The 120,203-nt window shown below is 40.0% G+C and overlaps 2 protein-coding genes across 2 annotated transcripts; one reads left to right on the forward strand and one right to left on the reverse strand.

The window, feature by feature from the left end:
- Positions 1-4,607: 4,607 nt before the first annotated feature.
- On the reverse strand, positions 4,608-93,073 carry PRKAR1B (protein kinase cAMP-dependent type I regulatory subunit beta). The gene is made up of 10 exons (XM_088529438.1): positions 92,826-93,073; positions 82,369-82,539; positions 79,806-79,897; positions 45,126-45,187; positions 44,347-44,393; positions 35,986-36,144; positions 27,131-27,191; positions 23,998-24,119; positions 6,892-6,973; positions 4,608-6,454 (listed from the first exon to the last, which is right to left on the reverse strand). The coding sequence occupies exons 1-10, from the start codon at positions 93,000-93,002 to the stop codon at positions 6,282-6,284; spliced, it is 1,146 nt and encodes a 381-aa protein (XP_088385564.1). The 5' UTR covers positions 93,003-93,073; the 3' UTR covers positions 4,608-6,281.
- Positions 93,074-94,957: 1,884 nt separating this feature from the next.
- DNAAF5 (dynein axonemal assembly factor 5) lies at positions 94,958-119,115 on the forward strand. The gene is made up of 13 exons (XM_088529399.1): positions 94,958-95,519; positions 95,915-96,099; positions 96,701-96,825; positions 97,448-97,563; positions 102,107-102,339; positions 103,980-104,192; positions 105,822-105,965; positions 107,777-107,945; positions 110,996-111,143; positions 114,871-115,021; positions 115,894-116,050; positions 117,808-117,999; positions 118,546-119,115. Exons 1-13 carry the CDS (start codon positions 94,958-94,960, stop codon positions 118,683-118,685), a joined length of 2,535 nt encoding a protein of 844 aa, XP_088385525.1. The 3' UTR covers positions 118,686-119,115.
- The last annotated feature ends 1,088 nt before the right edge of the window (positions 119,116-120,203 follow it).

Raw genomic sequence — 120,203 nt, forward strand, 5'->3', positions numbered from 1 at the left:
GCTCCTTGGGAACCGCTGGTGACTTTGGTACCTTCTCCTGCCCCCTTAAAACGCAAGTTTTAAAGAACCCTCCGCAGTTAATTCTGTATTTCTCTTACTTCATTAAAAGCTAACTCCTGGGCGCGGAGCCAGCGGCGCAAGCAATAGGAGAGGGTGTGATGCTTTCCTGGATACGTGTCAAGGACATGAACCATCCTGCCATCCCCTGGTAATTTGTCCCACACCGGCCCATCGCAACACGCGCTGGCCGCGTCCGAGCGCTCGCGCCAGGCGGAGCGCAGCGGGTGACGCCAGCGGGAGCTCGCCCGGCTCGGGAGCAGCGCGAGCGCCGTCCGCGTCGCCAAGATCAAGAGGGGCCGCACGCCGGCTCTGGCGCCTTCCTCCCTCGTGGCGCGCGGAGGATGCGGATTCCCTTTGGCTGCGCCGGTGCCGCGCGCGCCGGGCAGGACAGGCGGCGGAGCGGGCTGGAAAGCGTCGACGGAACGACCCGCAGTCTGCAAAGGCGGCCAAGTCCTTCCACCTGGCAAACAGCTCGAGCTGCCCCTGCTTGAGAAGGAGGAAGCACCGCGTGCGTTTTTCGACGGCTCGGTCTGTCCTCTCTCTCTGCCGTAGTGGAAACAAGTTGTGGGAGGGCTCAGCCGGCGCTAATTCCCAGCCTCGTTCCCTCCGATGTCCCTGCTGCCTTGTGCCTGCACCACAGATAGAAGTGAGAGAATGAAAACTGCCAGAAACACGACCAGCGCTCGGAGTCTCCCAAACACATGGCAGCACAACAGAGTCGCTCTGTGGCGTGTATAAATTCCACACATACGAAGCAATGTAAAGCAGCTATTGTCCCCCCGCTTTGCGGCTCCATTTCACCATTTTCACAGTTTATCTGGAAAATACATACTGCATGGTACTGGACGTCGTATTTCACTGCTATGCACCGCGATGTCTTCTGGTGGAACAATCGCCATGCTTGTAGTCTAAGAGCCATACAAAAGTGCTTTCAAATAATAACAATACATTTTCTGTATAAAGAGGATAGGGAGTAGCCACTTCCCAGAAAGGCTTGATTTCCCCGGAGCCAGCAGCAGGAACATCCACAGCGCCTGCAAGAGCAGTGCTGAGAAAATCCCTTCCTCATCATCAGTCTATACGTCGTGCGCCCGACGGGTCCTCGCGAGAGCCGCGCGGAGACTGTCAGCACCCACCGAGGGCTGGGGATGCACCCGCAGCTTCCCATGGTGCTGGGCTCCCGTTAACCAGAGCTGGGGCTCCGGGCTGGGGCACAAATCCCGTCTTTTTAGTTTGAACTGAAATTGTAAATAAAGAGGAGCACTGTTGTAGCAGCTTGGCTACTAGAGATCATGTCAAAGTGCAGCGTCTGCCAATTCATTCAGCACTGCTGGCCCGTGGAACCAAATGGCACGCCGTTGTTCCATGTTTGGAGACAGTTTATACTGGAATAGGAGTGGTCTTCTTGAGCAAAATGATTATTTTTTTCCTCTGTGAAAACTCCTGATTTTTTAAGAGAGACCTCTGGTCACTTTAACTTGCAGAGGGAGAGGAGCACGGGGACATGTGTGCCCATGCACACATTACTTTGCTGAGAGCAGCATGAAAACAAAGATTAAAACATAGCCAGGAGGGAGTGAAGCCCTCAGGCCAGCGTATGCCCAAGGAGCCACTCGTGCTGCTTTGCCTTCCTAGGCAAAGTGCAGCCTCTCTCCTAAAAGCTGAATCCAGATTTTCAGATATCGGGCGAATCACGCTGGCACTGGAGCTTGATCAAGCACAAAACATCCTCAGCCTTCCCAAAAATACCAGATGGCTGCAGATGCCAGCTCCTCTGGCCAGGCAGCGTTGCTGAGAGCAGGCCAGCTTGTTGTGTAAGGGCTGCATCCCAGATAAAACTCCGCAGAGCAGCCAAGAGCCACGGAAACGCCCTTGGAGGAGGAGCGTGCGAGCCAAAGCCTTCCCAGAGTTTTTCAAGGCTGATCCACTGATCCACTGACAGCTAAATAGGTTCCTCTTCCCCAGATGGAACGGGGACCTATAGACATTACTCCGGCTGTGGAAACATCCCTACGAGTGTGGGAGCTGATGTGTGCATTTGAAGAAGGCACAAACAACCTGGAGTACGACTTGCTGTAAAAACAAACAAAGGATATGCCAGGGCATGTAAGCGCAGATAATTTGCACAAGATGAGCTGGTCTTTGAAACATAAAGTGTGATCTTTCAGACCAGCTAATGCCCACTGGGTCAATGCTGTAACAATAAGTAAATGTCTTCCTACCCTGCTCGCTTCCATCTGCTCACAACAGTTCTGCAGGACAACACTGCCGTGGCAGCGACTGTATATACATATATTCTGTATATATTCATATAGTGCTGCAATAAACAAAAAGCAATAAGATATCAGACTCGAATGCAATCATCATGGTTTTGCCTCTGCATGAGATAATATTCTTTCTCTGCTGCTACACAGAAATGTGAATAAACAGAACAAATCTCATCTCCTCTATAAATGGGTCAGTGCTTTATGCACCATCCAAGCCCTCAGAACGGAGTGTTTTGCACAGACCTTGTGCTCCCTTCACAGCACAGGGAATTTCACCCTTGTGGAGGCGATGCTGCTTCTGAAGCAAGGCCACGCACTGCAAGGAAAACAGAAGCAACCCAGCAGCCCAACAGACTGACATGTCTGGGGATAGTTTTACTCTTCTGAGCAGCTCCTGGCTCCTCTCAGCCCATGGATGGGTAACACGGTGCTCGACGGTGCTGCCTGGGGACTGAGGATTCAAAGGGATGATTCATCACTAGGAACCCTCTGCCACGAAGCGCTAGGAATGGTCAAGGCTTCTGCAGTGAGTGCTCCACACCCTGAGCATGGCCAGCCACATGGGTCCTGTAAAAACTCTAAAGACACAATTCGTTCTATTAAAGAAAAAAGGTCTTCACTTTTGTTCTGGAGTCCTGAAATGGCTGTGATACAATTAAAGCTGACCGAAAAAAGAATAACACCAAGGAGTGGCAAGATGCACTTCTGGCAAACGTGGGCTGGAAATGTCCTTCTGGAAGGACCTCAGAGAGAGCGGTCACTTTTGATTGCTACATAATGTGAGTAATTCTCAGGAAAGATGAGTCTTCCCTGCCTGAATCATAGGGAAGGGGGAAAAATAACACACTGCAGAAATGGAAAGCTGCATCTCCCTGAGATGGAGGGAGCCGCCCAGGAGCCCTGTGCGGGGCCGCCGCGGAGCAGCCACCCGGAGGGAGCCCCGGGCCCCCAGCAATGGCCTGGGCCACCACACGACCAGCTCTGTGGCCACCCAGAGCTCCAGCGGGCACCAGAGTTGCTGCGTGGCACCGACGAGGCACTAAAAACCTGTCAGCAAGAACTCACACTCCTCCGGGGTGTCAATCCTGGCTCATCCAGAGGCAGGACACACAAGTGGCTCCTTGAGAGGTCTTGTCTTCACTGAGAAGTTTGCCCTGAATTTAGTTCTTGGCCAGCCCAGGACACAAGCCATGGTCACAACCGGGTAAATGGCAGCCATCTGCTTGCTAGAAGCCACCGGTGCCAACACGGGGCTTCGGGCTCTGTGTACGGCCCCGGGGAAAGAGGGAAGAGCATTTGTCTTTGGGGACAAAAGAGCCTTGCAAAGGCTTTGCTGACAAAATAACACAAAGGTCCTAGAGACACCTCGAACTCTCCTTTCTCCATATAGACATATATGGTTACGCTTTAACACAAGAATTTCTTTCTCCATGCTCATTCTCCAGAAAACCAGATTGGTTTCCACTACTATATATAGCTCTAGGATTCTTGGCCTATTTTTTGTCCCTTTGCATCTGATTATTTTCAACAGAGTTCAAATTTTTTATGATATGCAGATTTTAAATAGAACATGACTTCTATTCACACAGGCTTCCACTATTAATAAACCCACAACTGCAACATATAATGTAGAAGAATTTTATTCATACCGTAATTCTGTCCCATCATCCACTGCAAATATTACAATTATCTTTAAATTGTCATAGAGTATCATTTTGTTCCATTTCGAGCATAGGAATCCTGGTGTTAAATGGTTACACTTCTCTTGAGATTGCTTATAACAGAACCATAATTCAAAAGTATTTTCCATGATCTATAAAGGTTTATAGCAAAGAATCTGTTCTCTGTGTGTGCCCAAGTGACTTTCTAAACAGTGAGGCCAATACTCGGTGTTCAACAATAAAATGTTTCTTGTATATTATGCCAAATACTTGCAAGCTTTTACCAATACAGCAACAGAAATGCAATAGGTAAAATAGCATACATGATTGACTTGTAACTTTAGGGGTTTTTTTTCACTGCACAAGAGAATACAAAACAGTGAAGCAAATCATGAGTTTTGCAAATGCACAGACATTATATATATATATATATATACACACCCACATATAAATGTGTATATGTATATATATAATGACGGGTGCCTATATAAATGTTTGACATAGAATTGCAAGATTGAAAAATGTGAATGTTCATATTTAATTACACATGCAAGAAGCATAATATAATCATAATAAATAGTAGCAACTAATATACATTAGTAGGAACATTGAAAAGATGCTGAAATAAATTAATCAGCTGGAAGTGATGAGAGGCCTTGGGTTCTGCAGCTGAGAGGCAGCTGGCTCTGCAAAGGCCTGGACCTGTCCTATAACTGCCTCTCCTGGACAGGTCCTAGGATACTGGGACCCAAGAGCCTTCCTAGTGGGAGTCAATAGCAAAGTTCCAGGACAGGTTGTGTTAATTCCAAGGAAGAGAGCACATTACCTGTCAGCATGAATTATTTCAGCCACGTTCTTAACTTTATACCTCTATTTTCAAACAGAAGATTGCTGTCTTATTTCATGACATAATTTTGGCATGTAAAATGTACAGAAAGTTCTTACTTACTCAGAAGAATGCTATCATAAAGAAGAAATAAACTTTTGCTACAAATGAGAAGTGGGCAGTGCTGTTTAGGGTAGCTGATGTGCAGGGCTTTGCTGCTGCTAGCAGGGAGAAATCTCCTTCAAAGGAAAAGCTTCCCCAAAGGATAATCAAAATGATCCTACCCTTGAGGGTTGCACAGCGGAACAGAACCTGGAGCTGCAAAAAGCTCCATGAAGAGGAGCCACCATCTCTACAGGGCAGCAGCCAATGCCACCCGAGTGCACACATGTGGAGGAGCCCAGGCACTGGGAAGTCATTGCAATACATGACTTTTGGAAGAGGGACATCATTCTGATGCATATATTTGACTTGCAGAAAATCCTGGTCATATACAAAACCAAAGGCATATAAATTTAATTAAATGGACCTTATGCAAAAAGGGTCCCATCAAACTGCTGCTGGTGCCTCTGATAGGCATCTGGCATCATCTCTCCAGCATTTCATATAATAGAGAAGTGGTCGAAGACACCCTGGTGCAAATAAATATGTAGCTTCAAAGACACTTAATTCAGTGGAGAGTTGTCATTGACTTTTAAGGGATCTTATGCAGACTCTCATTTAAAAAAGCTGAAGACAAAGAATTTAGGGTCTTTAAGGCCCCATTAAAATTCTTACAAAATATTGTCCCTTGAAATCTTCTCCTAGAAGACTGATCCGGAGGAGATTGTTTGGCTTAGTATATCCTCAGCGTCACAAAGCCAGCTTGGATGGGTTTGTAACAAGGAGGAACATGGCCCCTGCATCTAAGCTGCAAACAGAATGACCCCAAATTTTACTTCTCCTTAGCATACTGGAATGATCAAAACCTTCCTCTAACCTTCCCCCTTAAACCATGCAAATGTCACTTTCCGTGTGGCATTTCATAAACCTCCAGTCCATAACCACCGAGAAGTCTTTTAAAAGTGACAGGCAGAGGGACATAACTTCATCAAAGGAGGTTGACAAAAGGTGGATAAGACCAACTTTAAAGCAAGGTGCAAAATAATGATGAAATAGAAATTAATATGCATTTTAAATAGTTAAAAACGCAGTTTCAGCTATTCGATCCAGCAATAGGTAAAAATCTTGCCTGCAAGCCAAAAGCCTAATCTTCCGTGAACAGTTCCCCAAAGCTAGTCTTATCCAAACAGTTGTCTTCCTGCTTAAACGATACATAAGATTTGAACTGACATCCAGTGCATGACATAAACAGAAAAATACACATAAAATGCACACATTTTTTTTTTCTTCATAAAGCTATGGAGCTGCACAGCGCAAATTTAAGTGCACAAGGTCACACAAAGGCAGCTTTCCCAAAGGAATCGTTTAGACAGTGAGCGAAATGAAACTGTTGTATCTCTGAATGTTTCTCTTGAGGATTTCAGAGCAAGGGCCGAGCACGCGTTCAAAGCGGGGACGATCTAGCTTTACACACTTGAGGGGTCCACGTGCCACCACGGTAGCAGCCCGGGGCCGATTGAGCAACAAGGCTATCTCACCTGGAAACAGGGATAAATTCGTTGTCACACATTCGGTGCCCTCTTTCGGAAGGGTGCATATCCTAGCCACTATGCAGTTGCTTTGGTTGTAAAATATATTCTTTTATATTTATCTTGATAGACACTTTACATAATTCTGTTGACAGAACAAATGCATTACACATGCATAATGCATGCGTGCAAAATGCCTCTGAAAACAAATGTATTCAGGATGTTTTGCTGATTCCGGATCTGTCTCCTGTCAGTTACAGTGGTGTAAACCAGGGAATAGTTTCAGCTTCAATGAAATCTCTCCATATTGCTGAAAGCAGAATCTGACCTAGGCACAACCTCATTGTTCATTAAAGAGCAGAAAAACAATTAAGAGAACAACTACCTTTACCAATCCCATTTGCCTGTCTTTCTGAATAATACTTTATCAAACTGAAATTTCTTACCAAAATAATCTGATGGACCAAGTCTTCCAACTTCTACGTACTCCTCATTATCAGATCTGCGCTGGAGAACTGAAGCTGTGCCCTTGGAATAAAAGTATGGAAAGTCAGTTTGCTTTGCTTAAAGCTGCTATACCATTTAAAAAGCACTAAACCCAGAGTATTGCTTCTCACAAGACATCTGCCAGAATCCCTTAGCACTGCTGAAAGAGAGGTAACACTTTTACAAATGTCACAGGGTTTGGGTGCAGACAGATTTTTCTCCCACAGAAGTCAAAAGTTATTTTGAGGGCACACAGATCCTTAGGGAGATGCCGAAAAGAGCTGCACCATAGGAATAAACAGGTAATTTTCCCACTCGCTGTCTCGGGACATGGTTTTGTGAGACTGTTGATAAAGGCAGCTCTCAGCGCTTGCAGCAGAGGGTTAGGGTTTTTTTAGTGGCTCTGCCTGCTCGTGGCCTTCAGTGCTCTGGACACCTGCGAGTCAGTCGCTCGAGAGATGGAATGTGTCTTGTCTACACCGCCGTTAATAACCGCAGCGCTTGGCGCATGCTAAGACATGTCAAAACTCGGTAACGCTCTATTGAAACCTTCAAAGAGGCTCTACATGCAGAAATATTCTAACCTGGAGGAAACCTTAAATTATTAGTGGTGTAAGGTTTATGTAGAGGAATACAGGAGCTATCTCCTTTTCTGGAAAAAAAAAAAGAAGACAGCAATTTATGAATTTTTTTTCTGAGTCCAAACCAAAAGCATAGGCAGAAATAAAATGTTAATGTATTTTGATTTTTAACAAAAATTAACAAAAGTTTTTAAAAGCTAATAAATAGACTGGACAGCCTTTTTTCTTTTATTTATTTATTTAGTTTTTTTGGAAGAAGCCTGATGCTGATGCTGCAAGAAGAGTGCAGGCATAAAGAAAGTATTTAAGAGTAATCAGGGAGCATTGATAATGCTTGTTTTGAAGATTTTCAGCTTGGAAAGCAATACCTAGGGAGCTGAACCACAACAGACCCCCATGACAGCAGGGTTTGAGGATGCTGAGCACCCTCACACACGCTGGCTTCAGTGTCCTGAAAGGAGCCCAGCACCTGCTGAACCCTTTCACTTTTGCACTGTGTTTAAAAATACCCTGCAGGCTCCTTAACGTGTCATTGAGGGTCAAATCTGCATAGCAATGTCAGGCTCCCTCGGGTCTGATTCTCGCTTTTCTAGGACCTGCAGAGGGGCAGGAATGACCGAGAGCAGCAGAATATTCACAGTAAGGTAGCAAATGATCATATTTTGCCTTCTTCTGAACAAACACTATCAAGACGCTGTGATACTGTTTCATTGTATCACATCCTATTTCATAACAGGGCTATTTTTAAGCCCATACACAACTTTCTAGGTTAACCTACAACTGCTACCTCTACACATTATATAAATGAAGAGGGAAATCTTATTTTTTAATCATGCCAAGAACCAAAATCCACACAACGTGTGAGTTTTGTTTGATATACGCTAAGCATCTGCTTATTTTAATATGCATTTGGATGTTTCTCTAATGAATTTGACACATTAAAAGTTATAGTATATCCTTTTTGCCCATTATGCATAACCTGTGCTAAACTCCTAGGTATCACACTGTTAATGCATTAAAACAGAAAATTTACTCTTGCTGCCCATCAGCCACATGCCATATCATTACTACAGAAATCCTGAATAAGCACCAGGCTTGCAAATCCTGGTCCAGTTGAAAGCAATCACTAAACTCTTCTTGGCTTCAAAGTTTTCACTCTCCAAATGCCAGAGAGCTGATGGCCTAAACTCCAAAACGTGTGCTAGGCACAGCCTGCACAAGCCACGGCACGTGAGCGCAGAGAGGTCAGCACAAGATCACTTCCCAGTTGCTCAGAGATAAGCTAAACATGGGGGAATTGGTATTAGTCTTTTTCTTCCCCCTCTCCTTTTTTTTTATTTTTTTGCTATTAAAACATGATCACACACATAAAACTATCTGCAGCAAGTGTAAGGCAGAAATAACTGCAGAGAGGACTGAATATAAGAAAGTGATTTGGCGCCTGTCAAGTTTCCAGCAAGAATTCCTTATCCTTGATATAAGTAAATTGTTTAGCCAAAGCTGCTGTTTTCCAAGATCTTCCAGTAAATCTGCAAGGAGCTGAACATGCAAAGGTAGAGCAATGATTTTGTTATTCACACTTGCTGCAACAGCCTGCAGAATAAACATTTGCACATAAGCTGCGTTCTCAGAATATCTCGGGTAGGGAATAATGACTCTATCAATCTCCTTCTTGACAAACTTCAGATCAGGTGGAGCTCACAGGCCTAAAATGATGTTGTTCTTATTGCCTGTGCAATGTAGACACAGTCAACTTCAAAGTCACTCCCAGCCCTGTCATCCTCTCAGTCCCCATCTGGAGCCTGGCAAACACCTAACCCCTTGACCCAGATAGCTCTCTGTAATCCATGTCTCCTTTCCCTTTCCCAAAACTGTTTTTTAAACTTTTATTACAGATGTTTTATTACATAAAACAGAAAATCCCTGAAGTAATCATATTGACTGCCCAGGTCAAACAAAGGAGTCAATTCCCCACTGCCCATCTTGAGCATGATGCCGCAGAGGTAATCACAGTATCAAACAATATTGCTTTCATCTCTCCTAGCATCAGCTTTTATTGTGGTTAATATTTTTTGACAGGGTCTGTATGATATAGGACTTCAATAAGTCAGTTTTCTGAAGCAATTTCTTCCACTGTTCCACTACGGTCGGCCTTTTTAATCCAAGAAACACCATGATATCTGTTGGAGAAGGACAGATGTGTCTGGCCTCCACAATAAACACTTGGCTTGGCAGGATAAAGCAATGCATATTCCAGATACATATTTTTCCACTCTTGTTTTAACAGTCACATAGGCTTTTCCCGTTGCCCAGTGAGAACAGGTCTATCACGGAGCAAAAGAAGTTTCCTGAAACCCTGACAACGGCACCCAGATGTAAGTACTGATTACACATGATGGCCTCCCGTTGTGAAAAGTCCCCAGCTCCAAAAGTGCTTCCTGGAGTATTGTCCGAGTGACCTTCACGGGAAGACCGTCCACACCGCAAAAAAAGAACATGTATTTATAATCCTCTCTCTGTATCACCTTCATATCATGTATCTTATCTCTGGAAACATTATTTTAACTGCATTAGAGGAAAAGTGCAATTGCATGTGAACAGTGTAACCAGGACAAAAAAAAATAATAAAGACATGACCTCTTCTTACTCATATACTTAATGAAGTTGTCAAACTAAACAAATTAGGTGCTAACCCCTACCTTTGCTCCTACGGCCAGTTTCATGCCTGTATTTCATTTTAGTTCACTTGTCAAATCTTTCCAATATAGCATTGGAACTTGCTATCCTTCCTGTGCTTTAGCAAACCCAACCACATATAAATAATATAAGTGAATAAATATCAACTCAGTCCTGCAGGCACAGGTACTACCTAGTAGGGACTCAAATGGCTCACGCTCCCCTCCTAAAAGCAGTTGCTCTCAGTGAGAAAGATCTCCCCTTTGGTGGCATACGGAGCTTGGCAGGATCAGTCTCAGTGGAATAAACTGCAGGAGCCGAGATTTGCAGGATCAGGCTGTTTAGCGCTGCTCTATTTTAAAAAGTGCCTTGTGCGTTGATAGTTATTTCAGCCTCCCACGCCACCGAGCAAAGCCTTCAGAGCACAGGCTCAAGCACTGTGAAGAAGTTTGACACCCTCTAATAAATCAGCACTTTGCCATGATACAACATGGGGAGCAGACAGGCATGTCCTTCTCCTAGCAGACATTTGGGAGTGAAATGGTGATCTTTGGGAGAACCAGGAATATTCTCTTTCAGCCACTGAGGAGTGTCTGTATTCCCAGGAACTGATACCATTAACCTTCTCTCCTCCAAGTAAATTCAGGCATCCTATTGCAAAAACAACAAGAGTAGCAGCCCTCAAAGCAAGTGCCATCCCCACCTACGCTCCTGTCCACTCGTGCTGCTAACTGGCCCGGGCACACAAGATTTATTCGTGTAAAATACATCAGCAGTTTGTTTGGTAAGAATTTATAGCCTGGATACGGCACCATAATTTAAGATGTAACAAATAAATGATGGTTTATAATCCATGAACTCCCATCCTCTCCAAAGTAATGAGATTTTGACAGATATTTCACTTTTAAACTATTGGACCGTATGGATGAGTTAGACATCCTAGAGTTAAACGCAGTAGCCCGCCTAGATCAGCATTAACCATTCCTAGGCCTGATCCTGTGTGGCCTAATGAGCACAGCTGCTCCAGGAGACCCACCCTTACACTTAAGCATGAATCCTGGAGCCGGGAGTTGGCCTAAGTAGCCTGGCTATAAAAACCAGGTGCTCAAGAAGGTGGTGAACAAGGAATTCCTGCAGTCTTTCCTCTCTTTCTGAAGCTCCGTGGATCAGACCGGGTTATGTATTCCAGCACACCAAGGTGAAATGAGCTCTCCGATGACAAATCCTTGTCACCACTATGGCAGGACAGGCTGTAAAGTACAGGGCGGCTGTTGACTAGGGACAGGAGGTAGGAAGGGAAATCGAGCATTGCTTTTTTTAACTTTTTAGTTCCAAAGTCAATCTTGTTGATGTTCTATCCTCCCTGCTTCACCTCTCATCTTAGAGACATAGCAAATACTAAAAAATATAGTGAGGCTCCCTCTACAATAACAGACAATTATCTTTATTAAAAAGGAAAGAATTTGTATTTATTCTGTCACAGGTGTATGTAATGACAATTTCTATATCGTCTTGTTGCACTAGGTATACAGAATGCATTTCTAATCCTTAAGAAATTAATTTTACTTTTTTATAAGCAAGAAGTTACTATTTCTATTTCCATTATTTATTTACTTGCCTTTTGGAATGAAAGCAAGGAAGACTTTTTCTCCCTTATGCGCTCGAAATGTTACATTTCTATCCTCCTTACCAGCTTGGAACGTTTTTCCTAGGCTGCTATATTGTTTTCTTTTGCAGCATCCACTAGAGAAGAGCAAAGCAGCCTACAGAATCAGAGATGAAAAAGGTCAGGCCTATCCATCTGCTATCGCTATTAACTCTAACAATTGCCATTATGAACACACCTTTGCTCTTTCTCACTTTGTTATTCCAACGCTGCATAATTCACACGCTCAAAAGATAAGTTTCCCCTTGCTCCTCAGTATCACAAGCCCTTATTATGTGTTGCTATTAAATCGTTGCTAAGTTAACTGCAAAAGACTAAGGAAGAAGCTGTGAAGTGGTACCAAAACGTTCCTGTACATACATGAAATCATGCTGGGCTCAATGTAAGGACTCCTATTGGTTTTAATAGGAGCTACAGCAGATCTGAAATGCATTCAAAGACCTTTCACATGCTATGATTCTGAGAGTGTTTTATTTAATTGCAGGCAAAACAAAGATGTGGAAGTTTCTTGTTTTATTAGACCAACTTGCACAGCTATGAAATGTTTCTGGGTCCGTAAGTCTTTCTTCCAGTTATCTATTTTTTCAGAAACATCTAATAAAATATACTACTGACATATCCAGAAATGCTATACAGGTAATTTTCTGACACTATCAGAGCTACAGGGATACTAGCACTCAGTTTAATCATATCTGCCTGCTTCTTGATTAACGCAAACAATTAAGCCATGGAGCATCTCCAAATCATTAGCTTAAACTAAGGAGTGCCAAAAGTTCTAGCGTCTGATGCTGCAAAAATCCTGGAAATAGTGACTGTCTAGTGAATCTTGCAGACCCGTTAATATCTGCCAGCTGATGTTTCACCTTCTTTTTAAAAAAATCATTTAAATCAATTTGGTTGTCTTTGACGTAAAACCTCTTAACAAACTTGGCCCAGGTCTGCAAAATTTGCTTTTGTAATTACCTATTATGATGTGTTCTTTATTAAATATTGAGATTTACAGAAAAAAAAAGTTTGCATTATCTGAAAAAATGTTTTTTTGGTTTGCTTATCTCTAGCTAGTGAATCCTTTTCTTCATCCATTAGGGTTCACTGTAGATGCCTAAGTTAAAAAAGAAAAAAAAGTGCTTTTAAAAACCAACAGACAACATTTACACATTCAGCCTTTTTAATTTGGGTAGGACTCTGGAAATATTGAGTGCCACTGATTATCCAAAGAGGGATACTTGGGAGTATCTTTAGGATGGAACAGTGCAAATTAATTCTGAAGGCAGCATTACAGTAATGATGGGAGCATGGTGATTTCCATAGAGTCTTCTCAAGGCAGAACAGGGATTCTGAATACTGAAACAATCACAGTAACAATGTGTACGATTATCACTACATAATCACCCCTACATTATTATTATAACACTAACATTATAACATTAATGCCTCGTATTCTTAGTGGCCTTAATCTGCAACAACACGAATGCACACTGCAATCTAGTGAAGATGGAAACCAAACCCTACTGCCCAACTGGCACAAATCCTGGACAGTTACACAGCCAAGTTTGGTATCAAACAACACAGAGTGAGCCCTGCGAACCACCTGAATCACACCTGCACGAGGCTACTGCAGGTTTGCTAAACAACCATCACTTCTGCTGTCTGGGCACACAGACAGCAGCTCTGAAACAACATCCGCACCCAAGAAGGAGAAGCACAAAGCTGCCTAAATCAGTCACCAAAACAGCCACAAACATAAAGTACTTTTTAAAAAAATGGCAATCAATCATAAACCAAGTGTAGCTTTAAACAGCAGAAACAGCAGAGCCACAGGGCATTTCCTAAGGATACACAACAGGCCAGGGTTAAGGCCCAGACATGACTACACCCAGCCAGTCATTAATCACCGAGAAATCCCTTTGCCTTGTTCATTTACTATTTAAAATCATAGACATTTGACACAGGAAGACCTTTTAGATCATTTCATCCATCCTGCTATCACAGTCTCTGAGACAACCTTCCCCTTCAGGATTTCTGTGATGCAGTCTGCATTCAGTCCGTGCTATACCCAAATGTATTCCCCTGGAGCAAAAGCAGTGGTATAACTAGGTGGATATAACTGGCTACACCAATTGCATCTGCCTCGTGCTTGCATGGAGGCACCTACACCGTGTAAGTGAAACTCCAAGTTCAAATGTTTCTGCTCAGAGCTCTCATGGATAGTTCCCACTCCTCACAAAGAACACAAATTTGTGAAACTTGGTTAAAGTCTGTTTTGCCGAAAGGCTTTTCAGAGTCAAAGCACTGAACCTGATGGTCTTCCAACTTCGAAACGCTGCCCTTGGGTCTTGACCGGGTGGCACGAGGCAGAGCCCTGCGTGCCCACGGGTCAGGAGGCTCCAGGCTCCCTTTGGAGGGGCCAAGCAGCGCGGATGCTGGGTCACCCTCCTGGCTTTCCAGTGTCCATCCATGCTGCTCCCAGGCTTCTTCCACACGACACTGGTTGCCAGCTGAGGCTGGGAAGCCCTGGACATGCTTCCACTGCCCACCCTTTGGGGTCTATCTGCACCTTTATCTTTACCTTGTCCTAGAACTCTTTCCCCCTTTTTCTCTCTCACGTGTGCAGTCTACCTGTTGCAGAGCGGACAAAAAGCAGAGCCACTCAAGAAAAGTGGTATCAGATGCCGGGTTTTAATGAATCATCGCAGCGATACTTGGCCTTGACTAATCAGTAGCTTCTGTGGGAAAACAACTGAATTAATATTCATCCTGGTGCCAGATTTTAAAGACTCGTCCGTGCCAAGCACTGTGGATTATTGGCAACAATGCTGTTTTCCTCCCTCAGACATGTCAGTGCACAAAGCAATAAAAGTCACAAAGGAAAAAAAATGTTGCATTTTAGAGATTCTTTCTTTCTACAAAGCTAGCCATTATCTTTACTCTCTCTGAAGCCAGGAAATGTCCACTGAGTCAACATAAAAGTGACTCTATAATGGGTTATTCATCAACTGTTCATATTTGTGACTGACCTTACAGTTATCATGTCTTGGAAGCAGACAGTGCAGAATGCTACCACCTACAGAACGGCCAGTGTTGAATGCAAGAGAGCGAAAACACGAAAACAGAGCTGAACCTCCTTCACCCTCCCCGCAAAATCCTTTCTGGTGAAAATCGTTTTTAGTTGTTAATGTTGTTTTACGGCCCAATTACTCCTACCACCATCTGCTTCTTTGTGAAAACATTCTGTAGATACTGAAGTAACCAGACCAAGCAAAAGTCAGAGACAGACATCATAATTAAAGTCTCATAACTAATGCTGTGACCACGGCTGGGCCAGCAGCTGCGGCCAGCCAGGGCAATAGCTTCTGAGCAACAAATAAAACTTGGAGCAAACGGAGGGGAGAAGGGAGTTTATCACGGAGACAAGGAAAAAGAGAAAAAACAAGGAAAGCAACTCAGAGGTTGCTTTCTTTAAGTCATCTCTGTTGGTGAATCTTGTACATCCAAAGGATCAAATTTTGTGATTCTAAAAATCAGAAGAAAAAAAAAGTTTTCTCCAAATTGCCTTTTCCTGAAGAATTCTGCAGACAGCCTTGCACATTCCATAAAATCTACACTATAAAGCGAATGCTCGAGCCCTTGGGGGCATATTCTTTCAGTAAATCTGTAGTCATCTCAACAGTATCTTTGTAGAGCAAGGATAAAAGGCATCCCAGTAAGGGATAGTTTTAACATGACCCAGAGAAGGGAATGAATTCTACCAGAGACTAGGAATTTCTCCATTTCTCTTCTACCAGGCTGGACACCAGCATGTGCCAGGTGTTACTTATATCACAATATTTTTGTGTAAACACAGAGGTATGTTACTCAGGTGAAACTGAGGACCAAGCTCCCAGATGGTCCCAGATCTGGACCAGACACCAGATGCCTTTAATTTAAGTTTAGATTTAATGTGCCTGGGGCCATAATGTTTTTTTGTCATGTCAAGTAGTCTGAACCAGGGCTTGTGAGCCTGGCCTTCAATGCCAAAAGTTTATAAGAATCCTGAGAACTGTCTGAAAACCTTGAGGGGTAAACAGCTCATGCTGCCGTCCCTGCTCCCCTGGGGGAACATCACTACCTGGGAGCCTCCACTGCTTCTATAGGCCTGAAGTGCAGCACGACACGACTGAACAAGACTAAGGACAGAAGAATCACAGCATATACAATACCTTAAAGCATATACTAGCTAAATAAATTATTAATAATAATAATTATTAATAATAATAATAGTAATAAGTTGCTTTAAGCATAAAGAAAACTTCAGTAATTAGCACTCCTGATTTTTTTTTACAAGTTCATGCAGAGCACATATATATGAAGAATGCAGCTACCAACTATTAACACTGGGGTTTGCATCTGTGCACACCAAACATTCCCCCAGTTTTCCACACATCCGATAGCGGTAAGAGGCCAGGGTGTGTCAGTATTCCCAGCATAAACTTCAATTTTATGGGTTTACACATCAGATGTTTTAAATTACAGTTGCATGAGGCCGAAGACTCCTACACAAGTCGTCATGTCATAAGCGAACAGGGAAACATTCGTACGGATTTGTAGCAGTGGGCATAGCGTGTGCAAAAGAGAGGGCAGGAAAATTTTGAGAGCAGCATTGCTATATCGCATCCTTGGATTGTTTTGGTTTTACAATCTCAGTCCACCAACCTCTCAGTGATACCGAATAACATGAAAAAGTCCTTATATACCTCCCGGTGCTGGCATAAGCTATGTTCTCAGTCGCAATGTCCTGGAAGACCCACCAGCACATCGCTGCTCAGCTGCCATTCTCGTCCTGCGGGACTGCTGATAGCATCATTCCTGAGAAAACTTATTTTACAGCAAGGGATCAGCAGTTCTGGGGCTACTTTCCAAGCGAAGGCAAATCCTTTGAACTACATAGCCAAAGACACTGCAAGTTTTCCTCTAGCCAATAAATAATCCTGAATTTTTATCATGCGCCAATCTTTGATTTATGAAAGAGTATTATATAAAAATAAGGGAAGAAATAAATAAATGTCTGCTAGTAACACAAAGTCAGAATGACTTACACATAAGCTGCAGCAGAAAATAACGCCCAATATCTTTGAGTAGTAAAATATAGTGTAAAGAGAAAAGGATGGTCAGATGATTTGTTAGCTTGGGCATCTGGCCATAGGACTAATATTTCTGCTCTGCCGTAGACACTCTGCAAGTGAAACCATGAAGGCTAAGGCTCTCAAGGTGCCTAATTCCCACTGTTTTTTTTTCAGTAAAAAATAAGAATTCCCTTAATTCTTGTGTCTGTGCTACAGGATGCAACAGGTAACAGGGAGGTAGCTCTATGCACCTCATCACACAAGGGCAGGGAGGATAAATTCAGTGAAGATCATAAGGTGTTTGAGACAGGGAGATAAGCACCCCAGAGAAAACGAGGTGGCAAAAACGCTATATACTGCAATATCCCAGTAATAATGACTCTCAAAAATTTTTGGTCACACATTTACATAAGCCACAAGCATGTGCCAATTGAGGTGAGAATTTTCTGTAGCAAAATGTTGGATGCCTTCACAGGGTTTTCCTGTCCAGCAAGGTTTTTTAAAAACAGATAATTGATCTGAATGTTTTCAGAAAGGGATGATACCACAAGAGATAATTCTGACTGTGGACTAAAGATTGAGTCATTATGGGGTTTGACGGCATATTTTTTAACTGTATATTTTTAAACTATTATACACTATCCCTCTTCCTTTGAGATTATAGCAACTCACAGAATTTACATACAGTTGCCCTGGTTTCTGCCACCAAAGAGGCAAGGAATTTGCAAAATTCTAAAATAGACCAGATATTTTGGCTAAAAAGAAGTTTCACAAAATTGTTATGAAAATGAACCTCTGGACACCACTGCTCCCATTTCAGACTGTGCAGAACTGAGCCAGGCGCCTGCGCTGCAGTGGTTATCAGTGGGGCTGGGAGGTGGAGGAGCTGCATGACAGATGGGTCCCACGTCACCGGGTGGGAAGAACAAGGGGAACAGCCAGTCACTTCCTAGGAAACTAGGAAATATAGAGAGATGGATATGCTTAAGATTGTGTTGTGCAGCTTGCCTCACTGAAAACAGTGTTAAGAAGCACATAGTTTCATCAGCAGCTTAACTAAACCTGCGTTTTAGTTCCCTTGACTCAGCAAAACTCTTTACCTCTGTCCCCGTTCTGGATGGCACACAAGCACATGCCTGGCTTTATATCTTTGACCTCAATTGGATATTATAAATACCAACCTGAACACAGGTGAACTTCGAAGCAGGGCCGGTGGAAATGCCATTGCTTGAGCACTACCAAGTGATACCAAGAAAACCAAACCTACCCTCCTGTAAGAGCACAACAGGAAATAATTCCTCTGTGGGTAAAAACAAGCAAAGCAGAGAGCCCTCAGGTCCTGCTGCTTTTGTTTATTGAGGTATTTTTGTTTATTGGTATATAAGGAGTTGCTGTAGACTGCCTTTGACAAACACATTCGGTATCAACAAAATGCAGGTAACACTAAGCAGTTCAGACTTTGAAACTCCTTTTCTAGACAACATTCATCTTCCTAATTAATAATTAATCACACAGTGTTTTTAAAGAGATTATCAGGTGTGATAGCAGAGTGTGCCTAAGGCAGTGACTTCATTAACCATACGGAAGAAGTTTACTTTGTAGTTCTGCTGCCTGTTGTAGAGGTAGGTGCCAAAGGGGTCTCTCCTGGGTTAGAATGTCAAAGAGCAACAATTTAAAGCAGGAAACAATTGGGCTTTTCTTTTCCTTTTTTTTTCCCCTTCTTCTTTTCTTTCTTAAAGAGCTTTTAAATCATAAATCTTCAGATGCTCGTTGTGCAATTCAAGACCCAAGTCTACTTTTCCCACAAAAAGGCCCAATCTTGCAAAGAGCAGAGCACCCTTCCCAGTTACACCCAGGATCTCCCTATGTTAGCCGGAGTTACCATGGAGCGAGGAGTTTACAAACACTGTTCCACCTCGCAGGGCTTTGAAGTGCTCTTGTGCAGAGCCGCTCCGCGCGTGCCAAGAGCGTCAGCAGCCTTGGAAACACTGATCTCACCTGCAGGACAGTATCTCAAGTACACACTCCGCAGCCCCAACAACTCCCCGTGCATCCTGCCCAGGGCAGAGCCAGTTGGTGGCACTGAAATGCAACATCAGGAGCAGTGGGAAATAAACCCCGGCCAGCACAAGGCTCTTTTGCATGGGATCATCCAAGAAGAGCGCAGCAGAAATGATCATTACTGATTAATGTGATTCAGTTCTGCCAATCAGGCAGCTCTGGGCATTAATTTTTGTAGGATTGCTGCACCATCAATGGAAATTTTCTGTTATTTTCCGATTTTGCAATTCCCACCACCCGGTTTCAGGACTAATGGGTATTTTATAAATTTTCAAATGAGGCTTTTGCTCACCTCCATAAAGTATCATTAGAATTATTCCCACCGATGAGGAAACACCACTGCAAAGAGTGTAGAGTTCTGCCCACAAAATAGCAGTGAGCGTGATAATACAGAACAATACAGGCAATTTAATACAAACCTACAATTTAAAAACATTTTAATTTTCTTTTTCTAATGTGAGACTGCTTGATACAATAGGTCCATTTTGCCTTCAATTTTCTCCTGTGAATTATTTTCTATTTTTAGGCCTTTTATTTTTAGGCTGCTGCCTGTTCTTGCTGGACAGCCAGAGCAGCTATCAATTGGAAATGTTTTATTTCCCCAGCAGTTTTGTTCCCCTGCTCTATGTGCCACTCGGGCCAGACTGTCCTTGGAGGAGATGCACAGCTATGGGCAGCACATTGGAAGGCCTGTTATAAACTGCCCTTGGAGGCACAGTGTGACTTTGCTCCAAACCTTTTGCTGCTCTCTGCTCCTACCCCGGTGTCCGTGCACACATTTTTCTTATGCCCTGTCAAACTCGGTGGAGCATTAGGGCCATATGGCAGCAGCTCAGCACCCAGTCGGGCACAGCAAGCTCTCAGCTAGCAACTGATATTAAAGGACTCGCTGAGTGTATCCAGCAGCGTCCCGTGACAATAACTGTGTGCCCTACATGGTGCTTAGCAATGACAAGTAGGTCCAAATGATCTGACATGGGCGAGGGTGGGAGCTGAGAAACCCAGCGAGCTTCACAGCTGCAGATCCCAGCGTTTCTGGCAGCTGTGTTGGACTGTCTTCGAGGTGCCACGGAGCCAAGTCTGGAGCTGAATTTACAGAATGGTACATGAGCATAACCTCTATTTTTAATACTATTGTCGCTACCTTTTTCAGTAACCTAGACGACAGCAAAAAACTCAGCCCTTCACAGTTTCATAGCACTGTTATACTAGTTGAACTACTGTTCAAATGAAGGCAGTGGCAAAGCACTTACTAAACGAGTTGGAAATAGAATCAGCCCCTGTTCAAATGACATTTCAGTTGAAAGGACTTAACATTTTCTAGGATATTTAAGTCTGCAAAGCTTGTGTGCCTTTGCAAGCTATCGCTTTAAAATGCTAGCTAAAAATATTTGCTTTATCTGAAGTCAGATGAATAAATCCTCCCTACTGTTGGGTACACAGTGTGGCAGAGTACAATACAACTGCAAATTTATTTGTTAGAAACTGTACATCTGTTATGATTTACGCTTGCCAAAATATAATTCTTTATGGCAACAATTGTTTCATGGTGCTTAAAGTTTTTCACCTCTGTGCCAGGAATCTCATATGGGATAATTCCATGACCTTGGAATCCAACAGATACATTCCACATCTGTCTAGTCTGGGAAAGCCTGAGCTTGTTGTGTGAAAAGCGTAGTGGGAAAATAAGACCTGGAAATATCTGAAAATACAGAAACTGCAGATTACTTCTTTCTTCTCTTCTAATTAACAGTTTGAAGTATATCAAATCAATTACACAAAAGTGTTTATTTTTTTTTCAAGGACATATTTGCTTTGGATCCTATATGCAAATTAAAAATGTGGTATAAACATTAAAATAATTGTATCTCTGGGAAAAAATCAGCCTTTAAATACTAAAACTAAATTATGAAAAATAAACCACACAGCCTATTGCAAACAAACATTTTGGTTGTGGCTGTGAAGATTTAAGATGGCAGAAAAACTGCAGCAGTCTTAGAATCTGAGGGATATGCTTTTGTCACTATATTTTTAACACAAAATAAACCACACACAGCTTGGTGAGCAGTGGAACTTCCAAAGCCAGGTTTCCTGCGACTCTCCCCGTGCACATTTTGTTATTGTAATAATTTGGCTGAGCTCGTGCAGAGTTCCCTCCAAGGGTACTGTGGCAGTTTCATGCAGACAGTCTGCACCTCGAGCAACCTGCACTCTACTATGATCTGTGCAACCCTGGAGGCAGGAGGGAAATGTCAGGAAGAATAGCTTCTCCTGAGAAAAAAAGGAAAAATGTGAATGTGCTTGCTTGTCAGAAATTGAGACTAAATACTCTTGTTGAAGCTACCTAATCGTAAATATTCTTGTTCAAGCTCTCCTTTTCCAAGGAAGCTTAGTGGTTGCACTTTAGTTTGCAGTTCCTGAGGCTGGCAATACACTGCCAGGCTGTGTCCTATTGCAGGACCAATATACCAAGAAAACACCCCAAAAGTAGGCACACAGACGAAGGCAGTGCTGCAGGCTAACCAAGAATGGGCAACTCGTTTATCAAGTTCATACAAAACTGTGCTAACAATTTTCAATCCATGCGTGAGTCCTGTGAGTCTTAGAGAACCATTTTTTTATAGGGCTAACAAGATCCCACTTGGAACCAATATTCCTGATGCTCATGATCCCTTTGGGTGCACCAAAGCTTTATAAGTTGGTAACTGATTTTTCTAAGCCATGTCATAAACAAATAGCCTTTATAATAAATCAGCATTTTGTCCAAAAATTCTGCTGTAAAGTTTAGTTCTGTACTATTGGACATAGTGTTCTGGTACTACATGAAATAGTTTCTGTGTATATAGCAGCCAAACAAATTGGCAACATTTGTAGAGTGTTTTGGATTACAAGGCCACCAACATCAAAAAATATATGAAAGAAGCTAATGACTTTTCAACATATTGTGACAACAAACCAGCCAAAACTACTTTCAACCACAGTTTGCAAAATAATGTGTTCCTGGCTACTCACATCACCTCTCCTGCAGAAAAAATTAACATCAAAGATGTAAAGTCCTGTGAAATTGGGTTTAAAATACAAGCCTTGAACTATGCGTGAGCAGGCATAAACACTACTGCTGCATAAAAAATAGTTCATAGTGGATGTTCATTCTTTGATGCAGAAAAATATAGGCAATTTCCAAAGCGAGAAATTCTGCTAGACTTCTAGTGGAAAGGTGAGGTGGGCAGATTCTTCATAATTACACAGTATGCAGTGTTAATACTTTTCTACCCACTCAAGTCATAACAGCTGTTCCTTCAAAAGAGGGAAAATGAACGCCGTTGGTAATTCTTAAGCAAGCTGCCAGTTTTCCACATGGGATTTGATGGCTAAGATTGTTTTTTTTCTTTTTTTTTTTTTCTGTAGTCTTGAGCTTCTGCAAGGAGTAACAGGACTTTTAGCAATTCTTTCTATCTAAAGAAAAGTTATATTTTCTAAATTCTTCTTATATACTAAATATCTTACTAGTGAAAAAACTCTGTATCTAATGCCTTATCTTTTTCTTTTTCAGACACTTTTTATAGTTTTTAAGGGTAGTGCCTGTCACATATTTGAAGTTCTGTTCAGTGTCTAAGTGTGTGATAGGCAGGTGCAGTTTTTTCCACTGACAATTCTGTGAGCATCAGAAGAGAAACTATGTTCATAAATCAAATATGCATTTCAGTGCCAGCATCCAACACCAAAGAGGAAAAAAAGAATGGAATTTTAAGTGTCAGATATTGATTATGAACCAAATTCTGGCTGCCTTGGAGAGAGGTGCCTGTCCAAAAAAATTACAGATAAAGAAAAAGCCAGATTTTACAGAATTACAGATAAAGGAAAAAACCTGTTGGCCTCTCAGCCACTTGGAATGGGTTTCGTACAGGCCCTTCATATTGTTTTTATGGGACACACTTTGGTGATGGCTTGGAACTACACGAAGTATTCTAAACACATACACACACATGTACAACTGTTTCCCAACATTGATCTGACCCACTTTATCTTCCAGTGAGGGATTCAGTTTATTTAATAGCCCTTGAGCCACCACTACCTTGTTGCTGGTCATGCAATGTCTGGGTTGGGATATGCATGTGAACTGTCACCATGCACAGCTCAAAAGCCATATGGTGAGCACTCACAGACCATGTACTTGTATAAGAACACTCAGCTGGTGTTGAAAAACATAAACTCCTAATTCAATCTGTATACATATAATTATACACTAATGCCTCCTTGTTATCCATACCCTGAGTCTCTCCCAGCCCATTTTATAACTTGTTATATCATCGTGTGTATGTATTTGTGCAAGATGTGGAGGATTCAAATATTTATATCAGAAGAGGGAGGAAAAATCCCATCGACATCTGTTTGCAGAAGTGAAATGGTGAAACTGAAGTGTCAAATAATCTCCCTAAACGATGTCATTATATTCAGCTGCCTGACAGATCTCTCTGCCTGTGTGAGAGTAAACAAGAATATGGCGCAGTCGTTTGGACTGAGTTTAAGGCCAAACAAAGGAACAAAAGATCCATTTTTAGACCAGGTCTCCTGCTACAGTCTACAAATGTTCACTTGTGATGTTCCCTGTAAGTGCCTTTGGGAACAATGATCAATGCACTGCGTGGCTGGCCAGCCTCATTAAACGTATTGGCTATTTGGAACAAAAATATCTCAGGGAGAAAACAAACCTTCAAGCAGCAAATAGACAAGACACACTTCGAACCTCCTGAATGTTTTCAAATATCCTGGAAATCAGGCATCATCCCATTTACTTCATACATTTCCATAGGACTGGGGCCTGACCTTATTTGAATTTTGAGTAATTGTCTTGATTTGAGTGGAATTGGGACAGATTTATAGGGAGATGAAAGAAATTAAACAGAGGCAAAATTATATTAATACAAACCCTTGATATTTACCAGGAAAAGACACAGTTTATCACGAAGCTACACTTACCTCTGTAATAATGAAAAAGTCATCGCCAGGCTCTCCCTGCACCACAATTTTTTCTCCATCTTCAAACTGGACAGGTTCCAGTGCATCAGCCACTGTCAGACGCTCCCATTTATCCAGGGACTCTGAAATATTGAAGATCATAAAACATTATTATAAAAAGACACTGGCTTTGGCTGAAGATTCAAAATTAAGCTGACAGCTCTGATATGCCTGGTTCTGTCATAAAAGAAACATTTCTTTCATCTGAGCATTTTGCACAAACCTCCAGTTGGGAAAGATGGGTGTATTTATTCATTGTGTCTTAGAACTTGTAATCTTTGGACCGGAAAAGTTGGCTACAGTTCCCTAACTCTGTGATCTCTCATGACCTGATGCTGCGCTGAGCTAGAGCAGCCTAGAAGCTGTGTATATTTTTATATATATTTATGTATATTAAAAATATATTGGTGATGGGGGTGTCCGGAGAGGGACAGCTCTTACCATATCCCACACCAGCTGTCAGAAAAAGCCCTACTCCATTTTTGTTAGTTATTCTCAGCCTGTTCAACAAGCAGTAAAGAGGTTCCCATTGCAAGAAAAATTTTTGTTCAAAGTTGAAATCACTCAGCATTGAAAGCAATCGGACCAGAGTCTTAATGTCTTAACATGGCTGTATGAAGTAGCACCTCTGTTCATTCGCAATTCAGACCTGTAGAACTGCACACAAAGTGCAAGAGCTGTTTTTCTTCTATTCCCCCATTTAGACAGAAAGTGTTGCAAAGCTTCAAATTAAATTCCCATAAGAAAACATTAACTATCTGTTCTAGGAATAATAGAACCAATGGGGCCTGGTTCCCTGTGGCTTTGTGCCCTTTTCACCTACCTGCAGCAACCCCAAATCCCCAGTGACAGTGGCATGGCAAAAGAGCCTGTGCAGTGGCTAATCCGGCTGCTCCCGGGGCAGCTGGCATCTTCCCACTGCATGATCAAATGCATGGATTCTATCCTGGGACAGTAGTGGTGCTAACCTGCCTCTTCCCATTTCCACGAGAATTCAAGAAAACAACTTATAACTCCCCTTCTCTCCTTTTACCACATTTAACTCAAAGAAGCAAATGCTTTAAAAGTGACTAGAAGAAACAGATAACACAATGGCAGGACCTTCACTGCCTTAAAAAGTTGGACTAAAAATTCATGTAGTGGCTCTGCTGAATCTGACTTATCTTAGTAGGAATTACTGAGCAACTGTAAGTCAAGAGACTGCTGACACCAGGACTGCATTTGGCCTGTTCTCTCAAACTATTTTTCTCTTCTCATTCCAAAACAGTACTTAGAAGTATTGCAGGGAGGTGAAAGGATTGTTATTTAAAATTTAAAAAGGCTTTTGGCTGAACTCTTAAGTTTGCTAACAAAACCGGATCAAGTGATCAATGTCCTAAAGGTAACTGGCCTGACACAAATACATCTTCCTATTTTTATGTCATTTTCTCTTGCTTTCTAGAAAATATTTTTTTCTAATACTTTCTAACCTGTAGTCACTCATGCACTTTCCTCGTATACCTGTGGTCTTTGTTCTAAAACATTTATATCAAGTACCAAACCCATAAGAGAAGTATTATAAGTGCAACATTCAAAAAAGTGAACCTTTTGTCTAAAAATATGCTTGCAACAGACTTTTACAGACGTTTGGCAGATCTAAGAAAAACATATAAGAAACAGGTAGAGGTTTATTCATTAAAATCACAAAGCTCTGACCACATTACGGTATGCAGTCAAATTAATTTCTCAGTACTGCATTGATATCTCTAAATACCTTTAATTTAGCCATCTGTAATCAGCTATTAAGGAATATGAAATATAGATCCTTCAACATTTCACCTAAATTCTCAATGTCCCTGAAATGATGCATTATATTGTTTTCTGCATTTAAAAAAGGCTCAAATCTGAAATCTTTATTCAGTTTTTAGTGAGATGGAAACCCACACTATAAACTGGGATATAATTACATTGCAAACCACATGTTTAAGGAAGCTCATCTCTGAATAACCTTTCTACTCTGAAATCCTTTTGAGATGTCTCATTGTTGTAATTGCTCCTCATTAGCACAGGTGCAAAGATGCTTTTTTTTCTTTAAATACTCGTTGTAATTTGGTATAATTTGTGCTCTTAGTTTAGGAAGATTTAAATTAGACATAAAAACAGCATTTAAATGATGAAAAAATCATTATTAAATGAGCAACATACTTGACCTTACTTCTAGCATACAAACTTAATTGAAAATTTCATGCACAGCTCCTCTCAGAAGGTCAAGTACATTTGCACTAAGGCTCCCCTGTTTTTATATTTGAGGCACATAAGATCAAATGCTAGATAAATACAAAAATAAAATTGTTGAAATAGAAAAATAAAGACTTTAATTATGTAGCAAATTAATCCTCAACAAACAGCCCAAGAAGAAACATGATGTGTTTCCTACAGAATCAACATTTCATTGTACTGGCTAACACTGTCCTCCTTATTAGAAGTTTTTGTTCTCCTAATGGTGATTGATTGGTAAGGCATTGTGGTTTGTTGTTTTTCCTACTGAAGGCCATCAAGAACATGTCCAAATTTCGTGGCTATCACATTAATCAAAGGGAAACAAAATCTAAGGACAAGAAGCTAAACAGATGTTTTAAGAATGTGAGACAGGGGCTGTAAAAGACATAGGAGGGAAAAAAAAAAGTCCATTTTGATTTGTGAAGTTAGTTTAACACACATAAATAGAGTATTTTTGCAGGAAAAAGCTTCTCATTTGTCACCTAGAAGGATATAACTGGATTTTATGACATATTCATATCACTGTATTCTATTCTCTTCTACCCATACATGATTTTTACTCAGCATCAGCTACTGCATACCTGCATACTCATGAATATCTGCTCAGATATTTCAGGAAAGATTTGCCCTTTGAATAAATGTATGTTCCACATTAAGGAAGAGGAAAAACAAGTCCTAAAAAAGGCCCTTTACGCTCTCCTTACTTAGCAAATGATGCAACTGTGAGATCTCCTGTTTGACCACTGTTGCTTTCATCACCCCATCAAAGCCCAAAATTCACCCAGCCAACATGTATGACAGAGGAACTAACACGTAAGTCCAAAGGGCAACTGACCCAAAATGGAGACCTTGCTCAGGAATTCTTCATACATTTTCCGCTTCCTCAGTGTGCTGCCCTGTTATTAAAGGAGAGAGAAAAAGAAGGTAGAACATTACACGAAGTATTTTTGTGATTTGTTCCTACAGCTGCTCTCTTTGTTTTCCCCTCCCCTTCCTGATCTTGAGCATAGCCAGAATAAACAGCCTAAGGCAAATGTTTCCCCATAAAATGTCTGGGCAAGTTGTACTCCTGATAAGCAGCAGCAGAGGGAATCAAATTCAATCCTGGTGCAATTTCACTGACTTCACTGGTGTTACTGGACACCAAGGATGATTTGGGTCCATTATTTACAGACACTCATTTTTAAGCCAGAGCTTCATCAATTAACTGTTTAGCTAATTCAATATATATTCTGTTACCATTGAGGCCCTACTACAAGGGAACTTACTATTACAAAGCGTCCCTCATGGATCCCATTCCTTTAGATTTAAACCCCTTTAATGCTAAGAATGCTTGTGTGTATGCAAATGTTTCTTTATGTATGTATTGCTACTGCTAAGTAACCCATTCACATCATTATTTTAACAAGATTTAAGCAATTTGGAGCAGACAATCCACCAACATGTCCAGCCACCTGCACCGGTGCTCCTAATCTAGAGGAAGACCTTTCGAGCAATATATACGTGAGAGGACGTACGCTTGTGTCGTGTTTGATGTCTACAGAGGGACATCCCCAAAAGCTTTCAGGGAGATTCAGTGATGAATACATGCAGTGCAAATTTACCAATACCAGAACAATTTATCCCTAACCACCCTGGGGATCCCAAGAGGGATTCCGGGGTCCCTGCTGCTCTCGTGGGGTTCATGCCATGCGGGTACATAGCAGCCCGTGGCATTTCTGCCTGCAGAGATCCTGCCCAAGGTCGCCTGGTTCCTGCTAGTCACGTTTGCAAAGTGGGAGTGCGGCTGAACGATGATATATCCATCTTCTGAGGCAAAGAGGAATGAGCATGACATTTACTCATAGCCCGGGTGGATAAGGCAGAAGCAAATGTTAGTGCTTGCTATAGAACAAAAATGCTTCTCTTTTCCTCCTTTCCCAAGCGTTAAGTGCCTGAGGCAGGGACAGGACAGGAGGACATACAGAGGGGAAGGAGAAAACTCATGTGGCCCGAGCAGGGAAGGCTGGAAATATAGAAGCGGGAAAGGTGGCTGCATCCATGTTGGAATTACAAAAATGGGAAAGGCCATTGTGTCCAGGTGAAGGGACAGAAGAGGCAAATGATATCCCTCTTCCCATGTGCACTTGTCAGGTGGGGCTTCATCTGGTGACCACCGAAGAAACAGGGCTCTATCTACCAAATTCAATAGCCTTAGGCTCCAGCTTCTAACAGCAGCGTCAGCAGAGGCTGACAGGGGCTCTCCTCCGGGCACTGCCATCGTTTTTGCTCTCTCTGCTCCCACACAGTCCCCGAAGCCGCTGCTTGTCCTGGCTGGCTCCAAAGCAGAAGCACCGCGACTCGCGCGGCCTCCCGCTCTGCTCCCCTTCCGCGATCCCCGCGCGCGGCGGTGACACTTCTCCTCACAGAGATAGCATCGCTCACCCCCGCCTGACCTCGCCGTCTGACAAACCGGGCTCTCCACCTCGGAGGCCCCGGGAGCATTCGAAACGCCAGAAAGGAAAAATGAACTTCAAACGGAGGAGGCTCCGCGCGCCGCGCCAAATCCTGACAGCTCCCCCGGAGACGAGGGATGGAAACGTGGGCCCGGCGCCGCCGCTGCTCCCCTCCCTGCATCCCGAGGTGGGAACCAGACTGGCCAAATTGAGAGCTGTGGAAAACCAGAGTGGTGGTTTAGTTCGGTGGGCTGGGACACCCAAGGACAGATGTGGAAAATGCTTTTGAAATGACTGTGGATACAGATGAATTTTAAGAAGCAGTAATCAGCTGCCATAAGTGTGGCCTAACCACAGCTTGGAGTATTTAGAGAAGCAGGCGAGAGCTGGGAAGGTTCGAATCCCGGCTGGCTCCGAGAGCCGGAGACCAGCAATTCCCACTGGACAACGGTGTGTTAGCCCCTGGCTACACAAGGTGAGCACCTTGCTCCAGAGTTCATGGCAAACCAGCACAGAAGCTAAGCTGAAGTGAAAAGGATTAATAAAATGTGTCATTATTACTGTATGCATCGTGGTAGCACCTAGAACCTTAGCTCCGGTTGGGACTCCACTTGGTGTATCCCACTGGCACAACTGGATCCTTTTTTTTTTTTTCCCCCCACAAAGGAAGAGTTTGGATCACCATCACACACTGTTAAGGCCCACAACATTGCTTTGTTTTCATCTTAGTGCATTTTCCTGCTATAATGATCTGAGGGGAAGCAATTTAGAGAGCACTCTGCTCCAATATAAGCTAAAAAAAAAGAATCAGTAGAAGTCTCACAAACAACCAAAGCATGTTTTTATTTCCAGCAGTGTTAATGACCTTGCCTCCGCATGAAACACAGGGAGAGAACACATTTTGATCAGCCTAATATTCCCTCCTATATGTTTGATGTCACCTTGGACTCTGAAGCCCTCATTTACTTTTTATTGTCACCTTGTTAGGTCTATGCACCTCATCCAAATTGTAGCAGCAACGAGTACGAAGGGTATCACAGTCTTCTGTACTGCCACCCAAGTCACTTCCACAGAAGGGCCAACCAGTATGCTCAGCGCGACACGTGTTAAGTCTGATCTTACATAATATCTTCATGAATGGTCTGGAAGCCGCAACAAATCAGACAGTAATGAAATCTGCAGACTAGGAGATACTAGGGAAGTTTGCCAGGACAGGAAAATAACAAAAAGGGATCTAGAGACATTAGAAGTGGAAGCAGAAAATAACAAAATGAGCTTCTGTTTGGAAAATACAGCTAAGAAACATAAAAGGGAAAAAAGAAACAAAGCAAAGCATGGATATTTAATGAAAGGAAGACTGGAAAGTTGCAAAGCTGAAGAGATTTGCAGGCAGTAGGTAAGACTTGGCTTGCTATATCCTACTGTAAATAGAATATAGTTAACAAAATTTGATCTCTATATGGAAAGCCATCATCAGGGAGTGAAGATCAGAGGCCTCATGTCCATGGCCATCTCCATGGCTTTCGCCCCTCTGCTTGGGTAACTCATTTCCAGAAAAGTGCTCCAAAACTGCACAGAGCCTGAAGATCTGCTGAAAGAGCTTGGGAGAGCTGGTAAGGAAGGAGCAAAGCAAATTCCACCTACAGAATATAGCTTAGTACTGGGATGCTACGTATGGCACGTTCATAACTAGTGTGATCAGTCGTGAACATTTTAAATAGACAGTGATAATCACTTATGGATATATGACAAAAAGAAAGCCTAACTTAGTATAGCCTAACCTGACATAAGTGCAAGGGTATAGTTAGAGTAATAATGAGTGTATAAGGGGAAAGTTAAGAACATGCAATTTAAGATGAACATCAAAAAAGTCTTATCAACTTAAGATTTGTTCTCTTGCAGAAGTTTCCCAAGGGAAGTGGTAGAAATCTTGCTGCTTGAACCATATAAAAACAATAGTAAGTGTACAAGAATAATCTTGTATTGGCAGGGTTCTTGATGGCATGTTCTAAAAAGTCTTTATTATTTCTGCTTTTTCTAACCTATTAATATCTCCTTATTTCAATTGTCTCTGCTTCTCCCTCTCCCCAGCTTCCTTTGTTCACCTTCTTGCCGATTCAGAGCTGTCATGCACCAGCTCATCTTCTTAAAGATAGTGGTTCCAATTAACAATGAAGAGTCATTAACATGAGGAGTCATTAAATCCTGAACCACAATGCTCCTCCCCAAAAGGAGAAACCATTTGTTTGCCAAATCCACCCAGAAAAGTCTTTTTTTTTTTTTTTTTAGGAGCGCTTAGAATGTGGCAAGCCCTAAACTTAGCTTAAGTAAAGGCTGTGAAATCTGAATGTCACTGAAATTATATCAGGTCTTGTTGAATCTGTTTTTTTTTTTTTCTGAGAGTTTAGAGGAGTGCATCCATTTTCCAACTGTTCCTTCTTCACTTCCTCCATTTTCTTCCACTCTTCCTTCCCACTCTTCCCGTCCGGTCTCTCTTCCCTCTGCTCCTTGTCCTGTACCTCCAATCCTCCTCCTGTCTTCTTTCCCGCTCCCTTTTTCCTGGCTGTCTAGATGGGCTGCTCGGGGTAGATTGGATCTTTCCTAGAAATCCCCAGCTTCGCTAAAAAGCCAAACAAATGGCTACCAAAAGGCAAAGCATGGCTCAAGTTTCAAATAAAAGAGTTATGCTGGCAGGTATGCAGCTGGCAGGAAGCGCCAGAAAGGCCTTCTGGACTGCTCCAGCTCCCTTTAATCCCTGGGTAAACCCGATATTGAAGGATGCCTCGTATGTACATTCTTATGGCAGCATGAAAAAAAAGAGAGTCACTCAAACAATGTGTACTGGCCCCATGAAAACAAAATTCCCTGCAAGACCCCGGTGCTCTATTGCACAGATGTGAGCAGGAATGCAGGTTTGGGATTTGCTTTGTGTTTTGGCCACCAAGCAGTCTATGTTCTGTGGAATCATGAAGCCCTTCACTTGCCTGAGCGGTAAAAAGCACTTGTTAAAGAACTTGTTCTTCCATTCATAGCTGTGAAAAGATGGCAAAAAAAAGCCAAAATAGCATAAAGAAAAATAGACATAACAGTAGGGACTGACTAATCCTGATTAGTCATTATTTATATCGCAGTAATACAACTCACTTTCTAAGAGCAAAGCTGGCCCATCCTACTTCGTACTGAGCACATAAATTAAGGTCCTGGAAGAAAAGTCATTGCTGTGTACATCCCATTAAAGGTGGGAAGGTAAAAGTGACCAAACTGCTAATGCTGGATGTTATGCAGGCAAAAAGTTTGTACCTAATGTGCAACAACCCTCTCAGGCCAGGTATTTTGGACCATGGGAACTAGAGGGTACCAAAATTATTCTGAATCAGGCCTTCTTACAGAAGAAATTGCGAGAAATTAATACATGAAATTTCCTCAGTCTGGGAACTGAACTGTCTGGGGGATCAATTTGATGTTGGGATACAGACATTTGCTTCTCTGGTATTTGTGGTATTTGCTATATTTAGAATACAAATATTGTACTACCCTGGGATGTTCCCCAGTCCGCGATGCTCTTGAATCTCAGTTGCACTGAAGAGAGAGCAACATTTTAGCAACTGAACTACATGAGAATCCTAAAACAAAACGCCTTTTCATCTCACTCAGGAGACTGTAAGTAAATAAATACAGCATATGTACATATATATATGTGTGTATGTTTGAGTATGCACATACCCACACAGCAAACAAAAGACACTGCAACAGCAAGAAACATGCAACACAGGAGAGAGAAGTCTATGAGACAAATGGAACACACGTGGTTAGATAATTTGTGAGTGCATTGAGACGGGAACACGTTGAAGGAATTGAAGTGGCTTTTTTTATTCCATCTACTGCAACAACTTCATGCAATTCTCTGCAAATCTTAACAAAAAAAAAACAAGATCAACATTCACCATCATTACAGCTGCTAAAACAAACCTGAGTATAACCCTTGAGTCATCAGTATAGCTAAAGAGAGACAATGAAACATGAAGAAATAAATATGTTTTAACCAGCTTCTTTTGGGACAGGCTAATGTAATAAATGGATGACAAGTGTAACTAAAAGTCAGCAGGATCTCTTTGCATGAGGCTTTGTCCATCCAAAAAAGGGAAGAGCCAAACTCCCACACCTTCTGAAATACATTTTACTCATACCATAATAAACCAGGTGGTATGACATGTATGGCGCAACAAAATATGTAGGCAAAGGAAAAGGCAAGAGGCAGAATTAAACATTTGAATTGACTAAATGCGAAGCAAAGAACTTTGAAATGCAGCCTGCAAGGAGAAATGAGGTACAGAGTCAAGTGCCTAATGACAGGATAAAATCTTTTTGGCAACTGTGGATCTGAAGATATCATTTGCAAATAAATAGTTACAGCTTGAATAAAATTTCAACACTAGGCAGAGAAAATATGGAGCTGGTCATGGCCAGGAAGGAATGCAGACAAAAGAAAAACCTACCACTGGTTATGGAGTAGCTTAATCTTACTAAAGAAAGAAAACATATCTTTGGAGAAAAATGCCATTGATCCCTTGGATAAAAATATTTGCAAACAGGAAATCAAAAAAGCCCTGCTCCCTCTCAGTTTTAAAATCATCTTAATGATATATTTCAAAAGATACCCTAGAAACTACTACCTCTCATTTCAAAGCGGAAGTATTCCTGCATCCAAAATATCCAGCAGCTTTCTGGAAGCATAAGGTTTGCATAAAGCAAAACCAGCCATGTAATGGTAGAGATACTTTCAAGTATGAAACATAGTCCCTAAAACATAACTAACCTCTGGGCTTGCCAGAGTGTGCAGAGAGTAACTGCAACCTGCTCTCAAACACAAGCACAGAGATGGGGGCCGCATTTCACTTACAGCCAAGGGACGGTTCACACTGCACTTTTGCAAATAAGTAAAAAGAGGACAGAATCAGCATCATTTGGATGAGTAAATCACAATCACAATGGACAAAATGGAACATTTCTATACTTGAAGCAGCTAATTTCCCTTGCTACCTACAATATTTCCTATCTAAGTACTGACAATATTAAAATTACACTGAATAGGTATCTAGTGAAGTGCAGTTTTAATGCATTTCATCAACTTTTAATGACCCAATTACACACAAAAAAAATAATAAAAAAATAAAAAAGGAAGAAATATTAAGAGAGACAAGAGAAACTCTGTGTTAAACTCAAGTTCTCATGAACTGGAAAAAAATGAGCTTGCAATGTACCTTGTCACTGCTTCAGAGAATAAATACACGCATTTGGAAACCGCTTACCCACTGCACTAGAATCAAACTGAAGTACAATAAATAACATTCAATTTGTACATGTGGATAAAGCTAGCATTAAAAAAGAACAGCTTTTCCCATTTGAGATGTTCAACCCTTATAGTAAAATCCTGTCTCTTCATCAAATACTCCTGTTCTGAAAGCTGCGATTAGATGATGATGGATGCATGACCAAACCTGAACAGCTCACAAGCTTGAATGATGCTAGGTACCACTAATTTCATCAGTGCTGAAAGCAGAATTACCTCAAGGCTAGAAGGACTGTGAATCTGTCCCTTCTATTCTTTAGAAGCAAGATTAAAGGCAGCCGTAAGAAGCTATTCTTAAAAAGCCAATAAATACGTGACTTGTCCTGACATTTATTTCCCTCCCTGCATTCCTTCTTTATACCCTTGAGTCCTCCTTGCAGTATGTAGTTTGATCACACCAGTTATCCTAAACACTTCTCCCTCGTCTCCATGTAGAACATGGGACTAAGGAGCAATGTGTGCTTCATAAATCTGCTGGGAAATTCTCCTGCCTCATGAGTTAGAAATATCTTAGAGAAACATCTCAGCTACTAATATTTGCCTTGCCTTCACTGGGAAGCATTCAAAAACTGTTCATCCTGCTTAAATATGAAAAAGAAAACATCCTGCTTCTCATTATTATATTTCTATCTTGTGTTGGAGCTACCAGCCTGAATCTTCCAGGACAGAGGGTATTTCCATCAGACATATTTCCTAGACTCAGCATGATATTCATCTTTGAGATAGAGAACTTTGTCCATGAAATACAGAGTGAAAAACAGAAGCAGACACCAGATAGTACAAATAAATCAGCTAATAATATAATAAATTACAATTACATATTTATTATTTATTATTTATATTATATAAATAAAATATAATAAAGATTGCCTTACACACTGTCACATAAGAACTAATTATTCAAATGTAAAATCTACTCAAACTTTTTGCTATTTTTTCTATTCTCCATGACATCAGTGAATCTATGTACAATCTCAAAACACACCTTCCCTCATTATGCTGAGAAATAGCATAGTTTCCTTCAGGTCTGAATGAAACAATGCAGCTTTCAGAGTCAACTCCTACTGAGAAAGACACTTTAAATAAAGTTATCTGTCTGCAAATTATCAAGAAGAAAGAAATATTTTATGGAGAAGGAAGAGATATGCACAACGACATCAGAAACAAGCAGTCATAAAAAAAAAAAGACTTTGCTAAAGTTAATTATCTGCCAAAGCTTCCATTATAAACCCACTACTCAAGAACTGACAGCAAATCCATAGCCTAGCACACACTCCAGATGCCCAGAGGGTCTGCTGAGCTTTACTGCAGAGGTTGGGGTGTTGGAAAGGAATGGAGCTGTGAGTTAGCAAAACCTCCCTGCAGCTCTGCATCCGCTCAGATTGGTGCTCACCAGCAGAGATGGAGTGTGTAGTCCCAACGAGACTTATTTTAGCAGACCACAATCTAGTATCACTTGCCCAGAAGAGCTCACAGTTATCAGTTCAAGGATCATACAGGCAGGAGGTAGTACTGAAAGATGTTTAGAGATTTTCAGTAAGAAGGAAAGCATGTGCATTAGCTCTAATGGGTCACGGAGGCCCCCGGAAGTTTTCATACTTCTATGCACTTATTCATAAATAATAGTATAAATCAGTCCATAAATTAGTAAAATATTGTTACTCAAGGTGCTTTCTGCCTTGGCACCTTTCTACTGAATCTTATCACCTTCTACTTTACTTTACCTAAAATACTTTTAGAATGTTATGGCCAAGTACTCTCTGTTTATTTAGAAACATAGACTGCAGAGCTTTTTATCATTAATGTCATTTGGACAGAGGATGGAAGTGCAGTGCACAGTTCTGGCACTAAGAAAGAAACTAGAAAATAGCAGTTTTGAAAACAATTCATTCTCCATACACTTACCATTAAAATGCGTCTGTAGCTGTCTCTGTCGATGCCCCAAAGCTTGAGATCTGTCTTGGCCTTGACTGTAGCAGCCCTGGGTGTTCCATAGATCAGGGCAAGCTCCCCAAAGCTGCCTCCTTCTCCAATGCTGGTGACCCATTCTCCATTGACATAAACCTAATGTGCAAAACCGGGAGAGAAGCAAAAACAGTTTGGGAACTCCTCCTACTGCCAGTTACCTAAAAGGCTATTAGCAATTTCCTTCCTAATAGTCAACGCTGAAGATGCTGGAAGAAAACAATAGTTTCCTCAGTCAGCCACAAAAGAGGGCAACAACCTGCTTTGTGGACAGGATTTCAAGTCATCTTGCTTCAGTACAATGACTGTATTTACTCTCTGATTTTTCAGCTCCTGTGGTTAACTGGCATCAAGTTTTCCTTCTGGTGTTCAAGTCTCAGACAATGGACAAGCAGAACTGCCACAACTTTTGACTTTTTATTAACGCTGCCAGACTTGAAAGGAAGGAGATTTGTTGAAAGGTGTAATGAAGTTTGATGAAAAATACTATAGCCGTGAAATGGAAAACAAACAAAATGGGGAGACATCTTCCAAAAAGGAACATTTTTTTCTCCTTTAAGTCAGTACCTCCAACAGCCACTTAAGGATAACTATCAAAATCTCTCTCTGTCTTAGTGAAGAATACTAAGTGCTTTAGATTTGAGAAGCTATGCACAGAATTATCCCTTACATTTAACTCATTCAGCAGTTCTACAGAACTTACAAAACAGTATTTGACGCACAGCCTTTTTAGATAAGATATCTTCCCAAACCCTGGGATGGATTTATACAACCATCCACAGCATTTTTTCCTGGATGACATATAATTTGAGTAGAATTTTCGTGCTACGTAAAACCTCCATTGGAGAAAGGGGGACTTGTGCAGGTGCTTTCCACTGGGCTGCCTTTTCCTCTCCATTCATTGGCAATACAGCTTATGAAACATAGTAGCATATTCTAGGACCAGTATGGATTGTGTATTATGCAGCTTGCTTGTAGCTTTGCTGCTACAAACCTACACAATAAACCCTTTTCATTCTGTTAATGTGTCAGTGAGTTTAGAGAGTAGGAAAGGCTGTGTGCCTTTATCCAGTACAGAATGTATCCCAATGTGCAACAGACCAAAAACAACAGTAATCCACCAGAATGAATTTCATTTGTTTGGCAGTTTGTGAATAGAAATGTAAAGAAAACTTCAGGTACTCTCAACTCAAGCAAGAAACTATGGCAAAAGAAGAGGCCATAACCTACTATCAATTACTGAGTAACAGAGCCTCATTTTTTATAAATATATAAACTAAGACTAATCTTAAGCTAGGCTAGAAAAGTTGCTAACCAAAACAAATAACCTGGGGTCAAAAGTCAAAGAAGTGTCAGTATTAATTTTATTTCTGCCTTCGTTTTATGATGAAAAAGCATGTTATGCTGAAAAAGCATGTTATAAACTACAACTGAAATCAATCCCAATTTACCTTCCCAATATCCAATCAAGCTCCAATTCCACTCCTGCTGAGCTCAGTGAAAAGCTGGTTCAGTAGGAGCTAGATGAGGCCATGGACCAGTTCAGCTTGTCAGGAGACCTCTGGGATTTGTGTAACAGCTGAAAAGGAGCAGTATTAGCATTACTGCTCAACTACAAATGGATCTTGGTGTTCCTGGAGTGTCTGAGGATCAAAAGGCTGAAATAATGGGTAAAAATAAACCAAAATAGGCAGGTCTTGTGTTTAAGAGCACAGTATTTGCTCAATAAGAAGTGGTAAGGTAAAATGATTCACCGAGGCAAGAGCAATTGCATTAAGGGACATAAAGCAGAGTTTCAATTTTAAGTGGGGAAGCAAACTCATTCCAACACCTATTTTTTTTAGCAATATGGTAATATTCCTTCTTAAAATAGTGTTTTATGACTGCTGTGCAGAGATAGGAATTAAGCTGGTGAAACTCAAAGTAGAACAAATAAAGGACAGACATTTACTGCTGCACGGTTGTTATAGAGAGGTTACTACTAATCTGCTCCAAGACATCTTTATTTTTACTATCTCACTTCACAAGACTCCCCCAGACATGTTTGACACGTAGCCTGTAAACAGTTTATGCAAATGCTCCTTCTCCTACCCCAGGTGTGTCAAGTTTAAAATTCTCTGTAGTGAAACCAAACTGTTGATATGACAGTCCTTGAGGGCAGCATTCACTGCCCCAATAAAAATGCCATTTCCAATATCAATCTCCAAAAGACAAAATAACATAAGAATAATTCTTCTTCTTTTAAGAAGAAAGCCATTCTATTTTGTTCTCTGGAATGGCCTAAGTCAACAATAAACTTTTGTCTCCATGATGATGCTAAATTGCATTGATGATGTATTGCATTCTGCCCTTTAGCAAAGAGTTCATGTAAAGTATCTCTATTTGTAAGGTGTGGGGAGTAAAGTTATTTTAGTCTGACAGCAGCTTACAAAAACCGATGTTATACGGCAGCAGCTCGGAAGATCTCCTTCTTTAGCCCCCAAAATACTGGGCTGAGGTTTGGCTTGTACTGTTTTAGGCATCTGTGAACTCTAACCAAAGTTGCCAATACACAGATGGATTATTCCTGGTTCTTACTTGAACTGCCCATCACAGCTGCATGATAGCTGCATCCTTCTTCTTTTATGCAGCTGCCAATACCCAAATCCAAAGAGGAATAAAGCAACCAGAACCTGCTACTTCCCACAGACCAGAAGTATTCCAGATTTCCATTGCTTTCCATCATTTAGTACGAGCACTGCAATTCTTGTGGGCTTAAAAATCACACAACTTTGTTCACGTTGTTATTTTTTTAAGAAGGCAAGTGGGAAAAATCTACAAACCTCAGCAATTCCTTTCTTCAAAGGCTGTGATATACATATGTGCTAATTGTGAGAGAAAATGCAATGAGTCACCCAGTGCTCAATGCACTAGGAATGCGCCTTGCCCTCATTCATCTTCGTGTTGTCTAGAGAGGCAAAATGTAATCTTACCACTAACGGTAATATAACTAATTTACTTTGCAAGTAGGATAGGATCATAAAACTCCTGAGCTTCATAGGAGTGAATTTACCTTTACTACGGAGTCTTTAATTTTGTATTGCTGTTTTCAAATTAACTTTCAGCATTTTTGCTGCCACTTTGTGATCTACATGGACAATATAATTTGTTCCAGGCATTGCAACTTTCAGATCTTAAATCTCCTCCCTCCCCGGGATCTGTTTGTAATAATTTGTGCTTTGTGTCTTGTCAAGCCTTAATATTTGCTCTCCAAAAATGAAGATGAGATTCATTTCTTCTTGGAAAAATAGGCAAGTCTTAGATATGAAAGGTATTTATCTGTGGGTAACTTTCTCAAATACAGCCAGTATTTTCTTAATATAAATATATGAACTTGAAGACTGTATTGAGAATCCTTAAAAATTCAAATATGGAAAAAGCAATTTTAAAATTTCCTGTTTAAAATTTCCAAAAGCATCCTTCTGAAATTAAGAAGGTATCAAATCAACCAGGATAATGGTTTCCCCCATTCAAACTAAAAGTAACCTATGGAAACTAACAGTGAACAGTAAAATGGAACTAGTTTCAAAATCCAGCTTTATTCTCACATAAGCCACTATATAATATTTATTCTGCTTATATAATCTAGACAATCTGTATATACAATTATGGGCTTCAGAGAGATTTGACCTACAATCAGAAGATAATCTGTTCTCCACAATATTGACTTATAGCTCCAAATATAACTCAATACAGTAATACATAATGTACTTAAGACAAAAAATGCTTAAAAGTTTTATTTTGATTTTCAATACTCTATATTTTGGTATTTATTGTTTTATAAGTAGGAAATAAGAAAATGTCTGCAGAAATAGGTGCTGTGCTATTAAATAGAATAGGGAGTTTTTGAGCCTAAAAAAAAAGGCTGTTTTAAAAGGAGAGTGGACACTCCTTTTTAAAGTAAAAAATGTGAGGTTAAAAGATTAAAATAATAAACAGGAAGTTATTTTTATATTTAGAAATATGGATTAGGGATTTTTGCAAGACACATACTTTAGCAGGTACTTTCAACATCTTTACTGGAAACTATAATTTAAGCTTTGCCAGATACTTTTTGGCATACATTCACATTTCTCTAAGCAGAAAAGCTTCCGGTAGACAATTGACCTCTGAGACATAAAACCTCAAGCCATGATCTACCTAGTATAAACTTCATCCCTATGCAGGGCCAAAGCAGGAGATAATGATCCTGTTCCAACAAGCGATGATCCGTTATGGTGCTGCCCCTAAGCAGTGAAGGAGGAGGAAGACTGTCACTGACAGTGCCATTATGTCCCTTCCAGTCCAATGTTTGGCCAGAGACTTAGCCATACGTGGCTTGTAGTAGCCAACGTGTGCAAGGAACAAACTCAGGTTGCTCCCAGACCTACCTCTCGCTGATGTCCTCCCTACCAATAGTGTCCTGGGGAGTCATACACAGCAGGAACGTGATGGCTTGCTCCCCTCTCACACAAGGCACTGTCACACAAGGCAGGTGACAAGCTGCCCTAAAGGGAGTCTCCAAAAATAACAGGCAGCAGTCAAGAACTCCCAGCACCTCTATGGATGTCTGTCCACCTCGACCGACTTCACCTCAGTTTCCGTATACTTGCAAATCACCATCCCTGCCAGAGGGAAGTGAAATTAAATGTCTCTCCTTTTCACACAAAAATCTGTGCTTTTCTCCCTTAGCCTTGGGTTCATGATGAGCTGGGCAGTGCTTGCCAAGTGATGGTATTGTATCTTATTTGGCTGTCTGTTGTAATAACCGGTAAAGGTGCTTTATTTTATGGATGTACTGAAAGTGCTTATTCATACCCTAACCAAGAGAGAATGCTGAAGATAATGTTATATTTAAGAATAGCTTATTAAATTGTACTCTAAATTTGACATAGATTATTTCTAAGGGAGACCTCTCTTTCATCAGAAACCTCTTACATGCTTTTGGGGCATCCATTCTGATACTCTGACCACTCTAATACTCTAAATAACACATGATTAAATGTGTGGTTTTGTTTTGTTTTTACTTAAAACGCTACATGCTACTTCTGCTATTCTGATTTTGGTTTTGATTTGTTTTCAGTTGCTTGGTTGATTTTTTTTTTGTTCTGCCCTGACTTCCTTCCAGGGGATGGAAATTTTATGATGGCATTCACCATCTCTTTCACGTTCATCTATGCAAGCCTATGGAAAACCTGGCTGTTTATCAGTCCCCAGAGTAAATTGTTCCTTAAATCCCCAGTCCTGTTATACCTGCCACTTCTGTGCAGATCATAGAAATGATGAAAGTAGATGGTGTGGCCAGGGGTTAAAAGGCCTCAGTGCACATGCCAACACCAACTGAACTAGGCAGAAAATGGCTTGAGGCTTTAAGTCTCGGGGTCAATTGTCTACTCTCCAAGTAGCTCTTTTTCTTGGAGAAGTGTGGAAGAATGCCAAGAAAGTATCTGGCAAGGCTTAAATGAACTGCAGCTCACTTACTAGCAGCCTGGGTTTTCTTCGGACAAGAGGGATTTTAGCACTGCTACCCAGAAAGTGGAAAAAAGTTGTTCTGGGAGGCACTATATTTAGTGTGCACCTATGGGACGTGGAAACTGCTGCTTTATGTAGGGGCATGAGCTGTGGTACTGAGTGCCCTGGTGTGCACCTTGTGCAGGAAGGGAGACGCAGCACTGGGAATTCAGTGTGTTTTTCAATGAGGATGCAAGATAGGCTTAGGGAGGAGAGGGTATCCAGAGACAGGAGCAGTAAAGCTGCAAGAGAATGAAGGAAGAGGGGTCAGGGGCAGCTTAGGGGAGCTGGTCACATGCAGGCTTGTGGGGTCAGGAGGTTTGGCTGTCACTGGAATACACTCCATCAAAATGGCATCTCCTAAGCCCTGTTAGGATGTATTTTGTTATTTGCTGAGAAGCACCTTGGGACGTGTCAGGATAACATTATCACTATCTATCCATTCTGACCATTTTCCTAGTAAGTACAAGCTGATTTTGGCTACTAGGGAAACTGGGGTTGAGGATGCTTGTGAAAATGAATTTATGATCTAACTCAAAGAATCAGTTATTTCATTATAAGCAGCTTACTCCCTAGAAAATCTGCTGTTGCAAATCTCAGAGCAGGCAAGAAAGATGCCTAAGAGGGAGGGCCGCAAAACAGCCTGTACCATACATGACTGACTGGAGGACTGCAAGCTAAACAAAGAAAAAATCTGCCTTCAACTCTAACAAAGTGTAAAACAAAGCTGTGCACTTTGATCTTCATCAAAACAGCGAGTGAGCCTGACTCTGTTCAGGAAAGAGACTCATAAGATCAGTCAACTTTACACATATGAGTTCCATTGAGGCCAACAGAATTATTCACATGCTTAAGGGCAGACCAGTGCTTACGTACCTTGTCAAACCAGAGGCTGGAGATAAAATTTTTGAAAATATCTTTTCAGCTTCAGAGCAGACATGGAACTGCTCTGCAGTGGGACTAAGACCACTGTAGTATTGTAGTGTGAGACTTCCATGGACTAAAGAGACCATCAATGAAAAATGATCGGGACATATCTTGTCTCTTCTTTGTTCATCCGGGTTCACAATTATTTACAAAAGACTTTGAACCTTCCATTAAAATAAGGAGAACCTCTGATACACCACTAACAGGATGGAGTAAAGGGGCTTCTGAGACAGATGTCAGGACATACCTGGAAAGGAAGCTCAGAAATCCTTTTGCCTGACAAGAGAATACAGCAAGTCATGCTATAAAGAAGTGCCTCTCAACTTTTGCAGAGCCAAGGCCACCGTGGTCACTGCTGGCAGCCACCAGTTAGAAAAAAAACCATAAACCACCTTGTGCAACAGTTCTACAAGCAGATTCAAAGCTAGGAGAACTCTGGGCATTTATTTTCCCCATTTTGTCACTACTCTTGTGTGTAAGAGGAATATGTACATAAGGCAGATTTCTTTCTGCAGCTAATTGCAAGAGTTTTCCAGACCACTTTCTGGTGTCATTCACACCCCCATCCCTGAGACGAACACTGAAGAATACTTTCCTGAAGGTCCCAAGCAAGAACAGATTATTTTTAAATAGAATTAATCTATAACTTCAATATGTGCATTTGCGTATGCGGATCTGATTCAAAGCCAGCGAAGTCATTAAACGCAGTACCAAGCTCTAACAAATTATTTTAAGGCTAAATTTTAGCACTGTTCTATAAATATTGCCCTTTTATTTTCTGGCAGAGTCGATGTGGCAATGTTTGCTAGTGAGAGGTATGCCTGATAGGAACCATGAGTCAGACGGATTTCCTGAGAAGCAACTTCCAGAAGCAGAGGCAGCGAGTGAGGTTTCTCAAATCCCAACAATACCAATTAGACAGTCTCCTGACACAAACAGACTTCTAAAAAAAAACCATATTTCACTAAAATAACCGTATGCCTCCTGCTGGACTTAAAATAAATCACTTTCTTCTTTAAATACTCCAAACAAAACACATCTGGGTGTCTGAATGCCAGCATTGCTAATCAGCAAGGCCATCCTACCTGACAGCTATGGATACATCAGACACAGTTTCTAGGGGCTTCATTCAACTGAGTACCACAGAAAGCTGCAAAAGGGTCAGTTCCTCACAAAAAGGAAATGATATGATGTGATTAAATTAGGAATGGGAGGGCAGGCTCAGAAGCAAGCTTTGTTTCAAAGACTTGCTGATTAAACCGCCACAAGCTCCTGTAAACATTTTGTGGTCTAACAGTGCACTTAATACTTACAATAATCCTTGCTTTCTTAATATGTTGCATTGTTTGTATACGTGGACCTAATTTTAAAAGCAAATTAAGGTTTCTAAGATGAAACTAGCTGCCTGAGGCTGTATCTCAATTTGAAAAAAAAATGCACATGAGTTAAGCTAGCTGATTAAAGAAAATATTTTCCTTATGGTTCATCTGAACCCTCAGGTGCATTCCAGCATGGTGGCCTGCTCTGCCAAAGACTGCACACCTTCAGGTGTGGTTGGGCTTCTAAAGATAACGTCATTTGCTTGGTTTTGATACCATATTTTCCTGCTTGGGATGGACAAATAAGCCAGCATGTAAAATATGCCAAGTATAAAACTATGCACAAATGACTTAACACAACAAAAGCCAACTAATGAGACCAATCCTGTGAAAATTGTGTAAAGAACAATAGAAGCAGAACCACGGATTATTGTTGGATTGTACTTTCAGAATAAATACCAGACTGCAAAAGTATTCATTTTAAAAGACAAGTGCATGTTTCCAAATGAAGCTAATAAATACTTACATCCACCTCGCCTTGGTCAATCACATAGAAGTTGTCACCTTCGTCACCTAGAAGCAAAATATAAGTGATGATTGTTTCCTGAAGGTCTGCTAAAATGTAATTTCCCGTCTCCATATTTAATTCTGTACATATTTGCACAGGTTTGTACACCCGATTAGTTAAAAGAGGATTCCTTTTCTTAAACGTCCTTGCTTATTTTCCTTCATAAATTAAAATATCACTATGATTTCTTCCTATTAATATCTCTCAAGTGCATTAATTTCTCTCTTTTGATTGATTCAGCACTTTGTTCAGTGTAAACACACAGGATACTTCAGTATATCCCGAGGATAATGAAGTCCTCCACAACATGCTGCAGGCATGCAGGTAAGTTGCCAAGTGTGATAACTATGATACAGCACAATGAGGTGTTGAATATTCCCGACAACCATAGAAATATTTTCCATCTCTAATTACTCCCAGTGAGGCTGTGCCACCCTCACTCATTCTCAACTGTGCTTTACTTGTTGAGTAGTTTAACTTACGAAATGAATGTTTTTAAATATAGGAATTTGGCTAATTGTACCACTACAAAACCCTGTGACGGACCAACACCTCTACTAATGTATAGCAAAAGACAGTCCTTGCATCAATAGACTTATGATACAGCATTAACGCTTACAGGATTTTGGAATGTAGTCATTCTTCTCATTAAGCAAAGAGGATGAAATCTCAGATGGAGACATGTGAATTGCACAATCTTAGCAAATATGCAAGTTAAAAAAGAGGGGAAAAATTACCCTGTTGTATGACTGTTTCTCCTGCAATGTGTGTAACAGGGAACATGGCATCAAATATGTCACTGGAAAAGAAAACAAAAGGCATCTGTTAATGAATCAGATTTATTTTTTAGACCTGCATTCATTGCTTCATTAAGCCTTCATTAACAGATTTTACAGAAAAAGAAAGGGAATATGTTAGTTGTAACTGCAAAGTAAGCCCCTGCTTGGCACAAAATCAGTATAACTAGTTTAGCACAATGTGTGGTTTAAAGCAAAGTGAGACAGTAATTCAGCGCATTCTATTTTGAACAAGCTCCTGAATTATATGCATATAGGCCGCTTCTTATAGCACTGCACAAACTAGCCAGCTTCAATATTTTATTGTCTGAACAGACAGCTTTCAGATTTTCAGATGCAACCAGCGTGTGCCACAGCAGTAATTGTTGGATGCCTAAATGGGAGCTCTGCTCTTCTGAACATGTGGCCTCACATTTACAAGCAAAGGCAGTTCCACAGTGCAGAGCACATTTGGAAAGGTACACGACTCTAAATTCATGTAGCATAAGAGCCAGCAAGAGGTGGCACTTACAGTGCACAGGTTGGGAGGCCAAGCTCCAAAAAATCTTTGTCAGAGTTTAGGGAGTTACTAGTGAGAAGGGAATTCGACCGATGCTACAGAAACACTGAAGCTACAGAGCAGCCTCGTGCTCGTTAATCATTGCTGAATTACACACCTTACCATGCTCTTAAGCAAACTGTCACATAGCCTTAAAAGGCCAGGCAGAGCAGTAAGGGCGAGAAGGCACCGTGCACCAACACTTTGGGCAACTTGCCCAAATCCAGAGCTTTGTTTATTGAGGGAGACAGCAGGCTCCGTGGAGCCAGGGCTTCCCTTCCCCACACGGGCTTTGGGGGAGCTGGTTTTGCGACGCAGGCGCCGTGCTGAGCTGCCTCTCCCACCTCTCACCCTTCCTCGGCATCAGGACTCAGGGCTGAAGGGAGAAGCAGAGCTAATCCCTTCCCTGGTCTGCTCTAGGACCGGTCCATTCACGGGTTGCCTTCGACACAAGGTGCAATGCTTCAGTCAGGGATGTAAATTGGAGTAAATTCCTTGTGAGCATAAGCGAGTTCAAACAGTGACGAAATCTAAAATTTTCACCAAAATAACCAGGAGATGAGCAACAAGCCCATGTTACAGCACCTTATATGGGAAATGCTTATTCTCAAATCCCTTTATTAGCTTATTTCCTGCTCAGTTGTTCCACAGTTCACTCAGGCTCAGTGCTGGGAAAGGCTTCGCTCACATGCTCAAACTGGTTGGGTCTTTCTCTCCTGAACGGCCAAAATCTTGCAGCTCCTTGGGCTGAGATGCAGTAACACAGCTCAGAGTCAGGACCACTTGGAGAAGAACTAGGGGATTTCAAACCAGGCACCTCTGGCTGCCCTACAGCATTGCAAGTGACACTTATATGACTTATATTAGGGTAGTATGTTTTGCTTCTGCTGTTTCATTAGATTCGCCTTGGGTTATCTCTACCTACACTCAGGAAGTATCTCCATCACTGCTAAAAAGCTAACTCGGAGCTTCTACAGACACCTCTTTATTGCCCCATCCTGAGTAGCGATGCAAAGGCCTCTATAAATCATGCTGAAACGCGTGCGGGTTGCATTCTTGCATCCCATAAACTCATCCTAAATGAGCCTGAAGGGGTTCAGAATTTCTCCAGTTTGAGGGAGTTCTCAGCTGGCAGAAAACAAGCACGAGCTGGTTCCTGTGCCAACACTCAGGGCTCTCTACCTAGAGGTCCAGGTGTGACGGAGAAAAGAGCCACAACGTTAACTCCTGAGCTAGCAGAGTCACCGGGGGACCTCGCATCAACGAGGAAGGCCAACAGCTCCCCAGGAGGAGCTCTGGGGCCACACAAATTGGTACCTACCACAGAACCTCATTCGCTTCCCTGTGAGTTCCCCTCTGCTGTGCTGGGCACTTCGCAGTGCTTGAAGAACAGTCTGCAGCCTATGGAACATTTACTGGAGGAAAAGGCCTTCTCCGTGGCACAAAATAAAGTCCTCAATGTGATACATCCAAAAATAGAAACGACACTGTGAATATCAATAACCAGACCAAAATGTGACTGTTTGTTCAAACTTGGAAACTTTTTTTGGAATAGAAACACAGAGGAAATAACTCCCCCCAATGTCAGCAAATCTTTGTTTTAAGGTTGTATTTTATTTATAACTTAACAATTGACCGTACAAAGAGTGCCCAATAAATTATGCATAGTCCAGCACCCTTCTCCAAAATGTTTTATATCTCATTTATATCTCGCTTTACTTTTATCAAAAACTCATAGATTAGCTTTAAAATGCATAGATTAAAACCTTCAAAAGTCTATTTTCAGAAATAGCAGATTTACACTATTTTTTTGCTGCCTCTCAGCAGTCTTCATCTTATTAGACCAAACCCTGGATTTTTAAGACACCTTTGAAAGACATATCACCACAATTAGCCTAAAACACATATCAACACGCCTACATGCAACCTCCCAGTCACACTGCTGTACATTTCCAAAAGAAACAAGGGCACAGTGTCAATACCGAAATACAAATGACCAATAGTCTCAGGGCTGCCTCTGGAAACACAGTCAGGCTTCTTTTCTATTATGGAACTGTTCTTAATTTATATGATCAGGCCTAGATCTCTCACAGTGCTTAATGAGTTGGAGTGTTTCTGCTTTTGGATGCTAATTTGAGATTCATTAAACAGACTCAGATCTCTGATGATACGGATCAGCTTGCAGCCTCGAAGTTTCTCAACCTACAGTCTGGCAGCCAAAAACTGGGACGCTCTGAATGCCACCAAAGAAAACCACCCTGCTAGAAATTATCATCTCCTAATGAACCAAATGCTTAAGGCCCTCATATGAAATCTGGATTTTGATTTAATTCAGATGAAACATGGAACCTACTTTGATTTTTTTTGTATTGCCTTTATCTGCAATGTCCAAAATAAATGCAAAAAAAGTTCCAAGAACCAACATAACAAAATACATTGAAAATCTGAGATATTCGTTCTTGACTTGACCAAAATCTGAAATTACATTAAACAAACATTTTTTCCTTTCCCCAATGAATGTCTTATGTTCCATATTCAGTTCACCAATTGTCCTGGGTCTGTACCAAGTAGAATAAACAAGTGAAGTGTTAAATATTTACTGCATGAGTTAAGTAAAATCAGTGGTGCTCACCAAAAGCACAAATAATATAACCAGGGTAAAAAATATGGCCTATCTGCTTTCTTTTATCCTGAAAACAATCCTCTGACTGTTAAGAAAAAAAAAAAAAAAACACCTTACAAATACAGTGTTGAACCCATCTCACCTTAAAGGAAAGAGTGTAGTCATGCTCTCCTGCCCTTCCGCTAACATAGACAAATGTATTTGTTGCTTTGAGGGTATGTTACATATGAATGATCACACTTGGACACACATACACATTCCTGCCAACCAAAATCTTGTCAAGCACAAGCAGGTTCTACTACAATGTAAACAGAAAGCCCGAAATCACTAGTGGAGTCTTCACCCAGTGCTGAACTGCCGTGATTTCGTTTTCTCTGTGAGCTGCAGCACCAGGACCATGAGCAATCTCCACCTCTGCCTTCCCAGCCGCTGCGGAACTGCCAGCACCGACTGCGCCAGCAACGCGGCGCACCAAATCGGCAGGGAGAGGGCTTGATATTTTGCCAGGGTTTTTATTATTGTGCTGTATTGAAAGCTGCAAACAGGGATTTCCTTATTTTGTTCAACTGAAAACGTAGCATTTGCCATGTTTCCAGAGGACTTACTCGGGTGATAAAAGAAGAACACGGGGCATCAGTTCGGCTATTTCAGCAGCAATTTCACGTGGCCGCAGTTCAGAGGGGTGCACTGGGAGCAGAAACTGCTTCCCAGGAGCAGCACTGGTGTCTGGAGGCTCTTTCTCACCTTTTTCAGAGAGAAAACTTCTTAGATGCTCTGCATTTTTTTTCACAACTTCCCTCCCTTTCTCCAGTGGTGGTGAGGTCTGGTTGCTTGTGGCACTTGTGCCACATCAAGGCAGAAGGATCAAAGTATCGAGGACAGTTTTTCACTTGGAATTATTGCTGCAGGTAGGCTGTGTGTCCATGAATTCCCACATTTGGTTCAAGAGAGGCTAGCAGGACTCGATTCCTAATGTTTCTACAGAGGTTCAATTCTACATAATCTTTTGCTATTACCATCCAAACACGAATTACAAGAAAAGATCATGAGAAGCATGGAGCAGTTAACTAGTGCAACAAAGGGAAACCAAGAAATATGTTTAGACATGAAATCTCTATCTATTCCATCAAAAAATACCATCTGTCTTCTTAGAGAATATCAAAATTTAAAAGATTTTTTTAAAGGTCAAAGATATCAAAGACTCACAGCAAGTTTTAACATGTCAAGTGTCTCCTTGAAGTGTGCAGAACTGCAAACTACCCAAATCAGACCTGCAATCACAGGGGCTGATCTCTGGCGTCTGTCATTTGTGTGACTGCTTGACACCTGTACAGGTTGAGCCAATTCCCTCTTTGTGCAAAGAAGGAAAACTCCAGTCAATGAGACTGCTGCTATTTCTACCAGCAAAGAATCCCTCATAGTGGCTGCAAAATGAAGATGAAATACTTTGCAGATTTGATTCAGCAGCATTTTATATATCCGCTTTTCCAAGGTGTAAATGACTTTGCTACGAAGAAGCCAGTACAAAGTGCAGGCTCGAGAAGTTCTCTTTCTCCCAAGGGAAAAAAAGGATGATAAAAATAAATCGTTTCAGCTGCTTTTACGCTGAGGCTGTTTGGAGGCAACGTAGAATATGAGACAGACAGAGAGCTGATGTGCGCTGTAGGTAGCACAGTGCTGGCAATGGGCACCCCTGAGCACGCTTGTTAAAACAAAGCGAGGGAAGGAGGATTCCAAGCACTTTCCGAACCAGACCATGGCAATGGCCAAAATAGGGAAACTATGTAAGACAATTTATCAGTTTCACAATCAGATTTCTTTCCAGCCCTTGCTGTGCTGAATGCGTTGCAGGAAAGGAAAAATGGGAGAGACAAAATGTGTATGTGCTAGACAAAATGGAAAATCCTCGTGGTTCCCGCAGGTTATGGTTTGTCAGAGTTCAGTCAGAGCAAATTCAATGTGCAGAAAACCTCAGAAAGCCTCTTCTTCTTGCTTTGCTCTCTAACTAAACTGCCCGGACTGCTGAGAGTCGGTTTTAAAGATACAGAGCTATGAGGGCAGAATTCAACCAAAGTCTGGCGACCTCCCCTTGGAGTTGGACTGCCTCAGTCCGAGCATTCCCAGGGCTTTAAGCTTCTCTCATCTCCATAGCCTTACGGTTTAGTAAACAGGGAGGAGGGTAACTCCGCCTTTCCCTAGCTGTAAGCCTGGGCACTGCTTTAAGATTGCTGAAGTTGTAGCCAGGGAGGTTACTTGACTTGTATAGCTTAGATTTTCTCATGATTTATTTCCTAGAGAGGTAAAAACTTTCTAGCAACTGCTCAAGCAACTGTTTTTTTCTGCCCTCTACAGATGAAGAGCACAGAATTTAAGATATAAAACTGGATTCAATTAATATCCATTTAAAAGGAATACGTATAGTGCTTTATCGATGAGTAAAATGTGATGGTTTCTGCAATGTGGTGCACACCATCGAAGTATAAGGCTTCAGTTTATACTGTTCCTAAGCATGTTGCATGTCATTGCTGATGCACAATACCAAAACCACAGAGAAACAATTACTATTATTTACTGAGTCCTGAGAATAAAAGCAATACTTCACACACAGGGAAAAGAAAATACTCCTCTTAGAGGCATTTAAAATTAAAGACCCACAGCTTGCAATTACTATAATCAAATATGTGGTGTCATGGTACATAAGAAAGAGTCAGTGCTGAAGCCCAAATGAAAACATTATGCAGCTACTTCCATTAATTTTTTCCTGTTAGGACAGTAACAAATTCATTAGAGTGACATACAAAGCTATTAACAGATGAGAACACATGATTACTCCATTGTAATAATGACTAAACACTGGCCATTACCAATTAAGACATATATTAACTTTACTACAATGACCATATAAGTCTTCGAAATTGGACATGAAAACACATTCAGTTAAAATTGAAGTCCATGTCTAATTCCACAGTATTTCTTAAGTCACAAGTCCACTCAACTAACAGGCATGGAAGCAGAAAGAAGTAAAAACTTATTTCAATTATTTTTGTGAAGAATTTCCATTTTTATTGTTTTATGAACTCCTTTTATAGGCTCAAAATTATTACACTGAATGAACTGAAGGAAATTTTATAATTAGAGCATCAATTTACAGTCTCTTTACACATCTGCGCGCCAATGGTTGGCATGAACTTCACCATGATAAAAAGAGCTTTCGGTGCAAAGGAGTTTCTGCGAGGATCTTCCATGGAAATCCATGTACCACTATCCATCCTAGGCAAGAGCTCGGTCAGCAGGTTCATGGAATGGAGCCTGTCCCTGTACTCGGCACTTGCCAGACCCCATCAGGGCTCCCACTTCTAGTCTGGGGCTCCACAGCACAAGCCATGGACAAACTGGAGCACGTCCAGCTGAGGCCACCAAAACGGTCCCTGGGGAGCCCTGCAAGGCCCTTCCACCACCTCGGCACAGAGTTTGCCCAGCAGGATGGAGTGGGACCGCGCTCGGCTGCAGCGCGAGGATGAAGCCGGAGGGAACCGCACGCAAGACGAACAGAACAGACGTCCCGGGGCCGCCCGCCCACTGCATCCACTTCCGCACAGATCACTGCAATAAGCCCATACCTTGCCTTCCCATCACCAACATCACTTCTCATCTTAAAATTTGGGGCTTATCAGTAGCCCTTGCTTGGAAATTTGGTCACCATGTTATTTTTCTGCAGAAAAATAGTCAGTTCATTGGAACTGAAAATTTCTGTGGAAAGCGTTGATGTCATTTCCCACTAAAAATGTTTCTTAAAGTTTCAAAACCATCTAAATATCCTACTGTGATATTTTCAGAGGATCTACTTTTCACTAGGACACTGTTTCAAAATTGAGTTTCTTAGCAAAATGTTAAACTCAAAATAAGACAGTGTCAAATGACCATTCAGCTAGTCATACCTATTTGTTTCTTTTCAGCTTTTAAGCATTCTCAAGATCTTGACCTTGGAATTAAGATTCAAGGCAGAGAAAAATAGATAAATGCCAAAAGAAAAACAAAACAAAAACTACAAAGAAACAAAGCTGCAAGAAAATACATTTTTCTACATGGTGATCAACAAATATATACATAAATACAGAAGAATGTACATACTAGACTACACAGGCATCTTTGTGCTGGAAGTGAAGGATACTGATTAGAAACTCATTCCTTAGCCAGTACCTATAGGATGATAATGTAAAACCAGAGACATTTCTGGAGGTTATTGCAATGCAAAATTGCTGCAGGCATAATATACTGAAGCTTTTATTTCGAGAGGGCTCCAAATCCATTCTTACTACAAGCACAGAAGGGCGCTGCAACAAAATCAAAGCCCTTGTTTGGATGCATCAGCATTCTCCAAGGACCTGGGGAAATGCTCAGGGCCATGAAAAAGCACATACTTCAGACAAAAAAAAAACATGGAATTCACCTCTACTGCAACCAAAACCAAGTCAGGATATTTCAGCCAACTGATGAGAAATATGGTCCTTAAGTCACCGATGGGTATATATGATTTCCTCTTTCTTCAGAAAAACCCTCACCACAATTAATTACTAATCTCCTCAAACATTCTACAGAAGAAATGACGGACACAACAACAGTAACAAAAAGAAGTATTTTACCTTAAAATAACTGACAGAATATTGTTACTGGTGGGACAGAAACACTACATAAAATATATTATTATCCCCCAAAACTCTGTTGCTATTAACGTGATGCAAATCCCACCAATGATAAAGGGAGACCATAATGAAGTTCTCATATTTGAACTATTTATTCTTCTGCCACTTCAAACTCCATTCACTCTTTAATTTCAAGCTCCCTCTTCTGGACTATACCAATTAAACTAGACTATTACTATATGCTACTCATCTGGATTACTTTCGTATTCAGGTAATACAGTTAAAGAAGTCCTTTGAAAATGGTACCAATATAGATGGCTATTCAGTGTTGCTCAATTCCACAGTTACTGCATCTAAACTCCTTTGAAAATATATTAGTTATGATGAGATTTAAAGTGTGCCCAGATATTTGCAAATATAGATACAAAATGCCCTGCTCTTTTATCACGGAGTAAATGCTCAATATAGGGATACAGGGACATAGCCTATAGGAACTTTTTCACAAACAGTTCATTTTAATTGATCTATTTTATTTTACTTTTTTTGCACTGTGTTCTAGATTCACTTCTAACAGTTCTCTGTAAGTAGGTGAAATTTAAATTGTATTTGATAATTATGATCGTTCCTTCTGATCATATACTTACTGCTCCTACATGCTATTTTTATGACTTGAACTTCTGCACCTAAAAGAAAGTCTTGAGTGCCACAAGACAGCACCAGTGCCTGGCAACTATCTCAGCACAGAAATAGATAAGAAGCATCGTGTATTAAGTGAAAATCTTTTCCTTTCTGTGTCATGCAGTCCTTGCTGTCAACATAAAAATTAGGATATTGCAAGAATCAGTGATTATATGCTAAATATAAATGCAGTTGAGGGGGGTTATTAGCTTCATCTAAAACCATTTTAATATCAGGAAATTCCTAAGAGATTTTATGGAATATGCGTGCCAATACGTGGGCCGCTGTAAAAGCTTGGAAAGGATCCGTGTGCGACGCGAAACCTCGGCGGGGCCGTGGCCACCGAGTCACTCCGAAGGCAGCGAGGGGCATGAGCACTGAATCAGCCCGTGTTCGACACGCGGCTCCCTTGGCTGCCACGCACAGAACACCCGGCTGCAACATCTCCCACATCTCGCTTAATTAACTTCCATCCTCGTTGCGTTCCCCCACACCTGGAGATATCAAACAGCTGCATGCAATAACAGTTTCACTCATGTTAGTGGGTAGGATGCAATTTAGCTCGTAATTGGATCAGTAATTCAAACCATTATAAAATAACTGATAAAGGTTATCTCGAGGAAGTTAACATTATTTTTTAAACTGTGTAAATCTAGTGTTAAATAGCTAATGAATAAAATCCGCGCTTGACACAAAACCACATGTCCACAAGCACTTGATTTTATATTTGCATATCTATTATGGCTCACAGACATGTGCAAACTCCTACACCCACACATTTTCCTTATGTTTTCCCTAAGTTTATCACTACTCCCCTTCATCTCTGATTCACGGCACTGCTGAGATAGAATCTTTTACAATAGAAAATGAACTAGAGATAAAATTTCCCTTGACAATACATGCTTCTTTTGTGGAAGGTTTTTAGCAAAATATCACAATTAAGCAGCTTCATATTTTTTACAACTTCAATAATTCAAAGAACAAGAAAAATCAAGATCAGATGATACATACATTTTTTCTCAAGTATATCTGTAGAGATTTGAATAAAAGTGGCTTTTTTTACGCATGTAGAGCTGCTTAAATCTACAGATACAAACCTAAGGGCATACTTTCTTCATTTATATATGAAAATAAATTCAGACACAATCATATTACTTTGTTCCATCTTTCTTCGGAAATCTCTCTCCGTGTATTTACTAACCACTAAAGCGCACATCAAAGGAAGCTTTAAGACACCCAGCAGTATTGCTGGCAGGAACACCTGCTACTCCTAACTTTGCAGCACTAATTTACTATCAGTTTGCCGTGCTTTAAAAATCTGCCTAGTAAACATGTCACTAATTCTGCTGCTTTTGCGTTCTGCTGCAACCGTGAAGGAAGCAAAGGCTGCCCAATATGAGCTTCTGCAACTTGACGTGCCCTGGTCTCCTTCATCTTCCCACGGTGACAGCAAATCCATAAATCCCAACTACGCGGGGCTTTCATTAGCATTGCTAGGATGAGCGAGGGGAAGAAGTGCTGTTGCATGTGCCATAGTGCATATCTGCAGTGCATTTTTTAAATGCTTGCTTGAACAGGAAGAATTCTTAACGGGGACATATCAGATCACCCTCAGCATGCAGTGTTCCTACACCTTCCTGCTTTTCCTCCCTAACTCTGTGTTTGCCTTCGTGCTGGCATCATGTTTACAGCAGCTTCCCAGCAGGAACAATTGTAGTTTATAGCATTACGTAAAAGCAGGACAAAAACTCAGCGCAAAACAAGTTGCAAAAACTTGCACAAACACATTATCATACAAGTCATGTTGTTTCCTCACAACTGAGTAACCCGCCCAGTTCACAGATTTCTGTTTAATTTAGCCTCTGGCACGACAGAAGGGATTCTTTTTGCCCATTTACACAACTCTATGAATCAAATGTTGACAACAGTGAGTTGCTCTTCAGCCCAACTGAGAGCCAAGTGCCCCACTTGCTCTATCAGGCCTCACACATAAACCCACTATAATATGGCCCCTAGCAGGCAAATCCCGCTCAATGTTAACTTTTGGCAGAACAAATACCTCGCAATTCCTTCTCCTGCAGCCTTGATATATGGCTGAACTGAACTATCTTCACACGAACACAGCTTTGACTTTTATTTCTGAATATAACGCAATGGAAAGGGAAAAAAAAATCATCGTGCATAATTCTTCCAAACAGAGCCTTGAATCCTAACTGGATACAGTGGCATGAATTGCTTCAACATGGGCATCTGAAAGAGAGTCCGTAAACTTGGAAGGAACAAATTCACGTTATGTTCACAGAAACAGTCAAAAGGCGACTTTGACTTTACTCGCTTTTATGCAACCTATCTCCACTGGTTTAAACTCACTTTTTAATGATGTAGGACAAACAAGCTCCATTTATGTTGATAAGAAATTTCAAGATACAGTCAAGAAATGAAGGTGAAACCTCACCACTAAAGTCCATTTAGAATAAACTCCATTAAAACAATAAATAAGACAAGAGAACAACTAATTCCTTCTATGTGGTTCTCTCCAAGGAACATTCACACAAGACCACAGCCTGACATTTCTGTTGTTTCATGTGACAGGGATCAAATTCTCCATAATGTAACGTTTTTAAACCTCTTTCCCCTCCAGCCTGATCATGCACCTTTGTAATGAATAAAGAGAAATCTCTCCACATTCACAGCACATTTTCTATAGACTCACAAAGGGTCTAACCCTGCAAACTTTCATCCACAAGAACAGTCACTGCTCGTACTTGTAATAAAAGGAATAATTTAATGAAAACGGGTTTGTAGAATCAGGGATTTTGAGTGCGAGCGATCTGGGACAAAGAACGTCTCCTTTATCTCTGCTTGTGAAGTGGAATGTAATGGAGAGTATTATAGATGCGCTCTGTGATGCAGGAATAAGAACATGGAAAATTCTGAGCTCCGTTCCTGAATTAAGTAACTGTCCTGGATCCTGTAAAACCTTGCCTTTGGGCTGCTTTATCTGAGACATGCGGTTTGGGGATCTGTGGACACAGCTTTAAGCTTCCTCTGCACGTTCCTCGTGGACGCAGAAAAGGGTGCTAGGTCGGAGGCTGCTGGAGTCTGCTCTGCATCTCACTCTTGATGCTGCTAAGGGACTCCACAACTGCATGGCTCGGGATAGATAATACTTAGATGTGATGCTTATTTCTAACCCTACGCCGTGGCCAAGTTGGAGGCAGCAAAGGGCAATGTTTGTGCTTGTTTATTGCTGCCTAAAGAGACTCACAAAGCCGAAGGCTAAACTTTGGGACGCTCCAGTTTGCATCTCGATTGGTAAATTCCCAACTCCATGAAAAGGGCAATCACGCTGAATCAAATGTAACTTAAAAAGACACCCTAATTAAGAGCACAAATTTCATGTTGGGAATGGTAAAAAGAAAGGGAAGAGGGCAAAAGAAATTTTTCTTAAATAGAAGAGATAAAGGTGGCAGGAGATAAAAGGTCAGACTAGGTGGTCTAAAGGTCCGGCTAACCCTAAGCTCAGTGAAAGATACAGAAAAGCAAACACTTAGTCTCAGAAAGATTTCTCATACAAAGAAAGTCTTGAAAAAAAAGAGCAGTGCCTATCTTTTCAGAAAAGAACAAGTTATCAAAGTAACGCTTATATCCTGCTGGGATAAATGTCTGATGAACCACACAGTCAAATATACACTGTGATACCATGGGTCACTTCCCTTCCTTTTTTAAATAGCAATGTACACTTGCATTCCAGAGATTCCCTTAGAAAAAGGTACTGCAAACTCTCTGCCATAGCACACTACAGTAATCGCAGATGTTACTAAAAAATTCCTTAAATGAATAAATATATCAGAAAAACAAAACTAACAATCTGTCGTAAGATTTGTAACATTAGGTTGACTTTAAAAAATAGACCAATACATGCAAAGGTCACTAAAATATTTATATTAATGATGGAGCAGAACACTAAGCAGATATTGACTTCTGTTAAGGTGAACCTTAAGATTTATTGGCCTAAGAGGTAAACATTGACTGAGATAAATCCAAGGTCAATATTTACTACCAAGGACAATAAATCTTGATGGCCTATGAAGCATTAAATAAATAAATATATGTGTGTGTGCGTGCGTGCATATACACACAAGTGTATCTACATACATTTACATGAATTATTAGGAGAAATGATCATCATTTTAAAAATAAATAAAAATAAAATAATGATCATCATTATAAAAATAAAAAAATCATCATTTTAAAAATAAATCATTTTAAAAATAAAAATAAAATTGCTAGAAAGAAGCAATGACAATTATGAACGAGTGTTGGATGCAACTACTTGCACATGTCAGCATTGATGGTACCTAACAGCAACACTAGTGCTTCTCCAAGGGATTCTCCTTGCTCAGTGAGCGAGGTGAGACATTTCTAAGACAAAAAGGGACATCAGGACCCCTGACTGTCTCAGTGGACATCTGCTCCATTTCCATCTCTGCTTGAGAAAGAAGTGGTGTTACATGAAGCACACTAACCCAGATAATGGTCCAGCTCTAGAAAAAATAGCTCAGCAAGAAACATTTTATGGACCAATTCTGACAGAGCGTCGAGATCACTGGCACAGAGCACTCCTGAATTCAGTGTGGCTTCATCTAAGGTCAAGTTTCTTCCTACAAAGACAAGTGCTGGAAGGGCACACGTGGCTATTCTGGAAGTGTTTTAATAAGAGCACAGTTCTGCTTCCATAGTAGCTGTGGTCAATTTTGTATGTGCTGAGAACAAAGACTTATCAATCAAACTGCACAAAATAAATAAATAAAAGCAGAGGATGACTTTCAGAGTTATAGGCCTTTTCCTTGAACTAGAAAAGCAAATAAATTTAACAGGGGTGCTGACAAAAGTAGACCTTCTTCCTCCAAACAGTATATGAGATCTAAGCCAAAAGGAAACAGATGACTTTGTCTGTTTGTAGGAAGTGATTAGAGAGGATAGAACTTAATTTATTAAGATGGGAGACGGTGATTCCTTTGTTGACTTTTCAGGTCAAGTGTTAAAACCTTCTGCAAATAAGGTAGTAGATACGCTACAACTAAGCCCTAATGGTTCAAGAGATGGGGCCTTTTTTTGATATTATGTTTTTTTCTTGTTCTTTAAGCAATTGTTTCGGAAAGGCAAATGTGAGACGTGCAATCCTAACGCGTGCCTCCTGGGGGCCTCCACTTTGAAAGCTGTGAACCTTGGGCTGCACAAATGCCTTTAGAATAGCATGATATCTATCTGCCCTGCCTGCAGAACAACACCTATCTGCTCTCCTACGCTCTAAACTCAAAAGGGGCACCTCACACATTACCTCTGATTTTTTGCTATGCACCCAGTGGATAACAAAAAAAGAACAGGAGCAAAAAAAGAAGGAAGAATAGGCAGAGCAAAGTCCTTTTAAAGAATTTCATTCATCTCTCGGCGTGACAGCTCCCGGGGCCGAGCGCAGGGCTCCGCAGACAGCGCTGCCTGCCCGACGTGCAGGAAGGAAGAGCGATTAGAAGCGCCGGGCAGGAAAAGGCCTGTTAGCACTGCTACCTTTAACTTAATCTTTAATCTACTTCTATGCCTCTGACTTGTCACCGCAGACATTAATCACTTTATAGGCCTTATAGCTGTCTCAGGCTCATTTATATTATTTGTTTTAATGGCCTCCCTTATGTCATTGGTTTTCTGTGGGATAGTTCTGCCTTAATTTCCTGTTTACTGTTCTGCTCTATCAAAGTGATGTGGTTTATTTTTACACAGGTTTCCTAAGGCTACATTATAGCCACTGGTTTCAGTGATCATATCACAGTTGACCTCTACAGAGAGTACTGCAAAACAACCCGGGAAATATTGTTCCAAATATTTGAGAAGTCTCTGAAGTCTCATTAATGCGAGCACTTTATATTTCATTAAATTTTACGAAAGTTCTTAGTAATTCAAAGAATGTCACAATGGTTGCAGTCTTTAGCAGGATTTATTTCTTAGCTTGCAAAGAAAAGTGATTTTCAAGCGGACAAGAACTGGAACATGGAAGGAAGATAATAAACTAACAAGCATAAAGACAAAATGTCTCTGTGGTCTCTCTTCTAAAGCCAGAGGAGATCTCGTGCTAAGTGCTCTCTCGACAGACAGAATTGCTATATAAAACTCATAGCCAAGATTTTCAAAATTGGAAGCCAGAAATCCACATTTGGGTTTGCAGAAGCACTGGTAATTCCAGGACAGTCCCGTACAGGAATATATAATGCCAAAAGAGTTATTTAATAAGCACAGCTTTGCTAAACTGCTACTGTTGCCACGGTGGGGAGGCCAGGGCCAGAACATGTCAGTCATGGGGGGAGTTCTAAAAATCAGGGGGAGCTTATTTCTTGCAAAGTACTTCCCTCTGCGAGGATGCTCACAAAAGGGCTATTGCTGAACAGGGATAACAACCGCAATACTCAGAATATGTCAAACACAACATTTTCAAAGACTCTCAAAGTTTTCCCTTAAAATCAAAGTTATTTGGCTGGTGTGAAGAGTCCATTAGGGACTCCTACTGCAATACAATATATATTTTATACAGTGAACTCTACAGGTAATTATTTCACAAATTTTAAAAATACAAAAATTACAAAATAACAAGGAAAAGAGGAAAATCTTATTCAGAAAGGTTCATGCAGGTAATAGGTTTTCTGATTTAAACTAATGAACGTATTGCTACTGTCTGATCTTTTATTAATCAACAAAGAAAGGACTGAACCAGAATGCATTAGTTCATTTTCTCGGATGGCTCTATACTCACGTCCTCCCAAGGTAACCTGTGCAGCTATAGATTGTCCATGAGCCTAACCTCAACTCTGAAAAGCTTAAAAACAAATTTTGAAGGAAAGATTAATGAATGTCATAGAGGTAATTGGAAAATGAGACACAGTGCAATATTTGTTTACTCCCTTTATTTGGTAAGATAATTGTATTCTAGACAAAATAAATCAATCACAAATTGATTCTTCAAAGAAGCATGTTTACTGCTGCAAGATAAATGGCTGGTTGAAATGGAAAGGGAAGAAAAACTACAAGGTATGTAAGGCAAAGATTTAAGGGAGATTAGCAACAGTTTATATTGGAAATAGACGAACAAGACCTCAGGTAATTTTAATAAAAAATACTTTAAGGACCAGTCTTAAGAACAGTAAAATAAAGTAGAAGAAAAGGTATCACTGTAGTTTAAGAACACATTGGGACGGGAGGCAAGAATAGGGGTAAATGTCAGCTGCAAAAGAGCTATTTTAACTAATGCAGAATGAGGGCATGAAGAATCAACACATATAAACATTTCATCTGGAAAAGAGATGCTCTCTTGCCATGGGAACAGTGGTGTTATGGAGCAGCATTCCAACAACTGCAGCCCAATAAACTGGGGAATATAAAAATATCTTCATTTAGGTTATCCAAGGGATAATGTGACTTGGTTTTCTACAGTATCAGATGACTGAACTCAATGATTCAAGGGAGCCTTTCAGACTGTATTCCTAAGGACAAGGGAAACAAAAAAAGAAAAAAGAAGAGTTTCCTAACAGGACAACGAAGAGTAAAACAAGTGCAGGATAACAGTCAGACAAGACACACCGATTTCTGACAGCCCTCTCTCGTAACAGAGATGAGATAGCTGGAAACCTCATCAGATTTGTTCCTCCCAACTTTTAGAAGATGAGAGGCAATGCCAAACACTCAAAACAATAACGTCTTGCCTTTATAAACAACCCTTAGTATCACTGGATATAAAACAGAGACTTGGACATCTGCTGAGCATGCCTATTGGACTGGCATCAGAGCTCTCCTCCTGGCTCGCATGGAAGGCTGCGGGGTCAGGAATGAGACAAGTTGTTCTTCAAAAACAATCTCCCATTTTGCCACTAGTAGCTTTCAGAGTCCATCTCCCATATATCTGAAGTCTGTTTAATTTCACCTGATTTAGAATTTTTCTCAGTGTCCTCTAGATTTCAGCTGCAAATTAGCGCTGGGGAATCCATCCCTGTGCATGTGTTGTGCTGAATTACTGACTCCTGGGAGATGTGTGAAGTTCAGCCTCTTGGCACACCCATGGGTATTACTGTATGTCCTGGTGCACGGTAGGAACAGATCTCTATGACTACTGTAAAAAGTTCATTATTACAGATGTAGCTTGGGACTGCCTTTCGTACTGCTCCACCAGCATCCTTTTCTGGCCCTTAATCTATCTGTTAATAAATGCTATTTTTAAACTGCAGCAGCCCTCTCCGTACTTCGCACATTCTGAGCAGAGATGAAGCCAGTCATCATCCAGGCAAACATGCCATATGGACAGGGACAGGCAGGAACTGGGGAAGGTCAGTAGCTAAGGATCAGCAAGGAAAAACATGTAATCTCCAAGCACTGCTAACATTTTGCTAGAATTGCTAGAATTTTCCCCTTATTCCTCTGCCCTTGTCAGGAGTCAACACTATTTGCCATGGCTCAGAATCATGCTGAATAAAATCCAAAGTGCACCAGTGCCACCTGCCAAAAAGCGTTCCTCCAGCTTCAGCTAATGAGACGATTTAAGGCAAAATGCAGTTGTGGATGGATCCAGTAGCTGGGAAAGCACTGGGCCACTCTGCTGGGTCCAGAGGGAAGACAAGAGCTGGGGCACTGGACTAGGTCACTAACAGGGAGCTGGTGGCTTAAAAGCAAGGTGGAGGAAACCGCTGAGCACTCCCTGGCTCTTCCTTTCGCCGGCCTGAAGACAGGACAGAAACGCCGACATGTGGAGAGGAGTGTGAGCTATTTTAACCAAAACATTTCATCCATCCCTAAATATGGTCACAAGATTTTAGATACTTGGCTTACTCTTAAACAGTTAGATTCTGAATTATCTCCAACTGTGTAGGCTGTAAAAGAAAATGCATAAACCAGTAATTCTCCAAACTCCCTAGAAACACATTCACTGCCAGATTTTTTTTTTTTTAGGTAGCTGTTATATTAATCAGCGTTTTAAAAAATTAGAATGTTCTATGATAATATCTCTTTCTAATCTAATAAGCAATGCTTTGCAATTAACTTCAACTCACTCTCCTTAAAGTCATTATCTACCAGCCCGAGCTTTGAGATACACCAAGGGAAAATGCCAAAGTTACTGCACTGTGTATATAAGCTGCCTTCTTTTTTTTTTCAATGAGCAGTTAGTAGTTAGCAAACAGCAGTATTTCAATGGCATCTTGGTTACTCTCTTAACTGAAATGGAAAAAATGTGAAAAGATCAGCTGTTCTCAAAAATATTGCCAAAAAAACTTATTTAAGGGTTTTTGGCTGAATCTGAACTCAAAATATTTTCCAGCACCTGGCCTTCAACCAAAACTCAATGAATCAACCCAGATTTCATGCTTCAGTTTTATATCTTATCAGATATTCCTATGCAAGTTCGTCTTTAAAAGTGACTTATATGCATGTGTGCATAAGTGTAAACATAAACACAGCGAGCGTGACAGCACAAGTCACAACCATCCACTGGTTTCTTGTACATCTTTGCATCAAGCTACAGATCTGACAGCTGGGATTCTCCTTTCTCCTGAGACTTAACACATTTAGATGTTGTTAATGAATATTGGCTTACATCCATAAAGATCTTCCACTTCTGCCTTGATCTTCTATCTGATCCATTAGCAGCAGCTAACTGATGACTTGATCAAGAGCTTTCTACGGACCGTTCAATAGCGCTTGAAAGGACTTAGATCACAGGGGTAAAAAGAAAACATGCAGTTAATATATCAGTATTTTTACCATCAGGAGATCGGAATCGGAATTAGTCTAAATAATGCTGGTTATCATAAAAGCAAAACTTGGTACTTGTGTACTCTAAAGTTCCTGTAATTAAAAAAAAAAAAAAGACGAATTATTTTACTTAGAGGTGGTGTGGACAATGCAAAGGTCATGTGGAAATGCACTGGGGAATACAAAGGAATATACAAGGGAATTCTGCAGTGTCCATCTGAATCCATAACCCCTCTGTATTGCAAAGAGGATACGATCCCCATTTACATAAAGCCACAGAGCAAACATTAGCAGCTGCTGTACTGTTTTCACCACACGTATCTCCTTCAGCTATACCTACACCTGAGGTACTTCTGGGCTATCTGAATGCACAGCTATAACAAAGACATTACATAAATTAAAAGTTTGCTTCCCAAATATTAAGGATAAAAAGGATTTAAAATATCCCCTTCCCATTTTTCCATACTAAAGAACAGCCTGATCAGCACAGAATACTCTGTGCCCCAGTACCTAGAAGTTTCAGCAATATTTGGCTAAGAAAAAGAGATCCAAGTGGAAAGAGGGTTTGAGCACCTCCCGCTTTGGCGCGGAGCTGCGCCCCAGCACGAGCGATGCCGCTGCGGCGGGAAGGGGAGGGAAGCAGCCCTGGCACCACCTGGAGCTGCTCTTTTCCTTCCCTCTCGCGCGGCGTAGCACCTCTGTACAAACACTACACCCACGCACCCTTCCGAGGAGCTTTAAAATAAATCTGTATCTTGACAACTTTAAGCCCAGTCAGCTTGAAGCCTTAGCTAAAGTGCTTATGAGATGTACCCCAGGTATATAATAGATCATGCGGGGTTAGCCGAGACAAAGGCTTAAGTAATCGCACACTTAAGGAGCACTATAAGATGGATGCAGAATCAAAATCTATAGGGGACTAGCTTATCCTCTCACTCACATGCTGTAAATAATAAGAGAATCTACTGAAATAGGGGCAGTGATGCTGAATGTTTCTCACTCAGAAAATACACAGCTAGGGAGACCTTTAAAGTCGGCTGTGGTGCACTGTGCTGGCCAACAGGCAGCAGAGCCAAGACAAATTGCACTACGGAAAGGTCTGCGGGAGACAGGGCTCTTCTTGTGCTAGTTTCTCTCTTATGTTACGCAAGTCGCCAATTTTTAAAGCAAACTTCTGTTTACACATCACAACACAGGCGTGCATTTTGTTTCCCATACACAATTAAAATTTCAAGTAATTTGTATACTCATGGCAATCGAAAATTCCTCCTCAGGGATTTGGTGGTTTTTTTTTCTCTACAGCTTGTGTTTTCTTTGTTACGTGATACTTCTCCTTTTTAATAACCTTGAACACAGTGACCCCAGGTGGCAGATGCCACCACGGCTGCTTCCCAAAGCAGAGCCAAACCTGCACCCGCCAGGAACAGGCTGAGAAGAAGCCCCCATGTCCTCCCAGGAGGCCCCAGTCCCAGGACAGGACAGCTCTGCTCCTGCCCATTCCCCAGGGCAGGGAACAGTCCGCATGGGACAGAGCAGCCGGCCTGGCAAGGTTTTGGTTTCCAAGCCACCATTCCCTACTTGGGTACAGAAGCTTTTCTAGTAGGGTAGCACTGAAAAGGGTCCAGCAGCACCAGGTGAAGTATTCTTCACCACACACACCATGAGATATTCCCCATTTCCTTGACTTTAACGGGCCTCAGGCTTCTTCAGCCAGTCTCCAAACTCCAGCCTCCCCAGGTCAATGTGCCAAGCGCCCCAGCAGCTTGCTATTTTTCCTCACTTTCCTGCCTGAAAAACAACGTAACTGCATGAAGTTTGCATTCTGTGACCAAGAGCAACATCACTTAAAGCATCATCCACCCATGCAACAAACAAAAAAAAATTAATAGTATATGGGCAACTCCCAGGAGCTTTTTTAAAAACCTTTTTTATTTCTCAGGTAGGTTGGCCTGGTGAGTCATCTTCTCTGGTCTGGTGCAAGTCCCAAGCCTCCTGCAGCCAGGGCACAAGGCTTTGCTCCAAGCATTGCTCCAGAAGAGAGCACCAGGATTCAGAGCTGGGGTAAACAAACTCATTTGTGTGCAAGGGGAGATTTTTTTCAAGCCATTCACCAAATAAAAAAAAGCTGGTTAACACTGTTTACTATTCAGATCTTCAATTAGTATCAATTAACCATCACGTCTGTGTATAATGTTAATTCACATTCACGTGTGAGTTTTACTCTTGAGCCAAACTGCCTCCGAGAGGGAAGGAAGTGCCGGATATCCTGATGCCTTCCCAGTCTGCTCACTGATGGAGTGGGAAAGCGTTATCTACCGGTACCAGAATTGTCCTGCCATTGCCAGAGGGAGTCACTACAGCACTAAAACAAAGCAGCAAAATACATAAAACTGATAAATGAGAAACATGAACATCTTTAGCAGACATAACTCTAAGTAAACTTTGCACAAACTATTCACCATTTCCCCTAAGAATATGCTCCAGAGTCTAAGAATGATACGGCTCTGTATTTCCTTTTTCTCACTGTATCTCTCACGGCCTAACCCAATTCATAAAGCCAAGTACTAGAAGGAAGAAAGGAACTCTACCTATTCGAGCTATTGGCAGAATCCCCATAGTTTCCACACAATTAAACCTTGTTTTCCGTGAAAGCAGCATTTGAAAATGCAACTATTCTATATATGAATAATTTGCATTCACAATAAATGAATTTGGCAGACAATCTTTTAATAGGAGTTGCTGCAAAAGAAACCTAAATTTTATGGCATAATGATGCATAGCCCAGGTGATTAAAAACAATCTATACTGAACAAATCAAAGTGAAGATCAGATTTCCAGTGCTGAATTTGGTTAAAATCCTAAACCATGAGGAGGAAGTCTCAAAGCCAAAAAGCAGAGTAAATGAAAACACTTGGAAATCAGAAAACGAACCTTGCAACAGAAGGAAGGTCCTACGGTGCACTGAATTTGTTGCTTTATTTCTTTTATTCTAAACACAACTTATTCATTATTACTTAAATATAGGGGGAGTCATAGAACTGTGAATGATTATTAATATGGTATAGCATGCATAAGACTTTCTACATGTTGAAACCTATGAAGAACTGAAATAGGAGAGGTATGCAAGCAGCCAGACATTGGTGAGGTTCCTGCTCCTGCTTCTCCAGTTCCTGCTCTGGAAGATCACACTGTCACTCTCATAGGGTTGGTGTAGTTGAAAAGAAGAGATTTAAGGCCCCGCTGTCACAACATGCTGCCTGAGCAGCTTTACTTCAGCTGTATTTTGGTACCAAAAGTCTTGACGTTTCCGGGTGAACTGACTGACATTCCCAAGTTTTGACTAGGAGGGACTGTTCCTGCAAAGTACTGCAAAGCCCTCGTCAACCCATCAAGGAATCAAGCTGCGTGTTCTAGTAATAGAACAATAATTTGATATTCCTGGAAATACATTCTAATCAAAATACAGGATTTAGCAAGCAGAAGAGGAAACATGCCATGTGGCATACAATTAAGCAACAGCAAGTAAACTTGGATAAAGCATAATTATGCCAATTATGTCACCGTCTACCTTGGCCAATGTGCAGCAGTAGAAGTCAACCGATAAACAGATGTTAAAGCAACAACAGCCTCCATGACACTGTCTAACAGGTTACAGAATTTCAGAGACTCCTGAGTAATAACCACTGATTTGTAATTGCACCGAAGCAATAGTTCATAAAGATACCCCATACATGCTTATTTCTTGCATCCAAATTCAGTCAGGCCTCAACCTATAAGAACTTGTCTTTCAAGTTGCATTTTCAAGTGTTTTATTCACAGGAGATGGGTCCTGACTATTCGCTAAGTGAAATAGAAGCTCATGTCTCCGTATGTTGCCATGTTTGAAAAACCTCACAATATTTTGGAGCACTAGAGAAAACTCTGTAAAAACTAGCAACAGTGGAGAGCCAAGCTTGATCTGAATACTTCAAGCAGTGGAAAATCAGCCACATCCAGAGGTAATTTAGATTATGGATCAGTTCCCTGATTACTTTAAGAAGTGAAAACTAAACTTTTCCAATCTGAATTTGCTCAGCTTCAGCCACCAGTTTTGGATCCCACATGCTTCTGTCTGTTAAAGGGCTCTTTGCTATCACCTATCTTTCTCTTCTAGACCACAATCAAGTTACCTTTTATTCTACTTTGCTAAGCTAAATACACTCCGTGCACACAAAACTGGAAGGATGCTGAGTGCCTTAAAATAGTGTCTGATGCTGCTTTCCACACCAGTACACACTGTTCTATTTTCTAATTAATGCATGATGTGGAGGAGCTTGTTACACCTTTCTAACGGAAATTTCATTGGTCAGAAAACATGCTTTCATATGGCTTATAAAGTGGAATTTGAGCAAGTAAAAGAAGTAAAATCCCTGCAAAAAAAGAAGTTTTTTTTTTCTGAAAGCAAAAGGCAAAATGAAAAACAATTTGTTTTCTGCTGTTAAAAAAAAAAAGGGAAAACAACAGAGAAAAGGAATCTGATGGTGCCAAAGGGTTAAAGTATTCCGATTCGGTCAGTCTGAATATGTGAATTTAGCAGCTGACAGTGCATGGTGTGACAGTCTCTTACAGCTGTTCCAATTGATTCAAAGACCATCTTTGTTTCTTGAAATCTTAGCAACTGTTACTTTTTTCCAAAGACAATGATAGACCAGCTGTTACCTCACAAGATGCAATGTACTTCAGGTCAAAGCCTTTAGTAAGGAACTTGTAAAACAAGAACTAAATCATTGTTTGGGTTTGTCAGATTTCTTTTTTTTTCTTTAAAACAGATTTAGGAGCCTAACAGTCAAATTAACTTACATTCAGTACTTCCACCGTGCACTGGAATGACAGAGAAATTTCATCTGGCTGCTAAGCTGAACTTTCTATTTCTGTAAGGAGAAAGAAAAAACACTAAATGCCATAGTATTAGAGATTATTTTTTGTTAATAAGTCAGTCTCCTTCCTTCCAGAGGTAGTGCTGCTAAGCAGATGTCACATTGTAAGATGAATCTATAGGTCTAAACATTCAGAATGTAAGATGGGGATTTTTTAAAGAGTTTTGAAAGGAGTTAATTTTTCACTTCCCACTATGTATCAATCAGTGTGAATACCTAGTTTCTTTAAGATCTTTGAAGACACTATTCTAAATGCATAACTAAGCAACTTAGTCATACAGTTGATCCTCCAGCACCAGTGCTGGTAATACTCCCACTTGGAGACATGTAGGCTTTGGAAGATGTAGAAAGTTGCAGAATCAATCACCTAATCAAGACTTATTAGAGTAGGAGTAACTGTTGACAGGTTATCTACAACCTTTCTGAAAACAAAAAAAAGTAAGAACCACTTTGAAGGGCTTTAGTTGAAAGAAACCATTGTTTTTGTGTGCACAAAGACAAATTACTGCTCCCCACAAGTTTCTAGCTGTTCTGCTGCAGAAGACAAAAACTTGCTGAGAAGAGTGGATCCTCCTTTACTCAACCTTTGTGTTTAATTCTGGAAAGTCTTAACATTGAGAAATACATTTTCAGAACGATTGCCAGATAACTGTTGCGTAAAGCAGCACACAAAGGCACAGTGATACATACTGGACCTTTGGAAAGATCTTACAAGGGCTGTTAAATTCAGCAGTAAATAGTTTTTTTCTATTTTAAATATGCAAAAATAAAGATAAGTTTAGACTCAAGATTTCTTCAGGTGTATGCAAGAATCTTATTTGCCTCAGGCCATTTATTCTACATGTAGAAAGGAATTAGGTAAGTTACTTCACCACCTTAACCCTCTTTTTCATAATGGATGACATATTGCCATATGTAAGCCACTATTTCATACAGATGTAAAAATAATTCCCATCAGGAATGCTGCCATTAGTGCTTGTGATAAACAATATACACAGCCTAACAAAATACTGAGGGTAAATCATAACCTATAAACTCTATGAACTTACAGCATTTGTTTCTGAAGATAAAAATATCCCAAATACACATGTGCATGTTTATAGTTATGTTTAAGAGAATAACCTATCACTAGGCCAAAATTCTGACATTACAAAGATCTCTCTCTTGCACAAAACCTGTACGTTGTCAGCCTGCTGCAGAGGGGTGGCTAGGAAAGTAGATGCTGTCTCCTGATGACAGCTGAGAGAGGAACTTTGCATAACTAAATTAAAGACTCTGCCTGCAGGCACCACAATGGCAATTAAAGACAATACTTCATGGGGAAAGGAGATGGATGGACTGGAAAATGAAGTCCATGTTAAATTCATCGCTAATCCTTGAACGGAGAATTGGATCGTTTATTTTCCAAATGTCCGGGCAATTCTACCAATTCCATTTCCATCTCCGCTGCCAGATGACTGTTGTCTCCAAAACCCATAACTTTTCCTAGTTTTAAGTAGTATTGCTCATTGGCAAGCTCCAATTCAGCAAGACTGAAAGTACTTCAATTTAAACGCATGAATAGTTCCTTTGACATCCATAGCAAGCCAGTGGAACAATTCACACTTAAACATGTGCTTTTAAATACCATGCTGAATCAAGGCCATAAACAAAGCATAAAAGGCACAAAGAAAGGCTGGATTGCCAGACAGTTTACCTACAGAATACCTCAGTACTATCCAGAGAAGGAAAGTTTTTGTTTAGTATTATGTGGCTTGTTGGAGAGGTGAGTTTCCTCTTCCTTGGTTGCTTACAAGTGCAATTCAAAGGAGAGGTTCTGTTCCACACAGGGAGCAGCTTTAGCACCAGTCTCTTTAGTACCAAACACGCTACATTTGGCTACGGGTACAATCACAGTGTCTTCATCCTTACTGGGGTGCGTGTGTGTTAAAACAACATCAATTAATGAAAAAAAGATGACTGGTCTCATCATCATCATACAGAGTGTTAGGACGCCCTAATAAAAGATTCAGTTCAGGGCTGGAGAATAATTCTCTTACAAGCAGGCCAGCTGCTGCTTTCAGCTTCCACAATTTCATTTTTAGAATGGAATTGTGAAGCATTTAAATCATTATACGAGACCTCAAAAATGCCACAGATCCACTTTAAATGCATGAATACATACAATCAGATCATACTTGCCACCAATAACCATCAAGGACGGCACTTTGGAGGAAGCATTGCTCTCTCTCTCTGTATAAATATGTCCCAAATTATATATATGTAGGTATAAATATATACTTGTATATATAAATATATAAGACCTGCATATACGCATTTCCCCTGCATGCAAATTCCCACTATCTGCTGACCGCCTCCTAGAATTCAAGCACAGATTGGACATTCAAGTCTCTACAGACCTTCAGAAAATGCAGCTTGCTCCTCTGCGCACCCTGTGCAAAGCAGATTGGGATCATGCTCTTGTCCTTCTCCCCTCTGGTGCTACTCCCAAAAAGGAGAGGGAAGATACCCCTTCCAATTCTTTGATCATATAAAAAAAGTCATAGCAAAACACGGAGAAGCCACATTACTGAGCCACCAAAGCTCTCTTATCTCCTGACTTTACCAAGCTCTGCTGTGCAACTTCCCTCACCTTTTATTCTTTCTCTTTTATTCTTTCTCTTTTATTCTTTCTTTTCCCACCTTCTGATCAGGTTACCTCTTCAAATTTTGAGCATTCTTGGCCAGCAATATTTGCTCATTATAGGAGTATTTGTGCCATCTATTTCAACCATCTGACATGTCCACATGACTCCTATGGAAACTTAAGGTGGCAGTTTTGCCCTCACTTAATCTGATTATAGATGCTGCTGCTGCCAAAAGGGGAAGTCCAGGCCTGCCCGTGTCTCTCAGCTGCATCTTTCCACTGCTTTCCTTAGGCTGGTGAGAGTATTTCTGCAGCCAGGTAGCCGCAGGGAGCTGGGGAGCCCAGTTTTCAGAGAGCTGATCTGGCTAATCCTGGCCACACAAGCACTAGCACCAGCACAAGAACAGCCATAGGAACGTGCAGCCAAGGCTTGGCAATAACCGTGTTGCTTCCTCTTTTGGTAGCAGCTCAGAGTTACTTTGGCTTAAATCAATTGTAAAACCATATCCTGAGGCTCCTGACTTAGGTGTTTTGAGCAGTAGCCAGCCTCGATGCCTCCAGCAGGCAGAGTAAATATCCTCTTTAAACATACGTGTGGTTTTAGCACAATGTGGACTCCAAGAATTGCAGAAATAATAATACAGTATCATGGAAAGGGAAGTTTTCTTGTACTGTTCTACATCACTGTGGTCATGAATCACACACAGAATCTAGATCTATATGTACTTTTTTTTAACAAAAGAGCCAAGTTATAAATACAAGGGAAATACAGGATGTGTAATGAATATGTCATAGCTGTGGCATCCTGTTTGTTAAATATCTTGCTCCTGAATAGGGCCGGTTTATGTTTCTTCCACATACATGAAACTTTCCAGCTGGCCTGTAGCCCGTGTTTTAATAAAAAGTGGTATTATGAAGAAGTAAATAAAGCTTATAGTAGTAATAATATCCTTGAAATTCACTAATCACCACAAGTTTCAGAAATATTTTAATATGAGATCAACAGGACAATAACTAAAACTCATCTCTTAGCTATGGAAAGCCATTCTTCTCATGTTAGATTATGCCTACCCTGAACAAGTGCCCAAGTCATTAATGACCTGGATGATGGAAAAAGTGCGTTTTCTGAATCCAAAGACAATACCTAGCAAAGGAGCTGGAAGGTCTTTAGAAAACAGGATAAGGAACAATTACAAACTGAAGAAATGGTCTGAGAAAATAGATTCAATAAATACACAAATTTTAAAATTGGGCAGGAATAACCAACAGCACAAATACACAGTGAAAATCAACAGCTAAGGCAGCATTTCTGCAGGAAAGAATCCAACAACTACAACGATCCCATGCTAAGCAGGAGTCAACAATTTCCTGTTGCTGTGAAAAATATAAACAAATTAGAAAGAGGTGGACCAACTAAAGAAGGCTGAGAAAGATAACAAAGATGGGCAGCAATCTGGGAAATCTGGCCTGCAAAAAAAGACGTTGAGGATTAGATTCATCCACCTGAGAAAGTAGATGTGAGAAATAGTATTAAACCTTCAGTTATATAAAACATTTTTGTAAACATAGAAGATTATACTAATGTCTCCACCCACCGAGGATCCAAGAATTAAGACTTCTGTTTTCCTATCCAAACAGAGGATTAACTCTATTGTGTTGAGAGACCTGTCTAATCTCTCCTAAATATTCTACAATGTATTTATGTATCCTAAACCAGCAGAAATTAATTCCACATGGCTAGTTTACATTCAATTTGTAAAACTGAATAACTCTGTTAGTTTTGTCTTCAAGGGACACAAGCCAATGATTATTCATTTCACCTATATGGCAACCCTTAATGCATTTTTGAGAATGTTATTGTGTCTCAGTGCTGAGGAAATTTGACTTTGGTTCCTAATGTCTTTCAAATAACACAGATACTGAATATATCAAATATCTATTTATAGCATTTCTGTAGGACTCCACTTAGCCACCAACCACAGCTTACAAAACAACCTGAATTGCAGATCATGTTAAAGAATACAGATTAATTAAAATACATTTGTAGCAAGACAGTAAAATATTTTATTTTCTGAAATACTGATGGCAGGTGATATCTAAACTATTAAGATGTCTTGTCTCCAGTTCTAGCCACAGTATTGCTGCTGTGTGTTCCCTCCAACATGGTTGGAACAATGCTCAGAGTAAGAATTTTTGTTTGGGGACAACTCTTGAATGGTCTGCATGCCCAGTACACAGAACAAAGAATATCCTTTTTTTTCATGCCTTTACCATGCAGGCAACACACGCATAAATGCAATGCTGTGGATTGCTGTAATAAATTCATCAGTTTGTCTACTGTTGTGTTCATGTGTTGTTGCTTACTTTTTTGCAACTTTACTAAAGGCTAAAATACTTGAGTAAAAGCACTAAATAGTTTCATAACTCTTCTTTCTAAAGCACTTGCACACCAATATACTGTTGAAAAAAAGTTTTATTATTAATTTAAGTAATACATAAAAGTATTTTGAAAGTTGTGGTCACTGCAGCTACCTGTACACGAGTAATGAAGAACAAATGCTCACAAAAATTGTGCTATTAGCTTAAGTGCTAATTGTGGAGTATCAAAATTACGAGAATGGCATTTCAAATAGCTATCTAGTCCCCTTACTCTTTGATGAACAAGTTTTACGTAGAGTTTACATATAACACACAGCGAACATCTACCCATTCCAGTTGTTCAGTGTGGTTAGGAATCCACCAGGCTTTGGAACAGGGACTGCAAGATGTGGCTTGTGACTGAGAGGGGATTTGGCAGGCCCTGGTGATGACCTGGAGCCACGAGTGACAGTCCTGCTGCACCCAGCCCTGCTCTCTTATCCACTGGTCCTGCTTGAGATCAACTTCCTTCTCCTCCTTCTTGGCAACTGCCAACTCTGGGTGCAATTCCTGTTCCTGCAGCAGGTCACCTCTGAACCTTCTCAGTTCTCCCCTTCAGGCCAGAGTTCTCCACAGCTGCCTGTATCTAGTACAGGCTGGACATCCTGTCAGTGAGATGATGAAAAAATAACTTTTATTTTTATCCACAAAAGATGCACAAATCTGTTTTTTCACTTTCTCCCTTATTATTCAACATCACAGCAAAGCCAAATGCGTGTATCCAGTATTACACGCTGAAATGATAATAAATTCTTGCTAGATACATTGCCAGGTTAGAAGAAATCAGAACAATCAGACTAGCCCCTTGTCACTAGTTCTGACTTTACACACCATTTCACAATCAGGAAGCCTTAGAGGCTGATAATCTGCTGGAATTCCAACACTGGGACAGGAAACAAAATGTTGCAAAGCTAAGGGTGTAAGTCTATCACTGCACAGATAGAAATCATTCATTGCCTGCTGAAAGAACAAAAATAAAGCTGTAAAGAGGGCATCAATACAATGCACCTCTGCCTTGCTAATTTCTCCCACATGTAGAAGTCTCAAGCATCACATATCAAAAGGAGAAAAGTTTTTGTGAACTCTAACAGACTTCAGAATGAGGCCTGCTAGGAGCACTGCTGGGTCTGAACCCTGAGATCATGTTGGAAGCAGCAGAAGAGAGATCAGCAAGGATCTTCTTCACTTTGCTCGCTCATTCAAATCTATAGCACAGGCCACCTTAGACAATGTTTGAGGATATATTAACAGCAAAACTTCCCACCAGCATTTTGGAGGAACAGATTAGAGAGGAAGATGCACTTCATGAAATATCCATTAATTCTGTAATTTCATCTTTGAATTCTTTCTACCAAAGGGAAAAAAAAAGGCCATAAGCAAGAGTCTGTATTTACTTATTTTGCACTGGGCTTTCATGTGGGATCACAGGTGAAATGAAGAAAGGGAATGCTGAAAAACAAGGTGGTTTTTGAATCTAACTGAAGTTAAAGACAATTTGTTGCAAGGAACATAATCTATAAAAACTAAGACGATATTTATAATGCAAAAATCCCTCACGGTTAAAGCTGCCATTACACTTTTGCCCAGCATAATGAAAGACAGCATAAAAACATCTTACCTGGCTGTAGGTCCAGCGCCACCGACATTTCCTCGAGGCTGTTCATCCTTGAATGGGCTGCAGAACAATTCCTAGTTTCTCCGAGTGCACATCCTGCACAGCACTGTCATCTGAACCACACGTTGTTCTGTACTGCAAGCATCTCCTTCAGAGCTGTCCCAAGAGAATCTGTTTTGAAGGACTGTGCATAAATGTGTGTAAATGAGGTTTGTGAGAGCATTGAGTCAGGACCAAGCAGGCACAAAGTGGCCCATCTTGCAGTGATTGTAACTAGCAGGGTTTTAGAGTACTCTCTACCTTGGAAATCTGTCCTGCTGATCCTCACCTCCACAGCTTCTGCACGATGTTTTCACACCATTGTGCTTTTCCAAAACACCTTTCTGCACTTATATCTGAGTTTAACCAACATGGTTCACTTCCAAGCTAACGAAACTCTTCAAGAAATCTCTTCTAAGAGTTTTTGAGCGAAGTCATGAAGTGGAAGAGACACAAAATTACGTCAAGAGAGCTAAGTTGCCATGTGGAGTCAGGGAGAGAAGGAGAGGAAAGAGTGCACGTGCCTATGCAGCATATCTGCAGCATGACAGAATTACCAAAACCAAGCTCAGCTCCCAGGCATTAGATAAATCTCAACTATAAAACAGGTATATCAAAGACTGAAACAAAGCCAAAGGGCCACAAAACTCCACCACATATCCCAGCTAGGGAAGCAAACCCAAACCAAGTGTACGTACATACATAACCCCAGGCAGGAGGCTTCCATAATGAGACTGAGTTTGGACAAATAACAAGGTAAAAAATTAGGACAAGCCTGTAAGACAGCCACACCGACACATTTCAATGTGCTCTCTGCAGCTCTTCAAGCTATTTAATCTACTTAGCCCTTCGCCCTCAAAACATTCCTCTCTTCCCTACAGCTCTCCAAGATCTCACGTTAGACACCACCCTATGACTTTTCACAGAATTTCTGTAGTACAGACCAGTGCTTTTGTTAGATGTGCAATATTCTAATACACAGTCAAAGAACCTTCTGAAGCAGAGTAACAAATGAGTTTTGTGAAGGCCTGGTATTGCTTTTAACTTTTTGCTTTATTTCTCACAAATTCAAAATATACTGGATAATGAGTCTGTGACATATTAATATAAACTGGAGATTTTGAGGTCATCATGCATGTGCACAGACCAGCCGTAGGCAAAGGAAGACGCACATAAAACATACATCAGATGCCTGTGTGCAAGAAGTTCAAAGCCATGCATCCTTCACGCTGCCAGTGAGTACAACTGCCCTTTCCGAGTTAAAAGCACATTCCCACTCAAGATTATGGGCACTGTGCCACTGACTTGGAGAAAATCAGGACATTACTCCAGACTTTGACCAAGATTGAAATCAATGCAAAGGGCCAAACAGAATACAGCCAACTTCTACATCACTTTTCAGAGCTGTGTTATCCTTTACACTATTCGGTACTCTTGAAAAGAACATTTTGATAATAGTTGCATGATAGAACAGATCTGTAGCTTTAAGTACCAACAAAGTCACACTTGCTCTTTTGTGGTCTTTTTCTGCATAATTTTACATCAAATTCTGAATGTGTGTATGATAAATGGCACATCCTTCTTTAAGCATTGTACCATGAAAAGATGATATCCAAAATAAGATTGAATGTAAACTTGAGCAAAACTATTGCAAACACTGGTGCAAACAGATACTAATTTACATTAACTTTAGCATGACCTCTCGTGCAGTTAATCAACGTTATGAAGTATCTGATGTAGAGATAATGTATTACATACACTGCCTTGATAACTAAGTGCTTTTGCCAAACATAAGGATGTTCACAACTGTCAAGCAGAAATGCAATATAAGTGTCATGAACTACACAGCCATGCAAGCATCTTTTCAGAGAACAGAATCCATTATAATTCCTCATTTATAGTGGATGCCATTTAAGTCCTGCTACTCCATCCTCACCCCAACTGAGTATTGTCTATATCTTAAAGAATGGTTGACCAGGAAATTAAATGAAGTAGCAATATAATTTAAAAAAAGCACCACTGCAGCACAGAAAACAAAATATTCTCATCAGGTTTTCAATCATTCCATCAAGACAGTACACAGGGAACACCAAATAAAAGTAGACACCGATTATTTGCTGAGCTATATATCTGCATCAACCAGATGCCAACTGGAATTGATCACAGGACTCTCTGCCACTCCACTGCCAAACAAGACCAGACAAGGCAGTAGGATGAGGACAAGAGTGAGTTCACTAAGATCTGAGAATTTCATTGCTCACTGTAACTCTGCCTGCAAAAGCAGGATGCCTGGGCCTTACTGCGAGTTCCTTTTTCCTTCCAGTGTGGTTAAACAGCTTGCTCTGCTTGTTATCAGGCTTAAATGTGGCATTTAAGCATATCGTGGAGCAAGGGGAAGAGGGTATAAAGCTGAATACGCCCACTGGAGAATCCAGAAACTAAGAGCCTTCCAAAGCTTTCAACGGCAGAGGTAGCAGACACGTGGCCTAGCAATAGTTTGAGGACCACAAAAGCAAATAATCTGCATCCCTTCTACAGCACATACAGGACACTACACACATCCTTTCCCTTCCCTCACACATCCATAACACAGTATCTGACTGATGGAAGGAATGAGACAGGGTAAATGCTGCAGAGACCATCACAACTATGATGCACAGGCAACGCAGTGCAAGAGAAAGCATTTCTCCTTCCCTTTCTTTCTCACCCTGCTTTGATGATATATCCACCAAGAACAATCTATTCTTCCCTTGCTTATCATGTTACCATCCCAACAGTACAGATAAAATTTACAGCAGTGCTGTGTAAGAATTCTGTTGTGGGTGAAAAAAATAGAAAAAAAGTGTGGGATGTTAATACCCTTCTAATTACTCCAGTAATCTGCATGTTAATGGGATATCATAATAATTAGGATTTTGAAATAATTAGACTGTGTAAATGCCCACATGAGGGAACAAAATTTGCATACTTCAGAACATGCTTGACTGAAAGCATATGAATAGCCCCATGGAAGGATTACATAGCTCATGTTAGGCCACTAAGATATCAGTGTAGACAAAATCTTTGCTCTTTGTATTCACAGAAGCCCTGAAAAGCAGGGTTGGGAAGAACCTCAGAACACCACCATTCCTCTACTGCAAGGCAGGACCAAGGCTACTTATGTCATTCTCAGCAGAATGTCTAATCTTTTCCCAAAGCCCTCAAGTGGTGGAGATTCCATGAGCTACCTAAGCATTGAGAGGGAGTTTCCTAGTATCTGACTTGAGCCTTTCTTAGCGCATTTAAATTTGTTGTTCTTTACCCTACTCAACCTTGGCACTAAGAGGAGATTATTCCGTTCTTTTCATTTACCATTATTCATACACAACTATAAGTCATTATGATGTCCCTCTGCTCCTGACTTTCCTTTCGCAGGCCAACCAATCCCATTCTCTCTTCAGAGGTCATGTTACCTAGATCTGTTATGATTCCCTTTGCTCTTTTCTGAACTTCCTCCAACAGTTTTTTCTTGAAGTGCAGTGCCCCAAATGGGACACTGTGTTCCAGCTGAAATCTTTCCAGAGCCAGCCAGAAATGAGAGATCATTTCTCATGTCTTGCATGTTCTTCTGTTTAGTCACTCCAGTAAAATGTTAGCCTTTTTCACAACAGACTGACATTAGCGACTAACGTTCCGACCATGAACCACAATAAACTCTGCATCCTTTTTCAAATAACTATCAAAACTGTTGTTTCTTACAGTTATACAAGTGTTCTTCCTGCCTAAGTATAGCTCTCTGTTCTTGGCGCAGCAACAATCCATCCTATTTTTACTGGATCATGTGTCCAATTTGTAAACATAATTCTGAATTTTTGTCTTGTCTCCTCCCAATATTCTCAACTTTTTGTCACAACAAATTCAACAACCACACTCTATGCTACCGTTGAGACCATTACTAAAAATACTTAATAAAAGAGAGACTTCAAACAAACACCATCTTAATATAACTTTCCAATACAATAACAGGCCATTGATAGTTCCTTGTGTACAGCTATCCAATCAGTTTTGCATAGATTCCACAGTACTTTCATTCAAATCATGTTTCCCTAGATTGTTCAGTAACTGTCATAAATATTAATGTCAAAAACCTCACTAAAGACAACTTGTTTGGCCTCCATTGCGCATTCCCCATCTGCAAGATTTGCTCTTCTGCTGCAGAAAGATATTTCCAAGTTTCTGAAAGTTCTGTTACTGAACTTCTTGGTCTCTTTCAGGTGCTTAAACATAATTTGCTTGTTCCAGAAGTTGTTTAATGAGCAAAACAAGAGAATTATCTGTAATTCTCTTTTACCCCTTTATAGATATTATGCTTTTTGTTTCCCTCTCTTCCAGTATTTGACCTGTCTTACTGGAGGTCTCAGCAATAACTACAGATAGTGCTGAGATGAGATTCCTTTAACCAGTTAAGTACCATTTTTTTTACGCTTGTGATTCTACTCCCCATCATAAGTGCTGAGGTGGGCATCTAGCATGACTCAAACACATCAGTGAGAGTAGTTATGATCCCTGAGGAGCTTTCTAAACTAAAATTTATTACAATTTCTTGTCTCCAGGTCAAGCTAACCCGCTTGGACACGGGTTCTAGGTGACCGTGCTCTAGGTGACCGTGCATGTGCAGGAGGGTTGGACTAGATGATCTCTAGAGGTCCCTTCCAACCTTAAGCATTCTATGATTCTATGATCAAACACCTCATACCTTCGTTCATTGTCATCAAGATGAGCAAAGAGCACATTCTTGGAGATGGCCTTTGCCAGAGCAGTCATAGTTTTGTAGTCCTTCGGAATAACCTGAATGCCAAAAAAAAAAAGAAGGGAAATTACATGTCTGATTGTATTTCTTTGTAGATCTTGAAATTTTGAAAATACAAAATCCAGAGTGAATGGGGTGAAGGGTATCCATAAAATACCATTGACAGTATAAGGAGAAATAATTAGCAGGTACTGGCAGCTGGGTGGTCTCCTTTCAAATTCACCAAACTAAGAAACCTTTTTCATACTCTTCCCCTCCTCAAATAGTAGCAGAAGCAACCTATTTTTAAAACCAAAGAATGAACAAAATTGCTCTAGGGAAAAAGGAAGAATGTGTTAAATGTACAAAACTTTTCAGTAACGGTTGTGGTGGCATAAAGAACTGAGCTTTTGCGAGGCCAACCTGGGTCAAAATTGTGCGCCTTAGCTTCATGGCAAAAAAGGAGTTGCATTTGAGGGTGAGGATACATCAGAGTAACTGGGCATCTAATTGAAATGGAGTCTGGGAGAATTGCTTGATTTTGTTTTATATCACTCTAACTATCTTTTTGAAGAGAACTGATCACCCTTACAACAGGATTCCTATGCTGCTAGTTGGTAAAAGTTTGCTATCAGAAGCAACTTTTGCTCTGGATAGCAAAAGTTAAATCTACTTTAATGTTCCCTCAAGTGACATACCTCATTGCACTGTCATTAGTCCTATTCATCTTACTGCTCAGCCCTTCAAGGGTCTTTTGGCTTACATACAGAGGTGTTTCTGCTCAACACCTGAATTCCAGCCAGAGATCCTTCCAGGCTGGCTAGTATCTAAAAATCCATCACTTTGCACCAGCCTAATGCAACCCTTGATTTTTTTTTTTTTTCTAAACATACTTAAAATTAGTGTCATTACTTGTACCATAGGTAGATGGCAAAAGCACATCTGATTGCAAAGGGAAAAAATATTCTGATAAAAAAATAGTGATTTCCAAAATGCATCCCCATAAAGAAAAAGCCCTCTGGTTTAAAGCCATTCCAAGTATGTACAAAAGCACATCAGGAGAATCTGTAAACCTTATGAAATGCATTTCTAGCTTAGCTCCTTAAAGAAATGTGAGATGCACAACTGTAATGTTTCTCCCTTTCATAATCTATGAAACCTTTGGCCAACTGGAAGCAGTCCTGCAGAGTTATTAGGAAATCTCAAGGATTTAAAGTGGCTAGGCATTTTGTGAAAAGTCAGTTAAAGAAGAGAAGTATAAATTAGGTTGCAACATGTATTGGCCATTTATTAAAACAGCAGAGAATCCATACAGAACTGCACTGTGGAAAACCAGGATTCATGGGCTCTGCTGCTCTGGGGATTTCCTGTTTTGGAAGGAGCTATGCCCTGGGAGCTCTTTCCACAACCAGGACCAAATTTAGAACATAATATTATGCATCTTCCCATGGCAATGATCGTAAGTATAGTTCATTTAGTTGACACAGAATGGGTTATTAGTGAATAACATTGAACGTTCAAACTTCTGCTATAGTGAAGTGAGAAGTCACCTCCATTAAAACAGAGCTTGCAGATCAAGCTTTTTAAAAGAGTTCAGCCTCCAAAAGCAAGGGTAACATTGCTGCACAAGCACATGAGGCCTCACAACTCTTCTGAAAATTTCTTGGCAAGTATCTCATGGGAGATGTTGGACGATGACTTCTTAAAGCCTAAGGTTAATCATATTCAAATTGAATAAATGCATTTGAGCCAATCAAAATATCCATTGGAAAGGACTTGTTAAACTAGATGCCGGGCTTGCAAAGAGAAAAGTCTCTTTGGGCTGAAATGCAATTGCAGGCAACCTAAATATTCCATATGCTTTACAAATGTACACTTTATACATTATTTTTAAGAGGCGCTTATTTTCATTACAATAACTGAGGAGCAAATCCAGCAGCTGCTTTGCTGAGGTCAGGCTCTTGTCTGAGCTAGAGTTTTTATTTTTGCCAATGACATGCACAGACAAGTCTTAAACCAAACTAGTCAATAAACAGCTGCAAGCTCTGAGCAATTTTCTCCTCTCCCATCAGTTCCCTCATGAATCTTTCGTATTCTAACATCTTATTGCAATAATGTTTCTGCTGCATTTATACCTAATTTATGGTTGGCATTTCTTCAAAGACAAGGGTCATATAAAATGGCCCAAATACAATCAACAGACTTCCCATAACCAGCGGCTTTAGCAGTACTGGATCATCATAGGAAGCACATGCCTGAATTGCATAGAGAACATGAGTGACTTAAGTTAGGAGAAAATTTGAGCTAGAAATGACTTTTGGGGAAAAAGCAGGAAACACAGCAGGAAAAAAAGGAGGCAGAAAAGGAATATAAGCCTGGAGGAAATGATCACGCTCTGGATATGCTGGCACAAGGGCACAATCCTACAGGCTGGCCCATAACTCTAAGCATTTCAAATTCTGAGCAAAACACAAGTGAGTCACCTGATTGCCTTGCACACCTCAGAATCGGACAGACAGCAACACGGTACCTTTCTAACGTACGAAACAGCATCCTCCTCTGTGTACACCTCCGCGCTGACTCCCCCTCTCCTGCGCCGGGCCTTCACCACCGGGTTGGGAGGAGGAGGAGAAATCTCATCATCATGAGAATCAGACTGGGAACTGGATTTCTGCCGAGCCAGGATTTGTTTGCATTCTTCCTGCAAGGCAAAGAGAGACAGTGAAGGATCCCTTATTCACACACCTAACTTCACGGATATACTTAATATGCTCCTTTTCTGTGACCCTCAGCAATCCTTTAATTTTTACTTGTCAACTTACTCATGCATACAGATCAAATAAAATTAAACATTTGATGTGAGCAGTAGGAAGGATTAACACCAAATACAATCTATGTACAGGTACGAACACTCTGGTACTTGACCTGGCCATGTCTTTCTTATGAGTAATGGTAAACAGTGTATTTTAAATTGCAGCTACCCCTGGCTGAGAAGGGAAAGAACGAGGCTCATTTTCCTTACTCTCCAACACCACAGCTGTTATTTTCTCTGTTGGCTTTTGAAAGCTTTAAGCACTGCAGAGCAAGAGGAACTGACTTTGTGCCTATCTGTCTTTTGCACAGAGAGTATACCAGAAATCACAGGTCAATACATCAGATATGTTTCTTCTTGCTCAGCTTTGCAGACTTACTATCACCAGAGAGAACAAAGATGCTCCCTGCTCCAGAATTTCTGCCATTTAGCACATTTACAATCAATGGAACAACTTCTAAGCAAAAAAGATCCAAGGTAGGCTCCAGAGGACTACGAAAGATGATGTCTGGCTTAGTACCAGCTGGTCAATACACAGGTTACTCTCCAAATTACACACTCGTGGAACCGAAAATACAGAAGAGAAAGAAGAGAAATCCCGGAGGAGATTAGAACAGGAAGCAGTATAGAAAATCCTACAGAGAGGACGTCAGGGTTACAAGACATTCCGTCAATTCATAAACTGAATTATCTGACTTTATCTGAAGATTTGAGACAAAATTACTCATGATTATAATATTTTCATGCATAAAATTCACAAACTATATATTAAAAGAATTACTATTTAGCAGTACTAGTGGCTTCATAGGCATGTGGCTAATGCAAGCAGAAGTTCATGTCAGAGGCTCCTAGTCTATTCCCAGTTTCCAAGGACTCTAGGAAGAACACACAGGATTCAAATTTCCACTGCACCACCCACGTCTCATGGCCAGAGCAGACAAGCCTTGTCATTCCCACCTTGGCATCCTGCTCACACCTCCCCACACTACTATCTCTTTGCTCTCTCTTCAGCGCCCTCCTACCCTGCTCCCTCTGGCCTTCCTTGTTCCTGCTTAAGGAGAGAAGCGGGAATGGAAAGGACCATGCACCGGTCCCCAGCTTGTCTGACATAAGAAACTAAAGTGGATGTGCAGGGAAGACAGGATCATTGTAGGGACATAAACTGGACAGCATAAGCCCAGTAATTTTTCTGCATTCTCTCAAACAGCCTCAAGATTATGTAGATGAATGTACCTATAGGCAGCCACTGTCTGACTACTGGCAAAACCTAATGTTTTTAAGAGAATTCAGACTAGCTGAGTTGCAGACTACAAGCAAGGAAATGCATGTTTGTATTCCTGAGGTCCCCAGACCCAATAAAAAAGAGCAGCCTTCGGACAGTGACACCAGAGGCTGGTTGCAGTCTTATACAACCAATTTATGATAAGACTTAACAATCTGAGCTAACAAATCAAGCCAGTGAGGAGGAAGGATGAGGGACTATCAGCGCTAGACATGTGGCAAATTACCAACATAGCCAGTTGGTCTTGTTGACACAGGAAATGAGTTAACTATAACTCATCAGGTATGACACTAGAAGAGTGGTACAAAAAACTGGCACAAGTTTGCAATTTTTAAGCTTGCAAGAAAAACAGATTATTAATATATGTTTTGCCATTGATGTTTACAAATGTCTGACAAATCCAGCCGTGTTACTTGTCTTTCTGGTCTTATTCCAGTTGCTTTCTGCACCACCACTGACATTGCCCTTGTTATTAACTTAAGGAGCCTTTCACAACGATCTTTGACCTCTTATTGCTAGTTGAAAACAGTAAAAAGGTGGCATTTTCCAGGCTGCATAATTCAAAGTAACGTATTCTTCTTTTGGTTAAAGGACTACTGAAATATTTAAGAGACAAACATAGATAGATAGCTTAGAGCACTGACTAAAGATTTATTTTTTTGAGATTGTGACCTGCCTCATAAAGTGCCAATTTCTTTCTGTTACCAATATTGTTTTTAACTGAGAATTACTATAATACAACCCCTGGACCACAACACAATAGGACTAGCGGCAGTACCACAGAAATCAAAGCAGATTTCAGATGTATTAAATCCTTACCCAAACTTCTTCATTTTTAATTTAAATTTCAATGAACAGCACTGGATATGTAAAAAAAAAAAAAAAAAAAAAAAAAGACTCAGCTGGATTTTCCTGTTGTGTAAAAACTGCAAGTCCTTCTTAAGCACTGATCAACTTCCCCCCATGCAACTCCCATCTGACTGCCTCTAGCTTTCCTAATTACCATTACGCACTTGCAGAAATACAACTACTTAAAATAAAATAATCCATTTTCATTATACGTCTTACCTACTCACCAAAGCCAAACCCCTGAGTGAAGAAATTCCAATAATATTACCAGACATTTCAGCTCATGCATCTCTTTGACAGTATAAGAACAGTCAACACAACCACATGCACTTTCTTCATATGCTTAGCTAGGTAATGAAGACCTTTCTGGACAGCAAGCATTTGAAAGTATACTGGAAGATAACTACTAAAAGAAGCAGCCAAGCATCTATTTGATGGTATTTTCCACTCAAACAGTTCTTTTTATGCATAGTATATTTACTCAGAAAAAGCAATAGTTTGCCTCATTTGAATATCAAACACTTTATTTTTTCAATACACATTGTGTAAAAGGCACACAATTTTTCCAAAGAATTAATAATCTCCTCTACCCCAGCACAGATTTATACAAGAAAGAAAGCTCAGTGAGATAAAATTAATATCACAAAGCATGCTCCTAAATCTAAATACCTTTTAAAGCTGAAAAGACATTAAAGGATTATAAAAGTGAGTTACCATATGATTCATTTTAAAAGGAAGTCTCTTCGCTACAAACTCCTTTTATATGAACAGCAGATAGTTGACTGGCTGGTTTTTCCATATGCTGCTATTTGTAGTCTAGGTAGGATTCCCATTACTGAACTAAATAAAAGCGTACACTAGGTTCTGAGCTATGCTTTCAAAAAGTCGTCTTCCATATACCCGGGGAAATACAGCAAACATTTTAAAGAAGGACCAGGTTCTCCTAAGAAGAGTTCTTCAAACACTGATCTTCAGACACGGCTAGATGTGAATGCTTGGGCAGAACTCACTCTCAAGTAAACACCTCACCATCTTTTGCTGTCATGACAACAAGCCTTCTCCCTCTCTATTCAGATGGCACCGATTATTCGCAGTGACACAGAAATCCCATTTCCTACTCATGTCCACCTTAAAATGAGGCACTCCTCCCAATATGCACACATTTTGAAGAAACAACTGCAAAACCCCAGCAAGCATCATACTCTCTCTTTCACACCAATACAGCCCAAACCAAAACTGCTGTATCATCAAATTACATTACCTTATGCATAAATAATCTAATCCTACTTCTATTAACATCATGTTGCAACAGATCAGAAGTTAGGTAAAGTCAAAGCTGTAAACAAGCCTTCCCTGTAGGCTCTGGGGGAGATGGTCTGGAAACTGGAATGCCCTGGCTGGCTCCAATGGGTATGATAAGCGAGCCATAATCCGGAAAAGAAAAAAAGGCATACCATCTCTGCCTCAAATAAAATAAATAAAAAATATTTTTATAAAAACAATAAATATATCTGTAGTAACCAATTTATCCTTTGAATGTTCACTTCTGGCTAAGACACTTGTGCTACATGAGGCTGTGACAAAATAGGAATTAGGATATTATGCAGTCATTTCCCAATTAACATTTGTATTTGTTTTAATGAGCTCAAACACTGTAACTGAAGCAGCGAGATTTTACCTTTACAGTTCCTTACATACCACAGCTCAAGAGCACATTGCCTGACGCAGAAGACTACAATTTATTGCCTGTGTTCGAAAAAGTCACAACAAAAAGCGCACATTAAATGAAACTTTCTGTTTTTTCAAGCACACTCATAAAGTGTGCTGACTGACAGGCCCGAAATCTACAGAAGATGCACAGTGTAGCTCATATCCAAGTAACAAAAAAGCACGCTCTCTCTGCACTGGAATTGACCCAGAGGAGACACTTTCAACCTAAGAAGGCTTCAAGCACCATCCCAACACCCACAGACTAGAGACACAACACTAGAGACTGACACTATGAATTATAACAACTAATAAAAGCCAAAGGAAAACTATTCCACTTCGCTGGAAGCACAGAACTGACCAACTCCATCAGTGAAAATGAGAAAAATCTGGGAGGTCTTAATGCCTTCTCCAGTCTTTCTCACAGTCGACAACTCTACTATCTTTTTGATCATTTAGGCTTGTAGCCTCAGACTTTTTATACAATCCCATCTATTGTTCCACTGCCCTCTGGATGTTAAATATTACCTTTTTTTTTTCTCCCCCTACAGCATCCCTAAGAAAAATATTTAACATCCTTGCCCACCTCCTGATGTTATTTACCCATTTCATAGTTATCTACTGCTTCAATTATTGCTAGTGACCTCTGCAGCCTCTCTATAAATCAGTTAATTCCAAATTTCAAACATAGGCAAAAGTCTCTTGCCAAAAATCTACCTATTTTTCTGCAGCCCAGACTACATCACTGGCATTCTTGAATCCCCTTACCAGCCTCTTTTAACCTCTTGCAACATGTTAACACATCCTGTCTTTGTCTTCAGCATCTTGCAGTACCTCAACCCAGCACCCCTTCCCTACTTTCTTACATAGGCCTCAGCATAAAGTAAGGTACGAGAACACAGTACAAAATACAGACCATATTTTTGATGCTTAAAAGCTTATATAATTAAAGAGAAACGTAGCCAGCACTTCTAGTTTTTAAAATACAAACCAAATAACGATGTACATATTCCTATCTTGCCAAAGGAAAAAAAAACACCCACAGAAAAGCTCTGTATGTACTAGATATATATAATTTAAACTAAAATACAAAAATATGATGCTGCCTTTTTCAGCAACAATGAGAACACCTAAGTTGCTTCACAGTTTTTAATCACTGCATATAGATAATGCCAAAACTGCCTGTATATGTTTTTATCCCAGCCTTGTACCACAGTGGTACCTTAATTCTGGGGAGACTTCACCTAGCTCAGTGAGATGTATTGCATGTAAGAGGCAGAAACAGACTACTAGAGCACAGAAAGATACAGTTAATACTTAAGCTTATCAGCAAACAGGGAATCATAAATGCTAGTATGCCATTTTGCTCTTCAAAATACTTCTATTGTGGAGGCTTCCTTAAGGTTTAGAAACATGCTGATATCCTTCAATCAAAAGTGCTTTTGAAGGCAAGGATGTGTTCCCTACGTCATTTCTGAGTGTAAATTTGGCTTTAAAACACCTCTACCTTTCCCACTCTTTGAAAATAATCTATTCCATTTACTCCGTATTCTAAGAAAGAGAATAAAAAATCTTTCCTTATGTTCTCTATCACCCTCCTCCCCTCCACACACATTTCATTGTTATAGGGAAGACAGTTGTTTTCAAAACCCAAAATAACTTCTGCCGTGTGATGCAAGTGCTTTGGCTGACACTGTTATTAGGGCTAGGCAGTAGCTTGAGTTGCTTGCTCACACAAGAATCCGTGTTTCAGCTTAACCTTTGGGTGGGATGCAACAAACATATTAAACATATTTTTCATATCTTTCAATACATCAAAACTAAACTACATACAGAGAATTTTTTTCCAGTCTCCCACAGCTCACTTCCTCAGTTCCTTGGTGATTTGGGATCAGGATGACTTCCCTGGGAAGCTCTACAGCTTGAACCTACACAGTTCTCCGGGTACAGCTCCAACACAGGCTGCCAAGCAGGGAGCCATGGAGTCCCGGACCTCAGCAGGGCACAAAGAAAAGCAGTAACTCCACTGTCGAAAGCATTTCAAAAATGTAAGGTTCTTTACTTAACTGGAATGAAACCAATTCTGAAATAATCTTAAATCTGCTGTGAAAACTGCAGCCCTCCATCCAATTTACTCGTGTCCATTTCATAGAATCATTAAGGTTGGAAGGGACCTCATCTGGACTTCTTCAACCTCTATTCTATGTGCCAAATTAAAATGGATTAATTCAGCATTAAGAAGACGTTTAAAAGCAAGGAGCCATAATTTTCTACATTTAGCATAATATTGAAAATGCTATTTAACTTAAAAACAAGAGGTAAAATAACAAAACGTATCTTTTATTGGAAGTATGTTTTGATATTGGAAGTATGTTTTGATTTATATCACTTTTTATATAGCCTTTTTCCTTACTACCACTCCTGTCAGGCATGCCTTTAGTTTAGAATTATTACAAAGGGAAGACTGACAACGCTTAATCAGCTCTTTTCCTCAAAGTACCTTCTATAAAAGAAAGGGAATAAAAGGAAATAATTTTGAGGATAATTTAGTGCCCTTGAGAAAAGCTACTGTGAAGCCTTGAGTAGGCAACTGGCTTAATTGAAAGGGTCAATAGATCTCAGAACGCCCTGCCCAATGCACTGACTACCGCAAAACACAAAGAGAATTAGGATGAATTGCAGGCGCATGATCTCAAATTTCTCATCTTCCATAATCTAAAGTTTGACTTTAGATGAAGTGAGCTGCTGTGCAGTCCAAGAGACTTCTCAAAAGCAAGCTAAATCAGGAGCATTTGCTGAACTACAGATAAAAATGGGGCTTGATATTCAGCCATTTCTGGAATCACACACTCCAGTATGGGCAGAATTTAGGTCTAGGCAATCTCAATTTTGAAAATCAATCAACAGAATCAAGGCTTGAGGGACCCCAATTGCTTTAAGAACTGGGTACCTGACAGTTCTGTTAAGCTGTCTGGGAGGCTAGAAAGCCTCCCTAAAAGCTATAGGAGTCTGCAGTCAGCTAACAGCAGACGTGCATATATCTGAAGGGATAAACCTCTTCCTCACTGTAAAGACCCATTACCATGGAGAGTAAAACGGAGCTCTGCAAATCTAGTGCTCCTCACAGCACCTTCTCCATGTTGCCCTTTTGTTGTTGTTGCTTTTTAATGGAAGTCTATTGATTTCAATGGGTTGTGGTCAGAAGACAAAGGGAGCAAATTATTCTCTGATCTTGCAGATCTCTATCCCACATTCCATTAATGCTCTTTTTTCACATCAGAGTCTCTGTTGATCTAGTCTGTCCTTATATAGAAGGATGACAGAGCTTCTATACATCTGTTTTGTCTCTGAAATAAGGTGACCAAACTACACACACTACACAAGAAAGTGGTGTGCTATAGCTTTACAGAGGGGCATACAAATATTTTTGCTATCAATATGCTACTCAAACTACAACCACTTTTCCATTAGGAAATAAAATAGTTTCTAATAGAAATAGATTTTCACTTCAAGTAACATAGTTATTAATAGCAAGGTCCTGAACAAAGTGAGTGTTAAAACAACTGTATGCCACTTGCGAAAGAGCACTCTTCATGAATCAATTTGGGCCATAGCAGACAGTGCCTCTGAAGTGATGAATGGTTTTAAACCAGATTTCTCAAAGCCGATTATGGTTTAGTGAATTTTTTCATTAGATTGTGACTGATCCAGCACAACTTTTAACTTTACACCAATTTGACAAGGCACTCCTTTCATATGTTAAAGCTAAGCATGGACCTGTTTCTTTAAAGCCACTTATATACTTAAAGATTAACATGTGATTAAGCATCCTGATGAGTGCAAAACATGATAGCTTGAAATGAGAAACAAAGACTACATCTACACAGATTCAGGGAAGAAAACTGTATTTCCTTCAAATTCCATCACTGTGCCCCTTTTTTGTCATTTTGGGACTCTAAGAAGTGGAAAGCTATTTGCACTTGGGGACATAAAAAGCAAAGAGGGAGTTCAATGACTCTCTAATGTGTCTGCAAAAGTCCTTAAGAGCACAGTTTCAATTGTAACTAATTTTAATTCTTAGGAAAACTTGTTTTCTCTTTATTGTTTTTCAAAACTACAGTCACACAGTAGTGCAGCTGGTGCTTCCACTGCTTCCTGCTATCAGCATCTCAGATAGCTCAGGTATGTTCCCATATAGCAATATTTCTGACCACAGAGCAGACACCAAAATTCGAAAGCCTTTCAGGCTTTAAAAGACACAGAAATATTTTTCATATTGATCTTTATCATGCTGCTATGTTAATGCATTTTTAGATAGCTTTTTCTCCGTAGGTTTTTTCTGCAATTCTCCCCAGCCTATCTAAAAGGAATGAATTATACTTACTCCAAAACGCACACAACACACAACAGTCATGTTACTGATTGAAAACTGTCTTTTTCTGATAAAATGTAATTACTGTGAAAGACTACTTTTGCAGAAAAGCTTGATGTCAAAATAGCTTTGGTTCTACACTATACTTAGCTAATTGTGAATGAATTTTCAGTTTACTACTAACTTCCTTGCTTATAGCAAAGCTGTTATAAACATGACTTTATTTTTCTGCAGATGAGGTCTATGTGCAGTACTGTCTCATGTCACTAGGTAGAGCTACCCAAAACATCTCATTCTGCTCTATTCAGTTACAACCAGTAAAGTCAACATTTTCCAAAACTTTCTGGATGGCACCTTGAAACATGCAGCATCAGCCTGAGTTCATAAAAACCCTACCAGTCCACAGCAATCCATGATATTATTCAACAGCACAAGAAAGCACAACTATTCTTACATGTACACAGCAAAAGAGAAGGGAGCAGCAGAGTGCTAAGACCAGAAGGTAGAACAGACTACCTCGCTCAGCCACTGCACCAAAATACCGCAAAATAACTTCAGCAGAAGACTAAGTAATGCCTAAAGATATGCTCAAAGTTTCTGCTCCCTATTCCTCTTTTGTGTTATTTTCTTCATTAGTTTTACTCTTTATTAATAGATCATTTTTCTGTTGAACAGAAGTATAGCTTAGCTTGGCGAGACAACTCCACCTTTGATCATACGATTAAGGCACCCATGAAAGTTTTTCAGTCTCAGTATAGCGGAAAATGAAAACCTTTACCTGTAATTTCTCTACTTTTTTTTTTCTACCTTTATAAGCCAATCAAAATGCAGGAATCTCCCACATTTGAGTAATTAAACCTTGATTCTGCAAATTGCCTACAAAAACTCACTGATTTCAAATTTTCGGCACTGAAAATGGGATTTCCTTTCTCAGATCCCACAACAATATAACACTTGTATTTTCCTGCTTACACAAATTTGACCTATGCTAGCCTATATAAAAATATATCTGGAAAGCAAACAACCAGAGACGTATGCAATGCCTGTATCACTTACAGTACATCATCTTCATGCAGTGTTCACTAATTATTACTTTTCTTGCTCTATCCTTACAAAATTCTGTTTTTAAAAGACAAATATTCAAACTACAGGAAACTCAGATCCTAAGCCTACAAACTTCAGATGCTTCCTTCATAATCCTCCTCTTAAGCATGAAAATTAAACCTCTGATGGACTAAGACTATCAATCATAGAAGACACGTATAACTAACAACTTGCAACCCCACGCACACATATACACATCTGGAGAATCCTGTCCCCAGGGAACATCTGGGCCCATGCAACATGTTCTTCCAGCTCATTTCAAAAAAGACACCACTATGCTTTGGTGAGGAACTGGCAGAAAATGTTTTAAAACATGTTTTCTCCTCTATATTGCTTTTGAAGACAATTATGGCACATGAAGTCTTTCCAAATCTCTCTCATCGGAGGAACCTGAGATAGGCAATACAGGCTAATAAAACCAAGTGGCAAACTGTTCCGATGGTTTTCAGAACCTAGGACAAGGGAAAACCACATCATCTGACATTGAAAAGGAAATAGAATCTTTTGTTCCTGCAAGCAATTTCTTCCTATAGATGAAAGTTCACTATGTATCATAACATCATAATAATCATGACCCTGTGTATCATAAGGCAAAACATGCTTTTAACTCTTTGGGTTGTTTTTAACAAATGCAGTCTAATAACAAATTATGATCCTTGTGTTATGCACAATAATTCTATATAATATCCAATATTACAGTACACTTCAGCAATAAAGTTTTTTTTTTCTGACAGACTCTATTTTTAAAAGTAGCTTGCTAATTTAAAAAATTAAAGGAAAATGCACCAAAATATTCAAATCTTTAACTTCATCTTATTGGTGTAAGATCGTAAAATTTTACGTCACCTGAAAATCACTGACCTTTTCTAATTTTTCGAAGTGTTCTCTGAGGAATTTCATGGGTCGGTCTGGCTTTGCTATGCAAAGGTTTACAATGCACTCTTTTAAAATCTGCTGGATGTTGTGTTTCTGAACATAAAGTTCACATCCTTTCAGGCTCTCGTCTTCTTCCACACTGCAGGAAGAAGCAGCAGCCATCTTCAGGCTTGTAAACAGAAAACAAACCTCGGTAAGAAAATGGTGAAGAAAGGGGAAAAAAGAAACAAAAGGGAGAGAGGGAGAGAGAGAGAGAAGACAATTCTCAAATCTGTTGTCAAGGAACTCTGAAAGAAACATGTTATTTTAATATTGGTGGTTGGCTCTTTGGGAGCTATCGGTTCAGAACATTTGAACATTTGGGGACTCAAACATGGAAATACGGAACCGTGTCATCTTTACACGATGAGCACGGGAATAAGTGCAAATGGAGCATTTCCATCCCTAGACACTTGTCGGCCTTTGGAAATAACAGCACAATTAACCACACAAAACCACAATTAATCACACAAAACGAGTTTCAGACGCGGGTGCTAAATGATAGTTTAAAGCCTTGCACTTCCCTCTGCAGCTGCAGGCCAGCTCCCTTTCACCACAAACCGAAAGATTTTCGGTGCGGGGAAGTTCTACCGCGGCTATTTCGGACGCCCCCCAGCCTCTTGCCCTCTTCCCCTCAGGGCGGCTCGGGGACGCGCTCAGGGATCTCGCGCCCCGGTAACACGGCGGGACTCCCGGGGGAGAGCCCGCATCCCGCGGGCGGCCCGGGGGGATCCTCCCCCTGCTGCTCCCGGTTCCTCGGGGCCAGCGGCTCCCAGCCTGGCCGGGCTCCCAGCCGAGCGCCGGGCCGCCCAGGCGGCGGAGCGGGCTCGGGAGCCAGCCCGGGGGGGCCGCGGGGGAGGAGGGTAGCGGATAAATACCTGCGTCCGGGGAGCCGGCAGAGCGGCGGCGGCTCCGCTGTGCGGGACGGAAGGAAGGACGGAAGGAAGGGGGCTCCCGGGATCCGCAGTGCAGCCGCCGCCTCCTCCCCTCGCTGCCGCCTCTCCGCCCGCGCCGGGGTCGCCGCGGGGCCCCTTCCCGCCCGCAGCTCCCGCACGAAGCGCCGGCCCGGCAGGAAGGGGCGGCCGCCGTCACGCAGCCGCGGGCGCTGCCTCCCCGCCGCCTCCTCAGGGAAGCGGCGCGGCCCGGCCTGGCTGCGACATGGCGGCCGCGCCGCCGCGACATGGCGGCGGGGCAGCGCGCCGGGCCGGCCAGGTAGCCCTTCTCCCTGCTCCTGTTTCTCCTTCCTCCCCGTCTCGTTGAATCTCCCTGAATTTTCCTCTCAAAAGAGGATGTGGGGTCGGAGGAAGGTGTTCGGATGCCTGGACTCCACGGGCTACAACTGCACAGCATCCCCACAGCTTTCCCATAAGCCTAAGAACAGTGTAGTGACAGTAAAAACTCACTCCTGGCAAGTACGACCTTATTTTAAAGGTTAATTTGATTTTACTCCTGTAATTTACTGTACTCTAAGCTAATTATCAATAGTGAAGACCCAGGTGACCCTAGTTGTGGTGGTGTTTTCCTCAAGCATATCCTGTCCAGATGCCTATTTGGTTTGTTCCAGGTGGTGGTTTGGTTTCTTTTCTTTGCTAGTCTCTCTTGGTAAGAAAGTTGCTCATTAAAGAAGCAAGACATGGAAAGAGGACCCTTTCCAGTGCTGCTGCTCCTCTCCAAGTGCTTTAGCAGGTGAAGAGACGATTCAATATAGAATGAATTTTATAGCATGAATGACAGATTCATTGTTCTCTAGGAAGTTTGGGGATAAGTTTCCCAGAACCCTAGGGCATTTCTTCCTCATTCAGAGGCACAACCGTAAAACTGCAGCGTGCAAGAGTTGGGGACCCGCTGTGCATGCTGGTGTCCCGTCGCAGCTCCTCCCTCGGTGTTTATCCCCCCGCATGGCAGCTCTCGCTGTACGTTCACCATCACGGCACACACTGAACATTTAACACCCTTTTCCCCTCACAGTTCCGTGAGGGATACGAGGGAGAGCGGCGGCCGCCCGCCGCGCGCGACACAGCGGCCGTAAAGCGGCGCCGCGCGCGCGCAGTGCGACGCGCGTCCCTGGCAACGGCGCCATGGCGGCGGCGGCGGCGGGCGAGGGCCCGGGCCCCGGTGCCGGTGCTGCCGAGGTGGCGCAGGCCCTGAGCCGGCCCCTGAGCTGCCTGCAGGGCGCCGAGTGCGGGCGCGGGCCGCGGCTGCGGGCGCTCGAGGCCATCCGCGCGGCGGTGCTGGAGCGGCCGCTGCCGGGCGCCGTGCTGCAGGAGGTGTTCGCGGCGCAGCTCGTGCGGCCGCTGGCGCGCTGCCTGGCCGGCGAGGCGGCGGAGCGGGGCCGCGAGCTGGCCCTGCAGCTGCTCCGCCACGGCCTCAGCCAGGGCGAGCGGCCGGCCGAGGCGCTGCCCGTCGTGCTGCCGGCGCTGGCGCAGCGCCTCAGCCCGGCGCGGAGCTGGGAGCCCTGCGAGGAGCTGCGCCTCGGCCTGCTGCAGCTGCTGGGGCTGCTGCTGCGCCGCTGCGGCGCCTCCATGGCTCCCTACCTCAACGACGTGGTCCGCATCCTGCAGGCCACCCTCCTCGACGACTACGCCGAGGTCAGGCGCGAGAGCTGCCGGTGCGTCGTGGCCTGCACGCAGGCCATGCCAGGTACGGAGCGGCCACGGGAGCTGGGGCAGCTGGATGGACAGGGAAAAGAGCTGGTAGGAGCTTGGAAGGTGCAGCCAAAGGAGAAGAGATACAGAGGGCACCTGCATCCTCCCAGGTTCACTTTGTGGGACTTGGAGGATCCGTAGAAGAATCATGCAAGGGAAGGGTCCTGAGGGATGGTGCCCATAATGGAAGACACGTGGGTGACTGTGGGGAAGTGTCTGTGGGTTGGTTTTTTGCTTTTGCAGAGTATAACGTTAAATCTGCATGCTCTGTAAAAGCAGTAATATTAACCTGTTTTTCTGTATAGTGTTTCTGAAATTATGTTATTCAAAGGCTGTTACCCACATACAGAGAAAGGCATACTTGATTTTTTTCTCTCTCTGTCCATACAGAGCACTTCCACATGCAGTCAGAATCCCTGATAAAACCCCTGATGCAGACGATCTCACACCAGCACTACAGAGTTCGTGTTGATGTAATCCAGGCTACGGGAGCGGTGATACAGTCTGGAAATGGAAAGTCTGTGGATGATGTTCTGTCTCATCTGGCCCAGAGATTCTTTGATGAGATTCCTAAGGTGCAGGTTTCTTAGTTTTTCTTGGCTTATTTAGTATTTTCAGCTTTTTTTTTTCATTCAGTGGACATAGAGAAATATGATCCATATAGACTTAAAGTCAGTTCTAAACTATCCCAAAGCAAGGTGGATGGCCTGTTCAGCTGCTGTCTAAACCTGCAGAGAGTTGAACTGTATGGCTACCTTGGCTTTCAATCTTTTGGGTCCTCACAATTCTCTCCAAATTCTTCTGCCTGATTTGCCTGAAACTTGGCTCTAGAGCTTTTCTGGATTCTTGATAAACATTAATGGTATTGGTCCATTCATAATTGCAATAGAAACTTTTCAAAATGTCCTATTTAACTAAACTATTTCCAGAGTAGAAATATTCACATTATTTAACATTAACTTCTTTTATAGTGAATCAGACTATTGTCTTCTGGAAACATGCTTGAAATACATGTACTGAGAAACTATTCATATATGCCTCATAGAGATCTTAACTGTCAGAATTTAGGGTGTTCTGGGTTAGGTCTCTATCTTTTCTTGCTCTTGAAGATGTATTCTTGTATTCTTGTAATCTGGTATTTTTTGTAAAATATTTTTAAATGATCCCTCTTCATAGGTTCGTCAAGCTGTGATAACTGTGATTGGAGAATGGTTGTTGCATCTACGAGATAGATACTCTTTTTTTCACAAGTTGGTCCCTTTATTACTCAGTGGCTTTACTGATGAAATTCCTGAAAACATGTAAGGAGGAAGATTTTTATACTTTCCTTCAGTTCCCATGCCCTCCATCCCCATTTATGTAGCTGTCTTGCATGGATGTATTTCTGTGCTCAGAGTTACGTGGTTTGGAAAAAAAAATCCTGTTTCTTTATGTGTGTTTGTTTGTTTTTTAGTTTGTTTGCTTTCTTTAATCTATTCATAATAGTACTATGTCTAATACCTGAATGTAGCCTTCAAACAAAGTTATGATTTTTTAAAAAATAAGTTGATTTTAATATCAGTTTTTCATAAAGAAACTTAGTCATTATAAATCATTTCTAGCTATTATGTTTTTTTTTATATAAGTGGAACTAAAGCAAATATTTTTATGTGGGTGTAGTCATGCTATTGATTTTGTTTCCAGCATCTTTGATACTCAGTGAAGAGAGATTTCAAACATAAAGGCTCTGAATTATCCTTAAGAGGACACCTTTGTCCACTGAGTACATAAGAAGCATAAACATTTAATGTGTCTGAATTAAATGGCAGGAATGCTTTCCATCCTTCCAATTGAATATAGAAATTCATATTTTCCCAGAAGTCTCCTTTTAGGATGTTTTCTTTTTTAGAGCAAGGTAGTATGAAAACTGTTACTTTATTCCAGGGAACTGGCTTGGAGTTACTGGGAAAAGATAGGCTTGCAGTGGGAAAAAGAGAATGATGATGATCTGAAGGATAAGATTGATTTCAGTCTTGCACCATCTCATTATCCCCAAGGAGGTGAGTCTGATACAGAAGTTTTTACTTCCTGAAAACTTTCTGAACCCTAAAGCTGCAGCAATGACAGCAGAGCAGAATGTGGCATATTTATCACAAGGTATGGTATTCATTAATGTAAAGGGAAACATAGTGTTGTTCAATTATGAAAGGGATCTTAAGGGAAAAATACTCAACCCTAAACTGTATAGTGAGAATTATTTAGTTTTCCATCCTGTTTCTGTCTCTGGAAGAAAGAAGCTCAACATCAAGTTCTTATTAAGTTATTTGCGAATTAAATTGTTTTATGGGTGGAGCTATACTGAAAGACCTAGCCATTCTCCTTATCTTTTATATTTCTGTATAGGATTAATTAATCCTATTTATTATACCAAAAACACAGAATTCGTTGAGTGATTTTTTTCTTCTTTTTTTTTTCATATTCTTTTTGATTTTGGCAATCATATCTGTTCATCTGGCTTTTTTTTCTGTTATGAACAAGGTATTATTGTAGATGCTATTCCAACAATAACTCTGACAATTTATATTCAAAAAACAAAATAGTACATGTATTGAGAGAAGCTGCTTGCAGTCTTTCTTATCTGCAAAAATAAAGAACCAATAAAGAACACCATTTCCACTCACTAATATATCAAAAATTATTGTTCAGCAATGAAATTCATTTTTCCCATTAATTTCTAAATGCATTTTGAATGAGAATGAACGAAAATGCCCACATTGTAAAAGAGGAAAACAGTAAGGCAGAAAGTAACAATAACTTCTACAGAAGCCCAATGGAAAAGGGGGATAGAGATGATGGAAAGGGAAGGCAGAATGAAATACTGAATAATGAAAACAAGACCCAACATTAATGATCTAGAGAATCTGCATGGAAGGAAAAACTGCATTAAGATGTTTTCAAACTCCACTGTAAGACATGAGCTATAAAGTGTACCAACATACATGAATGACAAGGGAACAGAAAGAATAGTTTCCTTCATCATCCACAGAAAACAAGATATACAGCATTGACAGATTACTGTTTCGCAGTTTATGATTTGTAAGTAGCTTTCTAAATGATATATTTGTAGTAGTATGAAGCTTGTTTCCTTTCCCAGGTTGGCAAAGTTAATGTTTAAAAACACGTATACAGCTTTTGGTGAGAGAAAGGATTAAAATGGATCACTTATTGATTTCTATGCTTATGTTTAACAGAACAAAAACTCTTTGGGAGTGAAAGAGCAGGTTCATGCTTGACTTGTGCCTACCTGACAATCACTTTGCAGAATCCCCAAAGGCAAAATACTTTCCTTGACAGTGGGTTCCGGGGTCCTTTCTCCTTTGAAATTAGACTGTCTTAGAATTGTTTTGCTCGGTAATGCTTCAATGAAAGGGGAAGCACTTCATAATGGTGATTGGTTTGACAGACAGTTTCACTTTGAGGATGGGCAAGTTGAGCTGTTATTCTTTCTATAACTTTTTCTCCCCCTTACTCTATGATATAAATTACAATATTATCTTAGGAGCTTGTGACTTGTAAGGAATGCTTTTATTTTCACCAGTTATGGCAGAAACATTTGTCACTAGTTAAATAATTTTATATATACAAAGGGAGACAGACAGATGTGTATAAAGTGCTGAAGTTGAATATTTTAAGTTCCAGTCACTTGTTTTGTAATGGCCATGATACAGGGTAGGCCATTAATGTGCCCTTTTTTTAATGACATTATGGGTGGTGATCTGATCCTGAAAGGTCCCCAACAGCTGTGAAAAATACTGCAGTTTGACTGTAGTCAGCTGAACAAAGGAGAAGAAGAGGAAGGATCAGTGAAAGGCTTGAAGTGCTAGTCCTTGAAATAGTTGTTACTGTTTATATTGCTAATACCACTGATTTTCTGTATGTTTGTTTTTTTCTCTATAGTGTGTGTACCATTTTTAGAAAGGGACACCTATCAATTATATAATGAATTAAATTGATACATAAAAAGCACTGCTAAGCCTTGTCATGGCTTATGGAAGTAGAACTAGTCCAAATTATAGATAACATTTAAGATTTCTGTTTTTATTTGCATGTCTATTGCTTGCAGTGCATTCTCCCTGAAATTGCTCAAAAGAATTTTGGTAGATGGAAGAAAGCTCTACCTCACCAACTGGTCATTGCTTTCAAGTAGTCTGAAATAATCTTAGCCTAATAAATATGCTTCACAAATTTGGGCAAAAGTCCAGCCCTGCATTTAATTGACTTGTCATTCATCTTGCTTGCTGAAATTGTGCAGCTACGGCTTCCTGTGATTATAAATATGTGACTACAGAACCTTCTAAAGATATGACCTGGTAATTTTGGACTTGAGTCCTGAATTAATGAGAGCTGAAAGATATAATTTCCAGCTGTTTATCTTTGCTTCCAGATTGCATCTCTTATTAATACTCAAGCTTTATGTGACAAAAGAGGAAAAATGAGAGGATGATTGGCTACTTAACCTTACAGATATAAAACTTTCATGTCAAAGAGCCTACTGTGCCTTAATTCTAAGTAATAATTTGTGGTTTCTTACTACGTTAGTCTACAGATTAATTTTTATTAACTCCCTCCCCCACATTTTTTTTTCTTCCACCCACTTTAGGGTTTTGTGTAATAGGATGATGAATTATTTTAGCACTTTGTCACTATTTCTTCTAACCTATAGCTAAGTTATTCAAGACCCAGGGATCTCTCTTTACAATTCTGAGCTATAGTACATTTTATTTAACTATGTTTTTCCTACTCTCAACCTGACATAGGAGCCTCACTGTGCTTTTGTCTCAGGAATGCAGATATGGCAGGTTGGAGGAGAAGCACAGGCAGACAGAGCTCATGTTAGGTGCCATCCAACCCACTGCACAGCTTTCCATTAAGTAACAACAATCATTGCCTTAGGATACAGGTGCAGACAGTTTATAGCAGGGAGGTCTTTGACAGGAGTAGCTACAGGGGTAAATGTCTCCATTTGAACACCTGAAATGGAGGAAGCTGCTGATAAAGAATGGTCCAAAATGTTTAAACAAAATTCTGCCTCAGGTGAAATAGGACAACAGTCTGCGTTTGTTGTCTTTAAGTTGCTTTCTTTATTTGACTTTTTGCTATTCACTGTTAGTTTTCATAATCCAAAGTAGCAATTCATGCCATGATATTTGATTTTTATTCTATTCTAAGTATTTCATAGGCTTTTTTTTTAATCTTTAAGCCTTTTGCATTTGTCATACTGCTTACTCTAGTCAATTTTCCCCTTAGCATTGGTATCTACAAGGACCAGTGCAGGAAAATATTCTGAGATAACTTAGTTGTTTCCTTTCTGAGAAATTACAAGTAGAACTCACTATCAGGAATATACTGTGTAATGGCACAATCAGTCTGTTTAATAGCTCAAAATGAATGTATTTTTTTCCCTAAAACAGTATGTGAGCATGGCAGGTGGCAATAGTAATGAGGGTTTGTTTTGTTTGTTTTTTAATATGAACAGTTTTAAAAAGGAAGAAGTCTCAGCTGTAGCAAAAGTAATTGAAAAAGTCAATTGCTGTTAATGCAGTTCTTTGGAAAGCCCTGATGTAATCTGTGTAAAGTGCAACAGTGGTGGCACGATAGCTGCTTGTATTGGTCAGGATGCTTTTCTGCACCTCTGCTCTATAAATGAGATGAGATGCAAGAGCAGCCGGCATTTGATGGGGAAGTTAAATTCATTAGTTCTCTAGGTATTTGGAGAATCTACAGTTAATATGTAATTTAATTAAAAAAAAATCCACAAATCCTTCTCATTTTTTCACCTTTTCAACTTTATACCAGGTATTGTATAATCACCTGGACCAGGTTATTTCTAGAAGTCCCTTCCAACCTCAGTTATTCTGTGATGACCTTTAACTTCATTTTGAAATGCATTACTTAATATGCAAATCAAGGATTAAAGAGATGGATCAGCAGGACCTGCTGGTTCTTTTTCTATAAATATTCAGGACTTTGAATAATTTTAGTTTCATACTGTATTTTTTCCTCTGTCAGTACCATTTCCTTAACTTTCTGCTTTCACAACCAATATTACAGGTTTTTCTTGGGCTAACATCCTCCCTTTCTAATTTCACATTGCTAGTTACACTTTTAACCTTTTCCTTTAGAGGGCACAATTGACAACGTCTGTTTTGCTGCAGCTCAAGTCCTTTGCGGTATTTTTGACTTCTGTCTTTTTTCTTTTCCTCGGTTTATGTTTTAATCTTGAATTATAATATGGAGAAAACTTGTGCATCTTATGTGACAAAAAGGATTAGAAGGAAATTTTTAAACTGCATTTTTCGAAGTGGGTAATGTCTCATATCTAAGTTCTCTTCCTCTTCTGTAAACATCTTTAAAGATAAATCACCATCCAGTAATAAATAGATAACTTCTGAGAATTCCTTGCACAGGAAGAATCCTCAGCAGCAGTTGGAATATTTGTTCTGTACTGAAGCAGACAATTGCTCTTTTCATTGTCTTTGAAATTTTCTAAGACTTAATATGTGTCGGCTTTCTTTTGATACATGCTTTTATTTTTTTTCCTAGTGACTCGACCAGGACTAGGTTGTCGGGAACTTGTTTCAAGAAACCTCTACAAAATTCTTCCAGGTCTCTGTCATGATATAACAGACTGGGTTGAAGGCACGAGAGTAAAAGCATCTCAGCTTTTGTGCATATTACTGTTACATGCAGAGGATCATATAACACAACACATGGAGTTACTGCTTAGAACTTTGTACCGTGCATGCATGGATGAAGAGAAAAATGTGGTTAGGAATGTAAGTTTACACTGTTCAAATACCTACCGTATTTCAAATAGTAGTGTCATAGTGTGCTACATGCTGGAAGTAAGTAGTTCAGTCAGTGTTAGAAAAATCCTTTTCCTAAATTAAACTTTTCTTTAAGTTCCTGCTGTCATTTGAGCTGTATGCAAATTATGAGCGATTAGGTGCACTTTCTTTCATGCTCTCTCTTACTTTTCCTCTCCTTTTTAGGACCCTATTTGCCTCTTTCTTAGAATCCCACCGCTAATCTCTTCACAAGTGCTTCCAAGAGATTTAATTCCTACTTAGGAGATTGTTTGTGTTTAATTTTATTCTTCTCTCTGCCAAAATTTTAGACTCATCAAATTTTGTCTGTGAATACTTTTTATATCCTTTATGACCCTGTCTCCCAGGATACTGTGATTATCTCCTCTATCTTTTGTCACAGTAGAATCCGTTTCAGAGCAGCCAGCAAATTGAGAAATGTGCACATCTTCCTCTAGCCTGAGGATACCAAATGAGGTGTTTAAGATTTCTCCAACTGCTCTTGCTTTTTTTTCCTTTTTTTTCCTGCTAAATTGAGTAGATAAATTGATCCATAAAATGCATCATTTCGTATTTGAAAACTGTTTAATGGTAAGTTATGTCGTACTTCTGGTTTTGAAGTACTAAGATTCTCTTTCTTTCTCTATGACAACTGTGAAAGAGGACAACACATTTCCATAGAATATCTGTTAGCTTTTTGGGTATTCACCTGTGGAAAAAGAAATAACTGTACATTGTACAGATAGAAGCTATAGAACCCGCTGCTACATGTTTCCATTGAGACTAAAACCTAGTATGATTTAAAGATTAATTAAATGCAGTTGAACGACCATAGTTAGACAACTAGCTGGAAGTTTACTTCCATTTATATAAAAACTTCTAAGGCTTCAAAAAATGAGCCGAGTCTTAAATTAAGGGGTTTAGGAATCATTCATATTAAACAGGTAATTGCACAGTCATTGACCATATCTTTCTTTTGCACCTGATTTAAAGATAAATGGGCATCAGCTGGGTGGTAAGCTGTGGAGCAAAGGGCCTTCCCAACATATGCACCATACCACTATGCCTAATAAGTGAAGGCTTTTCAGAGTAAGAGACAGTGGACACTTTCCCTATGGCAGTGCTTCCATACTACGGCACATCTACATGGCAGTGTCAAAATATAGTACAGTAACAAAAATTCTTCTCATGGTTTTATTGGTTGTTACTTTTAATAGAGGGGTGGTACGTGTTTGGAGCAAAAAAAAATCTAAACAATAAATCTGGGACATCCAGTTATGCTAAGCTAGAGACTTTATTATACTGGAAGTTGTATGCTTTGTTCCTGTACATGACTTTCTCATGGAAGTTTGAGTCTGATGCTGAGACAGGTGCTTTTGCATGCCTTATTACGTGCTTGCAGAACACATGTCAAGAATTTTTTTTTCGTGCATTTAATCATAACTGAGTTAGTGAAAAAGTTCTACAAGGCAATTGGTGAAGCATTTAAAATAGCAGCTGGAATCATAAAAAGAAAGAGACCATGATAATGTTGAATGACTTCATTTTCAGAAAAATCCTCAAGTGGTTGTTATTGTTCTTTTTTTTTTCTTTTTCTTTTTTTTTTTCAGTGTTTGAAAGCAGCAGAGTTGATTGGAACATTTGTCAACCCTAAGGTATCTTTGAAGTTAATCACATCAGCCTTTGAGAAAACACCTATGCCGTCTCACATTATGATCCTGACTGCAGTGATTCGTGGTAGCCCAAAAGAGATCTTAAAGCCTCATTTGACTGATATTGGCAATGCATTGTCAAAAGAGGAGAACTGTCAAAGATCTGAAGAGGTAAGGAGAAATAGAAAATCCACAACAGTAATCCCAGACTTGATCTCCTGGTCAAATCTACTGTTTATTTCCCAACAATGTATTGACAATGATTGTTTCAGTACAAACTCAGAGAAGGAAGGCCCTTCATAAATCAGATATTTTTTTCCAAGTGTACCATAAGTAATGGCTGAGCCTGAAGATGATTTTTATTCCAATCTTTGACGAATATTCCTTGCTTGTTATATAGAGAAGAGCATCTCTTCTATGGAGATTGATAGCTTTGAGGATATTTTACTCTCTTTTCCAGGAGTAGTCAGCATCCAGATACAGCATTGTTAAAAATGTGCAAAAAGAATCCCTACAATTGTCCCCACATACAAAATCCCAGCCTTTTTTTTCTAGCAGAACTCTACTAGGCCTTTACTCTTAAGATAACCAAAAAAGGCCTAGTACTGTGTCTTCAGAAAAATCTTTAAAGCTTTGTGTTAGATTCTGACTTCCCTTTAAGAGAGTTATTCATGTGTGATAGGCTGAATCTAGTGTAATTGTCTTTTTGAGTCAATATAAGATACACATTTGAAATTCTTCCCTCATTAAGTTCTTCCCTAATGGAATGTGTATCAGTGATGCAGAAAATTTACCCTAATCTCTGTGAAGCCTGTGATGATTAGGACTTCATATAACTGGAAGCACCATAAACCTGGGTGTTCCAATAACAATCCCCTGGAGTATATCTGCAAAATTACCAAGAGATCTTAAGCTCACTGCTTCCATTTAATGTTATACACAGGAAACACATTCATCTGCAGCTGAAGCTTTTGACAGAATTGTTCTAGACTTTGGTTTTGGAAAGCAATCCTTCTCTATTTTAGGGCCTGAACAGTGCGCAGACACTGTTTAGCTAAGGATTGACCATGACCATGAGATTAATAACATTTACAGTTAACCTATTCCTAGGCTTCACTTTTTGAATGTGGAGGTTATAACAATGGCCTCTTCTGTTAATGACTCCACGTTTAATGTAACCTGACAGAATCATGGAATATCTGATGCACTTAATCATAGAAGTTATTATGAACTTTCAAGAATATTGACCTCCATTGATTTCAGTGGGATCAAGATAACATGCATTGTATTGCAACAATCGTGATAAATTGGCCAAGGTAAAAGCAGACCATGAGGTTTTCTTGGTTTATTTATTTAACCATTATTGTTGCATTCAAAATAGGCAGGCATAGAACAATACTTGAAAACAATATAACACATGTATTATTAATTAATAAATTGCCCTTAAGAATGAGAAAGTACCATTGGTAAGCATTCCAAAATGGTTTGATATTTTGTGCACAATGCAGCAATTCTGTGATTAAGAGGAAGGTCATTTATTTTATTAGCAGGAGAGGATAAATAGAAATAAAAGGCATGAAAGGAAGCTTATCTTGTGTGCTGTAAACAGTAGAATATAGATCATCAAAACCAAATGAAGGTCATCAAAAAACTGACCCCAAATGCTAAATATGTTCCCAATGTAGTAGATTATATAAGTTTCGGATTTTACGGTTGTCATTTGCTGTAGTTTTCTCTTAAAGAGAATATATAATATTTTCTAATGAAACCTAATACCGTTTGTGCTTTTATTAAAAACAGGTCTTTTACATGGAGCAGTTGCTTTCTTGTGCTCAAGCATTGATTGAAGTGTGCCAGGAAGACTGCAAAGAAATTAGTTTGCAGCTAATGAAAGTTTTGGTAACAGTAATGGCAATACCTAGTTCTCAGCACCTGAAAGAAAAGGTAAACTATGACCCGCTTTAATATTTTTGTAAAGTTCTGATTTTAGTATTGATAAGCATTTTTTTAAAATAAAAATAAAAAACAAATGAATTAACAAGCCATTCTCATATAGTATAATCAGGACCTAACCAAGTTCCTCTCCCTTCATTTTCTTCCTCTCCCACCCCAAAATTTTTCTTAAATGTGGTAGTTTTTTTACCATGCCTGGGAGCAACAGAAAAGGAGGCGTTCCATAGACCTGTGTACCATCAGTATTTATGGCCCCATAGCTGACAGGCTGCCTCTAAATAGGTGTGTTCTTAGAAAACTGTTCTGAAATAGAGCTAAATGGAACAAAGCTCAAAATAAATACTGGAAAAAGCTTACAAGATAAAGAGGTACAGCCTCTTTAGGCTGTTGCAAGGAGAGCCAATGTGAGCATGTACCTTTTTCATTGTTTAATGGGGTGGAAAGTATTTATTGGGTGATGGGGAACAGTTTCCGGTTTGGACACATTATCTCTCCTAAAATGTTATGTTTTATTTACAGGTAATCGAGCCTCTTAGATATAAGTTATCCTGACTTGCTTTGGCTGACAGAACTTTTCTAGGAAAGAGAAATCCATTGTGCTTGAGGCAAAGTTGCTTTAAGAGTAACCTTTGTCCTTAGAAAATTCTGACAATATTTTTTTCCCTAGAAATATCGTCTGTTTTCTCCACATCTGGTACTTTCATAATAATGTTCTTGTCTGGCAAATGATTAGTCTGCAATATTCTAAAGGTTCCAGACATGTTTTAGTGAACTTATCCGGTTGAGTTGAATTGAAAAATATTAAAAATATGAATACAATTTTTAGTTTTACTGAACCACTTAAAGTCAAAGGACGTTACTCATACTGTCGCACTTCATCTCTCACTGCTAGAATGAGAGCCCATCCCGATGACATATGTTATTACTCTGTGGGGGGTCTAAGTGTGTTTTGCTCCTTGTTCTTTATCACTGTGAGCAGAAACCAGTAAAACTGTAGATACTGATTTTTGTTGTGCTTTTAATCCTGTTTCTTAGTGGAGTTTTGTGTGTCTGGTAAGGAGTCTTCAGGATCTGTAAAAGCCAGTTTAGCCCTCCTTATATATCCATCTCCCATAAGTTTAGGGAAGTACATGCGTTCTTGACTAACATGACTCTATATGGCTTTCATTTAGTGGTTCTCTTATTGTACATGTTTTATTTGCCTTTTTCATAGAATTGCCTAAATGTAAATAAGAAGGTAGTGCTAAATTTTGGTATTTATTCTAAGTAACAGAAGTAGAAAATTTCATAATGAAGCCATCCAGCTACTGCAGATAGCATTTCACATAATTTTAGAAAGAAAAAGAGCCATGTCCTCTTTGTGTCATAGCAGCAATAGTTCTTGGAGTCTGCCATATTCAGCTAGATGTAGTTATGAGAAATCACCTTTACATAAATGTTTAAAGCTGAGGAGAAAATCATTGCATCTTTAAAAGTAATAGCAACCAGTTTATAACTTGGTTTGTTATAACTTAGAGATTATTCCATTCTGCTATTGCATTGCTGTGCTCCATATGATAACATTTTTTGAAATCAAAACTTATTCTGCTACAGTTTAAAGTGCACAGACGTGGTATAGGAAGAAATTATACATCGATCATGATCATCCAAATAGAAAATATAGAAATCCTTTTATCCCTTCTGTTCTTAACAGCTCAGTCATATGTTTTAGAAAGTGGTGTTTTTGAGATTTTGTGTTTTGTTGCTTTTTTTTTCAGTATTGTTCCACTTAAGTTGAACTATCTTGTCTCTGGTTTTAATAGGTAGAGGAAACAATGTCTTCATTAGCTGAAGTGCAGCAATTGGATGGCTTTCTTAGTCTCTACAAGCAGCATATAACTCAACTTATGGAATGGGTTTCAGTATCCCATGACTGTTGGACCTGTTTTTCTCCAGAATTATTACAGTTCACTGTGATTGCAACTCATTCAGGTATGGCTTATTTAGTAGTGTGATATCTCATCTAATTCTAAAAAAAAAAAAAACAATCTCCATAGCGTGTAGGTTCATCGTGTTTTATAATGGAAAATTGTGGAGCTTCTAGAGAGGGTCCAGCGTAGGGCCATGAAGATGATTAAGGGACTGGAGGAAATTTCCTTGTATGAGGAAAGACTAAGCGAGCTGGGCCTGTTTAGCCTAGTGAAGAGAGATCTGGTCAATATGTATAAATATCTGAGGGGAGAATGTAGAGAGGATGGGGCCAGGCTCTTCTCTGTGGTGGCTGGTGACAGGACAAGGTGTAATGGGTGCAAGTTGAAACACAGAAGGTTCCATCTCTGTATGAGGAAGAACTTCACTGTGTGGGTGACAGAGCACTGGAACAGGCTGCCCAGAGAGGTTGTGGAGTCTCCTTTTCTGGAGATCTTCAAAACCCACCTGGATGCCACCCTGTGCCACGTGCTGTGGGTGTCCCTGCTGGAGCAGGGGGGTTGGACTAGATGATATCCTCCCAACCTTAACCATTCTGTGATAATACATAGTTTAATATTCTGAAATTTCACAAGTACGTGAATAAAAACAAAAATGAAATGTTGCTGCAGCCGCAGAGTCTTGTGGAATGTCAGCTGCAAGAAGGATATTAAAAACATTTGGGTAACAGAATTTCAGGTTAACAAAATTGGTGTGGCTCACAGGGTGGCAAAAAGATGCAAAAAGATCCTTCACTCTGCCTCAAAGTCAGCCTAAGAAAAGATACTAGGTCTCTATCTTTCCTCACTTCTATCCCCAAACTAGTAATCCTAGTGCTAGTAATCCTAATAAAACTAGTGCTAGTAATCCTATGTACTGCTGCATTATAGACTAGTGAAACATCTTGGGATGCCTTTCACCTAAGTTTAGATGTCTGTAGTGAAGATACCTCTGAGGCAGCTCTGCACGTTGCATTTATAGACATGGGAGTCAGTGAAGGGCAGTTCTTTTGACCTAGGTATTTCTTTTGGTATGATTAAATTATTACTCAAGAAATTCCTGCTTATGGTTTCTGTTGTCTATGAAGGGAATATAAAATCTCTCCTGATACAGATATCTATATTGCACACAGTTAAATGTGGAGGGATGTGTTTTAATTAACTGTATCTTTTGCTTTTAGTCTTTAATCTTAATTAGAGCCTCAAAAAGCAATTTTGAAGCACCTACTATGTTACTTAGCACAGCAAGAAGCCTAAGTACAAATTCCTTTCATCTGTATAAAAAAAAAAAAGTTCTTCTGTGCAAGTTCTGGGTGGCCAACATTTCTGTATATTTGCACTCCCTTTTCCATGTCTGAGGAACTTCTAGACAGTTGTCTCTGTTTTGCTTAATGGCAAATAAATCATAAGATGTCTGGGCAAACATTTTGGCTTGCACCCACACTGGTAATATGCTATTGTCTGTGTTTTCTGTCTGATGCAGCAGCTCCTAGAGCTGTTTTTTCTTTCTCACACATAATGTTGTTTTTAATTAAATTAATCACGTTTACCCGTTTCCAATTTCTCAATTGTTTTTCAGAAATGTAAGTTTATCCTGAAACTAGTGATATAGATTATTTTGTTTATTTTCCATCTATTGAATCTGCTGCTATCAGTTTGATGTAATAGCAGTGTGTTAACAATGCCTCAAAGCTTGCATGAAGCAATATATTTTGAATAAATGTTATGAAAATAAAGACCTGTCTGTTGGCATGGAAATTTAGCAAATTGCAGTTGAGCACCCTGTATTGCTAAAGTCTAGACACTGAAGATTTTTTAAGTTTTGAGCAGTCCATTTCCAGATGTAATTCCATGTTGAACTTTTTTTGGAATCTTGAATACCTCGATCCATCCATTTTACGTATGACAGAATGTTCTTGTCATCAGAAATGCCTAAGTATTGTGTCTTTCTGGATTTTTCTGAATGACTGGAGTTCAATGGAATGTGCATCACAAGAAAATAAAACTGCTGAAGCAGTTCCTCTAGAGGAAAGTAGTTCATAGCAAACTGCTTTTCCTTTTTTTTTTTTTTTTTTTTCCTTTTTTATCCTTTTATTCACCTTTTTTTTTTCTTGGTGCTTTTGATTTTAGTTTTATATCTCCCATAATCACACCTCTTGTTGCTTGGCTTTGGAACAACACTGAATTAACAAGTTAGGTCTGAGCGCTCCAAGTTCTTTAGGTTACCACTTCAAACATTAGGTTAACGATTTGTGTGGGGGATTTCTTTTGTTTCTGTTTGCTTTTGTTTGTTTATTGATTAGAAGTAAAAACATTTATTACAGGATGTCAAACTTCTAGCAGGCTAGAGAATTAATTTGAATTTGGAAATTACACAATGAATTCTTTCAAGGTACAAGTTTCAAATATGCATTATTTAAATATAGAGAAAGAATACTACTGCAATAACTTTATTATTCAGATTTTGAAGCTTACCCTTTCTGATGTCTCTTCAGAATATCACATACGGAAAAAATTGGAGGAAGAGAAAAATGTAGCTAGTTCTGTTGTATGGGGTTGTATCATGGTCATAACAGAATCAGTAGGTTTTTAGGGGGAGTTGTGTTGTTTCCATTTAAGTTCAGTAGAGCCAGAACTTTGTGCATAATGTCAAGCTCTAAGAGTTAGATAGCAAACAGCATTAGTTTCCCAAAACATATTATTCCACCCCAAATGACCTTTCACACAACACTGGTGCCAGCAAGTAGCAGCTGTCATTAATATGTCCACATTATGTAATGCAGCGTAGTAGAAAAATAACTAAACTGTCAGTAAATAAGAAGTGGGGTAAACCAGCCTTGAGGGAGCACACGCTGCCGTGGCCAAGGCTGCCAGCCTGGGTGAGCTTGGGTGTTTGTGCACTCCCTGGTGCTGGGTAACCTCAATACGTCAATAGCTGCCGTGCAAGAATGACAAGTTAAATACTACCAGGGATCTTACAGCTTTTAACGGAATCACATATTAAACATTTAGATAGGAGATAAAACAAATTACTTGCTCATGCTTCAAAACAAATCTTACACATTTATTTTATAGGTCCTGTTGTAGGTGAAGCTCTCCATGACTTTATTCACATTCTTAAGACATGTCTTCAGCCTAACAAAGACTCCCAGATGCGCTTAAAACTTTTTGCTCTGTTATCACAGTTGCTCCAGAAAGGAAACGAAACTGTCAATTCTCAGGGGTAAGTAGAGTTCTAATTTCAGACAGCACTTTTAAACACCAAAATAGCATTTAAAAGTAATGACCATGGTAATACTTTCCCACCATTTCCATAGCTTACTTTCCTTGTTGTGCATTTCTAACACTGTTTAGAAGAATTTTTTTATCATCATCATCATTATTATTATTAAAGTCTGGACTTTCTCCTCTGTAGTCCTATCTTTATCACCACAGATTTGTATGCTTATCCTGCATATCTAGATAGTGTTCAAAAAACAGAGCTACAACAGAAAAAAAAATATAGCTGAGAAGAATGTATGTTTGAAAGCAGAGGTGGGGATTCTTAGAAATTCTTTGGGGTTTTTTTGTTTGTTTGTTTTTGTTTTCCCTAGCCAGCAGCTAGGGAAAACTTTACCTGGTAGCTGTGGAAAGGAAACAATCAAACCACAGGAAAGTATGAATCTTTAAAACTGATGCTGTTTAAAATTACATAAAACCTTTGATGAGGAATGTTATTCTCTTAGTGACTAACACTGCAAGTCTTTTACTGCTTGGCACTATTTAAGCATTGCAAATATTGTTTAACTGTAATTCACACTGCTAATAAAACCCTTCTATTTCTAACAACCCAAATAATAGTGCCCCTTTATCATTATTTAGCTCTCTTAGTTGTGCAAATGCTGCTACAAAGTTGTCCTAAATACAGATATCATATCTGCCCCACTTTTCACATTGCCTACTCTATTTAACATGCAAAGGTAAATGAAATGTTATCTGGTGTGTTCTGTGATGCCCTGAAAGCAGTAACAGTCCTTACTAAATATATAGCAATATATTTTGCTCTAAAATCAGAATATAAAATTCCTTTCTATTTACTCTTATGGCCTAGTTTTACTGTCCTTTATTTACTGCTGAATGCATTGCTGCTAGCTCCTGTTCATCTACTGCACAGAATCACATTCATTTTCTGTAGATCACAATGAAGAGGTAGAAGAGAAAATTGAACCCAAACCTTCAAATTCTGTTCTCCTGTAACATAGGATGCTTCCAAAGGGAAAGAGCTGGAGAGCAGATAGGGAAAACGCATAGGGAGGAAATGACAGTGCGACTAAATTGGTGACCCAGTAAATGCAATTCTGTGCAGTAGATGAACAGGAGTTAGTTATTTAAGCTACAATTAAGTAATATGAGAGGAATATCATGTGGTGTGCTGCGGGGTCCCAATTCCCCGGTGCTCCCAGCCGGGCCCCGTGCTGCTGGAGCATCCAGCAGATAGGAAGGAGCTCTCGTTTGACATTTAAACCTTTTTGTTCCTCATCTTAAGTGCACAGTGGAATTGATAGCATTTATTTGTGCGAAGGACTCTGAAGTGCTCAGATAAGCATGGTAAGGGAGGTCATGCAAGTATTGCATGTGGAGGGGTGATGGCTGCAGGAGTATGTGGGGAAATTCACCAGAGAGTAAACTTGTCCTCTGGCAGTAGCCAAAGCAGGATGAATTTAAAATTAAAAAAAAAAAAAAAAAAAAAAGTATGCAATCTGATTTTTGTACAAAAATTGAAACTAAAGAAAAAAGTTTTCCTGAAAAAAACAATAAGCTGTCCACTTTGCTGTGATTCCCAGAAAAAGGAAATTACAAATAGAATTAAAAAAAAAAAAGGAGGAATATGGTTTAAATTACTGAACTTTGCAAATGTAGTCACACATACACCAGCTCTCCACAGATAGCAATAATGGCAGCTTTTTAGTTCTGGGAAGTATCAGTGGTCAGGCTTTTTTAAAATAAAGTACATCCAAAGACGTTAGTGTATGTTTGTGTGAAGAACCACTTCTCACCAGGAATGGCCCAGCCTAGCTCAGTGTGTCTTTTTGTCCTCTGAGAACATGAGAAAGGCAATGAATTTTTGCAAGGCACTAGAACAAGTAAGCTCATGAATAGTGTACATTATGGCCCACATACTGCTGAGGGAACCTACCTTTCTGATTTGGCAGATTTTCATTCATTATTTCCTTTAATTGCAAAGCAATTTTGTGCTAACAGACCAGCAGCTGCTTCTGTTTATCTGCAAGTTTTCTGTTTTTTTCTGTAACAGAGCTCTCTGTTAAACTTTATTTTTACTTACACTTGCAATATTACTATCTGTTAACACTTTTCTGGCATCTTTTTTAGTAGAAAATTATTAACTCTCCAAATATATGTTCAGCATCATCTAAGGATTTTGACATTTTTGGATGTGTCTAAGGGGACTTTGGATTTCTTGCTATTACTCAATCTCAAGTGCCATCTGCTGGACAAGCAGCAGGAATTGGTATCTAGCTTGCACTTCTCAAACACCAACGGCTCCTTCAGCCAAACAGCTAAGCAGCAGCCAGGTCTGTCTATTTTCAGCATGTAGAAGACTGAGACCTTCAGTTTAGCATATGTACAGCTAATAGTTAAGATCATATTTTTGTCAACTTACACCTGGATGATAAGTTTGAACTGCAATGAAGGATAGGTACGGGCAACATGAGGTGGCTGCAGTTACATTTCTTACTGCATTGCTGCAGTATTACTATGGAATTCTTATCCAGCAATGGCAGAATATTTTAATTTTTGTCTGTTTGTTTGTTATAAGCACTTTGTTGTTGACAGCTGTCCGTTAAGCTCCTCCTGAGGCATGGCACGTCTCTCCAGGCGCCACTCACTCATCCTGCTGCTCTAGGGCTCTTTAGTGAGGAAGGGCATCTTGCCAACAAGCACAGGGGTGACAACGTGCTGTTGTGCACTCAGGTGGCTGCAGTCCAGATCTGCTGAAAGTTTGAGCAGAGTGGGATACAAGGAAAGGTAGATTTAGCCTGTTATTAGACAATCTGTTCTGCACGCTGCCAGCTGTTCTTTAAGGCACAGAGGCAAAGTGAGTAACCACAGTCTTAATCATCTGGTTTCAAACCAGGGAGATGCATCTTCTCTTAATTTAAAATTGCTTGAGCTGGAATATATGGGTATGAGGGAATATTACCTCTTGAAAGCTGTTGGCTTTCATGACGTTTTTAAATATAACAACAGCCCGCTAAGGAAGTGGAGAGAACATCAGCAAGAAAATAATAGATTTCTTTGTATGTGATATACATATATATACATATATGTGTGAAATAAATCATTGTTTAGGGGTCTAATATTATATGGGCAGCATCATTGGAGCCCAAACCAAACTTGTATTGGGACTGACACCATCAGAAAATCCTGCAGACATCACATCCTTGAGGGAGGCAAGTTTCTGAGCCAAGGGAAAGCTGAAGTAATTTGTGTCAATCTACAGCAATATCAGGTCTCATCAACAGCATTCATACTTGTCACATTGTAAATACTTTTCATGGGACAATCTCGAAGGGCCTTACAAATAGAAATGAATCCTCAGCATTCATGTGGGGTGTTATCTCTGTAGATAGAGCAAATGAGACAGAGGGAAGGTAAGTAGTTTACCAAGATAACAGTCATGAGCATAGGCTGAGTAGGAGAAAGTCTAGCCTCCCGCATATGTGTGTGTTAAGTATTTACTTAAATATTACCTAGAAAAAATAAGTTATGAAGTGCTTATCACAGACATCATAATCATGTTTCTTTATATGATTTTATTTATTTATTTTACAGAGTTTTTTTTATATTCTGCTTATGTTTTCTCTGATAGAAAATTCTTTACGTGCCGTCAGTCTCTTTACCATTTTCTCATGAAACTTTATTTTACTTTCTTTTTTTTTTGGCTTTAGGCAGTTCCTTAGCTACCTTGAGACCATGATAAAAGACATCCTGGCTCCTAATCTGCAGTGGCATGCTGGAAGAACAGCAGCTGCCATCCGTACTACAGCTGTATCATGCCTTTGGGCGCTTATTCACTGTGAAATACTTTCACCAAAAGAGGTAAATTCCTTCTCTCCCATCAGATGCACTTTGAAATCTTAGGCAGGAAAACAGAATGAATGTAAGAAAAAAAGAAAAGAATAAATCTTAATAGTAGGTATTATTTTCAGGGAGATGTATACTTTTCATAATAAAATGTGTTGTTTGCAATTGCGTGCTGAGAAGTGAAGTGATCAGTAGTTAGGGGGGACGATGATGCTCAGGGGCCCAGACCTGCAGTGATATGGTGAGCTGTAGAACTCAGCTCCAATAAATTTTGTAGGTGTTTGTTCTAGCATAATGCCAGTTTTAATTGACCAAAGTGCTTGAACACGTGAAATGGTTAAATATTTGCATATGCAAAATTATCTCACACACTGTTGTCATGTTAAAACAAGGACATTTTTCTGATACCCGAAGTACCTTATTGCAGTAATATATGCAAAATGTACATATAAAAGGGAAATTATGAAACTCACTGAAAATACTGTATTACAGGTTTTATTTTTAAAACTTCCTTTCAGAGTAAGAGCACCATCTACTGGTACATATGCATAATTCTTACATTCTTACAAATTACTGAAAGTCTTGCCAACATTTTTTTTTTATGAACAGGCAAGTAACTTTAAAGCTTTTAGTAGTTACATAAAACTCATCTGCACATGTACTGAGTATTCATGGAATGGATCATCTAATGAGAGATTTTCATTTCTCAAGCTTAGCTAAAGGGAAAAATAAAGCTGTATATCTTGAAGATTATTCAATAAAGTTTTAGTTAAGTTTTTTTATAAATTAAGCAAGCCAGTATCTGTCAGATTTAATGAGCACCAATAAACACATTGTCTAAGAGTGACTGAAAAGCTGCTATTCTATGCTTTTCTTGTGAATTGTAGATCTCAAAAGTTGAAGGTTTGCTGATGCCTCAAATGATTGCCTCCATGGATGAAGATTCTAAAATTACTCGACTAATGGCTTGTCGTATTGTTGGTGTCTTTTATAAAGTCTGTGGCAGGCAGTTTGATTCAGATAAGCTCATCAAAACTTACCCAGGTATGGTATGAAGTTTTGGGTTTGTTTTTTGTTTTGTTTTGATGGAGGTGTCAGTACCTCCAGATTGAAGAATTATATTTGACTTTTCCCCTGACGTATCACAGTAGCTTTGTTCTTAAGGCTGAAAATCACTGTGCTGGATTAGTAGACAGATGCACTGTCTACTTTAGGATTCATCATGCAGATTTCCCACCTCACCTGGAGGTTCACTGCAGGTGGAAGCACTATGGAAGCACTAATACAAACTAGAGAACAGCAGAAACATTTTATCTCTCTGTGTCATTTAGCTTTAATCCCATTTAAAGCACTACCAAAAAGCTACAAACTTTTTCAGATGCAAATAGTGGTAGATTTTATGCTGATTTCACTTCTCAACCTTTCTTATTTCAATCCAATGCGCATATTCTCAGGCTATTTCTGTGTTCTCTTGTGTGCTTTTCTGTCTATTTAGGTAGATCTCTCCCACAATTTTATAGATATTAAGAAAGTGAAAAAAGTAAAGAGATACCCAGTATCATACATTCAGTAGCATTTTTGCTTGAGAGACAATTTAATGTTAGTCCTGCAGAGTATAGAATTGCTCTTAAACTGTCAAATGAGACTGCTTGTAGTGTATAAAGTATGTGCGTACGTTTTAGAGAAGCAAGTTAAAATACCTGCACTTGCATCTCGCAAAACTGCTCTACAGTAGCTTTGTAAGTGCGGTATTTCAGTTGATGGAGGTATTGTACAGCAGATAATTTGATGTCCTTCTCTTTGCATGCCTACATCTCCGCGTGAGCAAAACGGAATAAAGTATCCTGATGTTATTATGAATTAAACCACTAGGTGGAACCTCACTCAATATTACTGTCATTGCAAGGTTTGCCAGTTTTTCATCTGCATCAATTCCTAGTTTAGACTGTATGAAATAATGTTCTAACTATAGTGAAAGCGGGACAGTAATGCATTATATAAACGATAGTCACATTGTTCTCCTTGCTGTGCTTCAGAGTGCCAACAGCAAGCTAGAGAATTGTGCCATAAATAGACCTGAATAGATAGTTGAAGTTTTTTTTATGTACATATATATTTTCTGTAATGCCTTTAAGATGATGTTCAACTGCTGAAGAATAAATCTGCAGAGGTACAGTCTATGCTATGTAATAGAATTTATGTCCTTAGAGATATAGGCAAATAAGGCTTTCCCAAACTTGGCATCTTAAACAGTGATATTTGTCTTACGTGGGGCAGCAGAAATCTAGCAGTAAGCACTTCTGCTTTGGAGAAATACATACTCAGCGAGTCATCAAAGCAGACCTTTGCATTTATCAAATTCAAATACTCTGCGATGCAAAGTCATTGATTTGACAAAAACTGTAATGTTTGGTAAAAAATGCTGTGCTTTATATAAAGTAATACTTAAATTCTCTCTTTCTCTAAAGCATTCCATAAACATGCATAGCACCTTATTAGATAGGGTGTTAGAGAAAGTTCAGCTGAATCTGAATAATTTCATGTGTTTATTTTGATGTTCTTTGACAACATAACTAAACTTTAAAGAACAATTCAACCATAATATACTGCATGCTTTTAGGACCTGTATATTTCATGTATTCCAAAATTCAAAAGGCAAAAGCATGTTGTAAATGAAATGGTATGTTTAGTAATTGCAAAATACATTTGTATTTTGAAATAAAAAAGGTAAGTTCTCACTTCTGATCATCGTGCTGTTTGGTTATAAATATTTTCATTATTCAATATTCTCAATATTTCAGAGGTCTTAAAGCGGCTAGATGATACTTCATCTGATGTACGCCTGGCAGCTGCTCACACCTTAGCTAATTGGTTTAAATGCTTAAAGGACAATGACGTGAAATGTTACATGCAGAATAATATTCGGTATCTGTACCAAGAACTCTTGGTACATCTGGATGACCAAGATGAAGCTCTCCAAAATGCAGTCCTAGGTAAGACACCAAGCTTTATGTATTTATAACGGTGTTTTTTTCAAATAATGTTTTTGAGTGTTCTCTAGAAATAATAAGACAGCTAGAAGCTAATCCTAACAGGCTGAAGTAATTGGAAGCTTTGGGTTTCAGTGGGAAGGAGCTCAGACCTTTTCCCTGAATGCTACATTATCAAACATTACACTTTGCATGCATCTGGGTGGGAATATCAGTATATCTGATTTATCACAGGACTTTATAAACTGGAAACAGCATATAGACTAGAGATACTAACTGTTGCAGCATGTGACTGCATCGGATCTTGTTTGATGGATTTTATGGAATATGTGGGTGTGTCAGTCTGTGTTCAGGCATACAGACCTCAGCCAAAAAAATAAAAAATAAAAGGAATCAGGTTGTCCTGACTGTTTAACTTGTAAAAGCACAACTTCACAATCACATTGCACCTACTTTGTGGGAAGCTGGACAGGGCAAGAAAATGAGAATATGAGGGAAGAGAAGGGCAGGGCAGCTAATGACTTTATGAAATATATTTTTGTTTTACAGAAGTTTTAAAAGAAGGAAGCATTTTATATCCAGAAGTGCTAGTGAGAGAAATTGAAGCAGTTGTAGAGAAGCATCGAACACCAGTTTATTGCAATCAACTGCTACAGCACATTCAGTCACCCAAGGAACCAGTTTTATGAATCAGTGCTGAAACTCTTGTTAGTGAGCTGTGACATTTATATGATCTTGATTTTTTCAGTCTTTAATATTTCTTTTGTACAACGTAGCCTGAGCAATAACTAGATCTTTTTCTTTGCCAGTTCTGTATTAGCTCATTTAAAAGTCCAATGGACACAGTTCTTTTTGTTTCCATTTCAACAGTTCTTTGTATTTACTAGTAAAAAAACAATGTTTTAATTCATTCTGCATTGGATGTTTTTCAGATACAACAGTTAAAGAGGGAATGTTGTTAAGGAATCTGACTGTCAGTAATCAAAAATGGTAATCTAGTTAAATTAATAGTCGAGTGACAAAGTTATATTATGGAAATTCAAACATTTTTTTGGTCTTTTAAGGATCATTTCAAGCTCTGCTAAGTTTTCAGGCTTTGCTGAGTTGGGTCTGTGAGGATCAGTTCTACCAAATCATCTAGGCCAAACTCCTGTTGCATAATGAAGAAAATTTTTTATAAGTTTTGAGCACTCATACTTACTGTGCTGATGTAATAGGAACATATTCTGAGTAAGTGTCATTAAATAAATGGTTGCTATTTTCAGTCATAAAATGTAGTACAATGACAATATTTTTAAAGCTAAGGTTTATATGGAAAAATGTAATGTTTTGTCATGTAGATTAATGGTATTTTTATTTTTGTATTTTTAAATATATAGCATCAGCTATTTTTGTTTATACTAAAGTGCCTTGGATAACAAACAACATTTGTTTGCTTATTACTTTGAAATGAAACACTGTTGTGTTAAAGTTTAATGTATTTTTTCTTTTTAGGGTAAGTTTTAGGTTTTTCTCACATTTCCAGCTGTGTAATAAATTGAGTGATCTAAATTCTTGCCTGAGTCATTATGGGATCCTATGCTCTTTATTGCACACAAAAATCATAGAAAATCAGGCTCCTCTTTTCTTAAATAATCTATATTACAGACAGATTTCAAGATTTGGGTATGCAAAAGTCCTCATGTTTGCTTGGCTCTCTGAACTATTTTTGCCTTTTCAAACTTGTGATATAATTATTAACCAAACCTGTTAGTAGATCTGTTCAGATCTGCTGTTTTTTCTCTCTCTCCTCTATGAAGATCAAAAATAAATTACATTCTTCCTTCCTCGTGACAGGGAAAGCTCAAGTATCCACCATGTTTAATATCTTGAGTAGGCTGGGAAATATTTCTGTTATCTTTCGGGACAGTCCATTGTGGGATGCGTCTTGAACAAAAATCTCCGCATCCTGCAACAAATCAGCTTCCTTTTTTTTCTTCAGAGCCAGGAAACTTTCTGAACTGGATATTCTTTCTAGAGGCATGCTGAGCAGCAACCTGAGCCTAGTTTAGGCGTGTAGGACAAATCTGACATGACCCACTACATTCTTGTATTAAAAAATGTTCTGGACATAGGACCTTAAAAATTGCCTGCCTTGGATATAATTTACAGTACTTCATCTTATATATCCCGAAATTGCCAAATCCCTTTATGAAGAAGAACTATTA

The sequence above is a fragment of the Tinamus guttatus genome, unplaced genomic scaffold, assembly GCF_059628265.1.
Source record: "Tinamus guttatus ecotype Peru unplaced genomic scaffold, ASM5962826v1 Tinamus_guttatus_pri_ptg000330l, whole genome shotgun sequence".
Taxonomy (NCBI): Eukaryota; Metazoa; Chordata; class Aves; order Tinamiformes; family Tinamidae; genus Tinamus; species Tinamus guttatus.

Excerpts from the sequence above, each read along its gene's own strand:
- PRKAR1B (XM_088529438.1), bottom strand. The coding sequence starts at position 93,002 with ATGGCTGCTGCTTCTTCCTGCAGTGTGGAAGAAGACGAGAGCCTGAAA. Across the intron at positions 44,394-45,125 it reads AGAAACAGTCATACAACAGG|GTGACGAAGGTGACAACTTC; the intron begins GTAATTTTTCCC and ends TTTTGCTTCTAG. Across the intron at positions 6,455-6,891 it reads TGGTCCATCAGATTATTTTG|GTGAGATAGCCTTGTTGCTC; the intron begins GTAAGAAATTTC and ends CCCTGTTTCCAG.
- DNAAF5 (XM_088529399.1), top strand. The coding sequence starts at position 94,958 with ATGGCGGCGGCGGCGGCGGGCGAGGGCCCGGGCCCCGGTGCCGGTGCT. Across the intron at positions 96,826-97,447 it reads GATGAAATTCCTGAAAACAT|GGAACTGGCTTGGAGTTACT; the intron begins GTAAGGAGGAAG and ends ACTTTATTCCAG. Across the intron at positions 102,340-103,979 it reads AGAAAAATGTGGTTAGGAAT|TGTTTGAAAGCAGCAGAGTT; the intron begins GTAAGTTTACAC and ends TTTTTTTTTCAG.